The sequence below is a fragment of the Schistocerca nitens genome, chromosome 8 (assembly GCF_023898315.1).
Source record: "Schistocerca nitens isolate TAMUIC-IGC-003100 chromosome 8, iqSchNite1.1, whole genome shotgun sequence".
In the NCBI taxonomy this organism is placed as follows: domain Eukaryota; kingdom Metazoa; phylum Arthropoda; class Insecta; order Orthoptera; family Acrididae; genus Schistocerca; species Schistocerca nitens.
The window spans coordinates 33,874,647-34,013,928 of record NC_064621.1 but is presented as its reverse complement, the minus strand read 5'-3'; the positions used below and the strand labels follow the sequence as shown (position 1 = coordinate 34,013,928).

The window sequence follows — 139,282 nt, the reverse complement described above, 5'->3', positions numbered from 1 at the left end:
CGCCACGGACGGCAAGTGTGACTGGTTCTGTTCCACGGTTTATGCCGTTCTGAGAGGGATCAAGTACGACCAGTACACCAGCACGTCGACGGCACCGTTTGGGATGGCGCCAACAGTACAGGGACCAGTGTGGTCTGGTGCTCTTCTCGGATGAAGACATATTCAGGCTGAGCAGTGCTTTTGGACGCACCCCTACATGGAGACATCTTCGAACACGTAATGCATCCAGGAACATTGTCGAACATGATCGTTTTAGTGGTCCAGGTGTTGTGGTGTGGAAAGGCATAATGTTGTTTGGGCGTACTGACCTCCAAGTCTCTGAACACGGCACACTCAGCGTCAAAGTTATTGTGACAGTGTTCTCCTGCCCCGTATCCATCTTTTCCGGTCTGCATTCGGCCCCGCCCCCATTTTGATAGATGACAATGCGCAACCACACAGGTGGAGGAGCTTCTCTGACGAAAGGATTTTCGGTGACTGGACTGGCCTGCCCGTTCCCCCGACGTTAGTCTCACCGAGTACGTCTGTCACGACGTGCGCGGACGTACTGCAGCACTTCCGCTTGAGTCCGGCAGTTCTCAGCCGCGCTGGTGGCGGAATTACTCGCCCTACCGTAACAACTCCTTAGCAGCCTCTTGGCCAGCATGGAAGCACGTTACAGAGCATGCATCGCCGTTCGTGATCATCACACAGCCTACTAAGGACCACGTCTCACAGTATGTAATGTCCAGGGGACCATCACATATCGTGGTGACTTCAGTATAATTATTTTTTTATTTATTGCTTATTTAGCCTGACCAGATTAGAGCCTTAAGGCCGTCACTTACATCACGCGAGGAACAACGATATTACAAAAACATTCACAGGAATAATAAAGTAAATGATAGCAATACTAATAATAAATTAATAATAATTGACAATAATAATAATAATAATAATAATAATAATAATAATGAAATAATAGTTGAGACTAATAATAATAATGATACTAATAGTAAAGGGCGTTAAAAATGATATAGACTGCTATACCACATTTGAATACATTTTTAATATTATAGAAGCGGAAAGGACAAAGAGAAGATTAAAATGACAGTGACAGTAGCTGTTAGGAAAGAACAGAATATAAACAAAGACCTCTGCAACATGGGGGAGGAAAAACTCGTGGGAGAGGGGAGATTGACGAGAGTGAGCTGCAGACTAGTATATGTGAGAGATGACTACTGTAATAGAAGGTGGCACATTACCTGTCTTTTAAAATTTGGTAGCAATTTAGTTTCTCTGATTTTTTGAGGAAGACTGTTCCATGGTTTGGTTCTTGATACATAAAATAATTTAGAGAACATAGCAGTGTTATGTCATGTTGCACGTAGTCATGATAATTGTTCGTAGGCAGGAGTGATGCGGTCGAAATGGCTAGGTCACATGTCTATCGTACACAAGAATTTATCACAAGTTATAGTCAGTCCTCGTAGAATATCGTCGCAATAGTCGAGTATGGATGGTGTTAGTGACTCTACGAGCTTCTTTTTCGACTCGAAAGGAAATACGTTTTTATATTTCCGTAACGAACGAAGTGACGCTGACAGCTTCTTATGGATTACTGTTGTGTTTCCAGTCGAGTCAAAGTGATGTCCCAGAATTAACACCAGGTTCTTTGTAGAAGAGGACAAGGTTGTTTCTGTGCCGATAAGGATTAAGTTGATAAGTCATTTGTGAGCAACTACTATTGATTGCGTTTTAAATGGGATGTTTCTAACACTGATGAGGCAAGTAAATCAGCATTTACATGCTGGGTGGCTGTGCACAAGTTAATTAGATTTGCACTTAAATACAACTTAATGTCCTCAGCGTATAGCTGGTACTTTCCTTCCATTGTGATCTTTTAGTTCCAATACACGTTCTTGACACGATGCAAGATACGAGTGGAACGATTGTATAGCACTTGAGGAAAAATTTGACTTGTGTGTCTAGCAAGTACAATGTCAAACTCTACAGTGTCAAAAGCTTCGCTGAAATCCAAATCACATAACAGTAGCGCGTTGTCTGTCCACAGCTTGTTTCAGGTCGTCACACACTTTCATCAGAGCGGTCTTCGTGCTGCGAGTTTGGTGGAAACTCGACTGCTTTTCATCGTAAAGGTAATTTGGTATTAAATAATTGGTGAGCTGTTCGTGGACTATGTATTCTAAAGTCTTGGACAATGCTGGTAGAAAGCAAATGGGCCTATAGTCGGAAGATTGTTTAGCAGATTTCTTCTTCCGTAATGGTTTTATGAGTCCCTGCTTTCAGCATGTTAGGAAGATGCTGCAGGTCAGAGAGTGGTTGAAAATGTGCGCTATTTGGGTAGTGGTGGATAGACGAGAAAAAGTGATCATTTGCACTGTTGTATTATCATGTCCTGTTTTGGTTTGTCTCAACCATTGATACTTTAAGGGAGTAGATGGTTTACACGCTTTTGCGTTCCTCAAGCAGGTATGTCGGCGTGGCGAAGCAATCATTTAGATTCTCAATAGGAACTAGTATTCAGCTGCAGACTTAGGTTTGCCTATTCAACATCAACAAAAGCAAGACGAGGATAATGGAATGTAGTCGAATTAAATCGGGTGATGCTGAGAGAATTAGATTAGGAAATGAGACACTTAAAGTAGTAAAGGAGTTTTGCTATTTGGGGAGCAAAATAACTAATGACGGTCGAAGTAGAGAGGATATGAAATGTAGACTGGCAATGGCAAGGACAGCGTTTCTGAAGAAGAGAAATTTGTTAACATCGAGTATAGATTTAAGTGTCAGGAAGTTGTTTCTGAAAGTATTTGTATGGAGTGTAGCCATGTATTGAAGTGAAACATGGACGATAAATAGTTTGGACAAGAAGAGAATAGAAGCTTTCGAAATGTGGTGCTAGAGAAGAATGCTGAAGATAAGGTGGGTAGATCACATAACTAATGAGGAGGTATTGAATAGAATTGGGGAGAAGAGGAGTTTGTGGCACAACTTGACAAGAAGAAGGGACCGGTTGGTAGGACATGTTCTGAGGCATCAAGGGATCACAAATTTGGCATTGGAGGGCAGTGTGGAGGGTAAAAATCGTAGAGGGAGACCAAGAGATGAATACACTAAGCAGATTCAGAAGGATGTAGGTTGCAGTAAGTACGGGGACATGAAGAAGCTTGCACAGAATAGAGTAGCATGGAGAGCTGCATCAAACCAGTCTCAGGACTGAAGACAACAACAACAACATTCGTAGATCTCCAGAGGATAGTGGGTCTGTGACTGTCCTCAGTTACCGAGTGTGCATACCTGAGTTTTACATTTCTCACAAATTGACTAACTCGGTTGCGTAATTGCTTGTAGGTGAGACGGTTATCAGAGGTTGAGTGTCGTCTGTATGTCCTGTGTGTTGCGTGTGTGACATAAGGCGTCTGTAAGCTATGGTGCAGCTTTCCTCCTTACTTTTAATGGTTTTAGAGGAGAGTGATTATCGTATAAATTAGATACTTTATTAGTTATATCAAAGTATTTTTCTTGCCATTGTCCGCCCTCTTTGAGCAGACATATCAGTTCTGTTCATCTCATTGTGTATTTCATCCAGTTACCTTCTGTACTTAACTGTAGCAACCCTTTCCACGTACGGTAGATGTTTCATTGAGCTGTTGGCAGTCACCCGATTTGTGGAAGTTACTTTTGTCCTTCAGTTTTGTACACCAGTTATAAACGAGTACTATTTTTTTAACCTCCGAATGATCAAAAAATTAAAACCACACTGAAAACCCGATGAAACTTTGTGCAGATGTGTCTCGCAATGTGTCTAGTACAGCAGCTATCCCGTCACGTCGCACTTTTCAGTTCTGGGCGCACAGTGAGCATGTAACGGTGTCTAGTGTCTACCGCCAAGTGTGAAATGCTTTGCCTGATTTCATGCAGCCTACTTGACATAATTGTCGTTCATTTCCTCCTTCGTGATAATTCTCGGCCGCAGGTGCAACGAAGACGCTCCTTCGGCGTTTACGATGGGAAGTGTTCGAGCACCCACCAACAGCCGCGACAGACCAGTGTAGGGAGCTGTGGAATCACAGGCGGCTGCCTTCTGTGACATGTATCGGAAAATTGGTACCACGCTATGGCAAATGTCTGATCGCAGTGACGGTTATGTCGAGATATAGCTGGAAGGTAAAGCTAAGTTTTTCAAATAAAACTTTCATGAATTTCACTGTGGTTTCCTTTTCGCAGGCGATCGAAGGACGGAACAAAATAGAAATTTGTTCTTACACGTGAATAGGCAGAACGATACCGTCTCAGCGTCCTTCTGCCGATACATATGTAAGAACATATGCTAACATGAAATGCTGCGAGTGTGTTGAAATACAAGGGTTGCCCAGAAAGTAATACACCGCTTCTGTTTCCTCAGCTGAAAACAATGTTGCGAAATGCTACGTATGTATTTTTTGGTCTCCTGAGTGAGCGCGCCAAGTTTCCGTCGCTTCCGACAGATAGCGTAGCTGCAGGACAGTTTCAAAAGGCGTCTGTAGGTGATGTACGTTACCAGCAATGTGCCGTCATTGAATTTCTCACTGCAGAGAAACCAACTGTGGGGAATATTCACAAACGCTTGTGCAGACTCTATGGAGAATCTGCTGTCGACAGGAGTACAGTTAGCTGCTGGGCACGGAGGGTGAGGTCATCAGAAGGCAGTTCGGCGGAGCTCCACGATTTGCTGCGGTCGGGGAGACCATACACGGTTGTCACAGCTGGCATGTTGCAGCGAGCTGATGTCGTCATTCGCGAGGACAGACGCATTGTGACACGGCAGTTGGCGCTGCATCTGTCAATCAGCAAAGGAAGTGTGGATGGAATTATCCGCACTCGTGGACATTCGAGGATTGGTACCGACAGGACATATACGCCCTTGTTTCGCGCTAGAGGAAGGCCATAGAACGGGATGAAGATTACGTGAAAAAATAGGGTGTGTAGATAAAACACCACTCTTTCGCGTGTGTAATTCTCGTTATGTTCAATAAAGAACTGCCGAAGAAAGAAATGAGGTGCATTATTTTCTGGGCGATCCTCGTATAACGAAAATACACTAAAGATGGCTATTTACAGCAGAAATCTAGATTTGCAAGAATAATAAAAGCTAATGTGATTTCGACAGATTGCTGTGTGCCTCTGCTTCCTTTTACTCTACGGGCACTGTGCACAACGGTTCCTGATGGAATCAAAGTTGGTTTGTTGATTTTGAAAAAGCCTTTGACAGTATAATTAGAACAAAAATATGGAGCTCACTGCAAACTTTTGGAATTTTCAAGAAAAGACTTGCTCTTGTCAAGTGCATATGTGAAAATTACACATGTCAGGTTCAACATCAGGGTATCCTTTCAGATGCAATAGCAGTGAAAACAGGAGCTAAGCGAGGCTGAATGCTCTCACCGATACAGTTTAATATGGTACTGAATCTTGTAATGACGCAAGCAATGGATAAAGTAAGACAAATACAACTGAGCTCTGGAACACACCTAGAAGAATTAGATTTTGCAGATGACCTTTGCCTTCTACCCCACAGCCTCAATGACATGAAAGAGAAACTAGAAGATCTAAAATCTGCTGCGAAGGAAGTCGGTTGGAAAACTAATGCCCAAAAAATAAAAGACTTGCGGGCAAATGATAACACCACAGAGCTTAAGCTTGGGAGACAGGTAACCGAAAGGGTTTTGCTACCTTGGAAGGTATATATATACTATATAGTATATGATGAAGACATTAACAGCCGCATCAACAAAGCCAAAGGCGCTTTTACAACTCTCCGCTCTATCTGGAGATCAAAGGAAATAACAATGAGGTCAGAATTGCAGATATTTGAAATTAATGTAAAATCTGCGCTTCTGTATGGACGTGAAACATGGAAAGACATTCAACAACGAATGTCTGAGGTACATCCTGAGGGTATAATGGCCAAATGTCACCTCTAACGAAACACTCAGGGAAAGAACATACCAGAAGCCATTCGAGTTGCAAATAAGAAGCAGGAAGTGGAGATGGTTAGGACATACACTTAGGAGACCAAATGAACAACATATTGCGAAGGAAGCACGTTATTGGATCCCGCAGGGACGACGTAGACGAGGCAGGCCCAAAGTGACGTGGAGACGATCGGTTGAAGCAGAAGGTCAACAGCAAGGGATAGGATGGGAAGAAGTGAAAATACACTCCTGGAAATGGAAAAAAGAACACATTGACACCGGTGTGTCAGACCCACCATACTTGCTCCGGACACTGCGAGAGGGCTGTACAAGCAATGATCACACGCACGGCACAGCGGACACACCAGGCACCGCGGTGTTGGCCGTCGAATGGCTCTAGCTGCGCAGCATTTGTGCACCGCCGCCGTCAGTGTCAGCCAGTTTGCCGTGGCATACGGAGCTCCATCGCAGTCTTTAACACTGGTAGCATGCCGCGACAGCGTGGACGTGAACCGTATGTGCAGTTGACGGACTTTGAGCGAGGGCGTATAGTGGGCATGCCGGAGGCCGGGTGGACGTACCGCCGAATTGCTCAACACGTGGGGCGTGAGGTCTCCACAGTACATCGATGTTGTCGACAGTGGTCGGCGGAAGGTGCACGTGCCCGTCGACCTGGGACCGGACCGCAGCGACGCACGGATGCACGCCAAGACCGTAGGATCCTACGCAGTGCCGTAGGGGACCGCACCGCCACTTCCCAGCAAATTAGGGACACTGTTGCTCCTGGGGTATCGGCGAGGACCATTCGCAACCGTCTCCATGAAGCTGGGCTACGGTCCCGCACACCGTTAGGCCGTCTTCCGCTCACGTCCCAACATCGTGCAGCCCGCCTCCAGTGGTGTCGCGACAGGCGTGAATGGAGGGACGAATGGAGACGTGTCGTCTTCAGCGATGAGAGTCGCTTCTGCCTTGGTGCCAATGATGGTCGTATGCGTGTTTGGCGCCGTGCAGGTGAGCGCCACAATCAGGACTGCATACGACCGAGGCACACAGGGCCAACACCCGGCATCATGGTGTGGGGAGCGATCTCCTACACTGGCCGTACACCACTGGTGATCGTCGAGGGGACACTGAATAGTGCACGGTACATCCAAACCGTCATCGAACCCATCGTTCTACCATTCCTAGACCGGCAAGGGAACTTGCTGTTCCAACAGGACAATGCACGTCCGCATGTATCCCGTGCCTCCCAACGTGCTCTAGAAGGTGTAAGTCAACTACCCTGGCCAGCAAGATCTCCGGATCTGTCCCCCATTGAGCATGTTTGGGACTGGATGAAGCGTCGTCTCACGCGGTCTGCACGTCCAGCACGAACGCTGGTCCAACTGAGGCGCCAGGTGGAAATGGCATGGCAAGCCGTTCCACAGGACTACATCCAGCATCTCTACGATCGTCTCCATGGGAGAATAGCAGCCTGCATTGCTGCGAAAGGTGGATATACACTGTACTAGTGCCGACATTGTGCATGCTCTGTTGCCTGTGTCTATGTGCCTGTGGTTCCGTCAGTGTGATCATGTGATGTATCTGACCCCAGGAATGTGTCAATAAAGTTTCCCCTTCCTGGGACAATGAATTCACGGTGTTCTTATTTCAATTTCCAGGAGTGTACTAGCAGAAGACAGAGGAAGATGGCGATCCTTTGTTGCAGCCATATGCTACACATAAGGGGTTAAAGAAGTTAATAAATAATAAGTACAACTGCAAAAAGTACCGGTTTTGCTTGTTAACTGTTAAGTGGAAGGTCATTCCCATACATGAGGAATACTAATGGATCCAAAATTGAACCCTGTGGGAGACTCTTTGCGATTTTACCACAGTCACTGAAATTTTCTACCTTTTCGGCATTGTCTGAATTATTCAAACCAGTTGCTGGGAAAGCCAACAGTTCCATAAAACTTGATTTTTTCTGAGAGAGTACCTGATAAATACAATCGAAGACCTTGGATAGATCACAAAAAATACCTGGCGATGTGATTTATTTAAGACTTGTACTATTTACTGAGTGAATGTGTAAATAACATTCTCAGTCGAGCAACATTCCTGGAGTCCTTGAGTACATTACTATTTTGAATATTTTGCAAAACAGATGCCAGTAAGGAAGTTGGATGACAATTGTTGAAGTCTTTCTTGTCACCTTTCTTATGAAGCGATTTAATAATTGCATATTTTAATCTGTCTGGAAACATTCCCTGTGTCAGTTATTCATTTCGTGTATCACTAAGGACATTACTTATTAATTTGGAGCAACTTTTCAGAACTCTGTTTGAAATTTCATTAACCCCACAGGAGCTTTTGTTTTTTTATAATTTTTATATAATTGTTTTAATTTTAGTGAAGGATGCTGGTACTACTTCTAAATGCGCAAAGTTTTGTGGATCGACATTTTTCATATATTCTCTTGCTTCTTCAACTGAGCCATTTAATCCTATATTTTCTGCTTCATTTTGAAAGTGTTTGTTAAAAGTAATTGTAACTTGTGAATTATCAGTCACAATATTATTATTTTGTTTAATTGTTATGGAATCTTGTAGTTTGACTGGCAGTCCTGTCTCCTGTTTGACAATGTCCCATATAGTTTTAATCTTATTAACTGCAATATTTATTTCTGTCAGAACATACATACTTCTGGACATTTTATTGACTTTCCTTAAACTACTATAGTATTTTTTTGTAGTACGCAAGTAATGTCGGATCTTGACTTACTCTGGTCTTTACACAAATTTCTCTCTTCTTCATATATGAGATTTTAATTCCCTTAGTTGTCTACAACTTATTTGCTTTTTAATTCATCTTTTGGATAATTTTTTAGGAAGTCAACTTTCAAGTACTGACTCAAATTTACTGTGAAATAAACTGAATTTGATATTAGCATTTCTTTCTAGATGTATCTCATCCCATACTACCCCTTTTAGCTTACTCTTAAACGCTGTGTCTTGTTCTCATTAATAAGCCTCACCGCTTTGTATGAACCTGCCTCCAGGTTGTAAATCCCATGCTGTTTATTTCTGTTAATTGTGTATCATGATCAGATAATCCATTAGTAACTGGGTACACATTAATTGTTTCAGCCTGAGCACTGTCCCACTATTTTCTGGCAAACGAGTTGGAAAACTGACTGCTGAAATAAGATTCAAAAACCCAAATAATAATTACAGTTCACTTTGTCTGTCTGTATCTTTTAAGGAATCTACGCTTTAATCTCCACAAACTACTAACTGTTTCTTTTTGTCTGACAGATAGATCAATAACGCATCTATATTTCTCATAAATAGCTGAAAGCGTCCTAGAGGCGATCTACAGACTGTTACAATTATCAGAGAAGTAATCTACAGTAACAATTCACAAGCATATGCTTCTAGCTTCTGATCAACATAAAATATATTTGTTTCAATATTTTTGAATTTGTGTCCAACTTCCCCTTTTTCCTTGTTAACTCTGTACGAAAACGATGCATGTCAGCAATTCATTATATTTAATTTCTCCAGCACTGTGGTTACATGGTGTTCAGAGAGGCACAGAACATCTATCCCTTCTGAATTTTCCACATCTTCTAGGCATACAATAAGCTCAGCTATCTTGTTTTTCAACCCTCTACAAATATTCTGATGAAGCAAATTAATGTTATTTTTCTGGAAACTTAAATGTATTACAGTCTTGTACTGCTCCAATTTCTTTCAGTACTCTCCGTCTCTACCCTGACTCTAACCTAAAAAAATGGGCCCTTTGACTCCAATAATCACAAGGATTTTGTCTTGTGAGTGTGTGTGGCCCCCCTTACACTTTCTACAAGGTGCTCAGCTATCTTTCCTTCCCCCTCTTAGTTAGGTGCAGGCCATGATTGAAGTATCCCCATATAGACGTTGTTTCAGTCAAAAGCAACTCGCTCAGCTCTTTGTTCAGACTGCTAACAGCCGCTTAACCCAGGGCTGGTCCTGTCGGTGCAAACCTTCGACAAACCCCACACGACTGTGAGCTGCTGCTGCTGCTATTTTCTCCAGGTCACGTAGGTTGTTAGCCAGGCTGCTTCCTGCTCGCCCTACAGTAAGTACTTTATCCTCGTTATCAGTATTTCTGCACAAGGCCCCTGTGTTCTCTGTCACCTGACTAAGCTTGGCGCTAGGTTTCACGTTGCTTGTGACCTGGCATTCTGCGCCTAGCTTTTCCTGTAGCAATTGGCCTACACCTCTCCCATGACTGCTCCCCGTAGCAAGACTCTTTTCTTTCTATATGACTTTTCTAGTGACCTAACATTAAAGTCGTTCCTACGAGTCTGCTGCGTCCTATTAAGCTCAAACACTGGTTGAGGCTCTTTCCCTGTTTCAGGTAAGAAATCAAACTGATTGGTAACCGGAATCTGAAATGTGATTTCTGAGGTTTTCTACTTTGGCCTATTACTTATCGCCTTCTCCCGGCTCCTATTGTCTCTTTCTCCCTTCAACATATCTACGTCAGCATATACCATTCCTAATTATGCCTGGCTGGCACAAATATTTTTTCCCTGTTCCACCATAATCGACTACATAATCTGCAACTCAATGGAAGAGCCTCGTATGAAAAATTTTTAGCTCCTCCGCTGCAAAATTAAGTACCCACCCACTGTCTTGACATGCTTCTTCCACACCAATTAACCTACGGCAACATCCACATTTGTCACACATGATGCTACTCTTACAGTCAACTAAAAAGTACTGCAACAAATTTAAACTGTAGTAAAGTAATAATCAGTTAAACTTATCTTTCGGTGGGTTGTACAGATAACTTCTAGGCGTCAGGCAGAAGTTCCTTGAACTTACGTAGTAGTACACACAAAGCGAATGAAAAGTATAAAAGCACGGTGTTTTCAAACAACAATCTTAAACTGACGCCATCAGGAAATTATTTATAACACTGTCAATGGACGCAAGACAACACGACACGATTATACGGCGACCAGAAGTTGATACTAGCTTATAAACAAACCACCGATTTTCGCTTAACGTAGGTTTTAAATCACAGAAGACACGAAACGAATGAAAACTCCATAAAGTATTGTATCTACAACAACACTGTATAACTTGACACAGTCCGAAAATTATGGTGAGCGTTACAGCGTATACAAAACAACTCACAACGCTACGCCGCTGCTGTTTACTTCCGAGCGCTTACCCGGTCCGCCCGCCTGCAACGCCTGCCAACTGCGTTCTGTGTCCTGTAGGTCAATCTCCCAATTTTAATTACTGCCGGAATTTAAACGAGTTGGTATGCTCGAAGCACTTGAGAGGTATTTGATGGTGTAGACTGTTGGGTTGGCTGAAGAGCCAACACCGTGTTACTAGAGGAGGCCGAAATGCGCGTGTTTTAGCTCACGCATGCTGGCGTGAGGAGGGAAGGACTATACTGACGTCAGGTCTGGAACATGACAAGGAATGAGAATTCAGAAAGCGGACATAATTAGTTTGATACTTAACCTTAATCCATTAATGATGAACGTCGCTCTTGACGGTACATGATTCACAATATTATCTGTTCAGATTATAGTAACTGAATATGGCGCCTTGCTAGGTCGTAGCAAATGACGTAGCTGAAGGCTATGCTAAACTGTTGTCTCTGCTAATGGGAACGGATGTAGACAGTGAACCATCGCTGGCAAACTCGGCTGTACAACTGGTGCGAGTGCTAGGGAGTCTCTCTAGACTAGACCTGCCGTGTGGCGGCGCTCGGTCTGCAATCACTGACAGTGGCGACACTCGGGTCCGACGTATACTAACGGACCGCGGCCGATTTAAAGGCTACCACCTAGCAAGTGTGGTGTCTGGCGGTGACACCACATAGACATCCGACGTTGGTCAAATTTACTCGATTTACTGCGATTCCACGTAACGGATTGGCTGCGCCATCGCGTTCTTGTAGTCGACGTTATTCCTAGCTTCTCTGATCACTATGTAGTGGCCGTCACTGTCCAACTTGATCGGACACCGGTGAAACTATTCCGCTCCTCGAGGATGGTAAATGTCCCTCACTTGGCAGAGCCTTCTCTCGATGATGTGATACACGATGATATGTGGGAGTGTAGTCTTCGGTCTGCTGGGAGATACTCTACCGCTCTGGAATAGTGGACTGGCCTTGCTAAACCGAAACCCCATCAAACTTTGATCACTTATTGTCCTATTACGGCGAGGGATTTCATCAATTCTCTGTTGCTTCACTTGCGTGACGGTGCGGATCACGCCCCCTGCGGATTACAAATGTACGATGTGTTAAAGCTATGTTACTGCAGATGCAGCGGCTACAGATGGAAGGGTTACAGGTGCGGAGGATTTGACTTCTTTATACCGTATGCCTTGACATCAAACCTTTCACCGCCGCTCTTGCACAACTTCTCATACTGCAGCCGACGGACGTCAGCTGACAGAACAAGCTGACTTAGTTCACGCTTTATATCTGTACAATGTTGATCTTTACGACGTGCGTATACCTAGCTTCGCTTCGACCCCGCTTTTGGATCCTAGTTAGGCCACCCACGCTTGGGCAGAACACCGAATGTTTGGCCTCCTTTCACCCAGATGACGTATATGATCTTGTAGGGGTGGGCTATCCCCAAGGATTTTAACCCCTCTTGGGCGTCACATTTACGTCCACGCTGAATGAGGTGACAAGGGGGGGGGGGGGGAGGGAAGGGGGGGGGGCGGCGGAGCTGTGCCCGCTCGATTCCAAGGGAATGAAAAGTTACCTAAACATCTTGGTAGTAATACTGTTGATACTTTTCATCATCTCATGTTACTGACTTCTGATTGTAAGATAGTGGCAAGGGCGAAAAATAACTGTATGTCTGCCTGTTGTCTGCCTCTGGCCGAATGCCGTGATGTGGATTCGGTTGCTGCTGTTACTTCTGTCCATTGCGCCTTTGCCCTTTTGTATTTCAATAAGGCTTTCGATCGTGTAAATCATGAATTTCTACTTTGGATTTTTGAGATGATTGGAATCACGGTTGAGGCTCGTACAGTGCTATCGAACATGTTCACGGGCATTGCAGCTTCGGTAATTGTCAATGAGCGACTGACGCCCCCCATTACCATCCGTCGGGAATGCCACAGGGCAGCCCGCTCTTGATGTCTTTGTCTGCCTTACCTCTGGAGCCGCTGTTTCGGAAGGTTGCGTCTCACTTTCGGGAGCCATGCGACGGGGAGGGGGAGGCAGGCATCGTGGCCAGGGCCTCAGGATTCGACCGCTGCCCACTTTGTCTCCACCATCTGAAGCGGACTGTCACAATTACTGGCTCAGTTTTGGGCTTACTTTTGTTTTCCTAGAATTCTACTATTTGTTTTGTCACCTAGTGGGTAACACTCTTTTAATGTGCCCGTAAAATTCAAGTCTTCGTTTTCTCATGTCCCCATGTATGTCTGTGTATTCTTCTATTTCCTTATTACTTCTCAGTTTCTCCATCAGTAATTTTTGGGCCTAATATTTTCGTGATAATTATTCTTTCTTTCTTATGAGTTTCCTTGGTATCCCTTTTTCTATTTAAAATTAAAGTTTCTGCTTCATGGAGACATTCATGTTTCATTACAGTGCTGTAATGCCTAATTTTACCTATTTGGAAAGTGATTTTTTATTATAAATATTTTGTGTTAATCTGAATGCAGTTGGTATTTTTTGACAGCTAACTATGTCTGCAGCTTTCTCCAGACATTTTCTTATATGATTTGCCCCAAGTATTTACACTGAGAAACCCTTTTTTTATATATCGTGTTCAGAAACTTTGGTGGTTGTTTATTGCATGTTATATTGTTGACTTATGGCTCGTCTTTTTTTGGGTTGGTAAACATTTTATTTTATCTGTCTTTACTTTTATGTTATAATTTCGTGTACTGACATGTTCCATGATCTTGGAGATGTGTTTCTGAGTTTGGTTCTATGGAACTGGACGTATAAAATACAGTAAAATAAACATATATTTCAATTTCTAACACACCGATAATGACAGTTTCGTTTAACAACATTTTTGCGAAACACTTGACAGAGTGCCTGCCTCTGAATGCCGCGTACTTCAGAGGTCTCCGGGCCCCACTTGCTGGCGCTGTTACTTCTTTGCTGTTGTTGCGTGATGCTCTACAAAAAATGTCTGCGATTTGCATTTCACGCTCGATAGCAACGGAGACACACAATCTGTTTTTACGTATATGATGAGTATTGTATTACGTTAATATGCAAAACATTGATATCGTTCAATATCAATTATATAGTAATGTTTGTGGTCCTGTCTGGCTACCTTACTACGTCGTTTAATATTATTCGTTATGCTTCATATCTCGTTTCTTTGCCTCTTAGAACCGATTCTTGCAGTTTTTCGCCAGAAATTCGTTTCTTTTCGTCAAACAACATTCAGTAACTGTGGTGCAATAAGTTTTGCTGTTGTGATTTGATTTCTTACGGTAAATGTATGCGCTAAACTGTGTGAATACCTTGCAGTGCACTCTCTGTAGCAGTGTAGGCACACTGCACATTTTTAAGTCCACGTATGTGTTAATAGAGAACTCAACGCTGATAGAAAGTGGTATTTAAGGTGTTCAATTGGATTGAAAGTTGCCCATTTTTGATGCTACCCAGAGTGGAAGTAAGTTGCTAACGTCAGCGTCAGCAACCGTCCACAGGGGTGTCCAATGCTATTTCACAGACTTAGCACAGAGGAACAGTATTCACTCGAATTTAGGCTTATTAAAGTAAGATTAGCCCGTATTGATTTCGTGGACACTGACATGCTTCACCCCTGCCATTTGTGAACTTTTTTATTCTCTGTTTTTGATCGTCTTCCTAAAACTGTATCGTTGCAGAACTTTTCGATGAAACTGTAGGATGGTAACTGGGGAGTGCATCACACTGGGTGGCGACAGACACTCCCCCAGCGCCACCTCGAGTTACCAAAGTCTTTAAAACGACTCGACGAGATCTTCACTTACACGTATTTAGCGTTTGGTAAGCTGAGCTGCGGCGATTTCAGAACGGAAGTACTTACAGTAGGAATGATTTAGGTTTCATTTCGATAAGTTTAATTTATTTCACCACCGTTATTTCGTCTAAATTCGTTGCCCTACCAATGCTTAACTTTTTAAGTTATTCCACGGTGATGTAAAGAGTGAGGTGTCTAGTCCCAATGCCTGTTTGTCCTGGTTTTACCGAAATATGTGACGCTCGACTTTCAAGTTAAGCAACAGCCGAAGAGCAGTTCTCTCAGGGGATAAGTTGAGGTACGCGGTGAGTATCTTGAAAGCGTCATTAAACCTTTCCAATAATCTCTAAGATGAAATGAACCTACAATTAGCACTGTCCACTGAGTCAGATCCGTCCACAAGTGCCATAATATTAAGAACAGCAGCCTCCTTTAACAGTTGCACATCAATAATTCAGATGTGAATGCATAGAGGGATGGTTAGTGTGAAACAGCTGAAAAGTAAACTACGTGCAACATGCGCCACCTGCGAGGTACCGTACAGAAATTCCCTCTCAAGCTCACCTAGGGTAACATCTTCTTGCTTTGGTTCCTCTGTCTCAAGCTGTCTGACAATTGAAAAACTCAGGCGCTTCTCGCTGTTGTTGACAAAGCATCACCAGCGGCTGTATCGAAATCCTTACAATTAGACGATATCTTTTCTCTCATTGCTTTTTATGGGATCAATGACAATGTTGCTTAAGGAAAACTGTTTTCAGGTTTATATGATATTAAAATGAATGTTATTTACTTATAATGTTAATGTAGTAGCGTTTCGTGATGCTAAAAAAGCGAATCGCTGTCGGTAATGAGATCTGTAATTTGCAGTTTGATTGTTGCAGGAAAACAAAAATACCTACGACAGCTAGAGAAGAGGAGACCACCGAAATAATTTTCCTGGCTCTCTGTTTATGATGTTCGAAGAATCTCTCTTACTTGTGAAGAAAGGTGCACCTATAGCAACGAATACAGCCAATAGTTAGTGAAAAACTGATGAAATTTCACATGTAAAAAAATTTATTTTGTTATGTATTTGAACTTCCACTGCTATGAATGTGAATCCTGAATCCTTCCTGGCCATTCTGACAAAGCTTTATGAATTCATTTGTAAAAGTATAGACAGTGGAAATTAAAATGTCCTGTGGTGCCTCTCCTGCTCCATGTCAGCCCGTTTGACGTCCTACCCCCTTAAGAGGTAACATAGAGGTAGCAAATTTGTGGTTTTGAGTTCAGCAAGCTCGTTCCGGCATTCTGAAGCTCACTTTGCTATTTACGTTGCGAATTCTCTGTCTTGGTCAACACTGATACAACAAAGCAGCCGCTACCCGACGTAGTTGATTGTTAACTTACCGGTGAAGTGTTCGTCCTTGAAGCGGAATAGTGCGCTAGTTTTCGATTATAAACTCTTTCGAGGCAAGATTTTTACCTGTTCTATGAAAGAGCCACTAGCAGTAGATCGACAATCAGCAAAGAAATACTATGAAACTTCTCTCCCATACGTTTTGTCGCTATCTTTATACTGTATCCTGCAAATCTAAAGCTGAAAAACTTGCTGAATAACTCGCTCGTCAATGCCTGCTTTTTCAGCTTCTGTCAATTGTATTGACTTAGCTGTTAGCTGGATTTTGTTATTTACCTGCCCCTACTGCTTGCTACGTTTGCATATTTTCGTCGTCATCTTATAATGCTACTTCAGTATGAATGTGGACTGAACGTAAGAGTCAGACCGTTTCTAAGCCGAAAGTGCGTGTTAGATTGCTAATTCGTGACAATTTGGGATACTTTGTACTATTAAAAAAACCTCTTTCGTAACCTTAAGATGTTAAATTGTAATTCATTTTTATTAGTATAGTGCAACTAAATAGCGTTTTTCCGTTAATTTATTAAACACAGCAGATAAATATAAGAGACAGTGTTAGCATACAGTAAATCTGTCCATATTAGCGTCAGGCACTGTGCTCTCTAGATTTTAGATACGTGATGTGGCCAGCTGTCTAAAAAGAGTAGAAAACTGAATAATACCCGAACGAATGGTTTTTGTCCCATTTCTGTGACTCTGGTTACGGGGAATGCTTATCCAGGGATGTTTATGGGTACTGACTACAAACAACATCAGTAAATAACAGCACGCACGTTGACAAATATTTTCAGTAAAGACTCCCTAAGATTCAAATTTTTGGTTCAAATGGTTCAAATGGCTCTGAGCACTATGGGACATATCATCTGAGGTCTTCAGTCCTCTAGAACTTAGAACTCCTTAAACCTAACTAACCTAAGGACATCACACAAATCCATGCCCGAGGAAGGTTTCGAACCTGCGACCGCAGTAGTCGTGCGGTTCCGGACTGAAGCGCCTAGAACCTCTCGGCCACCGCGGCCGGCTATTCAGATTTTTCTTTGACATTAATGTGTTTGCCGGCCGAAGTGGCCGTGCGGTTAAAGGCGCTGCAGTCTGGAACCGCAAGACTGCTACGGTCGCAGGTTCGAATCCTGCCTCGGGCATGGATGTTTGTGATGTCCTTAGGTTAGTTAGGTTCAACTAGTTCTAAGTTCTAGGGGACTAATGACCTCAGCAGTTGAGTCCCATAGTGCTCAGAGCCATTTGAACCATTAATGTGTTTATCTTTTGAGAGAAAGCTGTTCTTGATTTTACCAGTCTACATTTTATATCCGTTCTACCTCTGCGACTATGAGGTATTTTGCTGCGTGCACAGCAAAACTCCTTCTGTATCACTAGTTTACTGCCCTTCCATTTACAACTTTACACGCAACTAACCTTAAGTGTCGTCTACACGTAATGTTTACTGTATGGTCACTCAGGAAGCTTTGCGAACAGAGCCTGGTGAACGAGCTTTTCAATTTTCAGTACACTTCAGGTCGGAAGATATAAAATAATAACGACAGCAACATGTTTACCACATTCAGCAATGCAGGGTTGACGCAGCAGTGGCCTGAAGTTGGTATTGTGTCTCCCCAGTTTACTGCCTGATTGTTCCTAAGGGTGGTGTTACTGCAGAAATATCGGCATATTCATATGGAAATTACTGTAGAGGTATAATAGATAACGTACTTTGCTACGTGTCGGTTAGACCGTCAGTGAGAGTGCACCCAGATTCCTTGACTTGCGCCATCGGTGGTGGGTTTCCGGGTTCCGCTTAATACTTCCGGAGTCCACTACACACAGGAGGCGGCTACTCGGGTAGCGGGGGCTGTGTGGAAGGGACTGGGCGGTTTTTTAGGTTAGAGGGTCTCAGGAAACCACAGAAAGGGTGTCCGTCTGAAAAGGGACAGGTAAAACACAGTAAGGTAGTTGTAGAAACGATCGGTATTGTAGCTGTAAATTGTCGTAGATGAGTTGGAAAAGAACCAGAGCTCCGAGCCATAATAGAAAGCACTGAAGCTCAAATAGTTATGGGTACGGAAAGCTGGCTAATGCTGGAAATAAGTTTAGCCGAAATTTTTTCAAACGACCTAACAGTGTTCAGAAAGGATAGATTAAATACAGTTGGTCGTGGAGTATTTATTGTTGTCAGAAGTATTTAACCTTGTAGTGAAATTGAAGTAGATAGTTCCTGCGAAATAGTATGGTTAGAGGCTATACTTGACAATCGGACTAAACTATTAATTGGACCGTTTTACCGACCGCCCGACTCAGAAGATATAGTTGCTGAACAGTTCAAAGAAATCTTGAGTCTCATTTCAAATAGGTACCCCACTCATACAATTATAGTCGGTGATGACTTCAATCTACCCTCGACAACCTGGAAAAATTATACATTTAAAGCCGGCGGCAGGCAAAAAACGTCATCCGAAATTGTACTAAATGCTTTTTCAGAAAATTATTTTGAACAATTAGTTCATGAGCCCACTCGAAGCGTAAATGGTTGCGAAAGCATGCTTGACCTCTTAGCAACAAATAGTCCTGGACTAATAGAGATTATCATGACGAATACAGGCATTAGCGACCACAAGGCAGTTGCTGCTAGGCTGAATACCGTAACATCCACAACCATAAAAAAGGAACGCAAAGTACATCTATTTAAAAAGCTGATAAAAATTCTCTTAACGCCTTTTTAAGAGGCAGTTTCCACTCCTTCCGATCTGATCATGTAAGCGTAGAAAAGTCGTGGAATCATTTTACAGAGATAGTATCCACGGCAATTGAGAGATATATACCACATAAATTAATAAGTGATGGTACTGATCCCCCGTGGTACACAAAACAGGTCAGATCGCTATTGCAGAAGCAACGAAAAGAGCATGCCAAATTGAAAAGAAAGCAAAATCCCCAAGATTGGCAAAGTTTTGCAGAAGTTCGAAATATAGCGCGTACTTTAACGCGAGATGCTTTTAATAATTTCCACAACGAAACTCTGTCTCGGAATCTGGCATTAAACGCAGTGTGGTCATACACAAAGCACACCAGTGGCAGAAGGCAATCAACACCTTCACTGTGCGATAACAACGGTGAAGTCACTGCTGACAGTGCCACTAAAGCAGAGTTATTAAACACGGTTTTCCGAAACTCCTTCACCAAAGAAGACGAAGTAAATATTCCTGAATTCCAATCAAGAGCAATTGCCAAGATGAGAACATAGAAGTAGATATCCTCGGTGTAGCAAAGCAGCTTAACTCACTTAATCAAGGCATGGCCTTCGGCCCAGATTGTATACCAATCAGGTTCCTATCAGAGTATGCTGATACAATAGCAGTTATATACAACCGCTCACTCACAGAAAGTTCCGTACCTAAAGACTGGAAAACTGCTCAAGCCACACCAGTACCCGAAAAGGGAAATAGGAGACCACGGACATAGTGCACATCGCCCAACTGAGTGTAGTTGCAAGATACGTTGATGGTGACGGCAAATTTCACAAAAGATTTTTGAGTTTAGTTGACGTCCATAAGGGCAATGATTGTAGTGGAAACATTGAAAATGATCCTCAAGAGAGTCAAGATGCAAGATGAAGAGTGTAGCGTTACTGGGGAAGTATTAGGTACTACTATTCTAAGGAGAATGGAAAGCCTTTCTCTGTCACTGGAGAACTGTGTGGGTATAGGCTGTGATGGTTGCTCAGTTAATATGTCAGACCTGAAGGGAGCTGTGGCTACAGTAAAAAAGAAAGCTATCAACGGGCATGTAGCACCGTGTCGAAGTCATCAGCTCAACCTCATTGTCTCTCGCAGTTGCAAAGTTACAAGTGTGAGAAACTCACTTGGCACTATTGAAGAAGTAGCATCGTTCTTTACAGCGTCTAGTAAGCGGTTCGCAACATCGGAAAGTCACCTAAAACACTCGCTGCAGTCACATTGTGGGTTGAGCAACATGATGCTGTTGTTCAATTCGCAGCTAATCTCGAGGTTTGCAAAGTTCTTAAAGAAATATAGTGTTGGAGGGATAGAACAACGGCTGCCCAAACCAATATTCTTCTTCGAGCTCTGTCTAATTGCGAGTTTATTATCACTCTGTTTACACTGAGTGACATTATGAGCATAACATATCTAGTCAGCAAAATCTTACATGACCGTAGATTGGACGTCGCGATGGCAAAAGCAAAATTAGATTCGACGCTCAAAGTGTACGACGGCATGAGAGCTAATGCTGACAGCCACTTTGATCGTATTGTTGACGAGGCGAAGGCAGTTATGGAAGAGTTAGACTTAGAGATGAGTGTTCCTCGTCTCACAGGCATACAAACACACAGGGAAAACTGCGATCATAATGAAGCTGTGACATATTGGAAAAGAACTGTTTTTATTCCAACGCTGGTCCATGCTATGAATGACATGGGAGAACGTTTTGCTGAAGAAAATATTTATCATTTTAAATTCAACATACTTTTGCCCTCGCAACTACTGGAACATGACGGTAATGATCTGGCACATAAATTGAATCAATGGTTAACTGAACTACCGTTCTTTGAAGAAGAATCACTCTTTGTGATTAAAAGGAGAGTAATGGGAGAGATTCTTTGTTAAAAGTAAACGAGCATAAACGCCCTTTATGTTCGTGATTCTGTTACGCTACGTTGTCTGTTTGTCCTAGATCTGACTATCCTACTTTGTACACTCTGTGCAAAATATTTGCTTGTTTACCTGCGTCTACTGCTACAGTAGAAAGAAGTTTTTCATGTTTTAGTCTATTAGCCATAATATCTCCATGTTTTGCTGGTATTATTGATATTCTAGTTGTGTATGACACTAGACTAGATGTAGATGCAGTTCATTTGAGGTCGGCAGTGGAGGAGGATCGACTTAATGGCTTAGCTCTGTTGAACACTCACACTGACATTGACTGTGCTTTTGACGACGTAATTAATTCATTTTCCAGGGAGAATAGTCGCATAGAATTAATCATTTAAGAAAGACAACCACAATTGTAACTTTTTTATATTGTAAGATGGTATTGTCTTGTATATATGTATAAACAGTTTAAATAAAACTTTCTTAAACTTTGCAAGTGACTTGAGTATTTTTTATTACGGTAAAAGTAAAGGCAGCTCAAGATATCTTTAGCGCCCCCTCCTTGAGGTTTTTCTGTATGCACCACGGTGGAGGCTTCAGGAAACGCAGCGGCGTGACTGGCGGCGTATGCATTACCTATCACAGATCTGAAGGTGAAAAACCTATGAGAGTGCACAACTACACATTTGCCTATTTTGTTTTTGCTTCAGTAGTCGTATGTTCAATTTGTCCCTGAGAGTCCACAATTTGATTTACTACTCTGTGGCAATGATGTTTTAGTCTATTAGCCATAATATCTCCATGTTTTGCTGGTATTATTGATATTCTAGTTGTGTATGACACTAGACTTCATGTAGATACAGTTCATTTGAGGTCAACGGTGCGTGTTTTCTTGGTGCTTATTGCCATTTTGGACAAATGTGCAACTTTATATTTTTCAGTTGTGTTACCGGTTTGAAACTGTCCCATAGATCGACGCCTAGTAGGGCAGCGCCACTGAGGGCTAGCTGGAGAAGGCTGTGGGTGGCAGTGAGGACATAGTGAGCTGTTCATGAAGTTCTTCGTACTGATGTTACAATTGGGAGCTGGCAATACTGCTGACAATGTTTGGCACCTCGTACTTGTACACTGACTTTCGCGATTAGTGCTGAGTGATCCTGCTAAATTCTCGTAATATTCTCTTTTTATGCTGATGAAGTAATCCGAACAGTCATCTCGTTTATGTGAGATCGATATCTTAAATTTAATTTTTCACCCTGGGAAGGTAACTCCACCATTGAGCTTCAACTGGTTTTGTATGTCATATTGTGAACTGTCTGCATTAACTACCATCAGAGCAATGTCAGAAGGGTAAAAGAAGCAGTGACCTGTTTGCTTCGTGGTGCTACGCTCATCTCGTGATCTAAGGCAAGCGTAGTTGCTGATCCAGATCTCACTGGACTACAAATGTGCATCACTTCAATTCACTTTCTTTTTTCTCTGGAAATACCAGAGCGTAATTCAGTAACGGAATGCTAAGAAAATCTTTGCATTGCACCAACTGAACATCAGTCTATTTTATTTCTAATCGTCAGTCACCTTCTGCAACGCAATAAACTTCATTCATTATTAGTTTGTTACTGTTACTATTATTATGGAAAGGTCGGTGGGAAGCAGTGAAGCAGTGACAGATGTGCACCTGCATAACATCTTCTCAGGTGGTAAACTTCCAAGTGGATTCGACTTACCACGCAAGACCTGGACTACTCTCAACAGAATCAGTACCGGCCATGGCCGATGCAGCGATGCTCTCTTTAAGTGGAAGAAGCTGCCTGATCCAGCTTGTGACTGCGGGGCTCTACACCAGACTGTTCACCACATTGTCAGTGAATGCAGGATTCGAACCTATCACGGCGCCAAAGAGGACTTCCTGCTAGCAACTCCAGACGCAGTGCGCTGGATTGAAGGACTGGATATTCAGTTGTAAAGACAACTTTAGGTTTCTTGTGTGTCGATATGTACATATGTATAAGTAATTTAATTTCATGATGTGTCTGTATTAGCCATACGCTAAATAAATAAATAAATAATTTGTTCACTCGCAAGAATTGCCATATCCGTATTTGGTACCGATGCACGTGACCAGTGAATCTGGAAGACTGGAGTGCTGGATGTTTTACCAAGCAGAACACGCGACACTAGGAAATATCAGTACACAACGCTGCATAAAAACCAAATGCACCGCCCCCCCCTCCCCCACCTCTGTCTATGAGCGTCCGTACAAGGCGACAACAACAAACATTTCGCTACACAGTCGTCCCAAACAGAGCTAAGAAACTGGCAGCATCATAGCAAATATTTGACAACCCTGTGATAGCGGACTTATTTCCACATGAGTTCCTGAAACTTTCGGCTAAATTCGCTTGGAATTCACTTTCCATTTCGATAACATATGCCATATAATTCTCTTGTGAAATGAGACGCTGATATAGAAAATTTAATTTTTGCCGTCTGAGAATGCCGTACTTCACATAAATAATAGTGTTCTTATATTTAACGTTACGTTAAAAGGCTCAGTGATGAAGATGATGATGTTTGGTTTGTGGAGCGCTCAACTGCACAGTCATTAGCGCCTGTACAAAGTCCCAATTTTTAGACAGTCCAATTTTAAAACAGTCCAATCTAGCCAGTGCCAAGAATGACGATGATGATGATGATGAAATGCTGAGGCCAATACAAACACCCAGTCCCCGAGCGGAGAAAATCTCCAACCCGCCCGAGATTCGAACCCGGGACCCTGTGACCTAGACCACGAGCTTGACACTACACCACGAGCTGCGGACTGAGGCTCAGCGACAAATACTGAGATGAGAGAGCGTTTCCTTAGCTCGGTTGTTCCACAACTGTCTTGTGATACAAGGGCGGCTTGTAAATTGCTAGAAGGAATTTTTTAAAAATGTGAAGAAAACCTTTGCACATTAAGTCTTCTAACAAGCTCGACTCAGTTATCTGTGTTAACAGTCACAGATGTCCGCTTTGCGAATACCAAGCTTCTTCGCTATATAAACGTCTCTGAAGAACTTCGACTCGATCGGCAACCACGGGTTGTACTAAATTTGGAAATTTGTGTTAAGGTCTTATGGGACCGAGCTGCTGAGGTCATCGGTCCCTAAGCTTACGCACTACCTAATCTAACTTAAAGTAACTAGCGCTAAGGACAACACACACACACCCATGCCCGAGGGCGGACTCGAACCTCCGACGGGGAGGAGCCGCGCGAACCGTGACAAGACGCCCTTGGCCGCGCGGCTACCCCGTGCGGCCCTTGTGCTAAATCTGAGGAACAGCAGTTAGGCACCCCTGTAGACGTTTGCTGACACCGACATTAGCTACTTCCTTCCATTCTGGATAGCTTCCAAAGCGCCCAGTTTTGTTGGTTTGAATCTAACTGAATGTCTTAAATATCACTTTCTAACGGCACTAAGTTCTCCATGAATTCATTCATGGACCTCAAAATGTGCAGTTTGCCTGCGTTTCCTGACGAAAAATTGCAAAAATTGATTCTAAAAGGAAAATAAAACACAAACTATAAAATTAATGTTGAGCGATATTCATATGTTGCATTTAGTGTAATACAATATTCATCATATAAAAACAGTTCGTCTGCCGCCGTTGGTGTCGAGCGTGAAATACAAATCGCAGCAGCTTTATGTGGAGCGTCACTCAACAGCAACAAGGTAGGTCGTACTCTCCAAAGCGATGAGCGGCGGCTGACGCTTTCGACTGAGGGCGTGTGGGAGGGGCGCCGCCCCCACATCCGCTGCCACACACAGCTGTGACACGTGCGGCGTTCAGATGCAAACAGTCTTCCTTTGTACCCTATTTACTGACTTCTGTTCATTTTCAACATCAGTTGCTGGTATGACTCTATTTAGAGCTGAAACAGTGTAGAAATGACATTTCTACGTTTCATCAAAGGTGAGCAACACAAACTTTAGGTGTTAATGGAATTTATTATATCAGCAGTATTGTCTGCATAAAGCAACATTTATGCTTTATGCATGTTATGTGGAAAATTATTCAAATTTATAAGCAATCCTAGTAGACCAAAAGTTGAAGCTTGTTGAATTGCCTTCATGATTTCTCCCCAATCACGAAAATTTTCTTACCTTCCAACATAGTATGAATTATTCAGCGTAACTATGATTCAAACCAGCTGCCTGTAAAACCGTTAGTGCTATAAAACGGTAAGTTTTTCTATGGGAATAAGAAGATCTACGCCGTCAGACGCCCTGAGAGGATCACAAAAAATACCAACTGCCGATATTTTATTAATGGCCTGTTATACTTTGTGACTCAATGTGTAAATTACATTCACAGTCGAGCAGCCTTCTGCCAACCAAACTGTGATGTGCTAAGTAAATTGCTTCTACTAGACTGTGAACCTGCTTATGAATACATCGCTTTATCGAATATTTAGGAAAAAGATGACAGTAAGGAATCTGGACGATACATATGTAAGTCCTTTTTGTCATGTAAACAGGCTTAACAAAAAAATTGTCCAAATGGTTCTGAGCACTATGGGACTTAACATCTGAGGTCTTCAGTCCCCTAGAACTTAGAATTAGTTTAAACCTAACTAACCTAAAGACATCACACACATCCATGCCCGAGGCAGGATTCGAACGTGCGACCGTAGCAGTCGCGCGGTTGCAGACTGAAGCGCCTAGAATCGCTCGGCCACAGTGGAGGGCCAGGCTTAACAGCTACATATTTTAATCTGTCTGGGAAAATTCCCTGTGCCAGTCATACATTTTATACATCAGTCAAGACGCTAGTTGCTAAGTTAGAACAGTTTTCCAAAATTCTGTTTGTAATTCCATCAACACCATGTCAGTTTTTCTGCTAGTGTCAGTGAAAGATATTAGTGTACTTCTAGTTACTTAAAGTTTTGTAGAATGGCAGTTTTGATATATTGTCTTGCTTCTTCAACTGAACCATTTACGCCTGTTTTTGCTGCTATATTTAGAATGCGATTTTTAAGAATACTGGTAACTGGTGAAATATCAGCCACAAAATTGGATTTTTATTTAATTGTTATGGTATCTGGTACACTGACTGATTGTCGTGTCTCCCTTTTCACAATATAGTATAAAATTTAGACATGTCTCCCATTTCACAATATTCTACAAAGCTTTAATCTTATTTTCTGTATTATTAATGTCTGTTAGGAGGTTAATATTTTTGGACATTTTAATGATTTTTGCGTAAAATATTGCAGTCTTCTTGTAGGATGGAAGTAGCGTTGGAACTTGACTTGTTTTGACCTGTTGACAATTTTCCCTTTTCTTCTTACGTAAGATTTCAAAATCTTTAATTATCCATGCCTCATTTGTTTTTGGAGTAGGTTTTCTGCATACCATTTTAGTAAAGTGCTTTCAATTGTTGACATGAACTTTCCCGCAAATATGTTGAATTTTACTTTATACTTAATTACATACTATTTCTACTAACTTAGTCTTGAAACGTTGTATACTCATTAACAAGCCTCACTGTTTTGTATGAACCTACCTCAGAGCTGTAAGGTGTAATATTGTTTATTTCCATTAATTGTGCGTCATTGTCAGGTAGTCCATTAACAACGTGGTACACATTAATTGTTTCAGTCTCAGCTCTGTCTACGAAATTATTATCAGTCAGGTCGTCTGCACGCCAGTTGGAAAATTCACAACGGAAATCAGATTGAAACAGCCATATAGTGATTCATGTTAATTTTTACTGTCGGACACCTTTAAGAAATCTCCACAGGCTACTAACTGATTGTTCTTGTCTCACAGGCCGCTCAATAACGCACCCAGGTATCTCATAAATAGCTGCAAATTTTCTGTAGGGAATCTGTAGACTGCTACAGTTACGAGAGAAGTATTCCCCAGCAGTTGCTCACAAGGACTTACTTCTAGGGTCATATCTACAAAAAGAGATGGTTGCTTCGATATTTACGACTATGTGTTCAACTTTTATATATGTTGCAACTCCTCTTTTCTCGTGTCCACTGTACACGATAAAGATGCTGGTCTGTAATACCTGATATTTAACTTCTCCGTCGATGTGTTCAGAGAAGCACAGAGCACAAGTCACCTCAAAATTTTTTACACCTCCTGTATCTTGCTTTTTGCCCCTCAAAGGATCGCGAATCGCTGGTGTGGCGCCAGACGGAAAGACTTGCTAGCAGGCTGCGGACTTTCTGTCTGGCGACCAGCAGCGCCGTGCGGCAAGTCATCTCATTGCAGCAACTGCAGTCGAAAGACTCTTTTTACCATCTCAGTATCACAACTACCTTCGTATCAGAAAATACAACAGCTTACAGAATCATCACGGACAGTTTAAATAACGGTAACCAGCGTACATAAATTATTGTCTATTCCTCGTGAGTGTTTTTACAGTCCCATGTACTGCCAGGTGAGTATATTCTTAATATTTGATCATGTTGCTAAACATTTTGCTTTCTGATATCCATCTCGTGACGATAAGATTAGACAGAAACTTTACTTAAGAACAAATCAGTGTACGTGCTCCCTTCGTGGTTGTACAACTTCTTTTGGTATCGTCCGTTCTAGTTATGTAATGAAATGCTGACTGAGTACTGTATACAACAAAGAGCAAGAAATAAAAACGAATTACTCCGTTCCAATCATCGATGATTCATAATCATCGATCATTCGATGATTCGATGTGTTGCTCTGATGAGTTATTGTTGGTGGTCCACACGACAGATCAGTGTGTTGTGTTCTGGTCATACGTTTTTCCGTTACTCTGATAAGCATATATGGGTCCACGAAAGGGTATGTGCTGATTCGGTCACAGTTTGCGTCAACAACTTTATGAGAACGTTTTAATGAACTGCTTCGTAAATTCTGTAAAATGACTGAGCCCGAAGTAGTAATTTTTCCAATTTGTGAACAATAGAGAGATCGGTGTACATGACTGGCGACATTAATGGGTGTCCAGATGGCAGTCAGTGTATCGTTTTGAAATTCAATAAATCCCTCCTGAAAGATGGCAGGTGTGTTTACAGCATTCTGCGGCAAGTAGATATTTATTTGATTTAACAACATATATGCAAGTAACAGCAATTGTTTTCATTTCTCTAGCTTCCTCGCAACTTGTTCGTTTTTCTTGTCTGTGTGGCTACGAGAATCATTGTAGATAACATCAGATCTCAGATGGGCACTGTGGTGTCACCGCCAGACACCACACTTGCTAGGTGGTAGCCTTTAAATCGGCCGCGGTCCATTAGTATACGTCGGACCCGCGTGTCGCCACTGTCAGTGATTGCAGACCGAGCGCCGCCACACGGCAGGTCTAGAGAGACGTCCTAGCACTCGCCCAGTTGTACAGCCGACGTTGCTAGGAATGGTTCACTGACAAATACGGTCTCATTTGCCGAGACAATAGTTAGCATAGCCTTCAGCTACGTCATTTGCTACGACCTAGCAAGGCGCCATTACCAGTTTATATTGAGATTGTTATTAATGTATCAACAAGAGCTATGTTCTCCAATTATGGATTAAAGTTAAGTATTCCAAGAACTACGTTCTTTATTTATTAGACTCAACTCCTTTAATTGTTCCAGACCTCACGCCAGTCTGCGTGAGCGTAAACGCGTGCATTTCGGCCTCCTCTAGCAACACGGTGTTGGCGCTTCTGCCAACACATCAGGCACCATACGGCGTCCCGAGTAGGGGTGTGGGAACACTCGAACTCGACCAAGAGCCACTGGAGTAAACCTTGAGACGCAACTTCTTCCTGACTAGTGTAAATACGGTCATCTGTCATACGCGTTAGGTCATCTGTTATATGCATTACAATTACGGTTTTTTTTTTCTAACTGCCTTTTTTGCAGACGGTGTTCTTTGAGCTGTTTAGTATTAGCTAACTTATGGCTTGATGTCATAGAGGCCAGTTTAACGTGGATTCGTTGCCTCTAGGAATACTTTTGGGTATTAGTTTAAGATTTGTAGATTCAGACCACGGAGTATGATACGATTAGAAGGTAAAATCACATCCCCAATGTAAAGCAACCTCCGCAGAGGGGCTTGTCCAAAATACACAAATACGAAACCGAGAGCTGGATTTGTCAATGGAGGAAGCCGTATGGGCTCTCTATGAAACTTTCATTAAGGTTTAAGTTGAGGGTTTAAACATTTAGCAGCAAGAACAAGAGGCAACGTGTAGTTGGGGCGTTTATTAGACAGTTCTCCACTACGGCGAACAGTACAGGGAGCTCAGCCCAGCCGTGGCGGTTCACGGACGAGCGAAGACGGTGCTGTTGAAGTACTCGAGCGGCACCGTCCTGCTGGTGTAGATGCCGTTCATCAGCTCCAGCGACGCCTTGGGGGTCCTGGGCAGGTCGGGGTCGTCGATGTCCACCCGGAACACTCCCCACCTCGGCCTGTGGGCAGACGGAGACACGCGTTCAGTACCGGCAGCAATGCTGCGCTGAAACGTCACGTAAGCTACGAAAGGATCCACAACGTTATTAAACCTCTGAATGCATTAAATGTGACATTCATCCAAAGGTTGATAACCGACCTGCGAACAATACGTTACATTTTCTGACCATTTTGGAACACTGCTCAACCGCACTTGATGTTAAGGAAGGAAGCAAGATGGGGAGGTCAGGATTTAACGTCACGTCGACGAAAGATTATTAGAGACGGAGCACCAACTCGCATGATTGAAGGACTGGAAGGAAAATCGATCGTCTACTTTTAGACAGACTGGAATACTCTCTTTCAGATTCTAAAGGTGGCAGGGGTAAAATACAGGGAGCGAAAGGCTATTTACAATTTGTACAGAATCCAGAGGGCAGTTATAAGAGTCGAGAGACATGAAAGCGAAGCAGCGGTTGGGAAGGGAGTGAGACAGGGTTGTAGCCTGTCCCCGATGTTATTCCATCTGTATATTGAGCAAGCAGTAAAGGAAACAAAAGAAAATTTCGGAGTAGGTATTAAAGTCCATGGAGAAGAAATAAAAACTTTGAGGTTCGCCGATGACATTGTAATTCCGTCAGAGGCCGCAAAGGACTTGGAAGAGCAGTTGAACGCAATGGACAGTGTCTTGAAAGGAGGATACAAGATGAACATCAACAAAAGCAAAACGAGGATAATGGACTGTAGTCGAATTAAGTTGGGTAATGCTGAGGGAATTAGATTAGGAAATGAGACTCTTGAAGTAGTAAAGGAGTTTTGCTATTTGGGGAGCAAAATAACTGATGATGGTCGAAGTAGAGAGGATATAAAATGTAGACTGGCAATGGCAAGGAAAGCGTTTCTGAAGAAGAGAAATTTGTTAACATCGAGTATAGATTTAAGTGTCAGGAAGTCGTTTCTGAAAGTATTTGTATGGAGTGTAGCCATGTATGGAAGTGAAACATGTGTAAGTAGGCTGTTTAGGTTTTTTTATTGGTAACGCCACCTCAGTATGAAAATCACCGGCTGTGCCGTGTGCAGCCTGTGGCTGCTTTGCATTGTTGTAATACTCAACCATTGTAGTGTTAGGCAGCTGGCTGTGAACAGCGCGTAGCGTTGCGCAGTTGGAGGTGAGCCGCCAGCAGTGGTGGATGTGGGGAGAGAGATGGCGGAGTTTTGGAAGTTGTCATGAACTGCTCTATATATATATATATATGATGATATAAAGGTAAATACATTCTTTGTTCTCTATTAATATCTTTCATTTGCTAACTATCCCTATCAGTAGTTAGTGCCTTCCATAGTTTGAATCTTTTATTTAGCTGGCAGTAGTGGCGCTCGCTGTATTGCAGTAGCTTGAGCAGCGAAGATTTTTGTGAGGTGAGTGATTTGCGAAAGGTATAGTTTAATGTTAGTCAGGGCCATTCTCTTGTAGAGATTATTGAAAGTCAGATTGCGTTGCGCTAACAAAATATTGTGTGTTGAAAGTCAGATCGCGTTGCGCTAAAAAAAATATTGTGTGTCAGGTTAAGCACAGTCGTGTAAGATTGTTCAAAAGGGGAAGTTTCATATGTCGACCCTTAGCCGAGGATACCTCACTGGAATCTTCTGATTTTTTCTTGTAGTTTGTGTAATTAGTGTAGATTTTGTTTATTGCTAGCGCGTAATTGTAGAGAGAATTTCCATTGTAGTTGTAGTTTTTCATTGTTGTACAGTAAAACAGGTGTGGCATGCATGTAGATTTGCACCAAGTATTTCGCAGCTGCAATTAACTACATATTATTTTCAGTGTTATGTTAATGTGTTCTCTTATTTTTGATCTTCAAATTGTGCTTTTCTGTGTTGTCGTGTGAAATACTGTGACAATAATGGCGTGTGAAAAACGTAATACTAGGCTCCAAAGTAAATTGAGAAATGACAGCGAAGACGAAAGCAGTGTGTTAGCGCCACCGAGTAATGAATTAACTGATGTTCAAAGTAATAATTTGGTAATTGTGCATACGGAAATGGAGCGGGCGGCAAACAATGGTGTAGACAGCGAAACAATTAGAGAACAGGGAAGCATTATCGATCGATCGGTCGGCAATAGCTCGGCTCAGGAATCCGAAATGACACGAGACGATCTCACAAATACTGTAGATTCAGGTTTTGGGTCCTCACCGTTTTCTCAAATAAGTCAAGACACATTTTCTGCTTGTCAAAATGTGAATGTTGCCGGTGCAACTTCACTGCCGAAAAGCACTGAGGAACGTGTTTCAGACACCAGTGCATTGTTATTACAATTAATGCAACAAATGGGACAAAAGCTTGAAAAATTAGACACAATGGAACAAAATCTTCAAAAGTTAGACACAACGCTTGAACAAAATCAGAGTCAAACACAGCAACAGTTAGACGCAATGGAACAAAAGCTTCAAAAGTTAGACTCAGTGGAAAATAAGCTTGAACAAACACGTGAAGATTTAACTACCGAGTTACATAATATTGAATCGAAATGTCAAAAAGTCTGTAATGATGTAAAAACACAAATTTGTGAACATTTTCAACCTATTTTTTCGCGGCATGAAAATGCATTACAGAATCACGAAGCAGCCATAAAAGAACTGCAAACCATTGTTCATGAAAATCATGAGACCTTGTCGGCTAAAATTGACTCAGTTGCATCTACCGATTCGGTTACGCAACTTGCAAAAACTCAAGAAAACTTAAAGGACACAGTAGATTCGATTTCAACACAAATGGACACTCTGAAACTTGGTTCAGAAAAACACACTGAGGAAATGTGTTCACTATCGGAGAAAGTAGCCGAACTTTCGGATCAGTTCACTAACTTATCTACGAAGGTAGATGATAATCTGAACGACACAAAACCGGTAGTCTTTAATGACACAGAAGAGTATGAAGAAATTAGAAAATTCAAACAAAATCAAAATCAAATCAATACACAGTACAAAAGAGAAATCCGCGAAGTACAAGATCAGCTGACACAGGTAATACAAGAATTACGTATTTCAGAGGACACTCGCGCCCCAATACGGGAAGAGGGACATAGAAATACGGAACAACCACAAAATAATAACACAGGACACTTCGGAAATTATGAAAGAAATTGGCAAGGCACACCGAATTTTGAGATGGAACCGCCGACACGACGTAACAATGACCGATATGCGACTCGCCGACATGATGACTTTGACTATAAGCTGTTCATTACTACACGTAAATTCAAAACGTTTAAAAATTCTGCCAACGACATTCATCCACAAGCGTGGCTCCATCAATTCTCTCATTGTTTTCCCCCTAACTGGTCATTAGAACACAGATTAGAATTTATGTGTGGCTATTTAGAGAATGAACCAGCTGTAAGAATGCGTTCGGTCATTCACGATTGTCATAGTGATGGAGAATTTTACCATGCCTTCCTCTCAGCATATTGGTCTCAAGCCACACAAGACCGAGTAAAACATGGCATCATAATGATGAAACATTTCGAACAATCTGAATTCTCCAGTCTTGTGAAATATTTTGAAGACATGTTGCACAAGAATCACTACCTGTCAAACCCATACAGCCCCTCAGAACTCATCCGCATTTGCTTAATCAAACTGCCTGAACATTTGCGACATATTATTTTAGCAGGACGTTGCAAAGACGACATTGAAGCTTTTCAGGGACTCTTACAAGAATTAGAAATTGACACAGACAGTCGAGGGATGCGAAAACAGGAAAACAATCACTACAGATCACATCCGTCGCAATTCCGCGATGAAAGAAATAATAACTGGACGCGACAAGGCTATTCTCACAACACAAATCGTGACCGAAACAGACACCACCCGTATGACAACCGTTGGCAGAGTAAAAATAATTACAGAGAAAGATCGCATTTCCATAGTAATGACTATCACAGAGACTACCAGAGAAACAGTCAATATGGGAACCAAAATAATTATTATCAAGGGAGGCAGAATAACTTCAGACGCAACAGTTCGGCGCACAGTTACGATTCAGGGAGAAATTCTCCACCACGTGATGGACAAGGAAGAAACTACGGAACCTACCGACATGACGACAGACGATATATTCGTAACGACAGACCTGAATTGCATCCGAACTGGCGGGATTTAAACAGAGCAGGGCCTTCTCGTCAGAGTGAATTTGTAGAAGTTAGGTCTCCTAATCCCAATAACGGCGCGCGTCAACAAAGAGACAGACAATGACTCGCACAGCAGGCAGCCGCGTGCGCCCGCTGGCTCCGAGAAAAATAATATAAGACGCTAGCCTTCCAGCATTCTTTACCGATGTATACAACATGATAATTGCGTTGAAGTTGAAACTCTGCGTACTAGGAAGAGTAAAGGTTTACACCACATTTCACATGTAAAACCGTTTATTGAAAGATAATCTGCTTTTTTTTTTAATGCAACATTTTGGTTTACTTGCAAATACATTATGGATTCAAGGTGCTTTCTGAGAGATACCAGGTGACACAGTGGTTAGTCTATTTGACAGCTACACGACTATATCACGACGCTACTAATGTGTGACACAATTCACCTTGTTGCTTTTGCGGTGTATCTGTTTTATATCTGCACAGTTTTTCTGAATTCTTCTGGAAAGTAAAACATGTTTTAGTAGTAACTTTTGTGGTATAGCAACAATGAGGCAGCCTTTTCCGTAGCACAACAATACGTTACAGCACAGTACTTTCTTCATCACAACAATAAGCGTAATAACTAAGATATCTATACGCAAAGCATTTCACTTTTGTGTATCATCAGGTAAGTACATTGACTTCTGCAGAACTTAGCTTTCGGAGGACGATAATTACGACACTTCCACAGAATTATCTTACAGCAAGACGCACATTTAGCGTTACAGGACACGCATTTGAGTGATTAATTTGGTACTTAAAACATTTATTTTTAAAGATATTTGAAGTACAATGATACGAAGTTTTTCCGTGATATATTTCATTCCATTGCTGTAATCTGTAACACCTGAGGGTATAATTACATTAATCCTCAGGGGGGTACACGCTTACTTTGTGTACCATGTGTGTGGCAACCACAAGGAACCCTAGCTAATATGGTATTTGCTTATACAACTTTACACATCGGTACCATATTTCTCTAACACAGAATTACACAGCTATCTGATTATTTACCTGAGAGAGACAAACATTTATTTTACTATGTCAGTGACAGACGTTTACGTAATTTCACAGTTGGACACCTTCACACTTATGAAATTGTATTTTGTCTGTACTTTGTAAACTGTTCATATTTTTTCGGAACCATTGTGATACTATGAGAGCTTTGAATGATATATTTGGTAAGGGAGCATGATTTTAAGGTACGTTTGAGGTAGATGACACTTTTGAAATGAGCAGAGAATTACTTTTAGGTTTTAAAATATTCAGGAAGCTACGACGATTTTGAGATTTGAATGAGGTGTTACGATGTTATTTTAACGACGACGATGTGTATTATGCTGCTGAGGTATGTTTATGGTCAAGAAGCTGATGCTATATGAGTTATTTGATTATGCTACGTATTTATTAACAGGAAATATTGAAGAAGCGTCGACGAATTTGTATATGTGTAATAAGGTAAGGAGTAATGAATAGTGATTAGGGCACTCTGATTTGTGGAAAAGGTTGTTGGAAACCAAGAATCGTACTTTAAGAGTTATGAAATGTGTGTAAATGCGTGAATGTATCACAATGCTGACGAATATTTTTTTTGGACACTTACATTTATAGGATTTTGTTTCTACAGATTTGCAACACTAATTCTTGACCTGTGAAACATTTTTATATCAGACTGCCACTGTAGCGCAAACTGCTGTCGTAAATATTTCCGTACGAAAGTTAAGTGACCACCTGCATGTAATGCGTCGCGGGCACCCACCTGGGCGACAGCCGCCCGAAAAAAAAAAAAAAATCCATTAGCCTTCCAGCGGCATAGGTGGAGAGAAAAAAAAAAAGAGGCAATTAACCTCGCTATTGACGTTCCTTTGTAGAAAGCATCGCAAATACGACACGCTTATTACTTGGAAACATATCGTACTTTCTGATATTTACTGAAATGCCTAATGAAATGACAAGAAATAATTTGTCTACACACCTGATTATGACTACTGTCTTTCTAGATGAGAGATTTTTTTACTAACTTATGAAATGTCACATGACTATTGAATGATATTTTTATGCTCTGCCTTTCATAGTTGCTTATTTCATTTGATATCTAGTTTCCAGCTGTGTTGCAGCATTGGTTTCATAAAAAAAAATTCATTTGCTAATGTGAACACTTTCTGTCAACAGATCTATTAAATAATTACTTTATGACCCACATTCTTCGAAAAAGGAGCTCTTGGAATGGAAAGAACAATAAGAAGGGACTAGTAACAGTTACTGCACACATAATTTTCTTTTCAAGTACATGGTAATATTTTTTTTACAATAAGTTGTTGTGGTGCACCACTTTAATTACATAGACATTAAGATGTGATTATACATTTCCCTTATCTGCATTGTTGTCTTTACTGTAATATTTTTCTGCTTGAGCGTTGTCATGTTTAGATATAATTTATTGCTTTTGCTTCTGCTGTTTGCCAGGCATAATGTTACTGAATTTGACTTTGTATTACGCTGTTAAGCCAGTTTTACTAATGATTATTTTATTGTTTGCTGCGCATTGCCTCATATTAGTTGTAATGTTGAATTGCTTGGTAATTTAGATTTACTGTAGCTTGCTTTGCCAGTTTGAAATTTTTGTCATTGATGTTTATTGTTTTATGTGATGCTGCATTGCCTCGTCCCTTGGTATATATATATCTGAGCTCAGTAGATTTAAGTTAGCTTAAGAGGGGGTAGACTATATAAGAAACTAACTATGATGAATTGGAAGCAATGCATTGACAAGGTATATAAAAAAAGATTTGGGCCTAAATGAGTATTGTACAATGAGCCATATTTATTTTGAAAGACTTATGGTTGGAATACAGAAAAGAGGTACAGATAGGACTTTTTGGGAATAATGATGAACACAGGGAGATCTCCAAGAACAAAAAAGGTTTTGTTCGCACAATACTGCAGTACCAAAAGTTACACTGAAAACGAACCCTATCCATTCCTTTTGTGTCATCCCTCTATGTGTTTGTGTACCCTTGTGTATTTGTGTTTTTCCTGTCTTTATGTGTTTAGCTGATTAGAGCTATGTTGTAGAATTTTTCTAATACTATGTTATTTACTTGGTAAATTCTGTTTTGTTGCTCATATGTGGAGGTGATGTTTCAAAAGTTATTCTGATCTTTATGTAAGTACTTATGTCATTATTTTTGTAACACTGATGTATATGTTTATTTCTATTCTTTTGTAAAGCCCCTATTACTACGAATGTTATCTCTACTATTATGTTTTTAATGATGTTTTCTGTATCTTTGTAATTGTATTCTTATGTTATAAAATTGTAATTGACACCAGTTCATCAAATTAAGTAACTTCTAAGTTACATTTCACTGCACACGTTTCTGTTGGTCATAGTATATGGACAATATGTGAGAAGTAGGGACTGATAGTGTTTGCACGTGTGTTAATAATTCAGCAAGGGACTGGATAACAGCATTGCTGGTTCTAAGGACAATTCCAAAACTTTGTGAGTGCACAAGTGGTGGTTATGGACTTGCTATATTAGCCGCAAGACTCTTCAATGGTGATTGTGCACCTGCACATTTGCAACAGATGGCTGCTGGCCATCTCTACAAGGACTACAGTGGGTCTGCGTCTTTGCTGACTCACCAGTACCATTATTTCTACAAGGACTGCAGTGGGTCTGCACCTCTGGTGGCCCACCAATACCATAATCTCTACCAAGACTACAGTGGGTCTGCTCTGTGATGACCTACCCACCAATACTCTTCAAAACTTCGACTGACTCCGCTGTGGGTTTGCTCTGTTGTGGCCCATTACCTGTCAGCATGTCAAGAGTCAGCACTGTCTTTCCGTTGGAAGGACAACGATACTTCTTCAAGACTGCAGGGAAATCCACTACTTCCGTGTGCATTTTCTTTTACTGCTCAGACTTTGAGAAAAACACTGCAATGTGATGAATGATCAGGACTGTCTTTATGGACTGTGAGAAAATTTTAGCTTTTGACCAACATTGTATCAATAAGTGTGTGCATTTGATTTCTTTGTTATTGTAATTACGATTATGAAAAATTTTAACAAATATGTATTGGCCAGTGCCCAACAAAATTTGTAAAATTTTTTGTGGGGAGCATGGGGGCTATGTAAGTAGGCTGTTTAGGTTTTTTTATTGGTAACGCCACCTCAGTATGAAAATCACCGGCTGTGCCGTGTGCAGCCTGTGGCTGCTTTGCATTGTTGTAATACTCAACCATTGTAGTGTTAGGCAGCTGGCTGTGAACAGCGCGTAGCGTTGCGCAGTTGGAGGTGAGCCGCCAGCAGTGGTGGATGTGGGGAGAGAGATGGCGGAGTTTTGGAAGTTGTCATGAACTGCTCTATATATATATATATATATATATATATATATATATATATATGATGATATAAAGGTAAATACATTCTTTGTTCTCTATTAATATCTTTCATTTGCTAACTATCCCTATCAGTAGTTAGTGCCTTCCATAGTTTGAATCTTTTATTTAGCTGGCAGTAGTGGCGCTCGCTGTATTGCAGTAGCTTGAGCAGCGAAGATTTTTGTGAGGTGAGTGATTTGCGAAAGGTATAGTTTAATGTTAGTCAGGGCCATTCTCTTGTAGAGATTATTGAAAGTCAGATTGCGTTGCGCTAACAAAATATTGTGTGTTGAAAGTCAGATCGCGTTGCGCTAAAAAAAATATTGTGTGTCAGGTTAAGCACAGTCGTGTAAGATTGTTCAAAGGGGAAGTTTCACATGGACGACAACCAGTTTGGACAAGAAGACAATAGAAGCTTTCGAAGTGTGGTGCTACAGAGGAATGCTGAAGATTAGATGGGTAGATCACATAACTAATGAGGAGGTATTGCATAGAATTGGGGAGAAGAGGAGTTTGTGGCACAACTTGACAAGAAGAAGGGACCGGTTGGTGGGACATGTTCTGAGGCATCAAGCGATCACAAATTTGGCATTGGAGGGCAGCGTGGAGGGTAAAAGTCGTAGAGGGAGACCAAGAGATGAATACACTAAGCAGATTCAGAAGGATGTAGGCTGCAGTAGGTACTGGGAGATGAAGAAGATTGCACAGGATAGAGTAGCATGGAGAGCTGCATCAAACCAGTCTCAGGACTGAAGACAACAACAACAACACATCATAGCAGTTGCCTTAAGCGATTTAGAGGAAACACAGAAAACGCAAAGTTGAATGATCGGACAACAATTTGACTAGTCCGCCCGAAAGGAAGTGCAGTGTGCTTGCCCTGCGCCACTGTTCTGAGTAATACATGGCGATGATCAGCAGCTAGATCACACCTAATGTCAGTCAGTCGAAATGATTAGCTGGATTTTATTACCACATTATCAACCGAGCTAGAGCTAAAATCCTCGTCAGTTCGTTCTGTTTCAGTTTCCCAACCTGTTCCTTGTTCGGTATGAACAGAGAAATGAATTGCTGGAAACTAGAATGAACAGCTACAACTGGATACGTAACCTAGTCATATGTAATAAGCCTCCAGTCCGGTACTCAACTAAAGAACTCAGAAATACACACACACACACACACACACACACACACACACACACACACACACACACAGAAACAGGTGAGTGTGAGTGTTGCACCCAGAGGATAATGCACCTAGGAGCACGCGATTTCTTTGGTAGGTACTTTAGTCTAGCGACTGATTTTTGAATCAAGGGAAAGAACGCGCACTAGAGATCCTCATAAGCACTTTCCGCCATTGTCATGGTCAATTCCACATTACATAGGAGTTCCGGATACTTTTGATCAGATAACCTATTTGGAGAGAATGTATTCGAGGATCTTACTGAAGACTGAAGTGAAGAATAATACGTTGATAGTAAGAGATGTAACTTGAAAGTTTGTTGGGTTTTAGAAAAAAAAGGGGGGGGGGAATGTTTGAGTCTTTCACTGCTCTGGGTAATAACCACTCTAACGGATGAATGTCTATAGAGGATTACAGGATTTAAAGAAAAAGGAGAGGAAGCTATGTAATGCAGGTCATGTATGGGGCTGTGTTGCATCTTTTTGCATTATATGGTGTGCTGTGATTGCTGCCTTTACGTCTACCCGTGATGAGGCTTGTGTGTGTTGGAAGTAGCGATACAGGAGAGCTACAGATATGTCAGTACGCTCATGGTGGTACCGCGCCGTGGTGTGGTTATAGTTAGGATTATTAGAAATGATAAATATATCTTGGAGGTAGGAGACGATCAGGATGTTTAGTGAGATTAGTACGAGCGATCAATAGTATGGGTTGTACATGTGACAGAGTTGCTGTGAGCAAACAGTGATACAGTATTGTGAGGCTCTCAGTAAAATTGCTAGAAAGAAGTGTAGAATAAACGAAGGTGGCTTACCTGAAACCTTGAGTCCATTCCAGATTGTCAATAATACTCCAGGCCATGTATCCAATAATATTGTTTCCGTCAACGTTAATAGCGTTCAACAGCTCAGCCATATAATGCTGAAAAAAACATAATTTTCATGTTAAGTAGAAACCAACTGTTGGTCACTTCGCCTGGTACAAGCAAAGAAGAGAGGGGCTACACAACCAGGAGAAGGGTGGAGAGGAGGTCGGCTTACCCCGTGGTACGTCATACGCAGGTCGTCCTGGGTTTCGCCCCAGTCGCTGAAACCGTTCTCCGTGACCATGATGGGGTACTGCGGGTACGCGTTTGAGAGCCAGTTCAGCAGCTTCCTGAAGCCCCAGGGCACGATCTGCAGCGAAGAGAAGAAGAAGAAAAAACGTTACTAGTCTCCTTTTGTCATGGGCTATCGGCAATTTTTGTAGTAGGTGTTTCTGTACCAAGAGGTTAGAGTTTTATTTGTGCAAAGTACTGGTTTAGGATGAACACGATGAACAGCAGAGGTAGAGTGCTTGAACGCTACGAACTGCTTGTGGACTGTTTGGTGAAATAAGACTAAATTCTGGTGGTGCCGAAAGTGACAAATGTACCCAAAAAATAAAAAGGCAATTTCATTAGTTGTAATGTGGTCTATTAAAATCACATAACTATTTTTCTACACAGTCCTACAAGTTAACCATGCACTCTTCCCACCTCTCTGTCGGTTCTATAATACTCGTGGTGAAGTTTCAGTGTATTGGTGTGTGAGCCATTTATGAATTTTCATTGTATTTCTTCCTTTCTTCTGACATTGCAAACCACTTAAAAAACTATAAACCTGTTAGTAAATTCGTCAATAAGAGACTAGAAAGATATATTTAAAATCTCGGACAGGTATGCCGAACGCTGTAAGATGACTCTGTTTTCGGATTTTGCATCAATTCATTCATGCCACAATCTTTGTATCTTAGTGTGTAAGTAATAATTTATTTATTTTATCCCAGTAAATGATTTTTAGCCCTGTATAAGTTAATTATGTACAATTAAAAGGAAATTTCACACTATTAATTGTGTACCACTCGAAGGAAATAATGCTTGCACACCGATTTAAAAAGAGAGTGACTTTTGTCTCTCATTTATTCTGAGATTTGCCTCACTGAGGAAATTGCAAAACTAGTACATTCTAGTTAGACTGGTACACAAAACTAACAATAGCACCCTAATTTTTAGCAAGGAATAAAAAACTTACAGTATTTACATTCGATATAAAAGCACACAAAAATAATCTCGTAACCTTATCTACGTAGATGTAATTTGACTTCACGTGTCCTCCTTCGCTCACGGTGTTGAAAGCTATTAAAATATCACATGAAGATACAAAAATAGCCGTTCATTGTATATTCGCAACTGCGAATATTTATGGGCGGATGATTAGGGAATTTGATAGTTGAGTTTTGAAATATGGTTATTATTATCTAGTTCGTTAGTACACAGTCTACAGCAAGACATTTGCACGTGATGCTACCTGAAAACAACTTTTCGATGAAGTTGACAGCATAGAAGAAAGGGAGGAAGGAAGAAAGATTAGGAGCGAACGACCCGTCGACGGCCAGCTTGTTAAAGGTGAAGAACCAGTTAGGGCAGGTCAAGGATGGGAAAGAAAACAGGCTCTGTCTTTTTCGAAGGAACAATTTTGTCATTCGCCCTAAGCGATGCACTGAAACTACGGAAGACCTAAACCTGGGTGACAGAACGATGTTTGAACCTCGTTCCTTCTGAATGAGCATCCAGTGTCTTATACCACTCCCACACTTGACTCATTGGCAGTACAGAATATTAGAACTAGATTTCCTTATTTACCTTGCTATTAAAGGCGGAATATTGACGTACAGTATTAACAGTGGAGGAAAATTCCGTATTTGTGTGTGTAAGTAGAACCGATAGACAAATGTTTTCTACTTCGAAATAACCTATTTTACGCACACCATTCGATATGGATTTTTTGTTAGTGTGGAAACTGTCAATTCGGAGCGCAACACGTGTGTTGCATGGCACAAGTCTCCAGCCGATATCAGAAACTATAGTTACTGGATTCGAACATCCGTAATAGAGCGTATATATGTTATTGTTATGGCCTACGAACGGCGTAATGGCAGTGAGATGGTACGATTTGTTTCCAGCACTTACAAACCATTTACCACGAGTAGGTTTAAATTTTGCGAACCTCGCACTATATTCGAAAGCATTGTGACAAATCGCTGACATAATGAAAGTAATGATGTCCAAAAAGCTCAGAAGTTTAAAGAATGTCTTTTGCATGTGGTTTGTTAAATAGCAGAAAACTCTGTTTCCTTACGTAGACGTAGCCACTTGCTCCAACGATCCAGTTGGGGTCGTACGAGATGATGACGCCCTGGTCGTGCGCCTTGGAGGGAATCGTACCAGTCTCGCCCAGGGTCACCAGGTTCGTGGCGTACGTGTTCAGTCCGATGAAGTCAGTCGTACCTGTGAACATAAAGCGTCAACGTACAGGCCTTTTACTGAAAGAGGACCGAAAGTTGGTTAACTGAAAGGGACGGACACTTCCCTCCAAATGTGGGAACGCTATTTCTTTTGCAGACATAAAATATTTGACACATTTAATATATGAATATGCTGTTTTCTGTTATAGTCGTTAACTATGTCTGCATGATGGAGGGTGATTTGTACATTACTTAAATTTCATCTTCCATTAGTGATTGGTATGGCAGTGAAATGTATATAAACCTACATAACCGTTCTAACGTGTTTTATCAGTAAATCTATCTTCTCATTACGACATACAATGCGTTTCGCGTTATAATTTAATTTTCACGGATTACTTACTGTTAAGGATTGTGCACTTTCTTCAGATTTTCAGTGCAAAGTAAGCTGTTTTGAAATGTTTACAATATATAAAACTGAACGATGTTTACAATTAAAATCGGGCTGTAGTAGCTCAGAACTAAATTCAGACTAAGAAACGCTCAGAAGTCACAAAGTATGAAATCATATAGGGAATGGAAATTGGTATGTTTTACTTTTTTCTAAGAACCTAAAAATGACAGGTTGATGTGTCTACTAGAGATGTAGCATGTAACTGACGCCGTCATCACAACTCAGTGTGATGATTAGAGAAGTGTTGAAAGCTCGTAGTCAAAGTCTTAACAACGCAATTCTATTTTGCTTTGTATAATACACCTATTCTTAAGGTTTATAAAGTCATTCGAATTAATTTTTTGCGCTGCTTGTTACTAGTAAAGTTGTGAATAAAATTTGTGGCAATGTAATGTTTGGGGAATCAACTGGAGAGTGAAGATCGCCATAAAACGGAAAAAATAATTGTATTCGATAAGGGTTCTGGCAAAGTGTAATTATAACAACACCGTAAATGTAACGGGGGCGACACATTCTGTAAAGACAGCAATATCCAACATGGAAAGCTTCAGGAATGAGTGTTGAAATGGGATGCAGGACGAAAGTTGTGCAGCTGATGCGCATCAGTGACGTCATCTTACAGGGAACCCCTTGAGTGCGAGGTCGCAAGTTCAATCTTACGTAAGGCTCATTTGAAAATGATGTGTTAGCTATTATGACAGGAAAAATATTAGCTGCTAATGACTCACCATGTGCATTAGGAGGGCGACAGAAAAATCATTGTCCAGAGGGGACACAGTCGATATTCAGCAAATGTTCAAAACAAACCATTAACTTGCACCATGAACACCGAGTGAAAAATTACGCGCCACAGTGAACAAAAATGCTCGCACCAGCAAGATCGACAGCGAACTCCTTGGGAGTTTCACGTCCAGAGAGCTATCCAGTCTTAAAAAATGCATATAGGGTTATACTGGTGTAACGTGCTGGTGAGAACTGATGGAATGTGATAGCATGCAACCGAATCCGAAACAGTCTGTTGTGGACCTTATCGTGAAACTGGCTATCCTTTAAGGCGTAGCTGCAGATGGTGTGACAATATGCTTTATAGGCACGGTAAAACAAACATCCAGAGACTAAATTTGTGCAGTGATTTCAGGTGGTATGAATTGCAATGTTACACACTTTTCAGGAGGAATAGTTTGGTCTAAAGGAACATGATTTTTTCTTTACGCAGACTAGAATCAAGCAAAAGTAAGTTATTTTGCCCAGCTATTGGCCAAACGCAGTACTCATACAATAGTTGTAACTTTCTTACGCCCATTTTCTCACTCTTGTTTGCTGTGACGTAAATATTCCCTGCTGTTCTTGCCAGATCACGCACACGAGGAAGAATCTAAGGGGCAGAGCACCTCCACCTTCTCGCAGCTCAATAAGTAACTTTCCAGCCAGGTTACCATCCAGAGTAACAGTCGGCGTAATTGCATAAGAAAGCGTTAAGGCATTGGTGTTAGTTGATCTTGATACTACTCTCTTGGTATCTTTAGTTTCCACAGTTCCTTTCATGTACATTTCCTCCTCAAATCCCGATTCGTTAGAGTTGAAAACAAATTCCTTACTGATCTATAGGATAAGTTTGTTTATCCCATCTACAAATTTTCTGGGCGATTCCGCAGTTTGCTGTACATCGTCAAGTTGATCCTTTGCTTGAAATTTCGTTGTCTTACGCATCTTTGAATCGCGCCAACACCTGTTTTTGTAACAAGTGCGCATTGTCCTCCCTTGAATATCTGTAGTTTTTCTTATGCACTACACGGTCCTATTGCTGCGGACTTATTCGAAATCTGTTTATAACTTTTTGTTTTCATGCTGCGGATGATTTATGTAACTATGTTTAGTGCCCGCTCCGTGGACAAGGATTGTCCTTTACTATGTTTCACTGGAGACGGGATTTTTTGCTTCCTGTCCAACAAGGCTGATGAAGTACATACGAGTAGCTCGACAGTTGACGCCTGCTGGACTATCACATTCACGTATTAAGCACGTATCGTCATCATTGTACTCCTCATGTACATTGTCTGCGCAGTCGAGCGTATACGACACCACACATTCCACTGACTCATCTTGGAGAAACGCTAATATTTCACCTGCCACTTCTTTCTCACTCTGCGAAATTCCATGCGTTCCTTTCTGATGAAATGTCAGCTTCAGCAACTGTTGTTGTAGATATAAGGCCAATGTTCGCTTTGTTTATCGTTTCCATTGTTCTGCTTTGTATCAACACCACTGCCAGTGTACACTATTGTGAATTACTCGTCGGCAGGGCAGTTCAACTACGCTCCGTAGCCTCATGCTGCGTCAATATTGGATACCTCCAGCCCTGCCCCCTGTTGGCATTAGCAGCTAATGTTATGGGGTTGCATAGTAGACAATATGTGGGGCGTCGAAAGCTGGAATCATTGGCTTTTTGCGAATTCGCACTCAAAGCGTTCGTTGTTTGCATCTCAACCGGTGGCAGCAGTCACGCTGAAAAGAACACAGCTGAAATGCCGTGAAAATTTGACCACATAACGCGACTGAAGTCCAGAGAACTTTTCGTCGACAACTTATGTATATTTCTGATGACCGTCCGGATATTTGAGACAGAAATTCTGTTAACAAAATTAGGAAAGCAGCAAATCGATTAAGGAGTCCGTTCTCGAGGAGTTTTGCACTACAAATGAAAACAGAGTGGTAATGTACTCTTTCAAAGTTTACTGCTAATACCGTAATATGACCATTTCACCAGCCTGGCAAACCATAACCCAAAAACTACGCCCGTACCAGGATTAAACTGTTTGTAGGAGGAGGGATGACCGGCAAAAAAGGCTATCACATAGAAATTCAAATTCACTGGAAACCTATTCGTTTTACTGTTTCGTGCCTCAATCGTAAAAAAACGGAACCCTTATACCGTCACTATTTTCGCCATCTGCCTGTCCGTCCGTTAATACCTCTTTTTCTCAGGAACAGGTAGAAGTATTCAAGGTTTATGGTTCTTCGGCGACGTAAAAGATGTAAACGTCTATGCCAATGAAATTAAAAGATTCGGCCGTTTCTATCACATATTTTGATTTTCAGAAACTCACTGATGAAAACCTATAGCTAACCTATGCATATACGTTATTAAATATGTAGGAACCCTCAGTGCGTAAGTATTAGTGGCACTTGTCCAGTTTTCTTTATAGTTTCAGGCCACTCGCCCAATATAGGCGGAACACGGGCGGTCAGCGTCACAAACAGCCTGCAGATCAGCTGAATGGGCTCAAAACACATAAAAGCATGACAATATATATCAAAAGGCGAAACATTGACATATGTTTATAACTATTATGACGATCTGTTACTAAAACAATGAACTGACTTTTAGTTCTAAATAAAAAGTAAACTAAAAAACTAAACTCCGTCCGAAAAGACCATGAAGGCCCACCGGACCGACCGGCCGCCATGTCATCCTCAGCCCATGGAGGGGCCTGTGTTCAGCACACCACTCTCCCGGCCGTATGTCAGTCTACGAGACCGGAGCCGCTACTTCTCAGTCAGGTAGCTCCCTAGTTTGCCTCACAAGGTCTGAGTACACCCCGCTTTCCAACAGCGTTCGGCAGACCGGATGGTCACCCATCAAATTGCTAGCACTGGCCGAAAGCGCTTAGCTTAAGTGATATGACGGGAACCGGTGTTACTACTGCGGAAAGGCCGTTGGCTTTAAATAAGAACGAAATAATTAAAAGACGGCACAAAGGAGTTATATATTAGAAAGAAGTACTGCACGTTCCCTGAAAGTGGGAAGATCTACACTATAAAGGGACTGAGGGAAGCAGAGAGAAGGTTAGAAGTTCCATAGTATAGTATGGCATGGGGATATGTAAAGAGGTCAAGTGAGTCGCAATATGTAGCTGGGAAAGAATTGCGGAAGACAGAAACGGAGTTGAGGAATGGGGTGGGGGATGGATCGTGGTTTGAAGAGGATAGAATATGGAGGGCGAAGTTAAAGCTAATAAGCTGAATAAATATTGGGGGCGGATTTCTTTGTGTAGGAGAGGTAGTCATTTAAAAATTCATTGGGAGAGAATATGTACTGTGATCGAGATTCGGCAGAAGATCGCGAACGACAGTAAAAAGTGGTTGTTGGGCCAACTGACCACGGGTCATCAAAAGTGATTCGGCAAGTGTGAACAGACTGATAGACTACAACAGGAAAACGGACAAGTCCAAGAGGGCAATGCATAAAGCAAACACCTAAGATTTAGCGAAAATCTGAGACCAAAAGAACGCTGTGCAATGAGAAGAGTAAGCGAGCGCAGCGAATTCAAAAACTAAAGGCACGGAGAGGTCGTTCCGAGTGCAAGGCGTGAGAGCAAAGCGGTGTGGGGAGGGAGACTTTGGCGGCTGGCAGCTCACCCCTGTTGTACTCGATCTGCTGCTGGGTGAAGGCGGGCAGCCGGGACCTCGGCCGGCCCTCGGCGGCGCTGTTGGCGTCGATGCGCTCCTTCATCACGGCCGGCCAGTCGCCCTCCGGGCTGAACAGCGGCTGTCCGAAGGCGCCGATCTGCGAACGAGGCGTCAGGCGTGGAGCATCAGCACTTCTGAAGCCATCTCAGCTGCTCTGGGTAAACGGAATGTGAGGAGCGAGCGGCTGAGGTACAGCTGTTTTACTGGAGAGAGAGCGCGCTCGTATCTCAGGACTAGTGCAACAGTTTGCGACAACACACAACTGGGTCGTCATCGCACAGGACGCTGCCCGAGCTATTGGTGACCGTATGCTCGTGTAAAAGACGTTTACATAGAATGAAATGAATCCCATAATTCGTCTCTCACTGGTGAAGGTGCCGGCTTACGACAGCCTGCATGCGACCTGAACGTTCAGCAGTATGGTGAACTATCTCATCACTCGCGAATTGCTTACGATAAGTTTGAGGGACTCTCTGTGGAGTGTGTCTATTGTGTCGCCGCCACTTTATCTTTTTGTTGTTGTTGTGGTCTTCAGTCCGAAAACTGATTTAATGCAGCTCTCCACGCTGCTCTATCCTGTGCAAGCCTCTTCATCTCCGAGTAACTACTGCAACGTACATCCTTCTGAATCTGCTTGCCATATTAATCTTTTAGTCTCCCTTTACGACCGCCCCTACCCCCTCCACTCACGCTTCATTACTGTACTAAACTGGTCAACCGTTGGTGTCTCAAACTGTGTCTTAGCAACCGACCCCTTCAACCAGTCAGGTTATGCCAAAAATTTCTTTTCTCCCCAATTCTATTCAGTACCTCTTCATTAGTTACGTGATCTACCCATCAAATTTCAGCATTCTTCTGTAGCATCACGTCTTGTCTAAACTATTTATTGTCCATGTTTCACTTGCGTACATGACCACACTCCATGCTCGATGTTAACAAATTTGTATTTTTCAGAAACGCTTTTCTTGCCATCACCAGTCTACATTTTATATCCTCTCTATTCCGATCAGCTGGCCGTGGTGGCCCAGCGGTTCTAGGCGCTACAGTCTGAAACCGCGCGATCACTACGGTCGCAGGTTCGAATCCTGCCTCGGGCATGGATGTGTGTGATGTCCTTAGGTTAGTTAGGTTTAAGTAGTTCTAAGTTCTATGGGACTGATGACCTGAGAAGTTAAGTCCCATAGTGCTCAGAGCCATTTGAGCGACTTTTTTTATTCCGATCATCATCAGTTATTTTGCTGCCCAAGTAACAAAGCTCATCTAATGATTTAGGTGTCTCGTTTCCTAATCTGATTCCCTCAGCATCACCTGATTTAATTCGACTACATAGCATTATCCTCGTTTTGCTTGTTTTGGTGCTCGTCTTTTATCCTCCTTTTAACACTCTGTCTATTCCATTCAACCACTCTTACAAGGCCTTTGCTGTCGCCGACAGAATTACAGTGTCATCAGTAAACCTCAAAGTTACTATCTCTTTCACTAGACGTTAATTCCTACTCTAAATTTTTCGTTTCCTTTATTGCTTCACCTTACAGTCCCATAATAAACGAACATCTTCACCTAATGTGGAAACTGAGGGATTAGTCTGCGTTCCAAAAGGGTACGATCACTGGCTTTCAGGTCAAGAGTAGAAGAATTTCCGAAACGGGTAAGTTTGTAAACTGTTCCCGTGCCGCTGTGGTTAAAGTGCACCTTGCATGGCAAAATGGCGCTGTCGAAAGCAGCGCCGAGGCACCACATACCGCAGATGACAGACAGGGGTGAACGACGGCTGCGGAGACGCGTGCGGGGGAGCAGACGTGCAGCTGACCACCCAGGTGAGCCGAGGGGCTACCGTCAGCGTCTGTTGAGCGACTGTTCAGCGGACGTTCTTGCGGATGGCCCTCCGCAGCAGACGCCTGGTTCACGCTACCACGCTGACTGCTCTTCACCAGCGACGAACGCTAGAATTTGCACGCCAGTACGCCAACTGTGCGTCCAGTGAGTGGCGGCAGGTGGCCTTTTCACACGAATTACGTTTGGTGCTCCTTCGGAAAGATGGCTGTTGTCGTGTGGGGTGCGAAACGTCTGAAAGCAAACACCCTGCAGCAATCGTCGGAAGGATCCAAGCAGGAGGAGGGAGTTTTAAGGACTGCGGACTGTTTTCGTGGCATTCCCCGGGCGATTTCGCCATTCTGGACGACAAATCGGATCAATACAAGCATGCATCTTTCCTCACGGACCACGTGCACCCCTACATGCAGTTTGCTTTATCTTGCGACGATGGTGTCTACCAGCAGGACAACGCAACGCGTCAAACAGTTCGCCGTATATGTGCGTGGCTCGCAGAGCAGGAGGATGAGTTTAACGTACTACCCTGCTCAGCAGACTCACCGGATTTAAACCCAATCGGAGTTCTGTGGGACCACCTCGATCGGGCGCTTCGTGCCCTGGATCCTCAACCGAGAAACCTGGCGCAGCTGTCAACGACACTGGAGTCGCCATGGCTCCACATGTCTGTCGCTACCTCGCTGATTCTCCTAGTGCACGCCTCGCAGCGGGCAGCGCTGCAAAAGGCGTTTATTCAGGGTTCTGACAAGTGATCACGTTAATGTGACTGGACAGTGTAAATCTGTACTCCGCTAAACAATCGTGAAATGCTTGGCAGAAGCTTCTTCCCGTTCTATCACATATTAAGATTTCTTTTTCACTCACTTATGCAGAGCGGGAAGATTAATTGCTTATATGCCTTTGAGGACGCTTCCTCAGAGGTTACATGGTGAACACAGTCAAGAAAACAGAGTTACAGAAAGAATCCTGTGGTATCCGTGCTAGGCGATCATATCGCTGGTTTTGGATGTTTCTGGACCAACGAATTACATTTTCGTGACTAGACGAGCTCTTATATAACGGACAATGTATTCTACAATGGAAACGGCCACTCACAAATTGACAGAAACAACTGGGATAACTTTACAGTGGAGGTGTCTGAACTTGACGAATACAGTCGTTGGGAAACTGTAGTGTTAGCCACGTGCGTTGTCTCACTGGACTCCTGCACGTGTGATGACGAGAACGGAATACCTGCCATAGGCTATAGCTTTCCATAGTGCAGTACGTTGGAGAGGTACGTCACTCATCAGCGAGGTTAGGTTTGCACTGTTGGTCTGTGGAGTTCAAGATCTGGACTCGTTTTTCATTTGCCCCATTGGGGTGATATCCATCAACAGTCACCATGAACTGGCCTTCTACGACGCTGTACATGCTCTGGATTGTAACCAGTTCCCTACAAGACACGTTGACAGTCTTAGGCTGGCGTTCGCGAGTCTCATTGACCAGGCGTCGGGTCTGATGTTTTTGGGCTGAGATGAGCTGCACGGCGTGTTCTCTGAGACTCTTCGCTGGTGAGTCATCGCGTCAAATACACGTTATGTCGCTGCTTGCCCGTGTGCTGCAAGATGATTTGTCCACATGGCAGCGTATGCGGTTTCTTGAACTAATCTATGCTTTCCATCAGGACGATAAATCCTCCTTAGTAACCTGAGATAGAGAAGTGTAAAGCGTCTACCTAGCCAACTCATTATTCCACAGCACTGTCAGCATCAAGCGATCCCTGGTCTAGTTAGTATGCCGTCGACCTAAGACAGATCTATAAGACTGCTGGTGTGTGATAGCAACATCAGTACACGGCGTAAGACCGTGTGCAATCAGACTAGGAAGTGACACTTAGAATACCAGCGTGTGACTAATTTTTCATATAGGTTACTCAGCATTCCGTCTGTAATGACGTGTCACCTACATCGACAAAAAGACATAAAATATGGAATCCCTTTCGGTGTTTACCGTTTCAACTCTGTATCTTCACCAGACACTCTTGCGACTACTTAGACAGCTGACCGTATCGAAGTTGCTGAGATTACCGATTGTGCCTGCAGGGAGTCACTGAACATCGCAAACTGGACCAGTTCGCGATTGCTAATACGGCGGCTGATCTGCCCAAAGGGAGCGGATGTCGGAAGAACAGAGTCCTTGAGCGTCTTTCAATGTTCTAGGTAAGCGACTGATAGTCTTGTCTCGTTTTAGAGGGTACTGTAAGGAATGTATTGAAATCTCTCCTGCTCTTGATTATGTGCTGCACTCAACGCACAGAGGCATATCAGGTTTGTCCGCTCAGATCTCGTGTGCTTGTAATTGACAGACCATATTTTCCTAAGTGCTACACGTAACCCATCACCTTTCATAAATGCATGTACATATTTCTATATAATTCGTAACTACGTCATTACATTCCATCATTCATGTAATCATGAGTGTTCTTACTAATGATATTGGTCAATGTGCTTGATCAAAGAACATATTATTCAACCTGGGTTCGTAGGGGGAGGGGTAGATGATGATTTTCTTCGAGGATTCTTTGGGGCACTATTCACAATAATAAAGTCAAAACAGCTCGATATTATAGCATCTTGTGTAGGTACTTACGTACTGGAAGTACACATGACAAGTATATTCAAGCCCAATTTTGTGCTGAACCAGTTTAATCGTTGAAACAAGAAGACTCACCACAAACTGCATCATGCGCTCGGAAGCCTCTTGGTCCTCAGGACTGGATGCGTTCTTCGGCTCGTGCCACTCACTGTTGAGCACGATTCCGACGCGACCTGCAACAACATCGCCGCAAATGGGGTTACGTTGATATAAAACGGGTCAACGCAGTGCTCGCCGAAAGAGCAGTCGTTGTCAGGGTTTGTTTACGACCGATTCCACTTAAAGTAATGGACCAGTACAAGGGCGAGAGAAAGAGACATGTCGCTGGAACTGAAAGGAGACAAATGTCGAGAAACCTCCAACTTGAGTGGCGTTAAGACATTTCAAACAGACGCTCAGAGCTTCTCTGCAGTGCTTCAAACCAGATTAAAAACTGAACGTTTACACAAAAAGAAAGAAAATTTGTTATGTGGACATGTGTCCGGAAACGCTTACTTTCCATGTTAGAGCTCATTTTATTACCTCGATTCAAATCACATTAATCATGGAATGGAAACACACAGCAACAGAACGTACCAGCGTGACTTCAAACACTTTGTTACAGGAAATGTTCAAAATGTCCTCCGTTAGCGAGGATACATGCATCTACCCTCCGTCGCATGGAATCCCTGATGCGCTGATGCAGCCCTGGAGAATGACGTATTGTATCACAGCCGTCCACAAGACGAGCACGAAGAGTCTCTACATTTGGTACCGGGGTTGCGTAGACAAGAGCTTTCAAATGCCCCCATAAATGAAACTCAAGAGGGTTGAGGTCAAGAGAGCGTGGAGGCCATGGAATTGGTCTGCCTCTACCAATCCATCGGTCACCGAATCTGTTGTTGAGAAGCGTACGAACACTTCGACTGAAATGTGCAGGAGCTCCATCGTGCATGAACCACATGTTGTGTCGTACTTATAAAGGCACATGTTCTAGCAGCACAGGTAGAGTATCCCGTATGAAATCATGATAACGTGCTCCATTGTGCGTAGGTGGAAGAACATGGGGCCCAATCGAGACATCACCGACAATGCCTGCCCAAACGTTCACAGAAAATCTGTGTTTATGACGTGATTGCACAATTGCGTGCGGATTCTCGTCAGCCCACACATGTTGATTGTGAAAATTTACAATTTGATCACGTTGGAATGAAGCCTCATCCGTAATGAGAACATTTGCACTGAAATGAGGATTGACACATTGTTGGATGAACCATTCGTAGAAGTGTACCCGTGGAGGCCAGTCAGCTGCTGATAGTGCCTGCACACGCTGTACATGGTACGGAAACAACTGGTTCTCCCGTAGCACTCTCCATACAGTGACGTGGTCAACGTTACCTTGTACAGCAGCAACTTCTCTGACGCTGACATTAGGGTTATCGTCAACTGCATGAAGAATTGCCTCGTCCATTGCAGGTGTCCTCGTCGTTCTAGGTCTTCCCCAGTCGCGAGTCATAGGCTGGAATGTTCCGTGCTCCCTAAGATGCCGCTCAATTGCTTCGAACGTCTTCCTGTCGGGAGCCCTTCGTTCTGGAAATCTGTCTCGATACAAACATACCGCGCCATGGCTATTGACCAGTGCTAATCCATACATCAAATGGGCATCTGCCAACTCCGCATTTGTAAACACTGCACTGACTGCAAAACCACGTTCGTGATGAACACTAACCTGTTGATGCTACGTGCTGATGTGCTTGATGCGAGTACTGTAGAGCAATGAGTCGCATGTCAACCCAAGCACCGAAGTCAACATTACCTTCCTTCAATTGGGCCAACTGGCGGTGAATCGAAGAAGTACAGTACATACTGACGAAACTAAAATGAGCTCTAACATGGAAATTAAGCGTTTCCGGACACATGTCCACATAACATCTTTTCTTTATTTGTGTGTGAAGAATGTTTCCTGAAAGTTTGGCCGTACCTTTTTGTAACACCCTGTGTATCACGATCAGTTTCGATTGTTTCTCTGTAATATAAGCCCTGCTATGAAAAGAAATTTTACCCCGGACCATCACTCGTTTCAGGCCATACGGCCTACGATAGTCATGTACATATCCTATCACTGACCGGGGCGCCTCCAGAAACGCCTTTGGCCTAAAATCTCATTTTTGGAGTAGAACCGTCTTTAGTGATGTGCCACGCTTCGAACTGAAAACCAGCGAAGACGTTCTGGAGACTCCCCGGACAGCAGACGGATACCAACCTAACTGCCGCCCGACGTATGGCCCATCAACCAGGAGTGTTGGCGTGTGGTGCTATTTCTTTCCGTAGGAGCTTTATGGGCAGGGCCCTCCAACCAGCTCGGGATTTTGACAGTCTAACACGCTGATTGGACCGAATTTGGTACGGTATGCCTCAGGAGAACGTTCAACAGCTGTAGCTATCAATCCCGAGGCAGATACGCTAACCGTCCCGCCATCCTTGCACAGTGCCTTTGAACAACTCCACGTGCAACACTATCGCGTGTCCCACCACAGTCCAAATTCCCATCCACAGGTAACTGTATTTTATGGACATTTGTCAACTGTGGTAGTTAAAGCTGCACGTCATCAATGAGCCAAACAACTCATAAATTTGACACTTGCTGACTGGAGGCGTGTTGTGTTGTCCAGCCTCTTTGTTAATGATGTACGACGGCTATAGTTGAGTCAGCATAATGAGATCCCTACAGCGGCTGGGCCCAGCAGCTTTGTGCGCCTACGTCAATCGGTCAAGTAACACGATTTTGTAAACGTGTTGTTGCAGCTCTGTAGACGACTATTGTTTTCGCGTACACGCCCTAGCACTGTACAGCTAAAAGCTGGCAACAGCGGCACTAACTGTGAAGGAACTTCTTACACTGACCTGACTACAGGGCACTGACGACCCAGTAAGACGTTTAACCCACGTTGTGTGGAACGTGTAGTTCAAGCTGGAGCTGGTTCCATAATGTTTTAATGGTGTTTTTCGTACTGTGACTTGGGCCGACTCATTCAGCTTACAGTGACCATGCTCAACACCACTGCTCATGTGTGATGTAGTGGGTAGTGCACCTGCCTAGAGAGCACAAAATCCAGGTTCGAATCCCAGCGTTGGTACAAATTTTCATTCGCCGCTTCACGTAGCATATACACAACATTCTCGGTGACAAAATGTTGCACTCAGTTCTACATCTTCATGATGATTATACTGTAGTCCCGTTTTCCAAGAAGACAAGAGCTGTGTTCATACGGCTGCAGACTTACATTCCTGGTTTGAGGAAGACTCTGGAACGCTACAGCACTTCGACTAGCCTACTGAATCAGGCGAACTTAATCGCATAGAAAACATCCAGGACTGTCTGGAACAGCACCTGAAGTGTACAAATCAACATCCCACAATTTGGTATCTCTGTGGTATATAATCATCAATGAATGACTTCAGATGGGTAGTGCATACGTGAAGAGACTAGTACACTGTCTTCCTCGCCAAATTGGTGCCATTAACAAGGCTAGAAGCAGGAGGCTCGAGGTGGGATGTCTCGTGAGGGTAACTAATTCTGTACGGTGTGCTTAGTCCTCGAAGACGGTGAGAGTGCGCTCTGGTGGCTTACCTTGCTGCGTGGCCCTGTACGTGTCGTTGTAGAGGTGCCAGACGCGCGCGTGCGCGTTGATGACGGTGTAGTAGGTGAGGTAGTCGCCGATGCCGGGGGCGTTCTGCGACGGCGGCGTGCCCCCGCTGGTCGTGTAGCCGCCGGCGAAGATGGTGGGCTCGTTGAACGTGATCCACCACTTCACCTGTCAACACCAGTACACTGGAAATGAAGCAACCGTCCTTCAGCACAGGTAGCCAGCACTGCTCCGATTACGTGTTTCTACGCACTGCTAAGCGGCCAGCAGTTGACCTGCCTACTGTGCATTACGTAGTGGACCGTGCTTACTACCATGAGTTTTTCCCCGTTTCGTTCGTGAAAGTACCGAGATGCAAGTAACTCCATACCTTTAAGTGGAACCACTTGTTATTCTTTCTTGAATACGAGGATTGATCTAGAAGTATGAGAGCCACTCCAAAATAAATGCACAATTTTTTTTTAAATATCCAATTTATTTTACGTATCTTGATTATTTTTACATTATTTTGATACGTCCTCGGGAGACTGTCATTTTACCACATAAACTCCATCAATTCAACTATGGAACTAAAGTCCATACATCCGTCCGGTATAAGTCAAGACCAGCATGTCTGATCCACTTTTTAGCAGCCCTCACAAGGGAGTCAACATCTTCAAATGTCCTTCTGTGCAGGGATTCCTTCAGTTTTCAGTTTACACGAGAGGTGGTAATCACAGTGCGAGATAACCATAGTGTGTGTGTGTGTGTTGGGCCGGGGGGGGGAGGGGCGGAGGGGGGGGGGTAAGGTACTCCCTTTGTTCAAGCCAAATTTATTTGCTTATTTTCCAGTTCTATAATTTTGCATCGCTTTTGCAAATATGTAGCATTCAGCGAGTAAAGCAGTACTGCTCATAACGCACACACAGTCGGGACTAAGATTTCAGTTCCCACGCTGGCTGAAGGAGCCGCTGGACTATATGGCGTTGCCAGAGGACGGTGGTGTGAGGCGCTGTGGCTAGACATGAGAACGTCCGCTACGTCAGCAGCGGGGTGCTTATAGGAAAGCATAGTTATCTGGCGAGGCAAGTGATCTTGCTTAATAAATACCTGCTACTAAAAGTAGCTTTTTCGTTACAGATATCAGGAGAGCTTTCGTACAACAATATAACAATTCCAGAAATCGATCATATTAATAAATAAATGAATAATGTTCAAGCTAAAGAAAATGTACGAACGGCTACGAAATATTACGAGTGTAAGTGCGACGTACCGGCTACGTGCCGTAGTAATCAGTCGCCGGCAGGATTTCGTCCAACCAAGTTCTGTCTTAAGACCATGTCAAATGATTCAAATGGCTCTGAGCACTATGGGACTCAACTGCTGTGGTCATAAGTCCCCTAGAACTTAGAACTACTTAAACCTAACTAACCTAAGGACATCACACACATCCATGCCCGAGGCAGGATTCGAACCTGGGACCGTAGCAGTCGCACGGTTCCGGACGGCGCGCCTAGAACCGCGAGACCACCGCGGCCGGCTGAGACCATGTCCTCAGGAAATTGTTTTAGTCTTCAGGTAATCATTATTAATTGTAATCGCCCCCGGTAGCTGAATGGTCAGCGTGACGGATTGTCAGTCCTCTGGGCCAGGATTCGATTCCAGGGTGGGTCGAGGAATTTTCTACACCCAGAGACTGGGTGTTGTTGTCCTTATCATAATCCTCATCGACTGCAGGTCGCCGAAGTGGCGTCAGATTGAAAGACCGGAACCCGGCGAACGATCTGCCCGAATAAATTATTAATTGTGTCGATATTATCATTTTGTGGTGTTTAGTAAATAAATACAACATAATGGCATCCCTTTTGCACTTGACAGGGAACCCGACAGTGTTGTACTGCTTTTGCGAAGGACATAAACTTAGAGAGCTTTCGGCAAAACAGGTAGAGAGAATCCTACACGACGACTCACTAAGATAGATCATGGCCGGATTGTCTTAATCTCCGCAAAAATCGGATGGAGAAGCGCAGCCAGTCATAGTGCACGCCTCTTACACCATCCCCTGCGGGTAAACTGGCCAAAAGACATATCTGGAGGTTTAGCACAAGTGGGAGGGGGAGGGGGTTCTTATAGGGGAATGGGGGGAAGAGGTGTTCATTCCGTGAATGTTCTCGGAACCCACCTGGAGCAAGCCTTTCTCAACCTCAACAGTCTCAGTGTTGTGCTCACACTCGCTTCTCTGCTGTTTGCTCACTTTTATAGTCAGCAGCCAGAGTCAGACTGCGGACAGTGAATACGCTGCACACTGTCGGCAGTGTGTGCAGTGCCCGCTGCGCCGCTACACCGGAGGTGGCGAGTGTTGCAGTGCCCGCCACCATCACGTCGACAGTCTGGTTGCCCGGCGACGGACCCTTCTGCGACCTGCAGCCTCGTCCCCGCACTACCTTCTGAATGCTGGTCACCGTCTCGTTCCCACCATACAGGAACTCCGTAACAACACGTTCCTTCAGACGAACATCAGCTAAAGCAGCCACCTTGACGAAGTGCTACGGCAGCGCGACTTGCCGAAATACGTCGAATTAAATGCGAATACGAGCTGGAAGAATGCTGCTATGACCCACGTGAATAGCAAAGATGTAGAACAAAAGTCGGAATTTTGGAAAAACGTTGTGCATTTCTTTGGGAGTGACTCTTATAGCTGTAATGCAACCCAACAATGAAAAAACATTTTTTAATGTAAGCGCTTTATTCTCTTGGTTTACTTTTCTGAATGGTAATATGATAACGAAAATCTGTAACAGCCATCGGTTTTACAATTAACACAAGATATTAAAAAAGAAACACATTTTTTGCGATGTGACATTCATGTTTCAAATGCTATTCCAGTTAATGCTAATATGAAACTGACGAGTGAAAGGTTCATTCTGGAAGCAATTTCCTAACTTGCAGCTAAGCCGGTTTGCCACCGCATTCTTTCTTCCAGGAGTGAAGTCCGTAGTACACAGGATGTGTCTCCTAACAGTCGTCAGGCGCGTTTTCCCTGGTGTTTCGCCAAGTCCTATAGTCAAAATTTTTATTTAGTCCTACGTTCGCTACTGGAATGTGTAGCTGGAGTCACACACCTCGAACACCACTCAAGACGTCTGTAATTCGATGCCCAGTCTAGAGAGACAGCTTCTATTTGCTTCCGCTTGCAAACAAAATGATTTTTAAATGGAAATCTTACCTGCCCATTCTATAGAGCGGTCAAAAATTCTTCTAGCGCTATACTGTTTCATCGATATGTATCAACGCGGACAGTGAAACACAGTTAATTACCAGTACACCAGCAGCGGCAGCACTTCCTTGGCCCCGCTGACTGCTACCACCATGCGGGAGAGAAGAGCTACTCAGTAGCTGCTGGGGTACCGGTTATTCTTTGTTTTATTACTGTCCGTGTTCATATAAATCGTAAAACAATACGGCACTAGACAAATTGGGGACCGCTCCTTCGAATGGACACGTAAGACTCTACTTTAAAAACTATTTTGTTTGTTACGGCGAAGAAACCGACGCTTTACGTCCATACCGTGCGTTGCTTGAAAAAATGCGATGAGCACTATTCGTCTGGGTTGACTTCAGATACACTTACCAGTAGCGAACCTGTAGGTACCACGTGAAACTTCAGAGCAAAAGCGCCTAACGAATCTTAGGAGAGACACCCGGTATCTCTTTGGTTTTTCTTTTTTGTGCCACACCCTCGAGGATTCGAAAAAAAAAGCTACACATTAAGTTGGCTCCAGTGAAATAGTTTGTTAAGGCCTTACCCAAACATGGAGCTTTGATCTGCCAGGACGTTTAATACAAGCGCAAACTTTGCTGCAGAACGAAAGAATAGTTATTGTTTGGACACTCTAAAAATATTAGGGTGCACTGAAATTTGTTCATTGCTAAAGTTCTTTTTGATACGTAGGCCATAACGAAAACCGTAAACTACAAGCGACGGAGTCCTCAGTTGGCTAGCCGCATTAAGGAGAAACAAGACGAATACAATAGTCCCGAATATCATGAAGAGCAACATTAGAAACTAGGTGAGCAGAAATCTGCTGAAGATACAATAGAAAAATTGAAAGCAAGTTTGCTTCACAGGAGATGTGTAGTTCAGGTGAAGACAACTCGATGGAGGCCTAGGGCTATAATCAAAATTTTTATTTAATCTCGTGGATTAAATTGGGCGTTGCCACTGAGCGAGAGGAGGTCAAAAACTCACTCAGACCATCACTCACCCTGTCACCGTAGTTGTCGAAGAGCAGCCTGGCGTACTCGACGAAGTAGTCCGCCATGATGGGGTTGGGCCAGCCTCCGATGTACTGCAGCGCCTGCGGCAGGTCCCAGTGGTACATCGTCACCTGCGCACCAAATAACGTCCTGGTGAGAACCCTGTAGCATTGGCAGATCATCTGGAACTGGAACTTAGTTGTTTACAACATCTCATCGGCTCAGCTGCAACTTTAGAGCCTATTTTCGAAGGGCCAAGTCAAACATAACTCGCATTGTGCTGCGCTACGTTATCAAACTACGTATGACCAGTTGCTAGTCTGAATTAAAACTTTGTATCTATAGCTCTGAATGTAGCCTTCAGTGAATAAATAACTTCAGCTGTAAAGACAATAATGTGTTTCGAAACGGTAAGCAGGGAGATAGAAATAGAATAGATTTCGGTTATCTTCCCATTTGTAGGAACTGCGAAACTTTATAAAATGTACTCTACTATATACTGTATGGTACTTTGGACAGCACACAGAACCACTCCCCCTCTTGCTTTACCATAGGTTGATGATACACACTGTGACAGGTTGTAGGTACCTCTCTGCTAAGCCAGAATTTCTCTAATTGTGTCCTCGAGACCATTACGCAAGACTTAAGGTGGACAGACTAATGCGCTTAAAGAGTAGTATTGTAATGTGGGATCTCGGAGTTAAGGCACTATTTCTCTCGACAGTACACAACATTTCTCTTGTAACATCTATCATTGGAGTTCGATCAGAATTTCAGACACAGACTTCGTACTGACTAAACACACTCGTGGCGAATGTCCCAGCCGTTCTTCATATCTTCTCTACCTCTTCAGCTAATCCAACTTCGACTGCATAGACGTATCACTGGATATGCATAAGCGTCGCAGTCATGTTTAAAATAAATCAACTCGTCTTTCCATCTCTCATCAGGTTGTTCCCCGAAGACTGAAAATGTACTGAGTACTCACGTTCGTATTGCAGAGCTTTATAGAACATGGAACCCAGTCTACATATCTTCTTTGGCTTGCTTCGGCAGTGATTAAGAAGCGTTGTCTGTAGCTTGCCCGCCGCTGCGTGGAGCTTATTGAAGATTTGGAAAGTGACAGACTTCACGACCGCTCAGGTTATTGATTTAAAGGTCTAGTTTAGCAATGAATGAAGATAATTTAGGTACTTTTAGCGTTAACGGAAGCCACTTTTTCCTACAGTTTTATGCTCGCCACGTTGAATTTATCTAATGTATTTGGAGGTAGACAAAAAGAGGATATGATAGCTTTATTTCCTTTGAGAGGCCTAGCTCAGTCGGCTAATATACCAAAAATATCTTAGGAACGTAGCAGACGCTTCCTTTTGATAACTATATCACCTGTGTCTGAGTATAAGCTGCCATTTTTGGTACTTTAGTTAAACGAGCTGGCAGTGAAGAAGGATGTTTAAAGGAAGCAATTTCATCTTGTAAACATTCTGCAGAGGCTCATGGAGTCTCCCACTAAAATATTTCGATATTCAGCTGTTTCTTCATTACCTGCTAATTCCGATTAATGAAGCGAATGTAAGCTAGCAGCAGAGGTTCATCTATAGCTACTGATTCATCAGTTTGCATTACAAACTCTGCTTTATTCATCATACCGAAAAACATTTATTCAGTATTAAAGGCCATATCGTTAATTATTTTCGAAACTCTGCCGTTACTGAAAGGAACCAAATTCATCCTGGCGTATACATCAGACCCCGGCAGTGTACCGATAGTTTCTTTAACTGTGGGCAATTCAAGTGTTTTGGCTATTGTGCGTGATTTCTCTCGTTTCACTAATAATAATGAGACTTTATAAGAAGCAAGTATGCCTTTATCAGAGTGAGAGAGGATCTTTCGAATATGTTCCTTAGAGTGTTGTATTCTCAAACTTTGATTTTAAAGATTGGAAAAATCATGCACTTTCACTCACTTTTTCAGAATGTGATTTTCCAGAGGGATAGCTTAGTTTGGAATATTTCATTCATCATTTGATAATGGCTATTCATAAATAAGTAAACGGGGTCCGACTCGCAACAATTGGAGCTTTCCGCACAAGCCCTGTCAACAGCATACTTGTGGAGGCTGGCGTCCCTCCATTAAGGATCCGGCGCCAAGGCTACTGGCCGCTTTTGCTGCACATGTTTGTAGCTTGCCCGGGCATCCAAATTACCGTCTCCTGTTCCCCAACTCGGTCGTCCATCTTCCAGAACGGCGGCCCCGCTCAGGGTATACGATCGCGGTTCGCGTCCGGGATCTCTCTGGGATTGCGTTTCTCCCTCTCCCACCTCTTTTCCTGGCCCATTTACGTATACCCCGTGGTGTGTGCCCCGCCCATGCCTTCGGCCGGATTTGGCACAGGGCCTGAAGGACACAGTCCCTCCTGAGGCCCTCCGCCGACGGTTTCTTTCCATCCTTGCCGCGTTTCACGGCTCTGACGTGGTCTATACCGACGGTCCGATGGTTGCTGATCGAATTGGTTATGCGATTACTCTTGGGGATCATTCTGAACGACGCCCACTGACGACTGGCTGCAGTGTTTTCACTGCAGAGCTGGCCGCCATCTCTCGCGCCCTGGAGTATATCCGCTCCTGCTTAGGTGAGTCCTTCGTTATCTGCGGTTTACGAACTATCGAGCAGTGTTTTCCTCGCTCTCGTCTGGTGATGGCTATCCAGGAGTCCCTCCATACTCTTGCCCGTTGCGGCTTATCCGTGGTCTTTGTGTGGACCCCAGGTCATGTCGGCATCCCGGGTAATGAACGGGTTCACACGCTGGCCAAACATGCTGTCAGTGCACCGGCCGTGGAGATTGGCCTTTTAGAGTGTGAGCTCCAGTCAGTTTTGCGGCAGAAGGTACTTGGTACCTGGAGTGATGAGTGGCGCTCCCTGCCTTCTCCCAACAAACTTCGAGTCGTCAAGGAGGCTACCGGTGTGTGGCGCTCCTTGCGGGCCTCTCTCAAGGACTCCGTTGTTCTCTGCCAGCTCCGCATTGGTCACACCTGGCTGACGCACGGTCATTTGTTGCTCCGCGAGGACCCATCTCACTGTCGCTGTGGTTCAGCGTTGACGGTGGTCCACATTTTGTTGGACTGCCCGCTTTTAACTGCGCTCAGGCAGACGTTTGCGCTACCTGATACGCTCCCTGCACGTTTGACAGATGACGCTTCAATGGCAAACTTAGTTTTGAGTTTTATTCGCGCAGGGGGCTTTTATCGGTCGATCTGGCCTACGGTTTTAGATTGGGCTTTTTAGTGTGTCTCTTGGTGGTTGGCTTTTCCTTTTCTTGTTACCATAGTCGGCCAACCACTGTAACACTCTGTGTGTTTCTTTAATTCCTCTTTTCTGGTCTTTGTCTATGTCTCTCTTGTTCTGTGGCGTCCCTTGCTTGTTTTCGTTCCACTTTGGTGTTTCATGATCGTGGAAAAAGGACCGATGGCCTTTGTAGTCTGGTTACTTCAAGCCCCACAAACCAACCAACCACAAATGAGTGACTTCGGCAGTTGTAGATTACTTGGTGAAGGGATGAATCCATTTTTCAAGTATACACTGGAATGTTGGTGACTTTCGCTTTCCTCAGTCATTTCGAGAAAAATTGCTTCCACGTTGCCCTGGCTATGTTACCGTCATCTATTCCCCGCGCTGCACCACGTAGAGGAGCAGCACCGCAACTTGGTCGGTCTGCATGCTGTCGCCTCGCTGCTGTCAGAGAAGCGGTCCGTGCCGGGCCGGTGTGCGGATCCACCTCGTCGGAGCTTTGGCTGAGTCTGGGTTCGCTCCTCTTGGTGGGCGCCTGATGATTTCAAGGCACAACGTCTGCTGGCTTCTCAGCGACTGCGGCTTGTTCGTGTTAAGGTATTAATTGTTAAGTAAATCTAATTAAACTATTATCGAATTCGTAGGTTTCTTTAAGCTATCATGATCACATTTTTGAACTGACTGACAGTGAAAATATCATTTTAATAAATGTTAATGTCTTCAGCTGCAGTGTATTATTGTACCGATATTTATGAAATAATAGTGATACACATTTTGTCTGTTTTTAGCTTCAAGAACAATCAAAAGATAAAACATAGGATGGTCGCCCCCGGCGCTCTCCCAGAGTCACCTTTCCACTACAGCGCCCTCCCTGTCACTCAACCCCTTCGAGAAATGAATCCCCCTCCACCACAGGAGGCGGTAATGCACTGTTGAGGACCACTATAGTAGATTTCAACTAGCAGCTGATCGCGAAATTTTTATTGTGTAGTTCCGCTGCGGATGCCTGCTTCTTCTGCGAGCTGCCTCTGGTTTCATATTAGCCATAGTTCAAACTGATGCTGATGTGCTTTACGCACGTTAATGTCTTTCATTTCTGGATGATAGGATCACAGTGTATGTACGAGGTGTGGCTAGAAAAAAACCGGACTAGTACTGGTGAAACAATAAAACGAATGCAATAAGGCTGAAAGTCGCGTGGCCTGTCACGTGACTCTCGCTCCGCCTACTGCTCGAGTTTCATCTGCCTCCTGCACTCAGTCTGCCCGTGGCGTCTGTTTTAAGTAGTTGACGTTTTGTCTGTGCGTCGGAAAATGTTGAGTGTACAGAAAGCACAGCGTGTTAACATCAAATTTTGTTTCAAACAAGGAAAATCTGCAAGTGAAACGTTTGTAATGTTACAACAAGTGTACGGCGATGATTGTTTACCGCGAACACAAGTCTTTGAGTGGTTTAAACGATTTAAAGATGGCCGCGAAGACACCAGTGATGACACTCGCACTGGCAGACCATTGTCAGCAAAAACTGATGCAAACATTGAAAAAATCGGTAAACTTGTTCGACAAGATCGCCGAGGTGGGATCACTTTCAATGTTTTCCAGGATGTCAGAACAAATCATTCTTCGGCGTTCCTTCTGTTCAATTGTGAGACACTTTGGAACCATTTTTGAACACACTTTGTTCATGTTGAAACTTTCATGAAGAATCTGCCTAATACTTTCCTTGTCAACTCCTGTTAACTGAGACACTGCTCTGATTGTTAAACGGCGATCTTGTCGAACAAGTTTACCGATTTTTTCAATGTTTGCATCAGTTTTTGCTGACAATGGTCTGCCAGTGCGAGTGTCATCACTGGTGTCTTCGCGGCCATCTTTAAATCGTTTAAACCACTCAAACACTTGTGTTCGCGATAAACAATCATCGCCGTACACTTGTTGTAACATTACAAACGTTTCACTTGCAGATTTTCCTAGTTTGAAACAAAATTTGATGTTAACACGCTGTGCTTTCTGTACACTCAACATTTTCCGACGCACAGACAAAACTTCAACTACTTAAACCAGACGCCACGGGCAGACTGAGTGCAGGAGGCAGATGAAACTCGAGCAGTAGGCGGAGCGAGAGTCACGTGACAGGCCACGCGACTTTCAGCCTTATTGTATTCGTTTTATTGTTTCACCAGTACTAGTCCGGTTTTTTTCTAGCCACACCTCGTACATGTAGAAACACCCTCAGTTTAACGTAATACCGGGATCAGTTTGTGGTACTGTTGATATGTGTATATGATGTATGAAAGTAGTTGTAAAGAGACGTTTACTGGGGTGGAAGTGGTTGGCTTATCCAGTAATGATCAGCCAACCACATACGTCTGTATATGTGCCTTTATCTGTTTACATGACTGTCAGTTGAGTAATTATACGTGGTGCAGCAAAACGATACAGGCAGACATCTAGACGCTGTAGCGGATGTCTTGAAGATCCAATTGCTTATGGGAACTGTGATCTGTAAATGTCATCCAACGACGCAACGGACCGCGAAAGTTATAGGAGCCAACGCTGCCGCTAGTCCACCCCTTAAGCAAACTATACGAGTTTGTGGACTGACAGGTCGCAATCGCAATCGGAGCTTCTCGCAGTGGACTCGACAGCACTCGTGACTTATGATGGTGCCAAACGCGTCCACACTTTTCACAACACCTCTGTAGAGACTGCTGAGAACGATGGCCCCAAATGCGTGAGCGTACAAACTTACAAGGAGGTGGCCAAAGCCACAGGCATTTGCCCTTACAAATCGGACGCTGTGCAGTGTCGTTAGATAACGTTTCCACTCAGTCGTAGCTATCCTCAGTTTAAGCCTCAGGACACACTCTACATCGCCATGAAGTCTGTCGGTATCACGTTGTTGCGCCATGTATTTTGAACAGTGAAACGAAGTTTATTACACACTTAAAAAAAAAGAAAGTTTTACATCACTCCGGTTCCCAGAAGTCCTGAAGATAGGCGTTGGCTGTGGATATTGTATCACAGACACAGTCCCTCTGACTGTTCCGAGATGTCACTAAACCAGCCCAAAGATGTAAACTAATGCATGAGCAGCACCTATTAGACGGAGGTGGTCTGAAAGCCGATCAGTTCCCGTCATTCCACCAGCAAGGAGGTACACGGCTCGTGTTGTCTGTAGTTCAACCATGCCTAGACGGTCAATACCGCGGTTCGTTCGCGTCGGCATTGTTACTTTGTGCCAGGAAGGGCTCTTGACAAGGGAAGTGTCCGGGCGTCTCGGAGTCAACTAAAGCGATGTTGTTCGGACATGGAGGAGATACAGAGAGACAGGAACTGTCGATGACATGCCTCGCTCAGGCCGCTCAAGGGCTACTACTGCAGTGGATGACCGCTACCTACGGATTATGGGTCGGTGGAACCCTGACAGCAAGGTCACCATGTTGAAAAATGCTTTTTGTGCAGCCACAGGACGTTGTGTTACGACTCAAACTGTGCGCAATAGGCTGCATGATGCGGTCCATCTTTGCAACCACGACACCATGCAGCGCGGTACAGATAGGCCCAACAACATGCCGAATGGACCGCTCAGGATTGGCATCGCGTTCTCTTCACCGATGAGTGTCGCATGTGCCTTCAAACAGACAATCGTCGGAGACACACTGTCCAGCCAGTGCAGCAAGGTGGAGGTTCCCTGGTGTTTTGGGGTGGCATTATGTGGAGCCGACGTACGACGTTGGTGGTCATGGAAGGAGCCGTAACGGCTGTACGATAAGTGAATGCCATCCTCCGACCGATAGTGCAACCATATCGGCAGCATATTGGCGAGGCATTCGTCTTCATGGACGACAATTCGCGCCCCCATCGTACACATCTTGTGAATGACTTCCTTCAGGATAACCACATCGCTCGACTAGAGTGGCCAGCGTGTTCTCCAGACATGAACCCTACCGAACATGCCTGGGATAGATTGAAAAGGGCTGTTTATGGACGACTTGACTCATCAACCACTTTGAGGGATCTACGCCGAATCGCCGTTGAGTAGTGGTACAATCGAGCAATAGTGCCTTGATGAACTTGTGGACACTATGCCACGACGAATACAGGCATGCATCAATGTAAGAGGACGTGCTATTGGGTATAAGAGGTACCGGTGTGTACAGCAGTCTGGGGCACCACTACCGAAGGTCTCGCTGTATGGTAGTACAACATCCAATGTTTGGTTTTCATGAGTAATAAAAAGGGCGGAAATGATGTTTATGTTGATCTATATTCCAGTTTTCTGTACAGGTTCCGGAACTCCCGGAACTGAGTTGATGCAAAACTTTTTTTGATGTGTGTATTTTTAGAATACACTTATTTCATGTTAAAGCTTACATACCTAGCAGGTGTTTTCTGCAACGAAATATTCCCCTATTCAGTGTAATTGAATGTGTTTTTTTTTAAACTCTGAGACAGACGAAGGTTCTTTGGTAAAAGAAACTGTTGTTAAGATTTTGCTGTCACCCACCATGCTTTTGTTGTTATGTGCCACTCAAGTATTATGGCTGACTTGGTAACGTAATAATCGAATATCTAGGGTGACCAACTCTGACTGGGACGTATAGAAGAATGTTACGAAAAAGCCCAGACAGCGTAACAGTGATGAAGTGCTTAGAAAACTAGTGTAATTTCCTACATACGCCAGACAGAAAGCTGCTCACAATTTTTCAGACAAAATCTATAAGTTTTCAACTACAAATAAAATCACATATTGTATTCCAGCAATAAATAGTTGTGGTACTAGTATGATACAGGTTACAACTTGTGAGGGTACCATATCTACTGATGGCCAGGTTGTTTGGGAGTTGGATATTTGTTGGGTACTGTCTTGCTGACAAAGCAACTTTTAGGAATAAAACACAGTGTTTCCCAAGTTGTTTAAGGTTTGGGAGTCGAGTGTAAGGGAGTTAGTGTGTGTGTGTGTGTGTGTGTGTGTGTGTGTGTGTGAAAGAGAGAGACAGACAGTAGAGTATTTCGCGTCGCCTGTGGAGGTAGGCAGAACCTTGAGTGGAACAAAGTTGCGTTCAAAACTACCGGTACTGAATATATAAACATGCGATAGCAGTAAGACTGTTGATAGAAGAATTCAAAGGAAACAATAATAAGAAGTCAGTAATGAAGTTGAGATCTGGTTTAAGGGGATCAACTCTTTTGTACTGGCAATCACGTGTGCATGATGAAAAACATTAATGGTCCTATACAGGGCGTTCTGTCTAAACTTCAATAATTTTCCGGAGGTGTTTGGGGGAGGGGGGACGGGGACGGATGGGGTGTGGAGGGAATTTACAAACGACACTAAACTGATTGAAATAGTATTGTAAAGCGAATGAGGATTACGAGGTCGGGCTAAAGTATTGACATGTTGAAACCGTTGTCTGGTCATTCGGCCACAGCTCTTAACGTACCTTTGTTCTCCTGCATATGATCCCTGAACCCATACTACATAATCTCCGATAGCCTCAATTCAGTTCACGCCCGGCAATAACGTCTAAATATAGCTAAACAGAGGGAGGAGGGAAGTTTACAAGCTTTACTGCGGTGCGAAGATACGGAAGAAGTCAACTATCACTTAATTACAGATCACTACAGTATTTTTCTGCCTCCATATATCCTAGAAAACATGGCATTCCCTCAAGAAATGTTGCAAAGTTTACCACTGTTCAGAATTTTGTGGCGCACAAACTGAGCAGGAAGTGAGGACTCACCAGAGGCTGGATGTTGTTGGCGAGCAGCAGGTCGATGAGGTTGTTGTAGTAGTCGATGCCGGCCTGGTTGATGTTGTCGAGGTCTCCCGTGGGCAGGACGCGCGGCCACGAGATGGAGAACCGGTACATGTCGGCCTGCAACACACCGTATTACTTCTCGTCTTGTTCACGTTATACGTGATGCTGACATACTACTAGCAGCTGTAATTATTAGTCTGCAGGTAAAGTAAATATTGATGTAATGTTGTTCGATACTCTTTTCTCAACCACCAATAAAAATATCTTCACTTACATTCAGTATATGTACAATGGTGCTCGGCAATTGTTGTTGTTGTTGACAGCTACCGCTGACAGTCTGCAAGTCATGTGGAATGATGTGTAACACTGATCTACTTGTAGCTACTTCCATAACCATTACACCTTAAACACAATCAAACAAACGGCTACCTGCCCATCCACTTAGCCGCAGATCTGTCGGAACTGCAATGAAGTCTCTCATTAAGAATTACGTCCACCCCTTTGTCATTTTATTCCTAGTTTCATTCTGTGAGAGGCGCATACCCACAATTGATAACACACGTTACAAAATGAATCGCAGATACGCTAGTAAGCTTTACTGTGTACTCGTCGCTGGTTTTCTTCCCATTTTTGCATCCCCATCCCCACCTATCGCTCCTCTCGCCACTGCCCCATTTTATGGCACCATGACGCTACCAGATGACATTGAATATGGTTTTCAAGGGTGCCAACCTTGACATTCTGAAATACCTCCATTTACAGTGTGGAAGTATTTTCTGGCAGTACGTCACAGGACTCGTACCAATCCGACCTCTCACCTGAGCTACACTTGATACCAAAGCATTTTAATATTCAGTCTGTGTGGAACACCTTTATTCATGGTGAACCGGAACGTTTTTATGATTGGACGTTACAGGCCCCGTCACCATTGCGAAAGGTATTTTCACACAAAAAAAGTATTTTGGGGCGACAGACCGGATAAACCATAAGCCACTAAGACCACGGGTCGCCTATATCAAACACTCGCAAAATATATCTGAACAATCTCCAAATTTGGTCGCTGCAGTTGGGGTTGATTCTATTCTTCATGCTCGTTCCTTAGGTAACGTGAACCAAATGCTACAAAAGTTTACAAGGTTGATTGATGAATAGCCTCCTTGGACGTCAGACTTACTGTCGATGCCGAATAATAAAAACCATGTTCAGAAGGAAATAAATAAACTCAATAAAATTCAGGAGAAGCAACAATAGCTGGATACGGGGCTGGACTAATTACTCTGGGCAATTCCTGCTAAACAGCTAGTAATTTTATTGAGCGACATATCTGTTGATAGGCACAGTTCTTGTAATAGGTCTGGACAAACTTGTAAGCAGTAGGTAAGCGGCGACTTACCGAGGCGTTCACGAGGCACTCCACGTCGACGGGGTACTTGTGGTACGAGTCGCAGGCCACGTCGCCGTTCTGGCCGTTCCAGCCCCAGTCCGGGTGCTCGTGCAGCATGTGGTCCCAGATGCTCTCGCCCTTGCCTGTGGGAACACGCGGGGAGAAAGCAGTCAGGCCAATGAGCTGTTAATTAGTATGACCGTACATAGAAGCACGCTGAGCTGCCTAGCTCTCAGGGTCAACTGAGTACAGGCTACCTCCAACAGCGGGGGCACAAGGCAAGACCTATTTTATGCTTCTTCCCTAAGTCAATTCTTTGTGGCAGGTAGAACGGCCACCGGCGTTCACTATTGTTCGTGTTTTTAATGTTGTTGCCAGGCATGTTAGGATATAGACTGAAGAGTCAAAGAAGCTCGTACACGTGCCTAATATCGCGTAGGGCTCCCACGAGCACGCAGAATGCAGCAACACGACATGGCATGCACTCTACTAATGCCTGAAGTACTGCTGCAGCGAACTGATATCATGCATCCTGCAGGGCTGCCCGTAACGCTGCTGAAGTGCCAGGGGGTGGAGATCTTTTCTCGACAGCACGTTGCAAGCCATCCCAGATATGCTCAATAATGTTCATGTCTGGGAGTTTGCTGGCCAGCGAAGTGCTTGAACTCAGAAGAGTATTCGTGGAGCCACTCTGAAGCAATTCTGGACATATGGGGTATCGCATTGTCCTGCTGGAATTGCCCAAGTCCGTCGGAATGCACAATAGGCATGAAAGGATGCAGGTGATCAGACTGGATGCTTACATACGTCTCACGTGTCGTATCTACACGTATCAGGGTTCCAATATCACAAGAAGTGCATACGCCACACAACATTACAAAGCCTCCACCAGCTTGAACAGTCCCCTGCTGACATGTAGGGTCTATGGATTCATGAGATTGTCTCCATACTCGTACTTGTCCATCCGCTCGATGCAATATGAAATGAGACTCGTCCGACCAGACCAGTTATCAACAGCCCCCAATGTTGAAGGGCCCAGGCGAGGCGTAAAGCTTGGTGTCGTGCAGTCATCAAAGGTACACGAGTGGACCTTCGGCTCCGAAAGTCCATATCGATTATGTTTCGTTGAATGGTTCGCACGCTGACACTTGCTGATGGCCCAGCATTGAAATCTGCAGTAACTTGCGGAAGGATTGCGCACATGTTACTTTGAACGATTCACTTTAGTTCAAATGGTTCAAATGGCTCCAAGCACTATGGGACTTACATCTGAGATCATCAGTCCCCTAGAATTAGAAGTACTTAAACCTAACTAACCTAAGGACATCACACACATCCATGCCGGAGGCAGGATTCGAACCTGCGACCGTAGCAGGTGCGTGGTCCGGACTGAAGCGCGCAGAACCGCTCGGCCACCGCGGCCGGCTCTCTCTAGTTGTCGTTGGTCCCGTTCTTTTTCCGATCGCAGCCATGTCGCAGATTTTACGTTTTACTGGATTTCTGATATTCACGGTACACTCGTGAAATGGCCGCACGGGAAAATCCCCACTTCATCGCTACCTCGGAGACGCTGTACCCAGTCGCTCGTGCGCCGACTACACACCACGTTCAAACTCACTTAAATCTTGATAACCTTAGTAACCGATCTAACAACTGCGCCAGACACTTGTTGTCTTGTAAAGGCGTTGCTGACCGCAGCGCCGTATTCTGCCTGTTTACATATTTCTGAAACTTTCTGGCAGATTAAAACTGTGTGCCGGACCGAGACTCGAACTCGGGACCTTTCCCTTTCGCATTTCTGTATTTGAATACGCATGCCTGTACCAGTTTCTTTGGCACTTCGGAGTGTAATCGAACAGCATCGGATACTGAGTGATCGCTGTCTATGACGCCACGTATTCATGTGGGATAGCGTTATCAGCATCTGGCAGAGTTTTAAACGGGGGTCACTGGGGGTGTCCACCTGGCTAGCAGGCCGAATCGTGCAGTATCCAGAATTGTGGGGCATTCGGATGCGACAGTGGCGTGACTTACGACTACATGGCAATGTGAGGGCTGGTGTGCTCATTGTGAAGGATTCGGTGGACATCCGAAACGGAGGATGGCCGTACTGTGCGCCAGGCACGTCGCGACCCCTTCACATCTGCACTTGTCATAGGACAAATCGAAATCGACTTCCTGAAACGTCCTGTGTCATCCTGCACGAGACGGTCTAGGAAATCACTGTCCCGTGCATAGACGGCCGTTAACACCACAACATGAACTGCTGGTGGTGTCTTGACAGGGAAGCACGGACTGCTGATAATGGCGTCACACTCTGTTCAGTGCCGAAGTGCAGCGCTGTACTGCACCATCCTCGGGTGGCTATCGTTGGTGTGTATGGTGGCGACCTGGGGAGAGAGACCATCCTTCCAGTCTTTTGCAGAGGCACAGCCGAGTTGCTCCTGGTGGGGGGCCACCGCGTATGACCTCAGGTCACGCTGGTAGTGACTGAAGGTTATGTTACAGACACCACGAGCCCACATACGTCACCTCTCATGTGTAGTGTAGTTTTTCAACAGGGCAATGTTTGTCCACACGTGCTACGAGGCTCTATGAACTGTCTGTGAAGGGAGTATAGATCCCAAGCGGACAACGGCTCCCCCCTCCCTCCCTCTACCCCCAACAGTACCTCAAAACAGCATCAGGATTGATTCGTAGGCGCCATTAAGAAAAGCCACAAGTGGACAGTCTGCAAGTGATGGTAGTTATCGTTTACTCGATTCAGAAATAGACCAGAGTTAAAGACAGTACAAGGCAAGTGGAACTGACCTACTGCCATGCACTTTCTTCATACTAAAGTTAAGTATTTGTAAAGTTTCTATTAGTAAATTACTGTAATATTTTAAAATCTGTGTTGTCATGATTTTGCCACAGATGATGCCTAGCCCCATTTGGCTCTGTGGCGAAGCTCTTTATCTGGTTCGCACAAGCAGGCCACTTAATTACAGCAAATAAGTTTCGGTGGTAGGGGGTACTCTTCGTGCAACATTTATACCTTTGACGCCATTTCTTACAGCCATTTAGCCTTGGCTTGCCTGAACTTCCATTTTATTTCGTTCCTAAGTGACTCATACTGCTGTATTACTGCCTTTCCTCGAAGATTTTTGTACTTCCTTTCTTTGTCGATCAGTTGAAGTACGTCTTGTGTTAGCCACGCAGTCGCGTTCCCCGTACCTATGTTTGACTATCCACCGTCTGTGTTTGCTCTTTTTGGAGAAGTCCATTCCTCTTCAGCTGAACTGCCTGCTGTGCTATTCGCTGTCGCAGTGTCTACAGCCTTCGAGAATTTCAAACGCGTCTCCTCATTCTTCAGTATCTCGGTATCCCCTTTTCTCTTACGGACACTTCGGGACGATTCTCTTAAACTTTGTTCTACTCTAAAGTGTAATACGAGTCTGTATCTGCTTCTGTGCACGCCTTACAGACCAGTATTTTGATTTTGAACTTTCTAAGCGAGCTAGTGCCTGACCGTGTCTCTACGTCTATTCCAAGTGCGCTGCTCGTCTTGCGATGTTTGAACAGCGTATTTGCTTTTCCTGTCTGAAATTCACTGCGTAACTGAATTAGTCCCTCTGTTGCCTTATTTCCACCAAATAACATATTGCGTGTAAGTAGGTGCAGAGATCCTTTACTGTTCGACTACGCTACGGTGAAACATTATTGGAAAAAATAACAGCTGCAAAATAGAGGGACTAAGCTGCCGGAGCGATCTAAAGCGAAATGACCACATAAAGCAAACAGCACGAACAACTTTGGAGAAATCTGATTCTCTCACGGAAGAATTGTCTTACAAACCACTTGTTCGACCGATTCATAAGTATTTTTCGTCAGTATGGACAGTTACCAAGTAGGATCAACAAAGATGCAGCGGAGAGCGGCGCATTTCACTACAGGACCGTTTCGTCAACGTGTGTGAGCATTAGAGCGATGCTTTACAAACTCCGGTAACAGTTGCTATAGGAGAGGGCCACCGCTGTGTTCCGAGAGCGCACGTTCCAAGAAGAGTCGCGAAGTGACCACAACGAGAAACTCTCAGAGATCAGAGCAGTCGCTCCTCCCATTTGTTATTCGCAAATGGAGCAGGGAAGGGGAAGAAGGCAGTGGCAGAGGTACTCTCCGCCGTACGCCGTAAGGTGGCTTGCGGAGTGTAGACGTGGACGTAGATGTAGTTTGCGTTTATGTGATTTATACAGCGTGTAGTAACAATCGCACGCGGTCTTGATCAATAGTATTGTACAGTATTCTCTGACTACAATTCAGTCTCGCAGTCTTGCAAACAGCCGATCATTCTGATGTTGGATTTCTATAGAATAGGTGTACCCTAATAGTGATAAAAGAACGTTGTCGGTAATCTAGACTGAACCAGGCGCCGTCCAGTGTACTACACATGCTCACCGGAGCGTACGTCAGGTCATCCTAATGGCCTGTTGAGTTAACAAGCACTCCAAACCGACCACCAGTGCCTGCCGTAATAGTGAGATTTATTGCCATCAATAGACGCAACTTGGCGCCGTTAATACTTCCAGTTATGTCTTTCGCCTCATTATATTATGTGAAGAGCTACACGGTGACTGGAGTGAGTTTATCGAACAATCCACTTTCCAGCAAACGGTTCCTTATGACAGCAGACACTCTCGTAGTCCTACTGCGTGTAGCGACCGCCGTTGAACGAAATGGATTGTGTCCTGGAAATAGTTTATAAGCTGAACATGAACAGCAGTTAAATGGAGGTAATCTAGTGTAACGAATTGAACAGGGTGGTACTGACGGAATTAGACTGAAAAATGAGACACGAAAAGTAGTAGACTAAGTTTCCTATTTGAATAGCTAATTAACAGGAAATGCCAGAAGTAAGGATTATACAAAATTCAGACTGGTAATAGCGAAACAAGTTTCTATTAAAAAGAGGTGTATTTTAGAAATGTTTTATAAAAGCACTAACTAAAAAGGAACTGATGTGCTTGCTGTTTTTTTCCATTTGTTATCTGGACTGGAAAAAATATGCAGTTAATTGTTCATTTGTATAGCATCCATCTTAGCCAAAATACTTTCTTATAAACCGTAGTTGGTGTTTTTATTTCCGGCGAAAAGTCGAGTAATTTTTGTGGTTTTCCGACCCGCTTCCTAATAGTTGGTAATGCGAGAAAAACGAATATTTTGAATTCACTCCGCACCGCTGGTATATTTATCCTTGCCCTTTGTAATGAACCTAATCTCATCGGAAATTGGAGCTTTTCGAAGCTCAGCGGCTAGTTAGTAAGAATGATTGGGATTCTTAGCGTAAATAGTGGCTTGTATCTTTAATTTCCGGCAAATATTTCCTTTCCTGAAACGTTGTTTAGAACATTTTTTTTCCCGACAGCGTACCGGACGTAATGAGCTGACTTAGGAGTCCAGTTGAGAAGTTTATGCTTTCACCTTGGTCCGTCGTCGTATCAGTGGATTTAAACACTTTTCCTTCCCTTGGTATCATACTCTGTATTCGCTGATTCCTTTGCTGAAGTACATTGTTTGTTGCTTAAATAGTTCACTCACACAACTAGTCTTTGTTCACGCAGTTTCTCCGTACGAGCGAGCATAGGTCGAAGAGTTGTTCGTCTGTCTTTACAACACTCCATAATTAATCGGGTAAGACGATTTGTCTGCAATGGGGATCAATGCAATATGTGCCGATTTCGCGTTATATTCTAGAACATTCCAGAATATTCTAGAACATTCGAAAACGTTCGTTAATGACAGAGGATATTCGTAAAAGCTCAAAAATACACTCCTGGAAATTGAAATAAGAACACCGTGAATTCATTGTCCCAGGAAGGGGAAACTTTATTGACACATTCCTGGGGTCAGATACATCACATGATCACACTGACAGAACCACAGGCACATAGACACAGGCAACAGAGCATGCACAATGTCGGCACTAGTACAGTGTATATCCACCTTTCGCAGCAATGCAGGCTGCTATTCTCCCACGGAGACGATCGTAGAGATGCTGGATGTAGTCCTGTGGAACGGCTTGCCATGCCATTTCCACCTGGCGCCTCAGTTGGACCAGCGTTCGTGCTGGACGTGCAGACCGCGTGAGACGACGCTTCATCCAGTCCCAAACATGCTCAATGGGGGACAGATCCGGAGATCTTGCTGGCCAGGGTAGTTGACTTACACCTTCTAGAGCTCGTTGGGTGGCACGGGATACATGCGGACGTGCATTGTCCTGTTGGAACAGCAAGTACCCTTGCCGGTCTAGGAATGGTAGAACGATGGGTTCGATGACGGTTTGGATGTACCGTGCACTATTCAGTGTCCCCTCGACGATCACCAGTGGTGTACGGCCAGTGTAGGAGATCGCTCCCCACACCATGATGCCGGGTGTTGGCCCTGTGTGCCTCGGTCGTATGCAGTCCTGATTGTGGCGCTCACCTGCACGGCGCCAAACACGCATACGACCATCATTGGCACCAAGGCAGAAGCGACTCTCATCGCTGAAGACGACACGTCTCCATTCGTCCCTCCATTCGCGCCTGTCGCGACACCACTGGAGGCGGGCTGCACGATGTTGGGGCGTGAGCGGAAGACGGCCTAACGGTGTGCGGGACCGTAGCCCAGCTTCATGGAGACGGTTGCGAATGGTCCTCGCCGATACCCCAGGAGCAACAGTGTCCCTAATTTGCTGGTAAGTGGCGGTGCGGTCCCCTACGGCACTGCATAGGATCCTACGGTCTTGGCGTGCATCCGTGCGTCGCTGCGGTTCGGTCCCAGGTCGACGGGCACGTGCACCTTCCGCCGACCACTGGCGACAACATCGATGTACTGTGGAGACCTCACGCCCCACGTGTTGAGCAATTCGGCGGTACGTCCACCCGGCCTCCCGCATGCCCACTATACGCCCTCGCTCAAAGTCCGTCAACTGCACATACGGTTCACGTCCACGCTGTCGCGGCATGCTACCAGTGTTAAAGACTGCGATGGAGCTCCGTATGCCACGGCAAACTGGCTGACACTGACGGCGGCGGTGCACAAATGCTGCGCAGCTAGCGCCATTCGACGGCCAACACCGCGGTTCCTGGTGTGTCCGCTGTGCCGTGCGTGTGATCATTGCTTGTACAGCCCTCTCGCAGTGTCCGGAGCAAGTATGGTGGGTCTGACACACCGGTGTCAATGTGTTCTTTTTTCCATTTCCAGGAGTGTATTATAGAACAATCTCCAAATTTTACCACTGAAAAATACATTGATGAGACAGATGATGTACCGATGGGTAGTGCCATGTGCTGGCGATCACTTGAGACACTCATGTCTCCACAACCACAATAGCTACTACAGCTCAACCGCTATAGTGCACAGTTGGGGGACCGAAACAAGGCCAGCACCAGACACAAAAACCAGTGACTGGCACTCTGTGATTTCGGAGGTATCATCAGTGTACGGATATGGGGTTACCTTCATAAGAGCCGTCGGGCATTTTGTAACTGATAGGTTCACAACACATCATATGTGTAGCACTGCCCTTCAACCGGCGAGTGTCGACAACAACAACCGCTGCACGTGGGGCGAGGTACATCTGGTGAAGTCACGTGTTCAGTATTTGTCATCAACTTTTGAGGTATTTTCCGACATTTGCGGCCCCTTGTGTCTTATATTAAATGAACTGTCACAGCGCTCCGGTTGTTTCTAAAAATAAGTATCACATTGCATATAATGATTTGTTCGGAGTTCGTCTTTAAATGGGAATAAAACATAGGAAAACCATTGGAGACTCCGAGACAATAGCAATCTTTTGGAATGTGGTGTTGCAGAAGAAAGCTAAAAATCAGGCGGTTCGATCAAATAATCAATGAACTGGTACTCAATCTAATTACGGAGATAATAGATTTATGACACAATTTGAGTAAAAGAAGGAATGGGTTGAGAACACGTATCTTGAGACATAAAGCTGTCGTCAGTTTGATAATGATAGAAGGAATGGGTGGTGAAAACCGGCAGACCAACGCACAACTACAGTAGGGAGATTCAGATGGATACAGGCTGCAGTAGTCACGCACAGACAGAATGGAGAGCTGCATCAAACCAGTCTTCGGACTGAAGACCATTTCTCTCACAGGACGTCGTTCTGGATAATTTCCGTTACTTTTCTCAATGAGTGAAGATGCAAGTATGCTCTTCCAGTGTGGGGCCCTGCAGGTGCTAAGAGTCTATTTCCGCTGGACTGTACAGCGGTAGCTAGTGGTGCGTCACGGGAGTGCGAGGTACGTACCATCCTCGTTCCAGGCGCCCTCCACTTGGTAGGCCGCGGTGGCGTAGCCCAGCATGAAGCCGTCTGGGAAGCGGTTGTTGATCTCCTGAGCGGAGGCCGAAGCCGCCGCCACAGCCAACAGCAGCGCTTTCCACAACATGATGGCTGCCCGGCGTTGACCTTTCCCGCGGCCGACCGCTGCCTCTTATATATACCCACACACCCACACACCCGTATCGGGCATTCTTCATTTAATCTTGACTCCTTAGGAAATTACCGCGATAATATCGGTCTTTCCATTGCTCAATCAGATCAAGTTTCCCGTGATTGCTGCTGTTAATGGACAACTCCTTTCACCGATATCAGTCTCCCAGACGCTCGCTTCTTATCTGCAGAGATTTCTCGATGTTTGAAGGCCGCTATCATTCTCGACGTGTTGTTCCCGGCAATAACTGAGAGTATTTTTCCACTGCTTGCAACCGTCTTCCTTCTACTCTACGATCTATTGCCAGAACTTTACTGTTAAATTTGTCCTAGCAACTCTCACAGAATTATGACAACATCCAAAATGCGTCAATAGGCGTTGCACTTAAATGATACACTTAAACGCTCTTTTTTTAATTTATTGGATCCCGACCGTGCCATCTCAGCACTGGAAATGGTATATTACAGTTTGTTGTGACAACAGTTTAAGTCGTTCACTGGAACAAAGTTACAAAGACTGAACAAGGGACTGATTCCAACATAAAACAGGTCTTACGACCAGAGTATACAGGTAGGAGTAAACAATACAGAGGGGTCCAAAGAAATGTATCCACTGTTTAAAAGTCCATAACTGGCAAACTAATTGACAGAGTTGTCTCATCTTTGGCAGTGTAATAGTTTGTAGTTCCGGCAATCGCCACACAAGCGTTGTATTGCGTTGTTTTGTTTTGTCAGATGACAGTCGCCAGGTAGTCAGTGTTTTGTTCTTAGTTGCACCTAGTTACTCGAGTAAACATGGCTGGCGCAAGGCTTACATTCGATGAAAGGAAGTAAGTGGTATTTTAAGTACGAAAACATTAATGAAGTTCGACGGCAATGGCGAAATGAGTATCAAACAGAGACACCGACACGTTTAACGATTCGTCGCATTCGAGACAAATTTGAAGCCGAAGGCTGTGTTAAAGATGTACACAAACAACGATCTGGACGACCTGTGACAGTAACAAGTCCAGCTGACTCCCGTCGTGTGTTACAACAACTCACTCGCTCACCACAGAAGCCTGTGAGACAGTGTGCCCGTGAAACTGGAGAGAGTCGCTCAAGTGTTCGGCGAATTTTGAAGACAGCAAAGTGGAAGTGCTACATCCCACGATTGCTACACGCAATGAACGAGGACGACCCAAATCGTAGAATGGAGTACTGCGAGTGGTTTGCTAACATGGTGCACAACGATGAAGACTTTGCAGAAATGATTGTGTGGCCTCATGAGGCACAGTTCAAACTCAATGGTACAGTAAATCACCACAATTGCTTCTACTGGGCCGCCGAAAAACCGAACGTCCATGTAGACAAATCTGTGAATTTGCCAGGAGTAAATGTGTAGTGTGGGTTGTCTTACCGGAGCTTGATTGGACCGTTCTTCTTTGACGGCACAGTTACCGGTGAGGTGTACCTTCAGAAGCTTCAAACATCCATTTTACCTGCCACCCGAGACTTGTATGGAGACGGAATAGTTTACTTTCAACAAGATGGAGCCCCACCCCACTACCTAAATCGTGTTAGGGCGTATCTCGACGAAAATCTACCAGGAAGATGGATAGGCCGTATAGAGGTGCAGTGCAGTATTCACCACTTTTCCCCAGACCTAACTCCTCTGGACTTTTACCTGTGGGGAACACTAAAGGAAGTCGTTTATCGACAAAAACCACGCACATTTGATGAACTTCGAGAATCCGTCGTACATTCATGTGCAAATATTCAACTGAACACGTTGCAGTCAGTAGTTCGTATTGCAGTTCGGCGGCATCGTTTGTGTGTGGATGTTAATGGCGACAATTTCGAACACCTACAGTTATATCTTTAAGTTGGACTCTAAGCTACACTTTCACCAAAAATGAGACAACTCCGTCAATTAGTTTGCAAGTTATGGACTTTTAAACAGTGGATACATTTTTTGGACCCCTCTGTAAAGGAGACGAAAATGTATCACAGGACACACAGAGATAGTATGCTTTAAAAATCCTGCTTGTAACACAGTAAGAAATGATAAACCGCAGTTGGTACACATTTGGGATATTACCTATACAATCCATATTGATGACTATGTATCTAAATTAACCACAACATATTTACTCTTTTGTATCTCCGGTAAGAATTATTTCAAAAGCTGTGGATAAAGAATTGAATATTTTTGCAGGTCTATAAGTGCCACCTAGCCAGCCGCACGTATAGTACACCAGTATTCGGACACTTACATATAGAAGGAACATAGTGACATATTCAGAGCCTTAGCGTTCTATATCCTGCCGAGCAGCACGTCTGCCTTTACGTTGCAGTTCATTGCAATTTCGAGTCGTAACTGATCTCAGTGGAGCGTCTTCGCCTCGGCTTCGACAGCGCTGTTTACACGGATGCAACTGGTCTGACGCCAGCGATGCGTATTGTTATTTAAAAAGGCTGAGGTCATTTCAACATCAAAACGCAGAGGCGCTGCAGTTTATACGTCTTATCGTAAAGAGCGACGAAACCGTTTCCTTTAGAAAGCCGTACAGCCAAGAAATCGGTGTGCCAATCAGGCAAAATCGGCGTGAGCATTGAGGCTATAATCTCACCGACGCACTAGGCTGAAGATAGCCGTTCAGTATGACACCGTGTCCTGCTGCATGAAGAAGTCCGTCACTCCCTGTTGCACGTTCTCGTCCGACAGGAGTCGTCGACCTTTGAAGGCCTTTTTTGAGGCACCGAAGGCGTGATAATGGCATGGGGAGAGATCAAGACTTGAGAGCGGGCGTTTGAACGTCTCCCACATCAGTTGGCGTGGTGACTTGGGGATGTGCTGTACCATGAAACGGCAGCAAACCTCGTACCAATTTTCCCGGAAGTTTCGTCTTAATTGCACGTCGTAATTTCTATAGCTTTGCGCTTTAGTATTACGGACACACCAGGTTCCTCGAACCCAGTAAGCAATGATCCTCGGTAATCAAAGAACAGGGTAAGCACCACCTTTCCGGAAGATGGCTGGCCCCTGAACTTCTGCGGAACCACTGAAAACACCCACACTGTTTGCTTTTTGTTCGGTACTCAGTGCCTAGTGTTCCCACTGGCTGCAGATCTTACAGTAACCTAACTCCTGCTGGAAAATTTGTTGCACGGTACCGAAGCTGACGACGATATCCTCTGCTATTGCACGAGTGGTGACGTGCCGGTCCGTCCTAATTGCATCATCGACCGTTCGCCTGTTGATGTTCGTAGTGTATATGTAGCATCTGTTCTTTTGGACATGTCCTGCAGCCACTATGAATCACGACATAAAGGAAATAAAGTTATTAACTGTCAGTGGGCATAGGTTTATATCAATGGGGCGAGTAAAATATTTGTGCCAGAACAGGGTTCGAACCGGGGCCTCCTCGTTACTTAGGCAGATGCGCTGCCCACTACGCTATCCACGCACAGTGGTCATTGCAACCGCACAGCCTACCATAGCACGCCTCCTGTCAGACCCAAACTCTCCACTTACACCTTACACTACTGTCGTAGTGCCCCTGGCCATCAGCCTCATTATTCGCGGCCCTCGCCGATTCCCCCACTGATATAAATCAATGTCTTGTCTGATACGCATGAGGCTGGCCTTCCAGATCGACGCCGGCCGGAGTGGCCGTGCGGTTCTAGGCGCTACAGTCTGGAGCCGAGCTACAGCTACGGTCGCAGGTTTGAATCCTGCCTCGGGCATGGATGTGTGTGATGTCCTTAGGTTAGTTAGGATTAATTAGTTCTAGGCGACTGATGACCTCAGAAGTTAGGTCGCATAGTGATCAGAGCTATTTGAACCAATCCAGATCGACGGCCGTGTTTTGTCGTATCATGACGAGCTCAGAAATTGGCACACCATTCCACAACAGTTTGTTTCGTCAGACGTACTACCCCACACAACTTCTTCATTCGGCAATGAATGTACAGCGGTGTTTGTCCATCTGTGTTTGTCCATATGCACCCAGGAAAAGAATAACAGCACATTGGTTGTGTTTCCACGCATTTGGTAATAACTTCTCCACGGTTCACGTTTCCACATTTACCGCACATACATTGGAAAGACAAGAATGCCACACTAATGCCTCTCCTACAAGCGAGTTTTTTTTTTCAAGCTGCATCATGACTACAAGGGCCAGCCGGCATATTACATTACGCAGGCCGTAGTGCTCGACACAGACCTCGTAGCCAGTACCCATGGCCACCGCGCCGCAGCGAAATTGTGCTGCGCAGCTGAGGCCACGGGCACTGTTGCCTACGCAGCACCACGTGGAGGTGCGGCTGCGTGGAGTTCTTTTGTCTGCACTTTGCTGTCATATTTCATTTATTCACAGCAAATACACTTATAATTTAAAGAAAAATACAAGAATTTGGAAGTAGGAAATGATAAATTTGTGGCATAATTTAAGAAGAGAATAAAAGAAGACAAGAAAGAGTAGATATAAAGGCCTATCATAATTAATGGTGTAAACGCTTACAGCTGAAAGTACACGATACTAGGAGCAAAAGAATCTCAGTAAACATAGGGTCGAAAATGCATACCTTAAGAGCTAAGAGCAATTTTTCATCTTCGATACTATGAAGCCAGTCTCTTCTACTTCAACCAATATAGTTTCCACATTTTGGGAAGTAGCAGTATGTACCAAAACAAGAAAAAAAGTCCAGTAAACATCTGCTCTAAAATGCATACCTTAAGAGATATGAGCTCGTGCTCGTCTTCGCTACTTGGAAACGCAACCCTTCTAATGAACAATTGCTCATAACTTTTAAGGCATGCATTTTAGAGCTAATGTTTACTGGACATTTTTCTTGTTTTGGTCGATACTACTACTTCCCAAAATGTGGAAAGCAAACAGCTTCCAGTAGAACAGATTTCCTTCACAGTATATAAGACGAAAAATTGGTCGTAGCTCTTAAGGTATGCATTTTCGACCCTATGTTTACTGAGACTTTTTTTGCATCTAGTATCGTGTAGTTTCAACTGTATCCATTTACGCCATTCATTATGATACACCCTGTAGATATCCCTTCATCAACACTACTTAGGGTAGGGGACTTGGTATTGATCTTCCAGTCCAGCGTCCACACGTGCTGTTACTCATTGCAGTAATTATCGACATGAACATCCCTCTTCGGAAAAACACGGTTTGTTCAGTTCATGCGGATCTAACTTACGTTGATGTTGTTTGTTAGAAAGTTGTGCGAGTTGATGTTTGTTAGGTTACGACTACTACTACTACTAGGTTACTTATCAAACAAATTTTGCATGGCTTTGGGACCGTATCCTGCCTCACTGTAATCTAATATAGTTATATACTTCCCCCCTATACGGTGTAGGAGAAATTGCAAGCCACCACTAAGCTATTTTTAATCTTGTAAAAATATTTCTGTAAAATAAAACTAGACTTATTTGTATAGTGGACGAACGATTTTGTATAACTGCGTATTTATTTGTATTTACACTGTATTATCTTTATTTACATTGTTTCATTTTTCTTGCTTACTTTGCGTAAAATTTATATTGCATTAATATTATTTCAATTACAATAATGTATTCATTGATGTAACTACATAACAGAGTTGTGTACAGGTTTAACGTAGATTCTAGAACTATATCTATCCACGGATTATTTTAATTACTCCTACTTATAATTAGGTACATTCAAAATAAGATACAAATTCCAATCTCTGATTAATGGTCACATGAGTAGTTGTGCGTGTTTTACATGTTTCATGTTATGTGTGTTTTGCGTGTCTGTATTACGTCATGATGTCATTGTCACTCTTATCATCGCCAGTACTGGAACTGTTCGATCTATCTATGTCGGCCTGTATTCATCTTCTGCACATTCTGTATTGATGAGTCTGTTTGTGTATGTCATGTTCTGCTTTTGACATCGTTAGCGATTGTGTTCAGCTCTGTCCATGCACCTGGGTTCCTCAGTGCATCATATAGTGTTGTTTGCGTTATGTGTTCTACGTTATTATGTAAGTTTCTGCACCTGATGCACTTCAAAAGGAAGAGTTCTGAGAAACTAATTCCTCCTCATGGGCAACCATTTCTTTCTGAAAGCGACGGGCACCGCAAGTGCGTAGGATAAGGGCCGTGTCCAATCACAAAATGAACCTTGCCTCAGCTGGGGTTGACATGACGCAACCGTAACCGCTCGCTGATATTGGCGATAAATGAAGTGACTCGGCGGCCCTTAGCACCCTCGTCCCACTCTTTTTGCCAAGTGTCCACACGACAATTTTTAGTTGGCGCGCCTGTCTTCTAGGTGCTGCCCAGTGATCTGCAACACTCTCTCAGGTCCATCCAACTTCAGCCAGTATGTTGCAGCCCGATATCTGATGGTTATATCGATCGGGTATATTCCAAGTACCACATACAGCGAATCGACTGATGTGCTGCCGAACGTCTCAGATTGTCTAAGTAGCACATTCCTCACCTAACAGTGATCCTGTTCACCACAAGAGCGACTCTATGTGCCCACGTACTAGCTGCAGTGGTCAATAACGACTCGAAAACAGTGGTACATTGTTTTTTCTAATTATTTAACTAAGGCGTTTGACTGCGTTGATCACAAAATATTGCTCCAAAAGTTGGACCATTAGGGAACGCGGGGAGTAGCTCAGAACTGGTTCACCTCTTACTTTAACAAGAGACAGCAAAAGGTCATTATTCACAGTGTTGAGAATGGCTTTAATGTGGACTCTGTGGGACATGGTCAAGAGGGGGATGCCCCAGGGATCAGTGTTGGGGCCACTCCTGTTCCGTATTTATACAAATGATATGCCTTCTGGTATTACAGGTAGTTCTAATTTATTTCTGTTTGCTGATGACACGAGCTTGCTAGTAAGGTTGTTGTGTGCAACATTGCCTATGTTTCAAATAGTGCAATTCATGACATAAATTCATGGCTTGTAGAAAATAAACTAACGCTAAATCACAGTAAGACTCAGTTTTTACAGTTTATGGCACACAGTTCAACAGAACTTGACGTATTAATTTCACAGAACAGGCTTGTGATTTGTGAAACTGAATAGTTCCAATTTCTAGGTGTTCAGATAGATAGTAAACTGTTGTGCAAAGCCCACGTTCAGGATCTCGTTCAAAGACTTAATGCTGCCATTTTTACTATTCGAACGGTATCTGAAGTGACTGATCGTTCGACTCGAAAATTAGTCAACTTTGGTTATTTTCATTCGCTATTGTCGTAGTGTATCATATTCTGGGATAGCTCTTCCCATTCTAAAAGGGTATTTCTGGCTCAGAAACGGGCGGTTCGGGCCAGAAGTGATGTAAGTTCGCGAACCTCTTGTCTACACCTGTTCGCTGGTCTGGGTATTCTGACATGGACCTCTCAGTATATATACATTCTTCACTGTCGTTTCTTGTTAACAATGTCGTATTGTTCCCAAGAATTATCAGCTTTCACTCAGTTAATACCAGGCAGAAATCCATTCTACATTTGGATCGCACTTTCTTGACTCTTGTGCAAAAAGGTGTGCATCCATTTTCAATGAGCTACCACAAGAATTCAAAAATTTTAGCAGTAACCACGCGTTTTGAAATCGAAACTAAACAATTTGTTCATGGTTCACTCCTTATATTCTGTGGCGGAGTCACTTGAAAAATTTAGCTGATTCCTGTGTTATATTGTTGATTGCGTTTACTTAAACTTATGGCTTGTCTCTTTTTGGTTCATCAACATTTTATTTTACCTGTTATACTTTCATGTTGTACTTTCATGTACTGACACATTCCGTGACCTTGGAGATTTGCTTCTCAGTTTGGTCCTATGGAACTAGACGTGTAAAATAAAAATAAAAATAAAAAATAAATTCTTATGTGTCTAAATTCAATGCGATACAGACACCACTCAATGTCGCTAATTTGTGAAGTACACTTTTCGCATTGTTTTTGATTAGTCGTTGTGTTCATTGAAGCTACCCTACGACATCCAGTTAGTACTTTGCACTTTATGTTTGTTTGTTATTTTAATTTCTGGGTGTCTTTGTAGTGAACGCAAGCATTATGTACGCTGTTTTTTGTACTGTTATGGATAATTTGTTTTGGTTGCGCTATTGTTGTATTGTATGTTGCGTACTACTGGCGTTGTTTACCAACATTGCTCTTGTGTTGACTGACTACCAGGTCGTCAGCATACGCAAGGATCAACGTTCACCGCCCTCGATTAAAATCAAGAGCGGTTCAATTGCAATATCTCAGAAGATGGGTCCGCATATAGACCTTGTGGAGATCCTTTCGTAATCCCTTTTTACAATCTTGCAGTTGCCCTCTTGCCACTCAGGCACTCTGTTCCTATAATAGTCTCGAAGACCATTGCACAAGGAAGGATCCGCGTTTCTGTAACTGTCGCAATCCCTCTGCTACATGTCGGTCCTTATATACCCGCATCAGAGTCGTGCTACGTTGCATATACGCTGCCGTAACCCCCTCAAACTGAAAGTTTTTGGCCGCCCGTTACATTAAAATGAGAGTTATTCTCTGACATGTCAAACTGTCAACAGTAGAACAGAAAATAAAACTTTCTTCAACCGGATGGGTGATCTGAACGCTACAATAGCCTACTAGACATTATGATGATATGCGCCTTCCTCTCGACCTCGAAGTTACTGACTTATCCAGCCATAGAGAGGGCAATAGTTTAACAAGGACTGTGAACCACCATTATTCACAGGAACCGTTAATTGCCAACAGGAAAGAAGCGCCAAGTGGCGGAGAAAATGCCAAGAACCGACTGAGAACTGGACTCCACTCCACTCCACAGGTGCCTTTTGACGCTTCTCCCACAGAGTGAATGAACCACATGACAAAACAGGACAAAGCTGCGAAAAAAATCTGTTTTTTATGAGTATTTTCCGATTACGGACGAATAACAATCTCTCCGACGAATGAGAACTCCTCCAGACAAGATAAATCCCCTTCTAGAGTAGTTGCAGAAAAATTTAACGTGAGATTCAAATTAAGTAAGTACACCTAAAACGAATTCGCTCCTCAAGCCAAGAATTTTGACGACTTTGGTGCAGTTTCATCCAAGTTAGAGCCATTTTGCACTCGTACTAATAAAGTAGCCTCAAACGAATTTTTCGTGTATAAAACGGGGTTAATGTTAACGGTCTGCTTGATGCAAAAGCTACGCTCTACTGATGAACCAAAACATTATGACCACCTGCTTAATAGCTTGTCTGTCCGTCTTTGGTACGAAATACATCACTGATTCTGCGTATCAGGGATCCGACAGTTCGTTGGTAGGTTTATGGAGGTATGTGGCATTAGATGGCTACGCACAGGTCATGTAATTCGCGTAAATAACGGGCCGCTGATTTGCGTACGCGGTGATGGCGACCGGTAGCGACCCAGATGTGTTCCACAGCATTTACATCAGGCGAATTTGGTCGCCGAGACATCAACGTGAGTTCACTATAATGCTCCTCAAACCACAGTAGCACGGTTCTGGCTCCGGGACACGGACAATTATACTACTGAAAGATGAAGGGATGCAGGTGGTTCGCAGCTGTCAGCGTGTGTTCAACTATTGGCACAGGTCGCACGGGTCCCATGCAAGCACAGGAGAATGTAGTATTTTATTGCTCCCACTAGCCTGCGTCCGCAGCGCGTTGTACGTTTCGAGCCGCCGTTCATCTCGATGACGGAGCGTAGCAAAAATGTGATTCACCCAAACAGCCTATACGTTTCGACTGATTGACGGTCGAATCTCGATGGTCCTGTGCCCACTGCAATCGTAATTGACGACGTCGTTGTGTCAACACGTGAACACGTAGGGGTTGTCTACTGTGGAGCTCCGTGTTCAATAATGTGCAATGAACGGTGTGCTTCAAAACATTTCCGCGTGCACCAGCATTATGCTCTGTCAAAACTTTACAGAGCAGACAGGCGTCCGAACCCCATGTACTGTGAAGAGCAGTGGACGTCCAATCATTTAGCACCTAGTGGTAGATTCACAGTCCTTCACCTCTTTTCGTAGATGCTCACGACAGTGACACGTGAACATTGTGGGTAGACTGTTAAAAGATGCCCATCCATTTCACAATGGGCGCAGTGTTCCCAACGATCTGGACAGTCTGCACGCTGGTGCGTTATGAAACAGTCAGGACAAGACTGGTGACCGCACTCCTTACGCTGACGCGGTGTGAGTGGTTGCTCAGTGGCCACTGATTCGTGCGAAAGTGACGATTACGACACCGCCGGCGGGGAAAGGACTTACGAGAATTCCTTCGCCTAGGTAACAGTTGAATGCTGCTACCTGGGGCATTCATTTGTTCCCTGAAAGATCTGTAAACATTGAGCGGTTTTCAAAATATTATCCAAGGAAGGATTATCCAGCTTGAAGGCAAGAGTGTGAACTCCCTGTTCCGGGACCAATTGGACCACCACATCTCGATTCGAGGATCCGGAGGACGGGTTTGCGCGAGTCAAATCACAACTCAGTCCTTGCAAATCAGTCACTCACGAGTAACATGATGGGACTCAAGGCAGACGCGACCACATGGAATTACTGCGGATTATAGTGCGACAGAAATGAACACATCTACTCGAAAGTTAGCGCAGCTGGATTTGACAGGAGGAGTCAGCTTCTTCAATAAGAAAAATGTCTCCGAGGAAGCCCAAGGAGGGACGAGCGACCGTTGGAGAGCGTCACCAGAAACCCGAAAAGTGGCAAAGTGCTACTTCAGCCACTATAAAGGGGTATATGTCCCTATCTTCTTTGGTCACTTTAATCGTCAAAACGCGTGTGGGACAGACCCCGCCGGGGAAGTGATCACTGCCTGGACGGGTTGCGAACCCTGGACCTGTAAGCATTCGGACAAAAGCTGAATTTCCTGACGTAACAACTCGGTTTGCTGCTGCAACTGCTCGTGGACCTGCTGTTGCAATTGCTGCTAAAGGAGCAGCTGTTCCTGTTTGCGTTCAACGAGTTGCACACCTTTTATATCCATGAGCCACTGTTGACCTTTTTCCTTATTGCCACCGAGCGAGGTGGCGCACTGTTTAGCACACTGGGCCCGAATTCTGGAGGACGGCGGTTTTAACCCGCGTCCGGCCATCCTGGTTTAAGTTTTCCGTGATATCACTAAATCACTTCAGGCAAATGCCGGGATGGTTCCTTTGAAAGGGCACGTCCGACTTCCTTCCCCATCTTTCCCTAATCCGATGCGACCGATGACCTCGCTGTCTGGTCGTCTCTGGCCCACCGGCGGAGGGCGTCAACAGTGAACCGCCAAAAACCACAGAAAGACAACAACGGCGACGGACGGACAATGAAGACAACATGGCAGACTGGAGAGTGAACCAAATTGAGCCTAGACGTAAGAATATCAGGAACCAAATAATGATGCCTACAACGAAAAATACGAGAGCGCAGTTGAGCCCCTGCGCTGCTAACTTAACTGCGCTCTCACGAGCGCCGATAGGCTGGCAGGATGTGGTGGGTGGTAGGGGGGGGGGGGAGGGGCAGGTGGGCGTGGCCCGCGCATACCGCTGAGGCGGCGACTACAGCGCTCGCAAATTTCAGGAGCACCTGCCTAGCGTCTGTCGTCTAGGTCGATGCGTTGTGGCGGGTTTTAAGGTCGTCGGACCAGGACAGCAGACCATGCTACACCGTCTGTGACGATGTTCGACAAAAATTCTCAGGATTAGCGTCGTAACAAGCAAGCAGTTCCGTACTGCTTTTTATGGCCTTCTCTTAGGCGGCGACGCACCCAGTGGGCAATACATATTTGACTACCCCAGCTGGTGAACGAAAGTGGGACATTATCAACGGAGACGTCCAGTTGTGCAATGAGGTGTTCGATTGTGATCCGTCGATAACTTCGAATGAGAGTGTCAGCACGTTCCAACATTGGAGAAGTCACAGCTGCGTACGGATGGGAGGGGGTGGGGGGCCACTTGACAGACTGGACAGGTTTGCACGACCTTGTTGCGGTGGTGATAGACGCCTCGCCCAACGACTCACCGTGCTTTTGTTAATTGCCAGGCCTCCGTAGGAATTCTGCAAGAGCCTATGAATACCTGTGATGCTCGGGCTTTCGCCAAAAAAAGGTCAATGACAGCTCTCTGCTTGGGATTCACCTCTATTACAGACACCATTTTGAAAACTACGTATAGCGTCGCCACCTATCGGAACTTCATGAAACTATAAGGGCTGAAGCGCGAATATTCGACGATGTCCCACAACAAAGTCCGTAGTCTGAGGCGTAAGATATACCGACAGGAATTTTACTGCAGAAGCTACAAACGGCGATAGAAACCATCCTGGTGATGATGTTTGGTTTGTGGGGCGCTGTAGCGAGACTTTGAATTTCGCCGCGCTGGACTCGTTCCCTCGGACATGAATTGTGCCGTCGCAGCGGTATGAGCGCTCGACGGCAGAGAAAATACTAAAATTGTAACTCCTTTTTGTTTTTCTATTCCGTTTCGATTGTCTCTTGATAGCCGAAGCTTAAGGCAGACGTGATCTGATGCTGACGTAAAAAACTTGATAGCTAGTCTTGATCTGATTTTAATGTGTAGACACATTGAGGAAGTTGTTATGAAATTTGGAGGAGGGAAGCAACGTAAAATAAATTGCATTTAATATCAAGACGGTTTTGTGTACATTAGAAATTCCTGGACAATGAAACTTATTGCAAGATTTCGGAGCCGACTTTTCACACAGAAATGAAGGAGATTTTTGAAGACCTGGACGCCGCACGAAAGAAGACAAGTTAACCTGGTAAAGGATGATTTATCTACGCCACTTACCCGTGTCAGTTACATTTTGTTATTCTCTGTTCTTTTTCAAAAATTTTTGTAGTGGAAACTGGTTTAACTTTTGCTCAAAAACGCCACAAGGACCACCCCAACAATAGCTTTTCCGAATAACGAAGTCCGATAGCTTTTCTGTAATACAAAGTCCGATTTGCTTTTCATTCTTTCCCTTTTTCACGGTCATGAACGATTTTAAAAAACCCATTTTCACTGAGATGAGATGAGAAAGCAGTGGAGGAAGCAGTGAGAAGCACAAAGAGTGTTTGGAGGCGAATCAAAAAATAATAGGAGTCTCAAATGCGATTCTACTCTGCTTCAGATTATCTGCTTCAACGACGGAGGTACCAGAGGCAAAAATGCTGTGGAAGGTACCAGCATTATGCATAAAAAGGAATGAACGATGAAATTTTCCGCAAACATTGTGAGCTGAGATGACGTTGTTCCGTCACGAGGGCAGCCTACTAGCGACCGAGTAATGCTTCAATTCTTACAGCGATTCCTTCTAGCAATAAAATAGTTCAAGTGTGACTTCGTCACGATAAAGACTCAGTGGTGCAGCTCTTTTAAATTGTAGTATTTTTTCTTTAATTTGATAAATAGTTTAAATCTGTATTGATGACCAGATCCGTTAAGAGGACTCAAAAACAATGTACACGTATTATGTGATATAAAGGAGTTGAAACTGGTACTAGCTTAAGTTGGAGAACGCAGCGAGAAATGTTTATTTTTTGCATTGTATTACTTTTCCATAAATATTGAGGTATATTACCAGTTCGTCTCTGTCAAACGTGCTCTTATGTTCCCCCTATAAACATCTTTTTCTTTTCGTTTCTCAGTCTCACAACTTTCTTTCCTCCTCACCATTAGTCGTCTTCTATCACGGTTCTCTTCTATCTCTGTCTCCCTCTCCCTCCTCCTCATAGTGCCTATGCTTCTGCCCGTGTAATTTGCCTTTCTGCTACACTTTTCATGAGCTAGTATACCATACAATGTGTGTGATTTTTTCTTTTATACCTACTTCCACTTTTTATTTTATAATTATCTCTCAGTATTGTATCTTATATCATAGTACATTCTGTAACAAGTGTGTCACGGTAAACAGAACATAAAATATGTACAATGCCGGATTTGATGTAACTTGCAGTTATAAATAAATAATTAATTAAATATATGCACATTCATTTTGTGTTAAGATGAATGTAAGATAACTTTTCTGACTGAAACCGGTTATTAAATAAAACAAAAAGCTTTGCGATCAAATACTGATATAAACAGTTCGATAAAATTAAACATCATTTTCATTGCAACTTGTCACGATAATTTTCGTGTAAATTGAAAACTAAAGCGAAAGGATGCCGAGACACATTTCGTGTTTACCCTTGATGACACCTAAAACCCAAATTTAAACAACTGATTATCGGTCAGTAAAATGACAGATGAATATTTCAGCCTGAAAAGGTGAGCGTTCTTCATATTACAAATCAATATACCATTCTTAAAATGTAGATCGTGTAATTGTATATCTTTAATAATTTCGGATACTGGGTAATGAAACAGAATGCTTTCTAAAAGTTTACTACATCAGTAACAGTGAACAGTTCTGCAGGTCAGAGAAGGAACAATGCTAATAGCTGATCTACAAAAAGTTCGTCAAACCGAGGTCAAGTCATTATAGTGTATCATGTAAAGGTTAAAACAAAATGACTGAAATCTTATGCCTGAGAAACTGCCGCCCGATAGATAAGAAACACCCGGTCAGTCCCCGCAACAGATCACATAACACGGCAGGCAGCTTGACAACAGCCAGGCACAGTAGGTAGGCATTACGGAGATATGGCTGCCATGATGGTCAGTGAAGGCGTCTGCTATCTTCAGACGGTGCTGATTCATTTATATTAATTTATCTTGATATTCGAAGTTACTTATTTTTATTTCTAATGTTCCGTATCACCACCCGAGGACAATCTACTTGGTGATCGAATGAGTAGCCATTATTTAAATTACAAAATGCTTACGTACGTGAGGAAGAGAAGCCAAGAGATTTATAATACAACATATAAACAAATGAGCCAAAACGTCATGACCATCTGCTTTAATAGCTTCTTTGTTCGTATCTGGAACTAAATGCATCACTGATTCTGCACATCAGCGATCCAACAGTTTGTTGGTACGTTTGTGGAGGTATGTAGCATTAGATGTCTACGCACAGGTAATGTAATTCGCGTAAATAACCAGCTGTTGATTTGCGTACGTGGTGATGGTGCCTGACAGCGACCAAGACGGATTCCATAGGTTTTACACCAGAAGAATTTGGTAGCCGAGACTTCAACGTGAGATGACTATAAAGCTCCTGAAACCACTTTAGCACGCTTCCGGCTCCGACAAAAGGACAATTATACTGCTGAAAGACGACATCGCCATCTACGGGAAGATATAAAGCATGAAGATATGTAGGTGGTTCGCAGCTGTCAGCGTGTCTTCGGCTACTACCACAGGGCCCATGCAAGTGCAGGAGAATGTCTCCCATAGAATTATAATGCCCCCACCGCTCTGCGCCCGTGGCGCGCAGCCCGTTTCGAGCAGCCGTTCATTTCGATGACGGCGTTTGTGGAGATTACCGTCGACCTAGAGTAGCAAAAATGTCATTCACCCGAAGAGCCAACACTTTTCGATTGCCCACTGCAATCATAATTGACGATGTCGTTAGGTCAACATGTGAACACGTAGAGATAATCTGCTGTGGAGCTCCATTTTCAACAATTTATGATGAAAGGTGTGTTCCGAAACATTTGTGTGTGCACCAGAATTGTGCTCTTTCGGCAGAGATGCCACAGATCTCTACCTGTCCTGTTCCGTAGATGCTCACGACAGCAGCACGTGAACATTCGACCAGCTTCGCCGTTTTCGAGATACTCGTCCACAGTCCCTGCCTAATAATAACCTGCCCTTTGCCAAAGTTGCTTACGTCAATACATTTCCCCACTTGCAATCCCTAGCTTCGCTAGGGTGGCCCCCCATCCATGACTGCTCTGCTTACATACCGGGTAATCAAAAAGTCAGTATAAATTTGAAAACTGAATAAACCACGGAATAATGTAGATAGAGCGGTACAAATTGATACACATGCTTTGAATGACATGGGGTTTTATTAGAACCAAAAAAATACAAACGTTCAAAAAATGTCCGACAGATAGTGCTTCATCTGATCAGAACAGCAATAATTAGCATAACAAAGTAAGACAAAGCAAAGATGATGTTCTTTACAGGAAATGCCAAATATGTCCACCATCATTCGTCAACAATAGCTGTAGTCGAGGAATAATGTTGTGAACAGCACTGTAAAGCATGTCTGGAGTTATGGTGAGGCATTGGCGTCGGATGTTGTCTTTCAGCATCCCTAGAGATGTCTGTCGATCACGATACACTTGCGACTTCAGGTAACCCCAAAGCCAATAATTGCACGGACTCAGGTCTGGGTACCTGGGAGGCCAAGCGTGACGAAAGTGGCGGCTGAGCACACGATCATCACCAAACGACGAGCGCAAGAGATCTTTCACGCGTCTAGCAATATGGGGTGGAGCGCTATCCTGCAGAAACATCGTACATTCCAGCAGGTGTTTATCAGCCAGGCTGGGGATGATGCGATTCTGTAACATATCGGCGTACCTCTCACCCGTCACGGTAGCAGTTTTGCTGTCCAGCGCAATCTGTCGGACATTTTGTGAACTTTGTTATTCTTTTTTTTTCGTTCTAATGAAACCCCATGTTATTCCAAGCATGTGTGTCAATTTTTACCTCTCTATCTACATTATTCCGTGGTTTATTAAGTTTTCAAATTTATACTGATTTTTTGATCACCCTGTACTTTTACTACCGCCTTACCTCCCTGCAACGCCACCAGGCGGCAATTAACGTCGCGGTGGGCAGTGGTCACAATGTTTCGGCTTATCAGAGTATGTCAGTAATATAGGGTGGTAAAATGCTGTGCCTACTGGAAAGAGTTCGTATACAGCAGCGATTTTCAATGTTTTTGGGTCCACAGCCTACTTGACCCGAACATGAACACCCGTGGCTCGTTTCGCACATGACATCTGACTAAAAAGTGGGGCGTATTAACTTAAGTTTGCAAAATATAAGTAAGAGTACTTATTTTCAAATGGCTCTAAGCACTATGGGACTTAACATCTGAAGTCATCAGTCCCCTAGACGTAGAACTACTTTAAACCTAAGGACATCACACACATCCATGCCCGAGGCACGATTAGAACTTGCGACCATAGCAGCAGTGCGGTTACGGACTGAAGCGCCTAGAACCGCTCGTCCACAGCTGCCGGCTAAGAGTAGTTATTTCTTCGTTAACTGTTGATCTATGTTGATACGACATATTTTAATTATCTTTGAATGTTATTGCATCTTATTCTTGCAGCGAAATCAGTGGAAGGCCCTTGCTTCTTGATCATCAGTTCTGAAAATGTTAAACAAATTACTGAGATTTGACTGCAAATGTTGTTGCATTGTAACCTAGGCGGTCTGCGTATAGAGTAAATTTTGTGTGCAACTGTGAAAAAATGTTCCAGATCTTTGCGTAGGGTGTATCTGAGGCGGAACACGGGAACCAGCCCGGTATTCACCTAGTGGGATGTGGGAAACCGCCTAAAAACCACACCAAGTTTGGCCGGCACACCGACTCTCTTCGTTAATCTGCCTACCGGACTCGACCCACGCATGGCGTACGTCTCCGTTCCGGAAGTGGTTCCGTTAACACTGGGCGGATTTTCAGTAACTACGAGGGAACTTCCGAAAGCCGCCGAACGCTAAGGGCATTGCGCAACAACAGTGGCGCATTGTCGAATGAGATTACGCATTCTGGCCGACTCAGTCCTGCTGCGATACAGTTGATCAGAGGGTGCGAGTGAAATGGCGCGGGAGCTGGGAACGTGCTTCATAGCTGAAGTACACAGGACAACATGATTTTCGTGGGCAGAATGTCTAAACAACACACACATTCGCTGGAAAGGCAGTAACTCGCTGCAGTCGCAGATTTTCCAGTGACGAGGACGTTCGTACAGTGGTAGTCGAATGGCTGCCTGACAACGAGCAGATATCTGTCGTCGAGGAACTGAACGATTTGTGAAACTTTCCGACCGTTGTTTGCGGGGAGTTGGTGCTGATAAGGTGTAGATTATCGTGCCCCGGACTGCTGACTGCCGCAATCAGACCTCGTGTTGTGTCGCCTCCCTTATCTAGTACAGTGTTATATAGGAAGCGAACTAAGATTTTAAATGGTTCCTCTGACAACCAATTTCTACATTCTGGATCTAGGTTTAGGCAAACAACTGGACATCCTCATCACACAGCTGGTTGCTGCGAGAGCAAGGGAAACACATGCTGCCGGCCGTAGCGGCCGAGCGGTTCTAGGCGCTTCAGTTTAGAACCGCGCGATCGCTACGGTCGCAGGTTCGAATCCTGCCTCGGGCATGGATGTGCGTGATGTCCTTAGGTTAGTTAGGTTTAAATAGTTCTAAGTTCTAGGGGACTGATGACCTCATGTGTTAAGTCCCATAGTGCTCAGTCATTTGAGCCAAACACATGCTTAAAGTTATCTACGCCACTTACAAATTAATACACTCATGTCGTACATATAATATTTAGATATGCAGGCACTCAGTTCTTTTCGTTGCACTGAATTTAGGAAAGCGTGTGCTGAGTGACTGTTTCCTGTGTATTTCACGAGTCAGAATGAGTTCTTTTAGTTTTCTTGGTCATTAGAAATATACCGAGTGGGCAAATAAAAGTGGCCCGGACGGATGGATAGGACTGGATGTGAATGTTTGCATATAAGTACACCCTGTTCCTTCCAACAGGATGGATCAACAGCCCACACAGCCAGCCGAGCCTTGGAGCACATTTACACGGTCTTCACGCCTGACAGAGTTGTTAGCAGATGTCAGTCTGGCCGCGGCCCTAGCTGGCCACTCCGGTCATGTCAGCGTGCGACTACTTTGTGCGGGGAGCCCCCAAGCCTAAGGTGTATCGGAACAACCCTCATAGTCTTCAAGACCTGCAGCAGGACATTTCGGATGAGGTTGCAGCAATTCCAGCAGTTCAGCTTCGACACACCTTCAGCGACTTGCTGACCAGGACCCAAAAGTGCCAGCAAATGAACAGTCGTCACTTTCAACATGTGCTTTAGTCAGGTTCGAATTGTATTTGCTTTCCACTGTTGTGTTTCTTTGTACTCCTCGAACTTTCTTCTCCAGGACACTTTTATTTGCCCCACCTTGTATATTCTGCATATCTTCAAAAGTAGCAGGGCTTGTTTCTCACTACCTATGAGATACGTGTATGCTTTTCAACACACACACACACACACACACACACACACACACACGCACAAGCCCACACACACGTTTACAACACAGTAAATACTGGGCAAAAAACAACTGCGCCCGGTTGACACTTCCCTAATGTTGTTCTTGGAGATTAGGATAGGATTCCATTGCAGCTAAACAATTTGCATTCTAAACGCAAGATACTCAAGACTTTATTCCCTCTCCAGGAGTTTTCGAACGCTGCGTCGCCGATCCCACGAGCGTTGCAGTAAAGGAACAATGCGCACTAGCGGTGGTAACTAGCAGGGCTGGAGGCAAGTGTTGCTACGACGGCTGTCGAATCGAAGTACGTGACTCATTTGTTGTTAGTAACAATCAGTATAAAGGTTACTTTTATCAGATGCAGATCGTCTTTAATTGTTGTTTCTCTTCGGTGATTTGTGTTTTTCTGACAGCACGAATTTCGGTCTAGCGAGTACAACATTTGGAAATGATGAACGACCTCAGTGTATCAACTGTTTCAAAGTCCTACTGAAAGTAAGTTCCACGTTATTACGGTAGGCGAAGGAAATTTTATTCAGTGTTGCACTCCACTTCAGAGTGAAACAGATACACTACACCGTGCCATCACCTGCCTTATCAGCTCCTGAAATTTAATTAGCATACGGAGAATTTCTATTCATTACTGTTTATAATTCTCAGTGCCAGTTGTGTAGTGGAATGGATATTCATCAGAGTGACTCTAACCCGCACAGGTAAACTTACATTAAGACCACGAGATTTGCAGGCAGCCACTGTCGGAATTTGCAATAGGTTAAATACAAAGACTGATATAGCTTTTGGTAAAATGTACTCGTAGGAAGTGAGTTTAGCTAGCAGCATACTGACTTTAAATACAAGAGAAAAAAACTTTATCACCCAGTAGAGACATTTCAACATACGACTTCGAATCACAAACCGAAGCAACATCGCCAGAAATACGTGGTTCTGGTTCCTTGAAAAATTAATCTTACACGTCAGGTGAGGTTAACATTTTCGAATTCATTATAGCACAAGGAGTGAGCAGCTTCCCAACAATTCATGAAAGCAACCTGTGGCCGCAGATTACCCGGAGCGGGAACTCGTGATCGAATACCTATGCCTGGAGTTCAGATGTGTGAGAAATCTTATGGGACTTAACTCAAATGGTTCAAATGGCTCTGAGCACTATGGGACTCAACTGCTGTGGTCATCAGTCCCCTAGAACTTAGAACTACTTAAACCTAACTAACCTAAGGACATCACACACATCCATGCCCGAGGCAGGATTCGAACCTGCGACCGTAGCAGTCGCACGGTTCCGGACTGCGCGCCTAGAACCGCGAGACCACCGCGGCCGGCTGGGACTTAACTGCTAAGGTCATCAGTCCCTAAGCTTACACACTACTTAACCTAAATTATCCTAAGGACAAACACATACACCCATGCCCGAGGGAGGACTCGAACTTCCGCCGGGACCAGCTGCACAGTCCGTGACTGCAGCGCCTCAGACCGCTCGGCTAATCCCACGCGGCTATGCGTGGAGTAATTCAAGCAAACATTCCCAAACAAACCTCGCCACGTAAAACTGACCTTCACCAAAGGAGATAAACTGAGCTGGTTTCACCTGATTCCTCGTGTACTGCAGCATCTGCTCAACGGTGTGGCCCTTTGTCAGACGAATACATCAGAACACAGCCAGAGTCCTGTATCAGCTGACTACATGTCCCACATGTGCTAAGGAGTACTATCGGCCGAGAGTGAAGTGACTCCCCAAAGACTTATGTTTCTCACAGTGAACTAGCAAAGAGAGATCGCAAATGGTTAGAGCGAGTTAATTGTCATGGATTATAGCAAATACAAGCATTGCGATTCACAAAGCGGCAAAACGTACTGTGAGGAAATGAAAGTGGTGTGTGTACTTCCTTTTGAATGACACCAGACGCTTAACATAAAATTCCATGAGAAGCTTGTTGTGACCAGGCGAAACTACTTTCGTCTGGGCACAAATGTGGGTTCTTTGCTTGCTCTGGGTAAGGCTTATCATACTAGAACATATGAGCCGGCCGCTGTGGGCGAGCGGTTCTTGGCGCTTCAGTCCGGAACCGCGCTGCTGCTACGGTCACAGGTTCGAATCCTGCCTCGGGCATGGATGTGTGTGATGTCCTTAGGTTTAAGTAGTTCTAAGTCTAGCGTACTGATGACATCAGATGTTAAGTCCCATAGTGGTTAGAGCCATTTGAACCGTGTTTTTAGAACACATGAAATATTAGTTCACTTTATTACGTAAATGAACAAAAGATTAACTTCGTGGCCTTCTTTGCTACATGAGTAATGGATAATTCAAAACTGTCGTGGATTACCAAAGCATCACTTTATGCACTAATTAACAATCCGTTCTCTTGAGAGGCAATGTTCGACATTAACAGCGATGTAAGTCCATCTGAAAGTGTCACAACTCGTCGCTGCTACACTGTGATGCTGACTGCTGCAGCTGAGGCCTCGGACTGGGCAGAGTTCCTGCACGCTCGACGCTGTATTGACCTCGGCACGAGGACGCTGTTGTTGCTGAGCGGGAGGCGTGGGTCTCCTGCAGCGCCTCCCACATGTCCTCGCGGACTGCACTGACGCCCCTCTAATGCCTGTGGTGTCGATTCGCACTGCCGAGTTTGGCGCGGCCCCGCGATTTGCGCTATACCGCAAAGCCCATGTCCAAGGACGACAGGAATTGTTATTTTGAGATGCTCGAACAAAGTTCTACGCGAAATTTGGGGACTCACCTCGCAGTTCTTTCCGATTTCTTTTTTCTGAGATGAAAGTATTGCTTGTGAATGTGTGGTGTCACCGCCAGACGCCACACTTGCTAGGTGGTAGCTTTAAATCGGCCGCGGTCCATTAGTACATGTCGGACCAGCGTGTCGCCACTGGCAGTGATCGCAGACCGAGCGCCACCACAAGGCAGGTCTCGAGAGACGTACTAGCACTCGCCCCAGTTGTACGGACGACATTGCTAGCGACTACACGTACGAAGCCTTCCTCTCATTTGCCGAGAGACCGTTAGAATAGCCTTCAGCTAAGTTAATGGCTACGACCTAGCAAGGCGCCATTTGTACCACTGCATGTATCTCAAGATAGTCTCACTTGTATCATCAAGAATGCTGTATACCAAAGGACGATATAAAAGTTAAGTGTTCTAGTAGCTACGTTCTTTTCTTTATCACATTCATTACGAATCCTGTTCCAGACTTCGCGCCAGTCGGCGTGTGTGTACGTGTGCCCTTTCGGCTACCCGTCACTGTGGACTGGCTGCCTTGTCAGTCCACTACAGAATGCAATGTGTTGTCCCAAAATATAATTCTGTGGGACATAATAAACTAAAAATACTCAAACTGGCAAATTTGCTCGTGACAATTTCAGTGTCAGTAAAGAAAATCTTCGTTATGAACAGAACACTCAGTTCCTGCACAAGACCCTGTGTAATATTTTCCTGACAGAGCTTTGTCTGTCTTCGGCTGAAGAACTTGAAATAATCGGTTTCAGTGATTTTCAGCTTGTGATCATCACGACACTTTTACAAGAGTTCGGGATCAGTCGCTGTGTTCTATAAGTCACGAAGTGATATCACCAACTATCCTATTCCCCACATAGTTCATCATACATTCCACATCTTACAAAATGACGGTTGTGTCATTTATAAATAGAAAAAAAAATTGAATCGTCTGTCAGCGATACATGAAGCACGTGATCTTGTAATACATATAGCTTCAGAGCATACTATGCAGATTTAAATTCATTCGCTCCTTGTTAACCTTCTCCATCATATTGTTGAGTAAAATAGCTATTCGTTCTCTTTGAGATTAATTCCAAACACTTGTATTTAATGATGTTCATTTATTACGACCTATGAACGTCATGAAATAGAGCTTTTTGGAATTCGTTTCAAAACCATTTATATATACACTCCTGGAAATGGAAAAAAGAACACATTGACACCGGTGTGTCAGACCCACCATACTTGCTCCGGACACTGCGAGAGGGCTTTACAAGCAATGATCACACGCACGGCACAGCGGACACACCAGGAACCGCGGTGTTGGCCGTCGAATGGCGCTAGCTGCGCAGCATTTGTGCACCGCCGCCGTCAGTGTCAGCCAGTTTGCCGTGGCATACGGAGCTCCATCGCAGGCTTTAACACTGGTAGCATGCCGCGACAGCGTGGACGTGAACCGTATGTGCAGTTGACGGACTTTGAGCGAGGGCGTATGGTGGGCATGCGGGAGGCCGGGTGGACGTACCGCCGAATTGCTCAACACGTGGGGCGTGAGGTCTCCACAGTACATCGATGTTGTCGCCAGTGGTCGGCGGAAGGTACACGTGCCCGTCGACCTGGGACCGGACCGCAGCGACGCACGGATGCACGCCAAGACCGTAGGATCCTACGCAGTGCCGTAGGGGACCGCACCGCCACTTCCCAGCAAATTAGGGACACTGTTGCTCCTGGGGTATCGGCGAGGACCATTCGCAACCGTCTCCATGAAGCTGGGCTACGGTCCCGCACACCGTTAGGCCGTCTTCCGCTCACGCCTCAACATCGTGCAGCCCGCCTCCAGTGGTGTCGCGACAGGCGTGAATGGAGGGACGAATGGAGACGTGTCGTCTTCAGCGATGAGAGTCGCTTCTGCCTTGGTGCCAATGATGGTCGTATGCGTGTTTGGCGCCGTGCAGGTGAGCGCCACAATCAGGACTGCATACGACCGAGGCACACAGGGCCAACACCCGGCATCATGGTGTGGGGAGCGATCTCCTACACTGGCCGTACACCACTGGTGATCGTCGAGGGGACACTGAATAGTGCACGGTACATCCAAACCGTCATCGAACCCATCGTTCTACCATTCCTAGACCGGCAAGGGAACTTGCTGTTCCAACAGGACAATGCACGTCCGCATGTATCCCGTGCCACCCAACGTGCTCTAGAAGGTGTAAGTCAACTACCCTGGCCAGCAAGATCTCCGGATCTGTCCCCCATTGAGCATGTTTGGGACTGGATGAAGCGTCGTCTCACGCGGTCTGCACGTCCAGCACGAACGCTGGTCCAACTGAGGCGCCAGGTGGAAATGGCATGGCAAGCCGTTCCACAGGACTACATCCAGCATCTCTACGATCGTCTCCATGGGAGAATAGCAGCCTGCATTGCTGCGAAAGGTGGATATACACTGTACTAGTGCCGACATTGTGCATGCTCTGTTGCCTGTGTCTATGTGCCTGTGGTTCTGTCAGTGTGATCATGTGATGTATCTGACCCCAGGAATGTGTCAATAAAGTTTCCCCTTCCTGGGACAATGAATTCACGGTGTTCTTATTTCAATTTCCAGGAGTGTAGTAATGTCTATGTAGAAAAGTGGTATATCAGCTAACGTCTCTTCTCTTCAGTAAAATGGAAGATACAAGTTTTTTCGTCCTATGTTCTAAATAAGAAAGAAAGAATTTATGAGGTATTGTCCTAAATCGACTGTGCGCCAGATAATGCTAAAATATACTTTTTGTTGTGTCTAGACAAGACAGCCTAGACACAATGAGAGGAATCCGAAAGGCACGCGCTTAAACTCACGCAGGCTGGCATGAGGTCTGAAACAGGATACGTAATGAATGCTATAAAGAAAAGTACGTAGCTTCTGGAATACTTAACTTTAATCCACATTTGTAGAACATCGCTCTTGATGATACATTAATAGAATCTCAATATCAATTGAATACGGCGCCTTGCTAGGTCGTAGCAAATGTAGCTGAAGGCTATGCTAACTATCGTCTCGGCAAATGAGAGCGTATTTGTCAGTAATCCATCTCAGGCAAAGTCGGCTGTACAACTGGGGCGAGTGCCAGGACGTCTCTCTAGACCTGCCGTGTGGTGGCGATCGGTCTGCAATTACTGTCAGTGGCGACACGCGGGTCCGACGTATACTAATGGACCGCGGCCGATTTAAAGGCTACCACCTAGCAAGTGTGGTGTCTGGCGGTGACACCACACTTTTAAGTGTAAAAATAAATATATTTCAATGAAAAAAGATACTTGCTGTTACCTTAACATTTAGGACTGGAAACATCTCACATCCTTCGAAAAACATGTAGTGGTCTGTTGATGCTGCTAAAGCCCAACAGCGAATTTAGCAACACACTGTGTTCGCTGTGGCGCATTTCCAACAAACGGACTTGTGTCGAGTTCCGGTGAGCCGGCCACTCTGTGGATGGTTTTTAGCCGGTTTTCCATCTGCCTCGGTGAATGCGGGTTGGTTCCCCTTATTCTGCCTCAGCTACACTATGTCGGCGATTGCTGCGCAAACGAGTTCTCCACGTATGCGTACACCACCATTACTCTACCACGCAAACATAGGGGTTACACTCGTCTGGTGTGAGACGTTCCCGGGGGTGTCCACCAGGGGCCGAACCGCACAATAACCCTGGGTTCGGTGTGGGGCGGCGGAGGGGTGAAGTGGACTGCGGTAGTCGTCGTGGGGTTGTGGACCACTGCGGCTGCAGCGGGGACGATGGAGCCTCTCCGTCGTTTCTAGGCTCCCGGTTAACAAACAATACAATACGCCCCCCCCCCTTAAAGAGGACGTGGTGATTTAAACTGTGGCCGTTGTTATTCGATTGTTATTCGAAGCTGCCTCACGCAGACTAGACTCTTGGTTGCTAGTATGTTCGGGTTGTCTGCTATTTATTTTGCTGCCCGCAAGGTTGCACCGGCGAGATTGCCTCCTGGTAGAGCGACGCTCACTGTTTCACAGTTTGAGTCTGCCTGTGGTCGCGTGTGTGTGTTCAACGTTAAATTGTCAACTTGATCTGCTAGTTTGCATCTTGCTTTTTCGTGTCGTGGCTTTTTTGTAGTGTTCGCCGAATTTTCCTGTTGTTGTTAACGTGCACCGTTGAATGGCAATTTGTTTAACGGCAAGCAACAAGAGGAGCCTTTCGACAGAGCTACGTTGAAATTACTGTTATAACCAAATACGTCGTTGCTCTGTGATTATTAATAACTTGGCAAGATTACTAACTTTCGTCAGAGCGCCGTTGATATTTCCTGTTGTTATTAACGTGAGCCGTTGAATGACAATTTGTTTAACGGCAAGCCACAAGAAGAGCCTTTCGACATAGCGCCGTTGAGTGCTCAATCAGCGTACAGTTGAAAATACTGTTATTACCAAATGTTTTACAGCAACTCGCAGGTGTATTCTGGGCTTGTGACTTGGTTGATGACATAGGTTTATTTCTTTTATATATATATATATATATATATATATATATATATATATATATATATATATATATATATATGTGTGTGTGTGTGTGTGTGTGTGTGTGTGTTGGGTCGCAGCAGGTCTGGCGATTGATTATTAGCGTTGCCAGCAAGATATACACTTGGTCGCAGCAGGGGTTGCGACTAAGTATTACTGTTTTCAGTAACACCTGCTACTTGTTGCTTCAACGATTATCTTGTTGTAGTCCTTTCTCTATGTCTGTTAACATTTGAAAGGTAAAATAATTCTGGGCATTTAATAGTCTTACCCGCAGCAGGTTTACAGTACCTCGTAGGTTACGGCCATATATATATTTGGTCGCAACTGGTCTGAGAATTAACCTATCATTATTGAGAATTGTGCCCCGGTTGTTGGTTTGATTGCGTAGTGACCATATATCCTTTCATATACATTCTTCCGACTTAAGGTTTGGGAAGACAAAAAACTTCTGTATTTATGATCACTGCAGGACCGACATTGGTTTCCAGTGTTGCGCACCCAACCGTGATCCTGTCCCCTGTACCTTGGGCGCGTATTTGGGTTGACAGAGTTGCCTATTCTGATAGTGCGCCCCTCGCTATCTCCGTCGGAGCCTTCACTGCTCTATCGCCCGGAACCCGGGCTAGCCCTCCAACTCCTACTTAACGATAAACCCAGCCTTGAGTAGGACCGTATCAGCTGGAGATGTGTACAAGGCTCGCAGGTCCTCTAAATGGTGTTCCAGATTGCTCAGCAGGGCTGAGACTGGGTGACCAGGTGGCAACACAAGTTAAGCTACGTGTTTTTCAAACCAGTCTGACTGTGTTGGGGAGCGATAGGTCTGTGTATCGTCTGCGGGGTGGTGTAGGCCATCACATGATCCGTCAGGAGGTTCCCGTATCGTTCGCCACCGAGACACGGTGACATGTATGGCTAAGGTCTTATCTCACTCTGAGTAAGCATTCCTAAACGAAAATATCTCCAGGACATGCTGGCTCCCCATGTAATTTTCGACGTCGTAATATCCTACCGACGACAATTACCAAAGTGTGCCGTGGCTCTTTAATTCAGGAGACGGTTTCCCATGTTTTGAATGTGCAACAGCGGTCAATCTAATCTCGATGCTATGTGACGAGCAGCGAGTAAATGTGGGCGTGTGAGGCACCGGGTTTTGTTCCCGCGAAGCCAGGCTTCGGTTTTGAAAGAATCCTCAAGTTGCTCGCGATTTAGGGTGGTGTACAAAGTACGTTTCTTCTTTGGCTTCTCTGCTGGAGGAGTGAGTGCGAGAGCGATACCAAATACTCTCCAAAGTTTTTTGCTGCTATTCAGTACGTAAGCTACTTTCACTATACGTCGTTCACGTTTACAGTTACTATCACAACCCTTCCTCCTCCTCCCCCCCCCCCCCCCCCGCCCCCGCTTCAACGACAAAAATAACTTGCAATTAAACCACGTTTTGACATGCCACGGCTGCCTAGGATTTTAATTATAACAAAAATAACAATAAAGTGTATATAAATTATTTTAATAAAATAATTTATTTCCGTAATTGCTTAGAAAAACGCTATAGCGTGACTTTAAAGAAATTGAAATTCAGAGAAATACCGGGTCTATCAAAAAGAATCATCCCATTTGGCACGTCTATATTTGAAACTACTAAATATATACAATGAATTTTGTTTTTTAATGAATGGGAAACTCGAAAAGTATTATTTCATACCTCTTCATAGGTCTTCAGTGTGCCCCACTTGAGATGCACGACATATGTCAATGCGGTATTCAAATTGTTCCCGCACTGCAGCGAGCATATCTTAAATTACAGTTTCCACAGCTGCTGTTATGCGACGTCTCAGTTCATTCATTATTGTTGGTAACGGAGGCACGTAAACAGAGTCTTGTATAAACGACAACAAGAAATAATCACGTATACAGTCAGCTCCGGTGGCCTTGGAGGCCAGTAATGTAAGGCTGAATCATTTGATCCAATGCGAGCGATCCATCTTTCAGTAATGCTTTGATTTAAAAATTCTGGTACTTCCAGATATCAGTGTGGCGGTGCCCCATCCTGTTCGCAGATGCAGTCGTTCGAATCAGTCTCCAACTGTGAGAAAAGCAAGTCGTCAAGAATATCGAGATATGTGGTTCCTTAACAGTGTTTTCAGGAAAGAAAAATGGACCATGCACCTTTTCCCGTGAAACTGCACAAAACACACTACATTTTGGAGAGACCCTCGTATGTTATACAACTTCATGTGGTTGTTCCGTACCCTATATTCTCACACTATGATGGTTCACCTTTCCATTTAAATGGAATGTTGCCTCGTTGCTAAACACTAAGCGTGGAAGAAAACTGTCATCCTCCATCTTGCCAAGAACGAAATTACGCAACTCCACATGTTGTTGTTTTTCACTTCCAGGAAGAGCCTGCAGTAGCTGAATTTTGTAAACGCCGACGCAACAAACGCCAGACGGACATCTGGGGCACGTTGAGTTGTCGAGCTGCACGGCGAATGGATTTTTGCGGATTCCTTGTGAGACTATGGCGGATACGTTGGACGTCTGTGCCAGTCTCTCGGGGACAGCCGAGCGATTTGCCTTCACACAAACAACCTCTTTCTCGGAATTGTTCACGCCATCGTCTAATGCTCTGCGCTGCAGGAGGATCCACACCAAAGTCACGCTGAACAGTTATCACTGACCCACACTGCGCAAAACGTAGAATACAAAACGCTTTCTGTTGTCCCGACACCATTTTTACTAGAACTGAAGTGGGCGCACACTGCTGCTACCTGGCGGGAACCATGTACAACTCGAGAGTTTGCTCTTTCCAACAGTACGTTGTTCACGCACATATCTCAAATAACATAATACACTCCTGGAAATGGAAAAAAGAACACATTGACACCGGTGTGTCAGACCCACCATACTTGCTCCGGACACTGCGAGAGGGCTGTACAAGCAATGATCACACGCACGGCACAGCGGACACACCAGGAACCGCGGTGTTGGCCGTCGAATGGCGCTAGCTGCGCAGCATTTGTGCACCGCCGCCGTCAGTGTCAGCCAGTTTGCCGTGGCATACGGAGCTCCATCGCAGTCTTTAACACTGGTAGCATGCCGCGACAGCGTGGACGTGAACCGTATGTGCAGTTGACGGACTTTGAGCGAGGCCGTATAGTGGGCATGCGGGAGGCCGGGTGGACGTACCGCCGAATTGCTCAACACGTGGGGCGTGAGGTCTCCACAGTACATCGATGTTGTCGCCAGTGGTCGGCGGAAGGTACACGTGCCCGTCGACCTGGGACCGGACCGCAGCGACGCACGGATGCACGCCAAGACCGTAGGATCCTACGCAGTGCCGTAGGGGACCGCACCGCCACTTCCCAGCAAATTACGGACACTGTTGCTCCTGGGGTATCGGCGAGGACCATTCGCAACCGTCTCCATGAAGCTGGGCTACGGTCCCGCACACCGTTAGGCCGTCTTCCGCTCACGCCCCAACATCGTGCAGCCCGCCTCCAGTGGTGTCGCGACAGGCGTGAATGGAGGGACGAATGGAGACGTGTCGTCTTCAGCGATGAGAGTCGCTTCTGCCTTGGTGCCAATGATGGTCGTATGCGTGTTTGGCGCCGTGCAGGTGAGCGCCACAATCAGGACTGCATACGACCGAGGCACACAGGGCCAACACCCGGCATCATGGTGTGGGGAGCGATCTCCTACACTGGCCGTACACCACTGGTGATCGTCGAGGGGACACTGAATAGTGCACGGTACATCCAAACCGTCATCGAACCCATCGTTCTACCATTCCTAGACCGGCAAGGGAACTTGCTGTTCCAACAGGACAATGCACGTCCGCATGTATCCCGTGCCACCCAACGTGCTCTAGAAGGTGTAAGTCAACTACCCTGGCCAGCAAGATCTCCGGATCTGTCCCCCATTGAGCATGTTTGAGACTGGATGAAGCGTCGTCTCACGCGGTCTGCACGTCCAGCACGAACGCTGGTCCAACTGAGGCGCCAGGTGGAAATGGCATGGCAAGCCGTTCCACATGACTACATCCAGCATCTCTACGATCGTCTCCATGGGAGAATAGCAGGCTGCATTGCTGCGAAAGGTGGATATACACTGTACTAGTGCCGACATTGTGCATGCTCTGTTGCCTGTGTCTATGTGCCTGTGGTTCTGTCAGTGTGATCATGTGATGTATCTGACCCCAGGAATGTGTCAATAAAGTTTCCCCTTCCTGGGACAATGAATTCACGGTGTTCTTATTTCAATTTCCTGGAGTGTAGTTATGATTGTTTAGAAATCGGGTGATTCTTTTTGATAGCTCTTTCCTTCAGCAAAGCTTGTCAGACGCCGTATCAGTTTACCCTCCCCTCCCCCCCACCCCTGAGCCCTAACCGCCACCTACTCCCTCCGTGGTCTCTGATCCATCTCTGAATCGTGCCCCTTGGACTGCTCTTAACTGCAAGTTGGTTAAATGCCCTCATCACACGCAGTGATGTATTAGAAATCCATGCGCAAATAGCCGAAGGAAAGGACGCCAAACATGCACGAATCTCAACCCAGTTTCCTGCCACCATGAAATTAAGCTCTTGTGACAGCCTCTGTATGTCGGAGTAGCACTTACAGCCTACGCTCTGTTTTTTTGTATATATTCGAAAGTAGTAGATGACTTTGACTCTTTGGAAAGAAAAATATCTGCTGATGACCGAAGTAGAGGGGGTACAAAACATAGACTGGCAATTGCAAGAAAAGCGTTTCTGAAGAAGGGATGTTTATTAGCATCGAATATGTTAGGAAGTTTTTTCTGTAGGTAATTGTCTGAAGTGTGCTCTTGTATGAAATTGGAAGGTGGGCGATAAACGGCTCAGACGTAACATGGAGAGCTGCATCAAAACAGTCTTCGGACTGAAGACGACAATAACATCAACGTGAAATGAAAATTAAAATACGTGCAGCAGTCTCTTTTGAATTTAATTTATTTACGATATCAGTTTCAATGTTCCATTACACAATCTTCCGGCTCATGACCAACGCAAATTGGTGGTAATCCAATTTAAATTGGTCAAGGGGGCTGAAGATGCTGAAGATGGTGTAATGGCACGACGAAACTGGTTGTTGTTGTTGTGGTCTTCAGTCCTGAGACTGGTTTGATGCAGCTCTCCATGCTACTCTATCCTGTGCAAGCTTCTTCATCTCCCAGTACCTACTGCAACCTACATCCTTCTGAATCTGCTTAGTGCATTCATCTCTTGGTCTCCCTCTACGATTTTTACCCTCCACGCTGCCCTCCAATGCTAAATTTGTGATCCCTTGATGCCTCAAAACATGTCCTACCAACCGATCCCTTCTTCTAGTCAAGTTGTGCCACAAACTTCTCTTCTCCCCAATCCTATTCAATACCTTCCAATTAGTTACGTGATCTACCCACCTTATCTTCAGCATTCTTCTGTAGCACCACATTTCGAAAGCTTCTATTCTCTTCTTGTCCAAACTTGTTATCGTCCATGTTTCACTTCCATACATGGCTACACTCCATACAAATACTTTCAGAAACGACTTCCTGACACTTAAATCTATACTCGATGTTAACAAATTTCTCTTCTTCAGAAACGCTTTCCTTGCCATTGCCAGTCTACATTTTATATCCTCTCTACTTCGACCATCATCAGTTATTTTACTCCCTAAATAGCAAAACTCCTTTACTACTTTAAGTGTCTCATTTCCTAATCTAATTCCCTCAGCATCACCCGATTTAATTGGACTACATTCGATTATCCTCGTTTTGCTTTTGTTGATGTTAATCTTGTGTCCTCCTTTTAAGACACTGTCCAATCCGTTCAACTGCTCTTCCAAGTCCTTTGCTGTCTCTGACAGAATTACAATGTCATCGGCGAACCTCAAAGTTTTTAATTCTTCTCCATGAATTTTAATACCTACTCCGAATTTTTCTTTTGTTTCCTTTCTGCTTGCTCAATATACAGATTGAATAACATCGGGGAGAGGCTACAACCCTGTCTCACTCCTTTCCCAACCACTGCTTCCCTTTCATGCCCCTCGACTCTTATAACTGCCATCTGGTTTCTGTACAAATTGTAAATAGCCTGTCGCTCCCTGTATTTTACCCCTGCCACCTTCAAAATTTGAAAGAGAGTATTCCAGTCAACATTGTCAAAAGCTTTCTCTAAGTCTACAAATACTAGAAACGTAGGTTTGCCTTTTCTTAATCTTTCTTCTAAGATAAGTCGTAAGGTTAGTATTGCCTCACGTGTTCCGACATTTCTACGGAATCCAAACTGATCTTCCCCGAGGTCCGCTTCTACTAGTTTTTCCATTCGTCTGTAAAGAATTCGCGTTAGTATTTTGCAGCTGTGACTTATTAAACTGATAGTTCGGTAATTTTCACATCTGTCAACACCTGCTTTCTTTGGGATTGGAATTATTATATTCTTCTTGAAGTCTGAGGGTATTTCGCCTGTCTCATACATCTTGCTCACCAGATGGTAGAGTTTTGTCAGGACTGGCTCTCCCAAGGTTGTCAGTAGTTCTAGTGGAATGTTGTCTATTCCCGGGGCCTTGTTTCGACTCAGGTCTTTCAGTGCTCTGTCAAACTCTTCACGCAGTATCTTATCTCCCATTTCATCTACATCATCTTCCCTTTCCATAATACTGTCCTCAAGTACATCGCCCTTGTATAAACCCTCTATATACGCCTTCCACCTTTCTGCCTTCCCTTCTTTGCTTAGAACTGGGTTGCCATCTGAGCTCTTGATATTCATACAAGTGGTTCTCTTCTCTCCAAAGGTCTCTTTAATTTTCCTGTAGGCAGTATCTATCTTACCCCTAGTGAGACAAGCCTCTACATCCTTACATTTGTCCTCTAGCCATCCCTGCTTAGCCATTTTGCACTTCCTGTCAATCTCATTTTTGAGACGTTTGTATTCCTTTTTGCCTGCTTCATTTACTGCATTTTTATATTTTCTCCTTTGACCAATTAAATTCAATATTTCTTCTGTTACCCAAAGATTTCTATTAGCCCTCGTCTTTTTACCTACTTGATCGTCTGCTGCCTTCACTACTTCATCCCTCAGAGCTACCCATTCTTCTTCTACTGTATTTCTTTCCCTCATTCCTGTCAATTGTTCCCTTATGCTCTCCCTGAAACTCTCTACAACCTCTCGTTCTTTCAGATTATCCAGGTCCCATCTCCTTAAATTCCCACCTTTTTGCAGTTTCTTCAGTTTCAATCTGCAGTTCATAACCAATAGATTATGGTCAGAATCCACATCTGCCCCTGGAAATGTCTTATAATTTAAAACCTGGTTCGTAAATCTCTGTCTTACCATTATATAATCTATCTGATACCTTTTAGTATCTCCAGGATTCTTCCAGGTATACAATCTTCTTTTATGATTCTTGAACCAAGTGTTAGCTATGATTAAGTTATGCTCTGTGCAAAATTCTACAACGCGGCTTCCTCTTTCATTTCTTCCCCCCAATCCATATTCACCTACTATGTTTCCTTCTCTCCCTTTTCCTACTGGTTACGCAAATAAATGTAAAAGGGTCGGCTGCAGGTGTTTCAGTTTTCATGTCATACTGAACAACCATCTGTTGCAAGGATGGACATACAAAGACAACAATAAAACGCCAATCAATATCCTCTACTACAGTTTCTACCCTGTGCAGCCCTCTATAGTATTATGGAAAGTAATTGCCTGACTTTTTAATACATATACTGTCATCACCTCCCTCACTTTGTCAATGTTTTCCACGAGTTCATTTCTTCACCATTTCTGCGGAGAACGTCTTCACTCCTTATCTTGTGAGTCTAACTGATTTTCAGCATCCTTCTGTAGCACTAGATCTCAAATGTTTCTATTGCCCTCTGCTCCAATTTTCCCAGACCTTGATTAACCACAGTACAATGCTGTGCTCCAAACGTACATTCTATGAAATTTCTTCCACTAATGAAGGTTTATGTTTGATGCTAGTAGACTCCTCTTTGCCTACGTTAGTCTGCTTTTTATGTCCTCCTTGATTCGTCCGTCATATGTTATTCTGCTTCTAAGATAGCAGAATTCATTAATCTTGTCTACTTTATGGTCACCCATTTTTATGTAAAGCTCCTGTCTTTTCTCATTTCCGCTACTTCTAATTACTTGCTTCTCTATCCGGTTTACTCTTGGTCCATGGTTTCTTCTCATTGGACTGTTCATTCCATTCAGCACGTTCTGTACCTCTTCTTCACTTTCGCTGAGGACAGTAATGTCATCAGCCAATCTTATTAATGATGTCCTTTCAGCCTGAGCTCTAATCTTACTCTTGATCTTTTCTTCTATTTCCGTCATTGCTTCTTGGATGCATAAAGGACGGGCTGACGGACTACATCCCTCTCTTCCCTCCTTTTTAATCCGAAAACTTCGTTGTTATTCTTACATTCTTATTATTCCTCTTGCTTCTTTTACATATTGTATATTATCCGTCTGTCCTTGTAGCTTACTCTTTCTTTTTCAGAATTCTAAACAGCTTGAATTATTTTATATTGTTAAACACCTTTTTTAAGCCGACATAGCCTATGAAAGTGTCTTGATTCTGCTTACATGTTGCTTCCATTATCAAGCGTAGAGGCTGTCGTCTTCTGTATTTTAAAAAATCGACCAAGATTTGAACTGTTTACAATTGCTACTTTTCTCTCATACGCTGTTACAGCTACATTTCACAATTATTTATGTGGCGATAACAGCTGACCTTCGCCACCGCAACAGATAACTGTCTGTTGAGTATTAGAAAAAAATAATCTTACGTGATAATGGTTGCCTGTTTCTCAGAAGAGCGCAGATTGTTAACTCTTAGTGTAATGGAAACCTCCTAATAGGAAATACCCTATGCTTCGCAGATGTTTGTGCGGTTTTTGATCTGTTTCTATTCGGAACATTGTTAAGAGCAACCGATAACCTATGAATACAAAAGGAGCTTTTTCGAGAGTTTGTTGTGAGCTGATGTGTGCTGACTGCACGTATCATGTCTGCTGAACGATTCTTCTTCGTCTTCTTTTGATTAGCGTTTACTTAGTTACGTGTTCTGCTGTACTCAAGTTTTGTTTTTTTTTTATTTTAAACTTCCGGGCAGGTGCTAATTCTCTGTATAACTGCTTACCTGAAAATGGTAAAGTCACATAATATGCAATAATGTTCATTTCAGCTGGGAATGTGCCAGACATTTTTTTTGTACTGGAAAAACGATTCCTTTTACAGATCAAGCACATGCACATTGCATGTCGTTACTCACCATCGAAATTAACGCTGAGTACAAAAGAAATAAAGTAATGATGTCAAAGATTCGAAATGTGAAGAGGATTTAGTACCTACTATGATCACATATGACAATAGAATGCTCGTATATACCGATCAACGTGGGCACACGATTCTCTTCCAACCACAAAGACTAAGTTCCCTGCCGGCCGGGGTGGCCGAGCGGTTCTAGGCGCTACAGTCTGGAACCGCGCGACCGCTACGGTCGCAGGTTCGAATCCTGCCTCGGGCATGGATGTGTGTGATGTCCTTAGGTTAGTTAGGTTTAAGTAGTTCTAAGTTATAGGGGACTGTTGACCTCAGTAGTTGTCCCATTGTGCTCAGAGCCATTTGAACTAAGTTCCGTTTTCAGTCAGAACGCAAAAAAAAAAAAAAAAAAAAAAAAAAGAAAAGTAAAAGGTTTATTGCTCATAACCACAAAACCGGAAAAGTAAATTAATGCCACGTGAATGCAGCCAATTATATCTGCAATGCTTTGGATTGCCAAGAGCATGTAGCGATCTCACCAATAGATCTCCCGCATCATCAAGTAAACGCTGGAATTGACTACCGTGTACCTGACCAGAACCCAGACAAGACACAAGAGTGTATAGGCTCACAGGTCAGCAAGCATCTGGTTGGCTGACGCAAAACAAAGAGCCTACAACGAGACGTGCCGTGCATCCGACTGTAGGTGAAACGAGTCGAGGCGAAAAGCAAAAGCGTTTCAAGCAATATGTGAGGACTGCCTCTCTGGTGCGATTACTTTTCATAAAGCCGAACTGATCGTCATCCATCATATCCTCAATTATCTTTCCCATTGCTCATTGTATTATTCTTGTCAACAACATGGTTTCATGAGCTGTTAAGGTGATTCTGCTGTAGCTCTCACATTTATTGTGTGAGGTTATGGATGACCTATCAGCCTATCTCTGTGGAAGTTAGAAAGAGCTGTACTGGGTGACCTTACCAATAGTCAGTTCAACCCCATAGAATCACATAAATTTAATTACGGGTGTCACGCAAAGGATAATGAAGTGAATTTTAACTTACTCAACAGGAATGGCCGCAGTATACGTCGAACATTGGTGCTGTAGCTCACGATATGATAAAAATAGGGAGTTTCATCAAATTACTGAATGAAACAATGATCACTATAAATCTCAATTCATTACAATTTGCTGTGGATTTCAAATTAAACAAAGTGGACAAAGATTTGAAATCCTTACGTTGCATAACAGCAACTTGCAAAGAACGGGTAACGAGATTGAGGTGAATGCGCTAAAGTCATCACAACATTTGGGGGAACTATTAAGTTAGCGAAAACAAATAGTGATTGCTGAAAATGAATCACAGAGGAAAGAAAGTGTTGTATACAACGTCATACACAGTGGTAAGGAGAGATGGGCTACAGATTAGTGTGGCAACTGTCATCATGGGTTGGGTTGTTTAGGGAAGGAGACCAGACAGCGAGGTCATCGGTCTCATCGGATTAGGGAAGGACGGGGAAGGATATCGGCCGTGCCCTTTCACAGGTACCATCCCGGCATTTTCCTGGAGCGATTTAGGGAAATCACGGAAAACCTAAATCGGGATGGCCAGACTCTGCAATGGACCGACGTCGCTCAGAATGCGAGTCCAGTGTGCTAACCACTGCGCCACCTCGCTCGGTTGTCATCATGGGAAAGGTGAACAGGAGCAGAAATCCAGAATGAGTTTTTCACTCTGCAGCGGAGTGTGCGCTGATATGAAACTTCCTGGCAGATTATAAGCGTTCTACCAACTGAGCTACCTTCTAAACTTTACAGAAACTCTCCTGCGAACCTTGCAGAACTAGCACTCCTGAAAGAAAGGATATTGCGGAGTCATGGCTTAGCCACAACCTGGGGGATGTTTCCAGAATGAGATTTTCACTCTGCAGCGGAGTGTGCGCTGATATGAAACTTCCTGGCAGGTTAAAACTGTGTGCCGGACCGAGACTCGGTACTGGCAGACGAGGTACTGGCAGAAGTAAAGCTGTGAGGACGGGGCGTGAGTCGTCCTTGGGTAGCTCAGTTGGTAGAGCGCTTGCCCGCGAAAGGCAAAGGTCCCGAGTTCGGGTCTCGGTCCGGCACACAGTTTTAATCTGGCAGGAAGTTTCAGGAGCAGAAATAATTAGCGAAGAAGATAACACAGCAAATAAAAGATTTAATTAAATTGTATTTCTCCAAGCATACGAAGACAATTGCAGGAAGAAATGCAGTCCAAAAGTCAACAATGATGAGGCTCTCTCAACGAAGGCACAGAGTCTGAACTGAGGCACGGAGTCAGAGCCGCGACTAGATGGCGTCTGTGTAGTGAGTGTCGCATGGTGGAAAGGCTCCCAGAGCGATAGGCCAAGCGGCTGTCGCTGGCCGCCCTCTATCGCGACAGCAAGAGGGCGCTCCGTGGTACGGAACTGCTGGAGGCACGGGCGTAGTCCACAGGGTTTGCTGGATCCCGCACAGCCACTAAGGCCGTCTGATGGAAACTTGCAATTCCGTTGCCAACTTTGGCGCCCATGGGGTGATATGTGATACCACAGAAAGAACCCAATATCTTGATCGAGTACATGTTGTGTTCGACATTCCTAATGAACTTACTAGTATTAGTAATGTCGAACCCCAGACGTCAGTCTGAAAATTCAGTGTGCATCCAATCATTTCTCTGGAGAAAGTAGCAGCTGCTCATCGTACTTAGTGTTACTGGTGCCTGTGAGTGGCGGGTCAAAATTCTAAGATACCTGGCACGCACTGAACGCTCCTCACCCTTACAGCACGCAATCCAAGTCCTTCTCGTGGCTGAAGTGTTTCCTGCAGTTCACAGAAGGAAGGAAGTTCCACAGAGCACTCCCGGAAAGCAGCAGAATTTTTATTCTGCCTTATTGCGTGTGAACCTCGTGCACCAATGGTGGTAACTCTTCTGAGTGCTGACCAATCAGTTTCCTTATAATAATGCAACAGTCTCCCTTCCCTTAACATCATTAACAACTCGTGTTAGTTTTTAGTGCTGCAGTACAGAAACGAGCAACTGCTGACTCCCACTGTCTGTTCTATTTCATGTCTTAGCCAACCCGACCTTCTCGATGTACACACAGTGATTTCAGTTCTCACACTGTACAATTTATTTGGTTCAAAATGATTGAAATGGCTCTGAGCACTACGGGACTTAACTTCTGAGGTCATCAGTCCCCTAGAACTTAGAACTACTTAAACCTAACTAACCTATGGACATCACACACATCCATGCCCGAGGCAGGATTCGAACCTGCGACCGTAGCGGTCGCGCGGTTCCAGACTGTAGCGCCTAGAACCGCTCGGCCACCCCGGCCGGCACAATTTATTTAAATTACGCAATGGTAGCGCCTCTTACTGTTTCGTAGCAGAGCCAAAAACAAGGCAGTTAACTTGGCGCCAGCCTTCCAGCTGTGGATGCTGTGTTCTTAAACAAGAAAAGGTTCGGATGGCCTTGTATCTCACTCCACCTCAGATATCGTATCTTTGTATTGCTTTACGTGTCGTGTCGGCTACTATGCGAGTCAGCACCGACACAAACAATGAAGAAGAGAAGTTGCGATGGCTGGGGGCAGGAATCCAAAAGGGTCTCTACATAACACTGTTAAATTAATAGAACTCTTTATTTCTAAAAAGGAAATAAATTTCTCTTTACGAAGTGCCGTCCTGTTGCATCCTGTGCCTCCTACATGCAATTGCATTAAACTCTTTACTGTTACTACCTGAACGCAGGCTAAGTATCGTCTTTCTATTACTCACAAGGGAACCTCCCCATCGCACCCCCCCCCCCCCCTCAGATTTAGTTATAAGTTGGCGCAGTGGATAGGCCTTGAAAAACTGAACACAGATCAATCGAGAAAACAGGAAGAAGTTGTGTGGAACTATGAAAAAAATGAGCAAAATATACAAACTGAGTAGTCCATGCGAAGAAATGCAACATCAAGGACAGTGAGAGGTAAGGAGCGCTGTGGTGCCGTGGTTAGCTAGAGCAGCTGCGGAACGAGAGGTCCTAGGTTCAAGTCTTTCGTCGAGTGAAAAGTTAGTTTTTTTATTTTCAGTTTATGTGACAAACTCTTATGTTTTCATCACTTTTTTGGGATTATCACATCCACAAGAAAACCTAAATCGGGCAAGGTAGAAGAATCTTTTCACCCATTCGCTAAGTGTACAAGTTAGGTGGGTCGACAACATAAATTCCTGTCATGTGACGCACATGCCGTCACCAGTGTCGTACAGAATATATCAGACGTGCTTTCCTGTGGAGGAATCGGTTGAGCTATGACCTTGCGATCAAATGTTTTCGGTTCCCACTGGAGAGGCACGTCCTTTCGTCTACTAATCGCACGGTTTTGCTGTGCGGTCGCAAAACACGGACACTAAACTTATTACAGTGAACAGAGACGTCAATGAACGAACGGACAGATCATAACTTTGCGAAAATAAAATTTTCACTCGAGGGAAGACTTAAACCAAGGACCTCTCGTTCGGTAGCTACTCACGCTAACCACGGGACCACGGCGCTCCTGAGCTCACACTCTCCTTGATGTTGCCTATCTTGCGCATGGACTACTCATTTTTTATATTTTGCTTATTTTTTTCATAGTTGCATACAACTTCTTTCTGTTTTCTCGACTGATCTGTGTTCAGTTTTTCAAGGCCTATCCACTGTGCCAACTTATAACTAAATCTGAGGGGAGTGCGATGGGGAGGTTCCCTTGTCAGTACTGACGCTCCCGAAGTCTCGGACCGAACTGGGCCTGACCAGCGGTGGGCGGCTGGTTAGATCAGCGTCCACCGGGTACGCTGAGCTCTGTCTTCCTGGAGGTGTGGCGCCGCCCGCTCTTTTCGTTGACGGACGGGTCAGCGCCTTCTCGACGCCGTTTCGCGGCGCTGCGCTGGTCAGTGTGCAGTCGATGTTTCAGGACTACACATCAGGTCCAGCATTTCCCAGAATACGTGCTTCCCACAGGGCGCAGGGCCCTCCGATACTTGACTCCCTCATTGTATGCTTGTGGCATGTCCACTTGTCTTCAGCAGACTGCCCCACGTCGAAAAGACTCCCCTCATATAGGACGAAAGAAACGGCGACTCTTTGACTTAGTCCACACGCAGTGTCCTGGGCCCAACTCTGTACGTGGCTTCTCTTCACCTGCCATGGCGGCTGTGTTCGTCCTTGGATGGCCGGCGGCCCCTGTTAATGACCAGATGCTGACTCTGTACCCTTTCCGGCAGGCTTCTGCTCCAGTTTCACTAAATAAGATTCCTAAGCATATTTAAACAGATCCCCAGAAAAAGAATTTAACGTCGAAACATTGTAATTAGCTACGGCGATCACCGATGATAACTGTAATCATACCGCCGTTCTCATTTCTAGCTTGCGCTTAATTTAGTTTCAGTGGATATATTAATTTATCGGAGTTTGATTGTAGTACGTGGCAGTTTTGACAAAAACGGCCACATAAAATCCCTCCTGACTGGGTTTCAAAATTTGTACAAGTTTGTCATGGCATAAGTACATGAAGGAAATTTTGATTTATCTGGCATTGGGTTTACGAGTTCTGTGTGGAAGAGATTGTAAGGTAAGGGAAAGAATCTTTGCCAAAAATACATCTTACTATGTATTTCATTCATACTGGTGGAAAACTAAACTTTACGTTGAGGAGCACAATACTCAAATGGGCTACCATCTTATAGATTTTCATTCATCCTTTTATGTCAATTTATACATCACAATACAAGTAATCTTAATGAGTAGATATACACATTACAAAAATAATATGTATGCATGTATATGTCGATCTATTCGTCACATCATATAGTTTTTTTCGCTAATCTGGTATGAGAAAAACACAGTCCCCAGAAAAAGAATTTAACATCGAAACATTGTTCATTTGTAATGCAGAAACAGTTTCAAATACCTGTCTGTCGACTTTGCAAAATTCGCATCAGCAGGAAGTTTCTCCTATCTTCTTCTCGTCATGCATCAGTGTACACTCACTCAATCAGATATTCATATAATTTATGACCACACTCTATCAGTATTCAAATTGTTCAAGTTCGGTCACCACTGTTCTTGTTTGTTACCACTTAGCAAACAACATTGGCTCAAGATAAAAATAGTATTCAACCCTGTCTATTGTGTCGCAAATAAACTGTCTCTTGTGCTCAGTACATTGTGTTCATTCATCACAGTTGTCATAGTTCAGTATGTGATACATCTACATCCATACTCCGCAAGCCACCTGACGGTGTGTGGCGGAGGGTACCTCGAGTATCTCTATCGGTTCTCCCTTCTATTCCAGTCTCGTATTGTTCGTGCAAAGAAGGATTGTCGGTATGCCTCTGTGTGGGCTCTAATCTCTCTGATTTTATCCTCATGGTCTCTTCGCGAGATATACGTAGGAGGGAGCAATATACTGCTTGACTCCTCGGTGAAGGTATGTTCTCGAAACTTCAACAAAAGCCCGTACCGAGCTATTGAGCGTCTCCCTTGCACAGGCTTCCACTGGAGTTTATCTGTCATCTCCGTAACGCTTCGCGATTACTAAATGATCCTGTAACGAAGCGCGCTGCTCTCCGTTGGATCTTCTCCATCTCTTTCATCAGCCCTATCTGGTACGGATCCAACAATGGTAAGCAGTAGGAGAACAAGTGTACTGTAACCTACTTCCTTTGTTTTCGGATTGCATTTCCTTAGGATTTTTCCAATGAATCTCAGTCTGGCATCTGCTTTACCGACGATTAATTTTATATGGTCATTCCATTTTAAATCACTCCTAATGCCTTCTCCCAGATAATTTATGGAATTAACTGCTTCCATTTGCTGATTTGCTATGTTGTAGCTAAATGATAAAAGATTTTTCTTTCTATGTATTCGCAGCACATTACACTTATCTACATTGAGATTCAATTGCCATTCCCTGCACCATGCGTGAATTCCTTGGAGATCCTCCTGTATTTCAGTACAATTTTCCATTGTTACAACCTCTCGATATACCACAGCATCATCCGCAAAAAGCGTCAGTGAACTTCCGATGTCATCCACAAGGTCGTTTATGTATATTGTGTACAGCAACAGTCCTACGACACTCCCCTGCGGCACACCTGAAATCACTCTTACTTCGGAAGACTTGTCTCCATTGAGAATAACATGCTGCGTTCTGTTATCTAGGACCTCTTCAATCCAATCACACAATTGGTCTGATAGTGCATATGCTCTTACTTTGTTCATTAAACGTCTGTGGGGAACTGTATCAAATGCCTTGCGGAAGTCAAGAAACACGGCATCTACCTGGAAACCTGTGTCTATGGCCCTCTGAGTCTCGTGGACGAATAGCGCGAGCTGGGTTTCACACGATCGTCTTTTTCGAAACCCATGCTGATTCCTAGAGAGTAGATTTCTAGTCTCCAGAAAAGTCAGTATACTCGAACATAATACGTGTTCCAAAATTCTACAACTGATCGACGTTAGAGATATATGAAGATAAGTGAAGATGTGGTCACTGGACTCTACTGGCTGAAGTGTGCTTATCTTGGACTCTCTCTCTCTCTCTCTCTCTCTACGTGCCTCCTCTTGATGCATAACTCGTGTGACCTTGAACAGTGTTACAAAAATGCATCACAAGCAAATAATAAAGAGTAATGCTACATCCTTTCGTCACAGGCTGTACGTTTTTCTTATAAGCAGTTCACGAAAATTTCTACACATATCATTTGCTTGTAAGTTTCCTCTGTGTTTCTTTGCTATTCTGAATAAGGTTAAATTTAAATACATCATTTACATTGACTCTGTTTACAGAGTAATCAACTATGCGCATGGCGGTGAAAATTCCTTGCTTATATGAACGATTAACTAGTCTTATTTATTCCTAGGAAGTACAAACCGGGTTGTCAGGTTTCGTTTTATGTGAACTGAAGTTTTCCTGCCGTATTTCCAATTTGAACAGTTTTTGGGTATCCGACCGGGTAGCGTCGTAATTTCTCCACAATATTTCGGCTGCGTGTACGTCTGCCGAAATATTGTGGAGAAATTACGACGCTACCCGGTCGGATACCCGAGAACTGTTCAAACAGGTTTTGTTTTGTTAACGTTTTAGCTAGCATGCAGTTATTCATCCATTCATGCACTACGTTATGACACGTGCTATGTCTGCTGATACTAGCACAAACACGTCACCATTACCTGCTAGTTTACAACTAACTACTACGCCAGTGACCAGCCGCTGTGGCCGAGCGGTTCTAGGCGCTTCAGTCCGGAACCGCGCTGCTGCTCCGGTCGCAGGTTCGAATCCTGCCTCGGGCATGGATGTGTGTGATGTCCTTAGGTTGGTTAGGTTTAAGTAGTTCTAAGTCTAGGGGACTGATGACCTCAGATGTTCCATAGTGCTCAGAGCCATTTGAACCATTTTGAACTACGCCAGTGCCTCTACTGTGGCTACTCTACTTGGGCTGTCAATACTACCATACCATACCTTGCTAACACTATCTGATCTTGGATGATCCTTTTGCTGTTCAGTTACCACTCTTCTGAATGCGAGTGTATTTATTACTTGCAATTACTCTCTCACATATTGCGCCAATTGCTTTATCCTGTAACTTACGAAGCATACATGTAGTATTGTTCACCTTTCACGTAAAAAATACGTCGCCACATACCTTATAGATTACTTTATAACATTGGATCATCGTTACCTCAGTCCTTTTTTTGGTCTTACAATTATTTACACATCTTGAAGTTTCATTATTTACACGGCCTGCTTACTAATGATCTTTTTATTCATCGTTACAGTAATCTAACTTTTTACTCTACCTAAAACTCTCATCTTCCGCAACCCAGCTCCTTTTCTTCTATTCCGGTATGGAGTTCAAATGGTTCAAATGGCTCTGAGCACTATGCGACTTAATTTCTGAGGTTATCAGTCGCCTAGAACTTAGAACTAATTAAACCTAACTAACCTAAGGACATCACACACATCCATGCCCGAGGCAGGATTCAAACCTGCGACCGTAGCGGTAGCTCGGCTCCAGACTGTAGCGCCTAGAACCGCACGGCCACTCCGGCCGGCGGTATGGAGTTCCTCCAATAGCTAAGCCCTCCATCCTGTTAATAGTATGATAAAACACCAAAAGAATTATACATCCTATTCTCACTGGACTTATGTATCTTCATGTAAAATTGCGTATCTTTTTAGTTATCAATCTAATATCACCTGTCCAGTACTAACATGCGGCTGGCTCCCTTACACAAAACCCCCATCGGTTCAGTGCTACCTCACAGCTGGCTCACTCAACATAGGTTCACAGCTCATCATTAACTTGCAATGGCTCAACTAATCCCCAATATTTCTGGCGCAATACTACCTTCTGACTGGCTAACTAAAAATCATTTCACTAAAATATGCACATTATCCTTCTTTCAACTTCATCTAGTGTTTGTCCAGTGTTTCATCTTTTGGTATATCCCATACCCTGATTCTATCTGACGACGACTGGCATTAATCCAATACATAAAAATACTAAATACGATTTTACGACTCCTCTTTTCTTGGAACAGACTACTTCCACATCACAAATCTACACTTTCTTCTAATGGATACGAGGCTGGCTGTACTGTTCGCATCTTCTTACAAATTGCTTTTTCCTTAAACGTCTTGATAAGAGAAATATACTGTCTGCCATCGACTTGCGGCTTCGCAAAGTCTCCAGTTCCATAACATTATCATGAATAATACTTCCGACACATTACAGTCCAAAACATACTCAAGCTCCAAAGAAACTGGTATAGGCATGCGTGTTCAAATACAGAATACGTAAACAGGCAGAATACGGCGCCTCCGCCGACAACGCCTATGTAAGTCAACAAGTGTCTGGCGCAGTTGTTAGATCGGTTACTGCTGCTTGAATATCAAGATTTAAGTGAGTTCGAACGTGGTGTTATAGTCGGCGCATGAGCAATGGGACGCAGCAGCTCCGAGGTAGCGATGTAGTTGGGATTTTCCCGCACAACCACTTCATGAGTGTACCGCGAATATCAGGAATCGAGTAAAATATGAAATCTCCGACATCGCGGCGGATGGAAAAAGACCCTGCAAAAACTGGATCAACGACGATTGAAGAGAATCGTTCAACGTGACAGAAGTGCAACTGTTCCGCAAATTGCTGCAGATTTCAATGCTACGCCATCAACAAGTGTCAGCTGCGAAACATTCATCGACATGGGCTTTCGAAGCCGAAGGCCCACTCGTGTACTATTGATGACTGCACGACACAAAGATTTACGCCTCGCCTGGGCCCGTCAACACCGACAATGGACTGTTGATGACTGAAAACATGTTGCCTGGTCGGGCGAGTCTCGTTTCAAATTGTACCGATCGGGTGGACGTGTACGTGTATGGAGACAACCTCATGACTCCATGGACTCTGCATATCGGAAGGGGACTGTTCAAGCTGGTGGAGGCTATGTAATGGCGTGGGTGTGTGCAGTTGGAATGATGTGGAACCCCTGACACGTCTAGATACGACCCTGACAGGTGACACGTACATAAGCATCCTGTCTGATTACCCGAATTCATTCATCTCTACTTTGCATTCCGACGGACGTGGGCAATTCCAGCAGGACAATGCGACACCCCATACATCCAGAACTGCTACAGAGAGGCTCCGAGGACACTCTTCTGAGTTTAAACGCTTTCGCTGGCCACCAAGCTGCCCAGACATGAACATTATTGAGCATAAGGTTCAAATGGCTCTGAGCACTATGGGACTTAACTTCTGAGGTCATCAGTTGCCTAGAACTTAGAACTACTTAAACCTAACTAACGTAAGGACATCACACACATCCATGCCCGAGGCAGGATTCGAACGTACGACCTCAGCGGTCGCGCAGTGTCAGACTGTAGCGCCTAGAACCGCACGGCCACCCTGGCCAGCTCTTGAGCATATCTGGGATGCCTTGCAACGTGCTGTTCAGAAGATATCTCCATCCCCTCGTACTCTTACCGATTTATGGACAGCCCTGCAGGATTCGTGGTGTCAGTTCCCTCCAGCACTACTTAAGACATTAGTCCATGCCACGTCGTGTTGCGGCACTTCTGCGTACTCGCAGGGGCCCTACACGATATTGGGCAGGTGTACCAGTTTCTTTGGCTCTTCAGTGTAAAAGTTATATCTATATTTACTTTTCTTGAATCTTCTCCTCGATTTCAGTAACACTTTATCTCGAATGACGAATTTTAATTTTTGCATTGAATCCTTCTGATTTTCAAAAATCCGAGTTTGATTCGCGTGCAGAATTACATTCTTCTAAGGCAACCCAGCCTGCAACACAATTATTCTAGATGACACAACACTAAAACTTTCAACATATCCGAATAGCATCGATGTATACTACTTTTCTACATTTAACTTCGCATCGTACTCATTGCCGTTGTTTAATCCTTCCTCGTTACATTCTTCCTCACCTAGCGTTTCAGTCAGTAGAACAGATCAACTTCTCTTGTCGGATTATGGTCTTCACTTTGGTCCCTTATCATACATTCATCTTCACTCACTTCTTCCACTTTCTCCGGTGCATTCAATATCGCATCGACAAACTCCATCAAATTAAAAATGTCAAATACAGGACCTCTCTCTCCTAGTATCCGACTCTTTGTCGTTAGATTCGTTGGTCCACATCTCTTCCCATTCTTTTTCATCCTCACATTCTTCTTCACTATCTTTCTCACTTATTCCTGTGATTGAATTTGGAATCGCACCGTTCACGGAATCTTATCTTTGTGCTGTTATAGAATTCTCCTCTGCTTTGTGATAGGTGTCCTCGCAGCTCACATCTCTCATCTGTTCCATTTCACTTCTAAATGGTATATCTACCTCCTCATCATTCATGACAACGATACCTAGTGCATCAAATTTTCCTTCTCCTGAGTGTTCTGCATTATCCCTGAACCTTAGCTTAATTTCTTCATTGTTCAGATGCACCTTAGCTAATCTTTCCTCCAACTGCAAAAAAACTTGGTAATATTTTAAAAAGTCGAGCGCTTGTATCATTTTTACTGTTAGGTTATGTATCACTAGAAAGTCTGCACTGAGCACATGTGACTGGCCGGCCACCCAGTCCACTATTACTTGTTCTTCCACATCTGCGCCCTTCCATTCACCGTGCTGTGTATTTTCGTGCCATGCATTTTGACGTTGGCCATATCGTCTTAGTGTCTCATGTTTTATACATTACTTTAGCTGTCACCAACACCTGACTTCCTGAGTCCATATTTACATCCATAATTGGGTACACAATATCTTATATCTTGTTGCCGAATTTCTTCATTCCTCGTGAAAATGGTTTCTTTAGCTATTCATGATTCTCAAACAAGTCTCCCAGTAGACTGAAGTTGGAGCCATAGCCCCATGTCAAATTCTCTGATCATTTCTTTGCGCCACGTTCTGCTGATTTCTCTCAGGGTTTGGATTGTGGATCTCCCATTATTTCTTCGATAATGTGGCTTATTTCAAATAACATCCGGGAATTCAGCCAGGTAACACTTTCAGCGACCGCCGATATTTCGGCGGGTGAACACCCCGCCATTTTCAAGGCAAACTGCAACGGACAGGCGGCGTACATGCAAATTTAATACCTCGGTTCTCCGACAGAAGCAGGAAAGATAACACACACGCACACACTGAACACTTGTGTCACCAAAGATGACCAAAGTCAGAGCTATCGATAGTGAGACTATGAATTCGCTGGTGAGGCCGCATTGACTCTGTTCCTCTGTTTTTTGACAAGGGAGAGAGCCGGATTCCAAACAGAGTTTAAACAGAAACCTCCATCCCTGTTAACGAGGTTGCTCGCTAATTTAATCTCAACTGCCTCCCTAATGACACTGTCCCAATAGCTGGACGTGCATGCCAATATCTCGGTGTTATTATATAACATGTGGTGACCAGTATCCAAGCAATGTTCGGCAATTGCAGATCTATTTGGCTGCTGTAATCGTGTGTGCCGTTTATGCTCAGTACATCTGTCCTCCACGGTCCTGATAGTTTGACCAATATATGCCATGCCGCAGCTACAAGGAATACGAAATACACCCGCCTTACGCAGTCCAAGATCATCCTTAACGGAACTCAAAAGTGCTCTAATTTTAGATGGAGGTCGGAAAACACATTTCACATCGTATTTCCGTAAAATACGACCGATCTTATTGGACGTGTTTCCTACGTAAGGCAAAAAGGCAGTAGACTTAGGTGTTGACTCAGAATTATCATCAATCACCCGATGTACAGTTGGTCGATAGCGCAACGCACGTTCAATCTGTCTATCACTATAACCATTTTGACGAAATGTAACTTCAAGATGGGACAGCTCAGCTGGCAAAGTCTCAGCGTCAGAAACGACATGTGCCCTGTGTACCAAGGTACGAAGTACCCCTTCACGCTGAGCCGAATGGTGACAACTTTTAGCTTGTAAGTACAAGTCGGTGTGAGTACGTTTCCTGTAGACTGCATGTCCCAATGATCCATCATCCTTCCTCCTAACCAACACGTCGAGAGAGGGAAGGCAACCATCCTCTTCCACCTCCATCGTAAAACGAATGTTCGGGTGGATCGAGTTCAGATGTTCTAGAAAGACGTTCAAATTCTCCCTACCGTGAGGCCAAACAACGAAGGTATCGTCAACGTATCTAAAGAAACAGGCGGGTTTTAAAGGCGCCGACTCCAATGCACGTTCCTCGAAGTCTTCCATAAATAAATTTGCGATCACAGGAGACAACGGACTACCCATCGCAACTCCATCTGTCTGCTCGTAATACTGGCCATTAAATAAAAAGTAAGTGGATGTCAACACATGCCTAAAGAGATTAGTTAAATCAGCAGCAAACCTGGCTTCAATTAACCGCAACGAATCAGACAGAGGAACACGAGTGAAGAGAGAGACCACATCGAAACTCACTAAAATATCAGAGTCATTCAGCCTCAGTCCCTCCAAACGACGTAAAAAATCAGCTGAGTTCCTGATATGATGTTCACACCGTCCTACTTGTGGACTCAACAGAGAAGCAAGATGCTTGGATACACGATATGTCGGAGCGCCGATGTTACTCACTATAGGACGGAAAGGAACCCCTTCCTTATGAACCTTTGGAATGCCATATAACCTAGGGGGAATGGCACTATAGGTGTTAAGCCTCTTGATTGTATCCTGCGACAAACCACTTTTCTTCAGGAGGCTGTTGGTCTTTCTCTCAACACTTTTCGTGGGGTCAGCATCGATTCTGCGATACGCTGAATCAGATAGTAAACGTTGCATCTTTTGTACATAATCATGTTTATTTAAAACAACGGTGGCATTGCCCTTGTCAGCAGGTAAAATAACAATACTGGGATCAACTTTGAGAGAGCGTAAAGCAGCCCTCTCTGCTGCTGTTACATACTCTTGGGTGGACGAGCCCTAGTCAAAACACGGCATGCCTCCCTCCTAACTTCCTCTGCAGCGTCAGGAGGTAGTTTGCAAACTGCCTGTTCAATTGAACTAATAAAATCAACTACCAGCAAACTCTGTTTTGAATCCGGCTCTCTCCCTTGTCAAAAAACAGAGGAACAGAGTCAATGCTGCCTCACCTGCGAATTCATAGTCTCACTATCGATAGCTCTGACTTTGGTCATCTTTGGTGGCACTAGTGTTCAGTGTGTGTGTGTGTGTTATCTTTCCTGCTTCTGTCGCAGAACCGAGGTATTAAATTTGCATGTGCGCCGCCTGTCCGTTGCAGTTTGCCTTGAAAATGGCGGGGTGTTCTCCCGCCGAAATATCGGCGGTCGCTGAAAGTGTTACCTGGCTGAATTCCCGGAAGTTATTTGAAAGTTGTATACGCCAGGAGAAACTCAGGTCTCACATTGTTTACCTCTACGGGGAGGAAATGTATCGGTGTCTACGTAAATTGGATAAACTTCGTAGCTGTCGAGTTAGACTACAATGTGCTTTGTCGTTTTATTGAGGTGTCGTGATGAAAATCATGTCCCAACATTTGCTAAGGTTGTGCACCATATTAATTCTCCTGCCGCCAGTCGTATCAGGCAACGTGCTGGCTTGGCTCTTGTTCGCGAAAGGATTCGTTTTACTCGTCGACGTTTGGATTCTGTTTCCAAGGAATTGTATCGTTTTCATTTAATGGTTGCATCTGAAGTGTCTGATTTCACTTGGGATTGGTTGGACGGTGCCTCATGGACCCAAGCTGACTGGGATACAACTCCGTTACTGCCCGGCATTTCGCAAAGTTTGAACGTTTTCATCGCGCGGAGTCGGATGTTATATTTCGACGTTCTGTGATAAATCTCACAGAGAAATCTTTTGACGACGCAACCTTATCCGTGCTAGGGAAGGGTTTAAATTTTGCACGCACTCCGAAGAATTTGCCGGTAGTTGATTTTATTAGTTCAATTGAACAGGCAGTTTGCAAACTACCTCCTGACGCTGCAGAGGAAGTTAGGAGGGAGGCATGCCGTGTTTTGACTAGGGCTCGTCCACCCAAGAGTATGTAACAGCAGCAGAGAGGGCTGCTTTACGCTCTCTCAAAGTTGATCCCAGTATTGTTATTTTACCTGCTGACAAGGGCAATGCCACCGTTGTTTTAAATAAACATGATTATGTACAAAAGATGCAACGTTTACTATCTGATTCAGCGTATCGCAGAATCGATGCTGACCCCACGAAAAGTGTTGAGAGAAAGACCAACAGCCTCCTGAAGAAAAGTGGTTTGTCGCAGGATACAATCAAGAGGCTTAACACCTATAGTGCCATTCCCCCTAGGTTATATGGCATTCCAAAGGTTCATAAGGAAGGGGTTCCTTTCCGTCCTATAGTGAGTAACATCGGCGCTCCGACATATCGTGTATCCAAGCATCTTGCTTCTCTGTTGAGTCCACAAGTAGGACGGTGTGAACATCATATCAGGAACTCAGCTGATTTTTTACGTCGTTTGGAGGGACTGAGGCTGAATGACTCTGATATTTTAGTGAGTTTCGATGTGGTCTCTCTCTTCACTCGTGTTCCTCTGTCTGATTCGTTGCGGTTAATTGAAGCCAGGTTTGCTGCTGATTTAACTAATCTCTTTAGGCATGTGTTGACATCCACTTACTTTTTATTTAATGGCCAGTATTACGAGCAGACAGATGGAGTTGCGATGGGTAGTCCGTTGTCTCCTGTGATCGCAAATTTATTTATGGAAGACTTCGAGGAACGTGCATTGGAGTCGGCGCCTTTAAAACCCGCCTGTTTCTTTAGATACGTTGACGATACCTTCGTTGTTTGGCCTCACGGTAGGGAGAATTTGAACGTCTTTCTAGAACATCTGAACTCGATCCACCCGAACATTCGTTTTACGATGGAGGTGGAAGAGGATGGTTGCCTTCCCTTTCTCGACGTGTTGGTTAGGAGGAAGGATGATGGATCATTGGGGTACACAGGGCACATGTCGTTTCTGACGCTGAGACTTTGCCAGCTGAGCTGTCCCATCTTGAAGTTACATTTCGTCAAAATGGTTATAGTGATAGACAGATTGAACGTGCGTTGCGCTATCGACCAACTGTACATCGGGTGATTGATAATAATTCTGAGTCAACACCTAAGTCTACTGCCTTTTTGCCTTACGTAGGAAACACGTCTAATAAGATCGGTGTATTTTACGGAAATACGATGTGAAATGTGTTTTCCGACCTCCATCTAAAATTAGAGCACTTTTGAGTTCCGTTAAGGATGATCTTGGACTGCGTAAGGCGGGTGTATTTCGTATTCCTTGTAGCTGCGGCATGGCATATATTGGTCAAACTATCAGGACCGTGGAGGACAGATGAACTGAGCATAAACGGCACACACGATTACAGCAGCCAAATAGATCTGCAATTGCCGAACATTGCTTGGATACTGGTCACCCCATGTTATATAATAACACCGAGATATTGGCATGCACGTCCAGCTATTGGGACAGTGTCATTAGGGAGGCAGTTGAGATTACATTAGCGAGCAACCTCGTTAACAGGGATGGAGGTTTCTGTTTAAACTCTGTTTGGAATCCGGCTCTCTCCCTTGTCAAAAAACAGAGGAACAGAATCAATGCTGCCTCACCTGCGAATTCATAGTCTCACTATCGATAGCTCTGACTTTGGTCATCTTCGGTAGCACTAGTGTTCAGTGTGTGTGTGTATGTTATCTTTCCTGCTTCTGTCGGAGAACCGAGGTATTAAATTTGCATGTACGCCGCCTGTCCGTTGCAGTTTGCCTTGAAAATGGCGGGGTGTTCTCCCGCCGAAATATCGGCGGTCGCTGAAAGTGTTACCTGGCTGAATTCCCGGAAGTTATTTGAAAGCTGTATACGCCAGGGGAAACTCAGGTCTCACAATGTGGCTTATGTTTTTGTCCTCATTATCCACATTGGTTCTGGCAGTTCCACGAAATTCAGTTTATTTTAGGTGGATGCCTTGCACTCCAATTCTGATCGTCGTGTTGGTGTCTCTCTCGTTGGAAACCAGCTACTTCACTCCCGCACCATAATCGCACCCAAACACCTGAAGTAAGTGCTGGAATGGTCTCACACCTTGCGTATTTCAGCCTGATGTAATAATGTCTCTTAGTAGGTGATAAGGCAACTTTATCAAACAAATCCTAATCAGCTCTGTTGAATCATATGGTGTGTCTAGGAACTGGTCGCGGCTAACCAAACCTTTAAAATATTGAATCGGGTCTGACAATCTGGGATCTACGCATGTCCCCATCACGAGAATTCCTAATTTTACTTGATCCAATTTAGCCTGTGATATGTGTATGACACGGACATAGCCTCCATGAAACTACCCTATCCAAATTTTTGGATGCAAACTGTTTGAAGTATCGAGAACAACGAGGATTTTTCTACTGAAATGAAGTGTGTTCAGATTGTATCGTCATCGGTGACTGATATACTGCCGCTACCGTTGCAGCTGAATTTATGGGTTGCGATCAATGTTCAATGTGTGGGCACGCCTCTAACACGACAAACTCTGCCTGTTAGGTCTCGTAATTCTTCTTCCTCGAGCCTCTCTTTTGCTTCACTCCTGCTGGTACAACTATCTTTTCCACTAATTTCCATGTTGCTGCTAACATCTTTTTCCTTCTGTAATGCAGCCAATGCATCCCAATTCCATCGATTGATGTGAGCCTGTGTCTCATTAAATTGTAATAATGATCGCGCGAATTGGTCAGAATGGTCCTATCAGACAAAGAATCTTTATGCATAGACAACTGTTCTCTAGCTGTGTTCAAAACTTCGACTCGGTCGTCTCTTTCCTTATTGCATGCTTCTGAAAATTAAAACTTTCTTTAACAATGTTTACCTCTTCTGTGACGTATCCTTTTCATGTACTAATTGTTTCAGTGCTCTTTGCATTAATATCAACATTTTTTTAATTCTTTGGCAGTTCGTTTAGTGTTTTAGGCCATTGTCTCTAATTTATTATCAAAACAATACACACATTCGTCAGCTTTCTGGATCCGCTATGCTTGAGCTTTGATCTTCTTATGTAACTTTCTTAATTCCTTGATATTTTCCTTATGCTATTTCTCACCTTTTTTTATGTTCTCGATCTTTTCGTCTATTTTTTTGTTTATCTTCCTTTTTCGCCTCTTCGTCATCTTTCCTTAATAGTTGTTTGAACTGTTCGTCATTCTTCTCTTTTAATATTTTGAAATGTTCGTCACTATGCAAAATGTTGTACCAAAGATGTTTCTAAACCAAATGCTGCTGGAGTCTGAGCATTTGGTTCATGACTGACGACACTCTTTGCCATTTTTTCACGACAGGCAGCTTCGGATGCTTCCATTGGCTGTGGTATAATCACATTATCCTTGCCTTTGGATCCTGTTTAAAAAGTATCCCCGCTATTCTGCATATTAATCTGTTTCTGTGGTGTCACCGCCAGACACCACACTTGCTAGGTGGTAGCCTTTAAATCGGCCGCGGTCCATTAGTATACGTCGGACCCGCGTGTCGCCACTGTCAGTGATCGCAGACCGAGCGCCGCCACACGGCAGGTCTAGAGAGACTTACTAGCACTCGCCCCAGTTGTACAGCCGACGTTCATAGCAGTGGTTCACTGACAATCACGCTCTCATTTGCCGAGACGATAGTTAGCATAGCCTTCAGCTACGTCATTTGCTACGACCTAGCAAGGCGCCGTATTCAATTAATATTGAAATTATAAAACATGTACCGTCAAGAGCGCTGTACACCAATTATGGATTAAAGTTAAGTATTACATCATCTACGTACTTTATTTGCAATTCTCAAGACATTGTCCTGTTCCAGACCTCACGCCAGTCTGCGTGTAATTAAAAGCGTGCATTTCGGCCTCCTCTAGCAACACGGTGTTGGCTCTTCTGCCAACACTTCAGTTTCTCTTCTAAATTTACTCCACACTGTGAGATTTCTCTTCATAGGTCGTTAAAATAGCACTGCTGAATACTTTCCTGTTGAATCTTCATATTCAACCACTATCTACTGTTTCTAAATTACCAGACAGTTTCTCTCATCCTTGCTAGACTTCTCAGTCACAGACACGTAACATTTGGCATACTATAAGAAAAATAACATTCAGTATTCCTGACACCTGAGCACAACCTTCAGGATCTCGACGAAATTCGATAGACATACGTACATAACACAGAAAACCCTCAAAAAAATACAAAATATACACAGAGAACCCCTCCAAAAGTTCTACGACGTTCTTCAAACAGGACAACTGATTGATACAAACTTCCTCATCTTACTGAAAGAAAATGCATGGATTAGTTATGCACCAGCTATTTAATTATACACAACTGGAAATTGAAATAAGAACACCGTGAATTCATTGTCCCAGGAAGGGGAAACTTTATTGACACATTCCTGGGGTCAGATACATCACATGATCACACTGACAGAACCACAGGCACATAGACACAGGCAACAGGGCATGCACAATGTCGGCACTAGTACAGTGTATATCCACCTTTCGCAGCAATGCAGGCTGCTATTCTCCCATGGAGACGATCGTAGAGATGCTGGATGTAGTCCTCTGGAACGGCTTGCCATGCCATTTCCACCTGGCGTCTCAGTTGGACCAGCGTTCGTGCTGGACGTGCAGACCGCGTGAGACGACGCTTCATCCAGTCCCAAACATGCTCAATGGGGGACAGATCCGGAGATCTTGCTGGCCACGGTAGTTGACTTACACCTTCTAGAGCACGTTGGGTGGCACGGGATACATGCGGACGTGCATTGTCCTGTTGGAACAGCAAGTTCCCTTGCCGGTCTAGGAATGGTAGAACGATGGGTTCGATGACGGTTTGGATGTACCATGCACTATTCAGTGTCCCCTCGACGATCACCAGTGGTGTACGGCCAGTGTAGGAGATCACTCCCCACACCATGATGCCGGGTGTTGGCCCTGTGTGCCTCGGTCGTATGCAGTCCTGATTGTGGCGCTCACCTGCACGGCGCCAAACACGCATACGACCATCATTGGCACCAAGGCAGAAGCGACTCTCATCGCTGAAGACGACACGTCTCCATTCGTCCCTCCATTCACGCCTGTCGCGACACCACTGGAGGCGGGCTGCACGATGTTGGGGCATGAGCGGAAGACGGCCTAACGGTGTGCGGGACCGTAGCCCAGCTTCATGGAGACGGTTGCGAATGGTCCTCGCCGATACCCCAGGAGCAACAGTGTCCCTAATTTGCTGGGAAGTGGTGGTGCGGTCCCCTACGGGACTGCGTAGGATCCTACGGTCTTGGCGTGCATCCGTGCGTCGCTGCGGTCCGGTCCCAGGTCGACGGGCACGTGCACCTTCCGCCGACCACTGGCGACAACATCGATGTACTGTGGAGACCTCACGCCCCACGTGTTGAGCAATTCGGCGGTACGTCCACCCGTCCTCCCGCATGCCCACTATACGCCCTCGCTCAAAGTCCGTCAACTGCACATACGGTTCACGTCCACGCTGTCGCGGCATGCTACCAGTGTTAAAGACTGCGATGAAGCTCCGTATGCCACGGCAAACTGGCTGACACTGACGGCGGCGGTGCACAAATGCTGCGCAGCTAGCGCCATTCGACGGCCAACACCGCGGTTCCTGGTGTGTCCGCTGTGCCGTGCCTGTGATCATTGCTTGTACAGCCCTCTCGCAGTGTCCGGAGCAAGTATGGTGGGTCTGACACACCGGTGTCAATGTGTTCTTTTTTGCATTTCCAGGAGTGTATTTTAAATTTATTCTTTTAATGATTGTTAAGGTTGCAATAATGATTTTTTCTGCACTCCACTTACTGTTGAGGAAAAGACAAAATTTTAACTGAAAATAAAAGTTCTGAGGTTTAATCAGGAGTCTGCAGGGAATCGAAACGCCGGTCATGTGTCACCAGTTTTCTATATGAGGTTATGGCTGAGCCATCGACATGAAACATGGTTGTTGCAAGCTTACAAATGACGAAAATAGGAAGTTTCATCAGACTGCTGAACGAAACAATGATCACTATAAACCCCCATTCATAACAGTTCGCTATGGACTTCTAGTTAAACGTAAGTGCACAAAGACATGAAATCGTTACGTTCCTTAAGTATTAAAATACAACGGAATTACTGTAACAGCACATTGGTAAAGATCAGGTAAAGAGATGAAATAAATATGTTGAAGCCAACATAACATTAGGAGGAATAATTAAGTTGAAAAAAATTGCACATTGACTGTCGGATATTAATAAGGAAAGAAAGGACTACGGAAAGAACTGTGCACGAAAACAGTATGGTGACTGAGCACATGCTGAGTTAGAGATAGCTAATTATTGTTGTTGTTGTGGTGGTGGTCTTCAGTCCAAAGACTGGTTTGATGCAGCTCTCCGTGTTCTCTATCCTGTGCAGTCTTCTTCATCTCCAAGTAACTCCTGCAACTACATCCTTCTGAGTCTGCTTAATGTCTTCATTTCTAGGTCTTCCTCTCCGATTTTTACCCTCCACGCCGCCATCCAGTACTACACTGGTGAGCCCTTGATGCCTCAGAACATGTCCTACCAACCGATCCCTTCTTCTAGTCAAGTTGTGCCACAAATTCCTCTTCTCCCCAATGCTATTCAGTAGCTCCTCATTAGTTACATGATCTACCCATTTAAACTTCAGCATTCTTCTGTAGCACCACATTTCGAAAGCTTCTATTCTCTTCTTGTCTAAACTATTTATCGTCCATGTTTCACTTCCATACTTCACTCCACACGAATACTTTCAGAAAACACTTCCTGACACTTAAATCTATACTCGATATTAACAAATTTCTCTTCTTCAGAAACGCTTTCCTTGCTATTGCTAGTCTATATTTTATATCCTTTCTACTTTGACCATCATCAGTTATTTTGCTTCCCAAATAGCAAAACTCATCTACTGCTGTAAGTGTCTCATTTCCTAATCTAATTCCCTCAGCATCGCCTGATTTGATTCGGCTACATTCCATTATCCTCGTTTTGCTTTTGTTGATGTTAATTTTATATCCTCCTTTCAGGACACTGTCCATTCCGTTCAACTGCGCTTCCAGGTCCTTCACTGTCTCTGACAGAATTACAATGTCATCGGCAAACCTTAAAGTTTTTATTTCTTCTTCTTGGACTTTAATTACTACTCCATTTTTTTGTTTACTTTAATTAACGTTCTCGAATTAAAAACGCAAAGACCACAACATCTGTCTGAAAACTATGAGTACAACGTATCATTTGGTTTGTGAACACTGCAGTTGCTCACTGTACTTAACGTTGCATGTACCCGTTACTTGTGGCAGAAGTTCAAAGTCAACAGGTGTGCTCCGAACGACTGCTGTCCCTCAACGCCCGGCTGAAGCACCCTGTGACGTTTCAATGGTGGACGTAAGTTCCAAAGAGCGTTTCCAGCAAGAACTAGAATTTTTACTCTGTCCTTTCGCGTGTGTGCTTTGTGCATGAATTTGAGCACCAATGTCAGTAATTCTTCTGAGTGCCAAGCAACCAAGTCCATTTTAATATGCTACCATCTCTTTTCCATAGTTTTAACATAATCAACCAGTCATGTGGATTTTTGGTGCTGGAGTTCAGAAACAAGCAGCGTATCACTCCCGCCTTCTGTTTCGTGTCTGAGCCTACCAGGCCTGCACCACATACATACAGTGATTTCAGTTCTCCGACTCTAGATTTTATTTGTATTATCAATAAGAAACAGTAAGAGCAGCTACTGCTCTTACTGTTTCTTATCACAGTTGAAAACAAGACAGTTAAATTTGCGCCACCCTGACGACTGCGGGTCCTGTGTTCTTAAAGAAGAAAAAGGCCAGAGGGCCCTCCATCTCACTCCACTTCAAATATCATATCTCTCCTTCAGCTCTGGCATTTCCCAGAATACGTTCTTACTGCAGAGAGCGGGTCCCTGCAACACACCGCTTCCTCATTGTATATTCTCGGCATGTCCCTTGATGCCGGTGGACTGCCCACGTTAAAAACCCGGTACAATGACCTCCTGTCATTTAATACACGAAACAGATGGCACCTCTTTGGCGGAGCTTAGCACACATGCAGTACACTGGCGCAAACTTTCCGCCTAGCTGCTCGCTTCCTGACGTAGCGGCAGGGAATGACTCTGTCCCCTGCTTGGCTGGCCTATGTTCAACTTGCACTCAGTACGATTCCCAGCTACATTTAAACAGACCTCCAGGAGAAGAATTTAATGTGGAAATGTATGTAATTAGCTATGGCAAACACTGAGAGTATCTCTAAACATACTTTCACTCTCATTTCTAGCTTGGGCTTAATTTAGACTGGCTGGATTTATTAATTTATTTGAGTTTGATTATAATACATTACAATTTTGACAAAGCGATTACATAACAATAGCGCTTGTTATTTTCAGGATTGTGTGGATAATATTTTCCACAAAGTCTGATAGTATGTCTCCAGTCTCACACATTCTACACACCAACTTAAATAGTCACTTAGTTATACTTTTCCCAATCATTTCAGAAATTCTAAAGGAAAGTTGTCTACGTATTGCGCCTTATTTAATCACACCGCCAGGCAAGTCCTCCCCTCTGATAGAGGCCTTCAGCTTACACCTCCCACATACCTGCTGTCTCCTCTACGTTTAACAGTAGAATCGCCATTGCACTCTTAATGATTCACTCTTGATTTTAATTTAACCGAAAGAAGTTGTTTTAACTCTTCTATATTTGAATTAATTTTTCCGACGACCATTTCTTTTTTGACTTCTTCATATGTTTTTACGAGCCATTTCGCCTTATCTTCCCTGCATTTCTAATTTATTTCATTCCGGAGTAGCTTACCTTGAGGTATTCCTGTCATTCCGGAACATGTTTATACTTCCTTCTTTCGTCAATCTTTTGAAGCATTTCCTTTGTTGCGGAAGGTTTCTTCGTCATTGCCTTCGTTGTACTTACGTTTGTCTGGCAAACTGCTGTAACTGCCCTTCTTAATGACGTCCATTCCTCTTCAACTGAACTTCGTACTGTAGAATTTATACTCTGCATAAACTCCTCTCAATCCTCGTAAGCCTTCCACCAGTGCACTGTCTACAATCCCGCTATTCACTACAGTAAGGAGACCATCCTTCTCTGACAACATAAGAAAAGCCTGAATTTATCTCTTCAACTCCCTCTCAGTTCCAGATGACCCTAGTTGCGATTACGCCATATTACTTGTAGCCCGTGAGCGCACAAATACATCGGTACCACCTCTTGCTTCTCGCTTCTACAACTTAGAAAATATATGGTACGTAAAAGTTAACACACTAATTACAACCCACGAGATTCGATGGGAATGAAATTTTGCTTCCTGCAACTGCTACATTGGTGTGCATATCTTCCGGACGAAAGCAACCTTCGCAAGATGCGTCACTGCTGATACAGCTCGATGAAACTTGGATC

The 139,282-nt window shown here is 44.1% G+C and overlaps 1 protein-coding gene across 1 annotated transcript; it reads right to left on the bottom strand.

Moving 5' to 3' along the window:
• Positions 1-29,152: 29,152 nt before the first annotated feature.
• On the bottom strand, positions 29,153-78,534 carry LOC126199041 (myrosinase 1-like). The gene is made up of 11 exons (XM_049935745.1): positions 78,370-78,534; positions 70,086-70,219; positions 68,675-68,809; positions 59,649-59,771; positions 55,389-55,572; positions 51,854-51,951; positions 47,261-47,408; positions 42,282-42,430; positions 40,164-40,298; positions 39,938-40,044; positions 29,153-29,374 (listed from the first exon to the last, which is right to left on the bottom strand). The coding sequence occupies exons 1-11, from the start codon at positions 78,506-78,508 to the stop codon at positions 29,227-29,229; spliced, it is 1,500 nt and encodes a 499-aa protein (XP_049791702.1). The 5' UTR covers positions 78,509-78,534; the 3' UTR covers positions 29,153-29,226.
• Positions 78,535-139,282: the final 60,748 nt, after the last annotated feature.

Bases quoted from the DNA above. Each gene is read 5' to 3' on its own strand.
- LOC126199041 (XM_049935745.1), bottom strand. From the start codon at position 78,508: ATGTTGTGGAAAGCGCTGCTGTTGGCTGTGGCGGCGGCTTCGGCCTCC. The intron at 42,431-47,260 runs GTGAGCTGCCAG...TTATGTTCACAG, and splicing joins GCAGATCGAGTACAACAGGG to GTACGACTGACTTCATCGGA. The intron at 40,299-42,281 runs GTAAGGAAACAG...TCTTCGCTGCAG, and splicing joins GAGCAAGTGGCTACGTCTAC to ATCGTGCCCTGGGGCTTCAG.